This window comes from Centrocercus urophasianus, unplaced genomic scaffold (assembly GCF_019232065.1).
Source record: "Centrocercus urophasianus isolate 14NV4802_14NV808 unplaced genomic scaffold, USGS_Curo_1.0 seq_19, whole genome shotgun sequence".
Taxonomy (NCBI): domain Eukaryota; kingdom Metazoa; phylum Chordata; class Aves; order Galliformes; family Phasianidae; genus Centrocercus; species Centrocercus urophasianus.
The window spans coordinates 20,913,087-21,034,982 of record NW_024884744.1 but is presented as its reverse complement, the minus strand read 5'-3'; the positions used below and the strand labels follow the sequence as shown (position 1 = coordinate 21,034,982).

Sequence of the window (121,896 nt, the reverse complement as noted above, 5' to 3'; positions counted from 1 at the left end):
GAAGCAAAATATAAAGGCGTGGGGGAAGGGGCTACAAGGACCAAAAGGGCACAAGAGATGTCCAAAAAGAGATGTCCAGAAAGCGAGTGGTACAGAATGGAGAGATTATTTTTCACTCTGTCATAAGTAAAAAAAAGTGGCAGCATTGAATTAAGTGAATAAACAGCAAGTTCAAAATAAAATGTAGCATTTACTCATAAAAGGTACAGTAGAGAAGACTGCACATCACCATTTTAATAGATTTATGGGATTAGACACGTCCCCAGGGAAAAGGGCTTTGGCAGCTGTTGGGCAGATGATCCAGGTGCTGAGGAGCAGCAGCAGGAAAGCACGATGCTACGCATTCATACACGTCTCCTTTCTGGATGCTCAGTCAGAGTATATTTAGTCTGATTGTACGTTGCTGCTTCCAGCTTGTCTCCATTTTGTCTTTCTACTTGCTTTCCCATTTTAAAACCGTTTCGGGAGAAGAAAGTTCCTACAGCCTATTTGCACACACTAGACAGTAGAAAGAGGAAATCCTTTCCTTAGGAAACTTGAGAAAATTGTAAGGCAGAGGTTAAAGACAGACACACGGTTAAGAATTTCTATTTCATGAAATACAAGTAGGTTTTCCAAGACCAGAAGAGTAGCTGTGGTTGAGCAGTCACCTTATTCCCACTGCAGACCATAAGGAGAAACCGGCAAATAACGTTAAATACCTTGCTGTGTTCCGAAGGGCACGGGAGCCACCACAGGGCACAAGCATGAACTCCTAAGAAGCAGAAAGATGAATTTTCCGTGCAGTCACGTCCTGTGTGTCTTCCCATCAACCTGAGAATCACTGACCTCTTAGCAAGGAAGGAAGACAATTTGTAGAGGATTTTAAAGCGCGTCCCTGGTTGCGTCCATCCAGGATTTCAAGAATTAATCCCCCTCCAAGAGCAAATATTGCACCTGGGCTAAGATTCAACCGGAAAGCGGTTAAGTCAGCAAGAAAAGCATTACCTAAGGAAGACCAGGTCCTCAATGAACAGGTCTACAATGTCATCCTCACATGCTTTACAAAGGCAACAGACTTACACAGAACAGGATGGTTACTAAAGGAGCTTTATTCTAAAGCTCTTCTTCTCTCTTCTCCTTCCTAGGGTTTCAAGCATCCAGCCTGATAAGAAGCTAAACATAGAAGAGCTGTTTATGAAAAAGAGAGTTTACAAAGCAAGTCTCTACAGACAGATGCCATTATAAAGGACTGCCAGACATTCTGAGCAATGTATTAATCACAGTCACTGAGCTTTTTATGAGTTGTTTCTCCACCAATACCTCGCTGGCTTGCTCTTCAGAAGCAACACGTTGTTAGCTAGCACACCTCCCACCCTCAATGCACTTACAAAAAGAGTGAAGCACAACATTGAAGGAAACACTTCAACAGAGATTTAATCCATTTAGCTTTACTGTTTGTGACTGTCCCAAGAATAGCATTCTTCTCCCCACAACGTTGTAAATAACATCAAGACCAACAGTGTGTAACTTTTGCTTTGCAATCTGCGGAAGCAGCTGTAGCTTTCCTCTGGGCTGCATCTGTTAATTTAATTAGAAAGACCTCACCAGACCCTCTCCACTTACCAGCCCAAACTGCCTCCTCTGCAGGCAATCTCGTGCTCACAGGTCGGGTTTGCTTTTTGCACAGTCACTGGTGAATGAATACAGTTGCCCAGGCACACAGATAAATGAACGCAGAGCCAACGTTCCTCAGCTCTTTCCTAATTTCCAAAATTCCTGCAACACTTTATTAAATAGGATTTATCTGGGGAGTTTAATCGCTGTTCTGGAAAACTCAAACTCACCTGCCCTACAATGTGGAGAATTCACGTGTGCTCGAGGTGCTGTTTGGTGAAGGAAGGAAGAGGCTTCACAAATGAATCCACCTGTATTCAGTCTCACAGTGCAAAAAGAAAAGTGAGCTTTGTGAGGTGCTGCTGCTGCTGCTGGAGGATTACGAGCCCTCCAGGAGAGGAATGAGCATTCTTGTTACCTCCTCTGCTTCTCTGAAGGCCTGGCAGATGTGGGCACGCATCTCCTGAACAGCTTGGAGGCAGTTTCTCCACAGTTCACACTTTCAGTATGTGGAGAAATGGCCCCTTGTTACTCCCAGCCACAGGAAGGGCAGCTCCACCATCAGCACAGAAACAGCACGACAGCACCCTCGCACAGCAGCTACTTCTCATTTCTCTTCTTCCATCTACAGGTTGAACCATGAGTGGGCAACAGAATTAATTAAAAAAAAAAAAAACAACCTCAGGTAAAATAAAAAAGCTAAAATTGGCCATTGGAATTTCAGAGAAACCATGGTCCTAAGGAATTTCAATTTAAAATGATTAAGGTTTTAGCTAGCTAGCCATTATCACTGCTTCAGCGTTAATTTTTATTAACCTACTTTGTAACAGCACAAACAGGCAAAACAAAGCCCTTTGAGCAAGAATCTATGTGCATGATGTGGAAAATAGAAGTCTGATAGCCTAAGTTATAGAAGTCCTAAACCCATTCTGATCCCCCCCATCAGAGCCTGCGGAGTTATTATGTTAGCCTAATCTCCCAATAATCTTTCATTACGCTGACTTGCCATTCAGCAGTCTGTTTTTCTGCAGCAACCCAAGGTCACCTGGGATCTTGGTAGGGGCCTTTTGAGAAGCACCTGCAGCCACAGCAGCAGGCAAAAGGAGAAAACTCAGTCTCCAAAAAATGCCTCAAAATGCCAGTGTGGGTTTTCTCCTTTTTGCTGTGGTTCCCACGTCCAAGAGCTGGGCACAAAGCTTCTTGTCTCAGCAAAAAGAGGAGAGCAGTCAGTTAAGGTTCATGGTTGCATATTTAAATCTGTTCATTAACAAAAACAGCCGAAGGCTTTGTTTCATTACTCTGAAGTAGCAACCAGAGCTTTATTCAATAAGGGTTTTGTGTTTTTGGAAACGGGCATTTCCTATCACTGCCTTAAAAATCCAATAAGGTGCCACAGGATATAAAGCCTTCTGTTCTCAGCAGGGTCTGAAACACAGATGATGATTTCCTTAGTTCAGTAACGTATCGAAAACCTCCAACAACACACCCATCTGTCAAGGACAAGGGCACTTGTTTAACATGGTGAGACCTCCTTCATTCTCGGGCAGTGCTCCTGAGACAGGGCAAAGCAGGGCTGCATCTGCAGGTTGCCCAGCTTACTGCTAAGAGCAGCAGTTATCCTCCTTCCCCCTCTACACCAAATCCCACAGTGCAGCTGAACCCAAACCTACAATTCACCAAGAAAAACAAAACAAAGACGTTTCCAGTTCCCACTCTTGGCTCATTCAGAACAAAAATCTCACACACGAACACAGACATCAGTGAATCAGAGCAGCGTGGGGTTTTAAAAGCAGAACATGGGTTTATTTACAATCAAGTTCTTATGGGCAGCTGAATAAATAAAAAGTTTGCCCAGTATACTCTAGTTCCCTCTACAGAAGGTGCCTGAACAAAAGGCTGGGTTAGAGAGATGCCTCAGAGAGCAGCTGCCCCCCAGCCCAGCCCCTCCAAACAACACGCTTCCTTAGTAAAACACGATCAGGAAAGATGAAAATAAAGTGCAAATAAAAAGGCAATACAACGCTGGTGGCTTGTCTAGAGGCCCAGACCACGTGGAAAGGTTTGGCTGGATGCAATTGTACCACGTAGCTCACAGCCAGCCACACTGTGGTTTTTGGATGCGTAAACGGGGACAGGAAGATTCTGCTCCACAGCACAGAGCACACACAGGAGTATTGCACGTCTGCTGAAGAAGGGCCAGTGGCCTGGAACGGCCAGCACCAACAGAACGCATTTGGGATTGAACCCCACTGACCCTGTGTTCTACTGACAGCCTCCAGCAGAGGACGGATGAACCGAAAAGGGGACCAAGCATCTGTGTTCAGGAACTGAAGTCACAGAATGACTGCATTCCGCATCGCAGAAGCACAGAAGCTGAACTTCTCTCTCCTCAAACCCAGTAACCAAATTGCCTGTGGAGTAAAAAGATTAAAAATCTCTAATTTTGTGATACCCCGACCGTTGAAGGGCATTTTAACAAAAGGGTGCGGAAGTCCCAAAGAATGGACAATGTCCATTAAAAACTGACACGAGGAGTTTGCACGACAGCACTGGAGAACCTGTCAGGATCAGAGCAGCTCTGCATCGAGTTGGGAACTCAGCAGCAGAGCTGCCAGAACCATTGGAAATTCTCTACAAAAGCTTTTCCAGCACTTCAGGCTGCCCAGGACCCGTCCACATTCCGGGATCTTCTCACTCCACACCTAAACCAGGCCACAAGAACAGAACACAGGAGACAGGGCACGCATTAAGTCAGCATACACTGTAACTTCTTTCCAACATTTCCAACTCAGAAGTGCTGTAGATACATTTGTGTGATGGGGTATTTGGCACAGCTGCCTGGTGAGGAATCCCACGTATCTTCAGCTCCATTGGTGCATAGATACTGCATGTAAAGGCATGACTAAGTAGCATTCTCCATCCAGAACAGCTAATCCCTTGCTGAGTCCGAGTGCCACAGCGTGGTTACGGCCATAAGAAGTCTCTGACTCGGGTTCCTTCTCCATTGCTTTGGAACTCTCCTCCAGAAAGCGAAGCCCACGCACTTGTTAATATTCCCACTCAGGATGGATCTGGGCCGGGGTCTCCATTCTGTTCAGCCACGGACCGGCACCACCACACACAGAGGCACGGGAGCTCTGCCTCTCACCCTCCATCCAGTCAAAATTCAGACCACAGGACAGCCTTGTTTCCTTTGTCCACACTGACCACATGGGCACCCGCTGGGGACCACGCGACTGCATTGATAGAAGAACTGAAACAGAAGCCAGGGGTAAATTTAAAGGAAAAAAAAAAACTGAATTCCACTTCTCCACAACAGCACTTCATAAGAATGTGAAATAACACAGTATCCTGACTACGACAGAAGAGCACTTTCATTCTCACCTCCTAGGAGAGTCCTGCTTTTAATAAGCTTAGGAAGGTTATTGTTTCTTCAGAATACATGAAATATGTTTTACAAGAATCATACACCAGTAGTCTTTGGCCAATCTAGAAAACAATGCCACGCATCCACAAAGAACCTGCATATAAAAATTCTCACACACCAACCCAGCTCTATGACCACAAGTCTTTCTCATCCATATTCACAAGCCAGATCCTGCTTCAGATGGAACGGGCAGCTTTCCCTCACCTGTGATGCTTGGCAAGAGTTCTCTCCAACTTCCCAGTGAGTACATTCCAAACATAGAGGGCACCATCAGCTGAGCCAGCAGCCACATAGTTACCATCAGGACTACGAGATCAGAGAAGGAGTTGAAGGCACAGAACAAGTTTTCTTCACACCAGCAATTTATCAGCTCAACCATCATTCCAAATTCAGCTTCCTCAGCAAGCAACTTGATATCACATCATTTAAAAAAAAATCTCTGCTACCATTATTTAGCACTAACAAGCAAATGAATTCATAAATCAGGAAGCTTCCAAGACAGTTCATCAACATCTACAGGTGCACTGTCTTGACCAAGAGGTAACTGTGGACAAATCACAAACTCTGCCCCAAGTTTTTCCAGCTGTAAATGAAGCTGGTGCAGCCAAGCATCATGAATCACTCACTTCTGGGGATAGGATTCAATCAGACAATATCTTCCTTGTATCCAATCTCACCTGAACACAACTCTTGTCCAGTCAGAGCCACATTTGAATCCCTGGGCACTGAAAAGATAGAATCAGATAATTGAAACTTCATTTATAAAGAAGATTGATCTCCAGATTCTTAATGAACAGCACAGTGAAGGTTCTGGATGGCTCAGAATAAGCTCCAGTACCCCTTCATCACAATTCCTATTTTTCATACACCAATACTCCACACATCTGAAGCAGCTCCTTCCCTTAGGCCAAGCACTTTGAAAGCAATCCACCTCCTTTAGAGAAGCAAACAAAAAGATCTGCCATCACAGATTTTTGCTGTTAGACTGCAGAGAAACTTGCTATTCAAGTGAAAAAAAGTAGGTGACTTCTTTCTCCGTGGAGACGCTGAAAAAAGGCTAACACTGAGAGCTACCAGCAAGCCTGACTTCTGAAATTCATAGTGTTCTTGTGGGCACACTCACCTGAACGTCTGCTTGACAGCACCAACCCGCAGGTCAATGATCTTCAGCAGATCATCACGGGAACAGGTCAAAAGCTCTGTTCGCTCCGAGTTCAAGTCCAGAGCTGTGATCCTCCCAAGCAGCTCCAGTTCTTTTACTATGCTTTCAGTCCTAGGAAAAGATGGGGAGACAGTAGGGGAAAAAAGAAAAAAAAAAAGACTAAGTAAAGCAGGGTGTGGAAGCCAAACCACTGCATCCAAACTTGTACTTGTCCCAGTGTGAAAGAGGAGGAGACAAAGGATTCTGGGCTTATTCTCACATTTTGAGTCTTTCCCCAGCAAGATTCCACTTGGTGGAAAACGCAACCAGCTGACCAACAGTCAGACACTCCCTTACTCCCAACCCTATCCTCTGGAAAACTAAATAATGTCTAGAAAGCAAACTAATGACCAGTGCAAAATATTTACAGTGAAACAGGCTGCCTTCTCAGGAAAAAAAAAAAAAAAAGCAATCCAAAACCATATATAAAAACCCAAGCTCTCCCCTCCTCAACCAACAGCAGTAAAAGCAGTAATAAAAGGCACTTTCACTTTCATCAGCTCTCTGAGACTTGGAACAGTCTCTCCAGCTTCTCCACTAAGGAAGAGAAGCAGCCCAGAGTTCAGAATATACTTGGACAACAATTCTATAATCATCCCTACTGTGTGTAAGCCCTCCCACAAGTTTTACCTGATATCCCAGAAACGGATTTTCTTATCAAAATGTCCACTCATTACACACTGCTCAGTGCATACGATGTCATTGCAGCTAGATCCTGCAAACACTGTTTTTATACCTAAAAAAAGGATAAGTCAGTGGTGAGGCACTGAATTCCATACAAGCTGATGGAAAGGGAATCAGAAAATAATCACTATGCCATGCACACACCCTGAACATAGCAGCTGCACAGTGCTGGGCCCATGGAGTGCCACAGGGCAAACTGTCTTAGTGTAATCCCGAATTAAGTCTTTAACCTCCCTGCCCTTCTCAATCTCCTTTGCTAGATCTAATATCTCTTTAAATGTTCCTAGGACAGCTGCTTTACTTCCTATCTAGCCAGCTATAATTTGCCACTGCTAAACATGAAACTGCCAACACGACCTATGTTCTTGGCTCAGGTATCAAAGCAATCCTGATTTTTCTCTCAGTGCAAGAAGGCTTAAGAGCCATCAGTTGAAGAGCAGACCAATAAAAACGTCTATCCCAAAGAGGAACCAGAACCTGAGCATCTCCTTCATTCACGATGCTGAAATCTGGCACATTTCCAAGACAATTCCATCCACCTCCAGGTTAAAAACACTCTGAGCTGGCTCCACGCTTTTAGTGGAAGACAAAAATATCCACAGCGTGGACTGATAAACAAAGAAAGCTCATAGAACACAGCTGCTGTGAATGTAATAGCATTAACAAGTGCTTTCTGCATACACGATTTCTTATTTCAGGTAACAAACAGAAGGAATCTGATTACTTGAACAACAACAGAAGATAGCACCGCCGCCACTTTTTGAAACTAGCAAGAAGATCTGCCTTATGTAAGGCTCCCCTTTACACCCAGTAGGAGCACAGCACACGGATGAAAGAAGTGAAGCTTGCTTACAGACTTTGCTGCGGAGGTCCCAGAGCTTGAGGGTCCGGTCGTGGCTTCCTGACACAATGCGCGCGTTGTCCAGCAGGAACTTGGCAGACAGAACCTTACCGCTGTGACCCGTCAAAGTGTGCTGAGGAGAAGAGACTCGCGTTGGCAAAGCGCACAGCTCCACCTGATTCCTTTCCTTATAGCTTGCTGCTTCTATTCAACAACTTCACAACGAATCTTTAAAGATAACTTGCACCTTTACTGCCTTGCTCGAATTTCCTTTTCTTTGTTTCCACCCCCATCTGCGACGTTTAAACGGTGATCAACACCGCGTTGGAGTTTTCAGTACCACTGAGCTCAGCCTGAAGCCCTGACACATGGGTCACCTTTGGCTGCAGGGTCTCCAGCTACCAGGGAACCTGTGAGCTCTCCTACTGCAGCGTGCCCACACTTGAGGGGTAGATGGCAACTGCACCACAGCCTCGCAGGAGAAACCAGGAGAGGGAAAGCATGCTGAAAATGGTTTCCATAACAAGCTTCTCTCAAGGATACAGCAGGATATGCCTCACCTCAACTGCTGTTATACCCTCAAGTCTGAAAGCTGAGACAACCAAAGGTTTCAGAAACACTCCCTACTGCAGATTCCATAACTGCTTTTGTTTTCATCCAGCACAGAGGAAGGCTCAGGGGGGCTGAGGAATATGAACTGCATTCACTTCCAATTGCTGACTATGAGGTCCCTTCCAACCCCTACAATTCTGTGATTCTGTGTGATTTACGTGCCATATCACAAAACAAACAGTGAGTGACTGAAGCAAGAACTGGGGAGGGGAGAAAAAAGCCACAAGAGAAATGCCTGGTATACCTATTTTTTGGTTGTTGTTTTAAAAGCTCAGAGAGTATACCACAATTCCCTGCATTAGACCTGATTTCTGCACACTGACAACCACCCAGTGAATGACAATGTTATACTTGATGTGTGAAATGCCAGAAGATTCAAAACCTAAATAGCATCTTCCTAAAAAAAATTGATGAGAAGTGTCAACAGGAACAATAATAAACAAAACTTTACGGAGAGCTGATAAGAGACTATTTTTTCCCCACAGGTAAATCCTTCCTTAAACCTGAGATAAACTGTTGGATAAGAACCTGAGTACAGAGGAAGAAGGGAGGGATCTTTTGAAAGGTAGAGAATAACTTCACAAATCCTTCAGTTTGCTGCCTTTAGCTGCAAGGTCTAAGATTCCTTTTCAAGAATGTTACCTCTGACTTAAACAAACCCAGGAAAAACCACAAACCAACCCTCTGCTGCAAGCCCTTCTTCAGCTGTCCTCTCTTTAGATGGAGGCTGAAGCATTAAATTGATTCTTCAAGAACCATAAGAAACATTGAAGTTTCCACAGAGAGGGATGCAAAGTTGTGTATTACAAACATGTGGCAACTGGAGTTTCCTGTGAGGCTGCGCAGAGACCAATATTAGATTTTAGGTTTCGCTGCAGAGCCTCTTTAATCTAAGAGAAATAAACATCTGTATAATAAAAGGAATTGCTGAGTGTCTGTAAGTGCACAACAGCAAAAATCACACTGCCTCTGTAAGACACAAAGGTGGAAATGCAGGACAAAGCTATCCCAAGCATCAGCAGACTCACCCGTAATCGATTGTCATCAACCGTCCAGATTCTGCTGGCAAAGTCATTTGAAGCTGCTAAGAGGTAAGAACCCTGTAAACACAAGTTTAGTTTGAAACTATTTCTGCTAGTCAGTATGGAAATTAAGCTCATATCATTTCCAATTAGTGATGGAGCTGTTTTAGTGCTATCACGCCAAGGGAAAACACAAGGATAAAATAACTAGAACCTGGTAGCATATAACAGCATGGAAAGCCAGTGTGACAGCCTTCAGAAAGGCCACGGCCTTTTCTTCTCAGCAAAAGGTGACAGCAATTGGTGCAACCATGACTAGAGATAAGAGGAATAACAGTGACCAGACAGCAAAGTACCTCCTTTCTTCCCCTTCTGCCCACCATTACTGCAGCGAGGATGTGAACTCGTTTGCCCCCACCTTTTCCTTTCACCTACACTTTGCACATGAAGAAAGCCCTGCATCATCTACCTTAAGCATTCCTCAAAGTGGAATTGGCCCAATTCTTGAAGTTTTCGTTATACTTGTAATGCTTCAAGATTCCAAGAGCTAAATGTGCTCAAGGACAGGTAGATGGGTTTGTTCATGACTGTAGGCTTAGTGCTTTTCCAAGTCACCCACAACAGGAGAGATCTATCCTTAAAGACCTGCTCAAAGACTCCCCTGAAGCTAAAGAAGAATCCTTAAGGCCCACTGGCATCTCACCCCAGGCAGATGTCACCTCAAGCGTGTTCATCTTGACACACATAACCTCACAACTAGTTTATCCTGCAGATTAACAACCCCTGCAAATCTCATCAGCTGGTTGACGTCCAAAAGGACGACGGCTTTGGGTGTGTGTCAGGAAAGTTCAGCATGCAGAACCAGCGGGTGGAAAAAATTACTTCAGCTTCGGTCTTACTCTGCAGCAAAACAGTGGGTTATGGAGGAGGTCTCAGCAGAAAAGTCAGATCACACGTCCAGATACAACAAGCCGAAACCTCAACTCCTTTGAGCAGCTCTGTGGGATGCTGATCACAGTCATGTCTCCAGTACTCCAGGTTAACATGAACTGAACACATCACATGCTGTCAGCAAGCACTCCCACAGTCACACTACACTGCTGTGCCATGACTGGGGAGGAACTGCTGGGAGAAGAGGCCATAGAAGAGCAAGTCTCGGGACAATCAGACCTTTTACTATTCATCACAGACCTCAACAAAGCACTCGTGAAAATAAAAGCTTGGCAGAAATAAAGCCCCAGTGTATTTTCTTCCTTTGTGCTGCTGTGTCAGCCTTAGTGGGAAGCTGAAGATTAATGTCTCATATTAGACAAAGCCTGATGCATTTTAGTCTTATTATAACAGCCCCATACTGGCCAATGTCTGAGCTGCTTATCATCTGAACTGCAAAGTCAAGATGAGAATTACACCGACTGCAGCTTCTGTACTATTTTTCAACTATTTGCAGTTACTCTCCTAAGCATTAACTCCTATCTTAGGTAACTTCTCAAAGCATCAGAATGGAAAGTGGCAGCAGAGCATAACATACATCAATTAGCTTATTTCCAATTACAAACAGTGGATATTGCACAGATACTCACAGCACTATCAAACTCTATGCTTGTAATCCCAGCATTACTACCAGAGAGGGAACCTTTGGGCTCACACCTATCTGCACAGAGAAAGACGAACAAAACTTAAGCCATGGATTAGAACAGAAGCTGACACAAAGTGAACTATAATATGAGTTTCTTTCATACCCCACGTTATCCCAAAGCAAAAACATTTACCTCCCAAGACTTCCCAGAGCTTAACCCTGCGGTCCATGCCTCCTGTTGCCAGTAACCGGGAGCCAGGGCTGAACTGCACCGCGTTCACCTCCCCGTCATGTGCATCCTGGGGGAGCAGAAGAAACAGAACAGCTACCCAAACTGCACAGATCTGAGAGCACTGACTAGAAAGCGACAGAGCTTCAAGGGTTACACCACAGCTGCAGCTTTTTCGGCAGTGTATAGGAGGCTGAATGCCTGCTGTGGCTGTCTGTGCACAAACAGAGCAAAAAATGCTGATCCCTATCTAAAAAACCCAAAGGCACATGAAGGAGAACACCAGCAAGGACTCACCAGGGACAGTACATTACCAAGAACTTGTCAAAGCTTACACAGACTGAACTTACAAAGCAGAGGCTTTTAAGTTATACCAGAATAAAATAAGGAAAGGACAGAAAACATTAAGAGGTGACACGCTGCAGAAGAAAATCAACCTTTTATTTCTCTGTCTAGAGCCAACAGAGGAACATAATCCAACCAGCTTATGCAACCACTAAACACACGAGTCAGGTTTGGCCTTGGAAAGCCTGCTTAAAAGCAGCATAACAAATAAAGTGCGTTCACTTACAGTATCAGTGATAATGCTGCTTCATACTGGCAGTTAAGTACTAAAGGCACAGCTGCAGCTTGGAACAGCCCTCCTCTCACTGAAAGCTTGGGTTTATGCCATAGTTCCTATCAGCAGGCCCAGCGACACCTCTGCTTTTGCACAGAGTAATACTTGAAGGTTGAGCTGCCTGCTTACCTGTGATTCTTAGCCTTTAGAAACCTATGAGGATTTTAGCATTAAGATATCTCTTTTTCCCGTCAATTTTACAGACTTGCACTACTTGCCCATTATTTCCCACACTAAGGAGTATCATGTCCTTAACTCATTTGCTGCCTTCTTTTCCTCTCCCCTGCAACCCACCCAAGAATTTTCACTAAGTGCTCCCTTGAAATCAATTTTCAGGAAGATGTTTTTCTGCTAGAACTTGCTGTTGGTCTGTCAGCTCATACTTAGAGGTCATCACACTTCAAGTCTGGTCTTCTTGGAAGTGCTGAAGAAACACTCTAAATGAAGCTAGCCAAAATCTTTGCCCAGCAGCTACATCCCACTGTGCTGGCTAACACAAGAACCTTCTGCTCCCATCCAAGCTTTTTCTATTCAGCTCTACAAAAAGAGGCACGGATCGCTGTTTGGAGTAACAACCTCCCAGCATCTGCCAAACTTCTGGCACGGAGTCCTTGCATTTGTTTTAGGAATGCTCTGCACTGCTCCACTGAATCTAGACATGCGTGAGGCTCCAAACACAGGAGCTGAAATACAACACAGATCATCTCCAGAAGGCCCATAAAAGCTCCCACGCAAGAAGCAGGGAGTTCTTTCTTCCAGTACTGCACTGCTAACTAAGCAGCACCTCTCAGCCACTGTGACAGGCTTGCTACTGCAACTGTTCCTACTGCAGCAAGGTGGGAACTGGAATAGGAGAGCATTCCCTGTGTTTATGCAATTAAGGGTCAGCATAACTTACTCTGGTTTGTCCCCTGTGTGGGACTGACTGGCTATGCCACTCTAGGAAGTTCAGATGACATCAGAGGCAATTCATAGAAAGGTGAAACAGGTGGCTCTTAAGCATCTCAGTCATACGTAGCTTTGCAACGTCCTACATATTTAAGTGTTAATCATAAGTAATTTTGTCAATCAACTGGACTTGCTGTATACAGCCAGAGGTGGAGGGAGGCTTTTACCACATAGTGTAGCCACAAACACCTCCTGATAAGTGCCCTATTCAAGCCAGCTGCAGGCTGTCACTTAGGCTGTGATCTCATTCTCAGCTTCGGAAGCATAACTACTCCTCCTCCACCCCATGGCCTCCATTAGAGACAGTAACAGGGCATGCCAGGAACACACAAGCCTCCACACCATAGTAACTCTCTTCTTGTGGATGAAAACAATCATTTTGTATCCATGGAGAAAGCACTTGATGGACTGAGAAAGTTCAAGAGAAGCATCCAAACAAACAATTGCTCTGTGAAACAATTTACCACAGTATCTTTCATCTCAGAAGTTTAAGTTCAGCCTTGTGAGGCCACAGCAACACATAAAGGAGGTCTCAGCTTGAAAACTTTAGATCACGCACAGCCAATGAAGGCACACCACTGCCATGAGCTCCTCCCAACCAGCTCTGTTGGATGACGTTCGGCACCAAAACCCCCTTCACTGTGGGGAGCTGGCACTGAATTAATCCCAAACTGTCAGCAATCTCTTTCTCAGTCATAGCTCTACTATGGCATGACAGAACAAAGACTGCTGGGAGCCAAAAAGGTAATGGTGTGCAATTTCCCAGTGCCATCAGACCTTTTACTAAGTGTCATCATCGACCTCAGCAAAACAGACATCAAACACATGCAGAACAGAACCACACCTGGGAGCACGCTGGCTTTAAAAAGCACTTGGGCTAAATTAAATAGGATGAACCACGCTGCCAAGAATTTCTTCTTGTTTGGCAAAGTTAATGGCAGTGGTTTCAAGAGACCAGGATCCAAGATGCAGACAAGATTGGCTTCCTCCAAAGATACTACAAAGGATGGTAAAAATGGTAATTCCTTCCATACTTACAAAGACACAGATGGCAGTAGTGGGCACTCTCACTTCTTTACTGGCACCTGGATGTGGCTCTGCATTGTCCTGGGGAGCAGGGAACGAGGACAAAGAACGCCTCCTGATATGAAACACAGTAAAAAGATTTTACAAACAGGAAGGAATGCTTCCTCCTGAGTCCACCCAGATTTGTACATGTCACTTAACTACACTGAATAGTGATTAAACAACAGGGTTTTTATTTTCTTTTATCCTGTCTTTCAAAAATGACATTTATTGCACAGTACTACATCCCTTATGGCTTTTAATATCTCACAGAATGCCAGATATTTTACCAGATGTGATTACTGACCTCATTTTGAAGCAGTCATCTTTTTCTATTAGGAAATAAACATGGCAGTGATTGCAGCTGAGTTTAGCAGGAAAGACTGCAACTCCATCATTCTGTCTAGGGAGAATGAGCACCACTGCAGCTCTACATTCCAGGCAGCAAAACGCTCCATTCCAAAGCTCAAACAGCACCATTTAAGCAAAGACCATCCACCTCATGTAGGGCTCAACTTACAAAGGCTGGCTCTACTCCTGATACCAAGCACAAAGCCTAGAGGCTTACTTTAAAACAGCTCTAGTAAAGGAACTAAGCACAGTGGAAAGTAAGAGTAACACCCATGTATTCTCCCCACAAAGAGGAGTTCATGGTATCTCTAACAGCAGATAATTCCTATCCAGTAATACTGACAACTGACATCTAATCAGGATAATGCAACTTGGTTCCATGTTAACTCGGTGGAATACATTCACATGCTGGACTAAGAGGGATAATGTTTTCACCTGGCAGCATCGGAAGACTGATGTCCCAAAAGGGGAGATTCAGACAGACTGGAGGGAAAGGTCAGAGGTCAGCACACGGCAAGATGGAAGAAACAGGAAGTTGAGGAGAACAAAAAAAAGAAAAAAAAAAGGCAGAAGCTAGAAGAAAGGCTGAAAATATTTGTTTGCATTCCTTGCATCACCAAGATTTTTTGTATACATTGAAACCAATACAAAAAACAAAGAGGAGCAAGTGTTCTAACCTACCCAAAGATATTAGTGATAGAATCCAGAAGGCCTCCAGCTGGCTGGGAGAGTCGCTTACTGAAGGAGGGGAGGACAGGTATAAATCTTGTGAAGAGCTTCTCCAAATAAAGATCAACATAAATACAGTTCATAGCAGCAAGTATCTGGAAAGACTCCCTCCCCACAGACCCAGTCCCAAGGCAGAAAAGCCCAAAGGCAGGCAGCAGTACAAAAGTCACCAGAACTACAAATCAGAGCATCACTTGTGGGTGGTGTTTCTTCATTTTCGCCTCAATGTCCACCCCATGAATTACAGGGTTCAGACATAACAATTTACCAAGTCTGTAGTTCCAATAACGTGCTCTCATCATTATCTCTTACTTTCCACTCACTGCTACTTTAGAGGGAAAAAAAATGCATTCAATCTAGGTGAAGAGATTTTCAGTATTTCAATAGAATTCCAAAGCCTAGATGCTTGTAAAACCATGTTGGTGTCTTCTATAAATACAGAGAACACAGCTGGCACTGCAGTACTTACCTTATAGTCTATTTTTGTTTTTAAATCTTATTTTTCATCATTATAGATATTTAATATCTATAATAAAAAATAGTTTTGCTTGGTTAAAACAACAAAGGAAAAACATAGCCAGAACACAGTGATAGAGAACACAGTATGCAATCAGTTCCCCACTGCTCTGGTGCAAGCACAGAACTGCATTCCAGACAAAGAAGAGTGAAAACCAGAAGCAATATCTCAACACTGTTCCTTTAGTTGTTCTAAATCTATTATACCCCTTGTTCTTCCCCAGGAACATGGAAAGAAAGATGTCTCAGGCTACAAACCTGGGTGTTCGGCTGACAGCTCGCACTGGAGATGTCTCCTCAGCTGTGTCAGAGGTTTCATCTGCAAGCACTTCAATATCATCATCCCTGCTGAAGTGAGAGAACAGAACACACCTCATTTTCAGCCAGCAGCGCCTTTAGGAGTGACCACCTCTGAAGTATTTGAACAGAAGGGTTGATACTGCTCAAGGATCCACCGGTGCCTGACCCCAACCCCACTCAGCCTCACTGAGCTGCAGTGTCACAAAGGCAGCTGCAAGTAACACAAACACCATCTGGCTGCCCCTACCAGAGACAATACTATCAACTGTAGGAAAACAATTATGTGCAATGTCTACACTTAAATTTTCTCTTTTGAACTGCCAGTTATACTCTTCTGTGACAGTTTTTTCCTCCATGTTGATGTTGATAGCACCCTTTCCAGATTCTCTTTACTACAACGTTACGTTTCAGCTTGCAGCCCAACACACACTATAACGACCCACGAGGGTTTGAACTTTGTCTCTTCATGAATTTAATGAATTTTTTATACTGTTTGAACTTCAAGTGCTGCTCCAGTAAGCAGGAGGGATGTTTTGGCCCATTCTGTTATCTACATGCTAATGTGTAACTGAATATAATGGTGAGGTTACAATATAAATGCCATAAAAATAATCCAGCTAAGATGTTCAGCACGTGCTGAGCAGTTATCATGGGCTCTGACAGTCCAGCAGTCCTCCTTCAAAGCACTGCTGATCTTGCAGGACAAGCTGTTTTTAAACACAGTATCAACCTGATGACACATGACTAATCAGGGTACTAAAACCCAGCATTTAACTACAAACCAGTGTCTGCCATCTGACAAGACTATTCAGCTGCAAAAGAGCCAAAGAGGATAGGCTTTGTTTTGACTCCTCAGCAGCTCAAAACAAAGGAAACGCTGAGACCACCATCACCACCACAACAGGAAGTAAAGAGGCTGTTGAGCCACAACTACCTGTGCAATAGGAAGGTCTCACTTTGGGAAGTGGAATTAGCTTTGCAGGGAAAGCAGCCACAGGCATGTGCATTTCCTCTCTCCATACAACACTATTTACTGGAGAATGTAATGCTTAAGTTGTGCGTGTGTTTACATCAAATAATGTGTGGCACTGGCCACTGCTCTGGGACACAGAGGTTAGTGATAATTCAGAGAGACCCAAAGCTCAACAAGCTGAGGGAATGGCTGCATTTAAACATTTCTGGAAAAGCTGCAAACCAAACTGTGTGTCTTAGCTGTATTGCTGATTACAATTTTAAACCTCCCTCCAATTACTGCAAGTTCTCTCATATTCCCTACATACACGCTCTTCCTACCTCAGATTTCTGCCTGGGCCCTCTTCCATTACTTCTATCATGTGCAAGGACTCGCAGCACAGAGCTCTAGGGTGACTCCAATATGCTGCAAAGGGAATCAAGAAACCTGCACAATGCTCTGGCACTGAGTTCTGCAGACTGTGTCAGTTGTAACCAATGGCAGTGCACTGAGTGTAGACTGGCTAGATTTGACTAACCTAAATGCTAATAACCTCATCAACCTGGCACAAAACACACATCACCATCTGCACACTTCAGTCAGCTGATGACAGACCATCCAGGAATAAGCAGTGAATGGCAGTGAATATCTACGTGCTGCTGGCTGATGCAAAGGACAAGAGACTCAAGCTGATCATTTTTGGCCTGCCAGGAGAAGTCAGTCCACATTTTTCTGGATTGTTTTCTGCAGTAGAAATTTACTCCCATAACTTCTTAAATTAAGTGCTTACGGTTCAACAGGCAGGGGTTCTTTGGCAGCTTCTGCCAGCTCCTTTTGCAGCCTGGCTTGTCGCCTCCTAAGAAAAGAAAAACATGATTAATGAAAAACAACAACAACACAAAGCCTTCTTTAATCTTATTTCAATGATCATGTGCAGGTTTGATGGATTTCGTCATACTAAAAACACCACACCACTGGCACTCTTACAGCACACCTTCAGCTCACCAGCTTCTTGTGGCCCACAGGAATGCAGATTTGCTCAGAGCAAACACTTGCAAGAACTTAAAAAGATGTTAAGAAAGATAATACAAAACCACCACATACTATGTGGTTTGTCTTAAAGGCCTCAGCCTTCAAATATTGTCAGCTGAAAAGTAAACAGAGGCAACTCAGAAGAAAAATTATTTGTTCTTACACACAGTTTAGTCTCACAGCATCTTCTCCTGACAGCAGGATGTAAAGAAACATTTAAATTGGTTGTATAAAAAAAGATAAAACTGTCTGTATTATCAGAATGCAAGTTGAACAAATCTTCAGATCTAGTACTAACAAAAGGAGTGTTATTTATGACTGTTAGGCCACGGTTCACTGTTCAAGAATGAAAAACACATGTTTTGTTCATTTAAAAGACTGAAGTGTCTTCACAAAGCATTCCCCTGTGTTGGCCAGAGGAAGGAATGCAAACTTTTAGACTCTCATTGCGTTGTGCAAGAATTCACAGACCTCAAAGTTGAAATTGAATTGGATGTTGTTTTATTCTACACACACAGTTACCTATGAACATACTGGGAAGCAGTTTATCAAACAGAGATCATCTCACCTCGAATCCTTTTCATTTTCTGCATTCAAGCGATTGGCTTCCTGTGCTTTCTCTGCCATCCAACGTGAGACCAGCTCCTGGTTATCTTCAGTTGTTTTCCTCAGTTTCTCCTCCAAGGCATTGAAGGTGATCTGGAGAGCATCATATTCATCTTTCAGCGTCTGATTAGCTCGCTCAAGATCCTGCAGCTTGCTGCGTAGTTCCTGGCACTCTGTTTCCAGTTCAGAGATTTTTTGCAAATACTCTGCAATCCTGGAAGGACAACAAAACATAAAACAATGAGAATCTTTTCTCAAGTATGTACCTATTTATTTATTTGTTGCAATACAGAAAGGAATTCTTAGCCCATGGGTAAGGCTCCTGGAGACTATCATAACAAATAACCCAACCAGAAGTCTCCATCTCAAAACAATTACACAGAAGAAACTGTTCCTACTCACTTTGCTTCATTCATCTGCATCTCTTTGTCCTTCTGCTGCATTTGGTTATTCAGATCAATTACAGACTGGGCCAACTACAGAGAGGAGAAAATCACATTACAGAAACGCAGGGTTGTCAGCTGGACAACATATGCAGAGCAGCTCTCAGTGAGAGCACAGACCAATCTACAAGCATGAGGAGCATCTTTCATGTCTTCTTTCTGCTTTCTATACCTATTTGTTTGTTGCTTCTACAAATAAAGCTACTGATGGAGTCTTTGCAGAACACAAAAAATAAGAGGGGCAGAGGCCAACACTAATGAATTCTGTTATCAACTCCCAGCTACCCAGCCAACAAACCCCACAGGGCGCAGTGCCTCAGCTGCCCCTGGGAGGAAGACTGAGCCCTGAGAAGCTGGGCAGGTTGCTTAGGATACTGGGCTGAGTGGGAAGCAGGAATCTGTGGTGCTTTGTGTAGTCAATGCATGTTTCCTGCAGAAAGCTGCCTACTCTTTGAAAAGCTCATGATTACAGACATGGGAGCTCCTTTACAGTTCCAATGAAGTGTGGTCAAAGGAGCCAAACTTTCTCCAGGTCACTCCCATCTCCCTGTAAAAGGCTGCAGGAACTCTCAGGTGCTAGCTCCCAAACTTACTCTTTCCTCTGCTGCAATTCTCAACACCCAAATCTGTTGGCAGAGCCCTTGTGTTTTCCTATCCAAAGAAAAAATACCCCCAAAAAATGAAGAAAAAAAAAATAATAAAACAGCCCAACTCATTCCTTGTGGAACTCCCAAGCCGCCTACTGCATTTACGTAGAAGAAACAGTGATTCCTTCCTTTGCAGTCTAACACCAAAGTACTTCCAACCTCTGCTTGCACTTGTTTTGTCCACTCTTACCTAGCAGTGCTCCTGCAAAGCAAAAGAGCCAAGTGGAACCACCTACTGCCACCTATTCTCTCACTTTTTACTCACTGAAAATCTTTCCAGCATAGAACTGGTGCTCATTTGCAGCTCTAAGCTAGATCAGTTCCTTCCTCCTCTAATAACTACAGTTAAAAACGTTTGTGAAATGCAAAATTAAGCTCTTCTTAAAAACAGCACTATGCTGATAATGAATCCTCTTATTTCTCGGCTCTCAGTTTGAACGACCAACCATCTCCAAATTTTTTTAATCATGAATATGAATTGCTTAGAAAGACTGCATGTGAAATGATGAAAAAAGACAAATGATCTCAGTAAAATTAACACCACGTTCATGCAGGGCTACGTTTGAAGCACACAGAACACAAGAGGATTTTCCAACCTCTCCACGTTTCTTATGTAGCTCAGTCAGCTCCTCTTGATGCTTTATCTTCAGCTGTGCCAGTTCCTGCAACTGAGCATCATTCCATGTGCCATCGTGTCCTGGACTGGAATAAGACAGGAAGAAGGTTATAACCTAGAACCCAGCTGCTTTCACGCCTTTGACCAGTCAGTTTCAGGACACCATCTCCCTCTGATATTCTATACCACATGAGAGATGCAGTCCATTCATTGCAAACTAAACCACAGCTAACTCCACCACAACTCACTCCTCACCAGCATTATAGAGTATCAAAAAAACTGATTTCCTGAGGGTTTCATTTACTTTTTCTAAAACAGACTTAAAACCCAAATGAAAGACAGCATTTAAGAGATGTAGATCCACAAGCCAGGGAACCTGGATCTCTTCCCAGTCCTTTGGGTTTTCCATCCCAGGTTTAACAAGTCCCTTCTTCACTGTCCCAGCTACATTCTAGCCTGTGGCACAAAAGAGGTTTCTTTTAACTTCTGTTTGCACTTGCATATCCATCTTCCCACCTCCAAAACAGCTACAACTGTAATGCATATAGGATAGGAACGCAGATAGGAACAGAAGTTAGCTTTTTAAAAGCATATATATGTTATATATACACACACAGATTCCATGCAACTCAATTTGAAATTACAGCTTTTCCAAACAATAATTTCAAGTTGACTGCTATAATACCAGACAAAAAGAACAAGAAAATTGCAAGCATCTGTTTCTGCAGTCATTCTGTGTTAAAACAATGCCAAGGGGAAGACCACGTATTCACAAGCTGGAAGGTCTCACAGTGGTAACAATGAGAACAAACTGTGTGTCTGGACAGCTGAGAGGCCAAGTCTCTGGTAATACCCACCAGGCCCTACAATGCTGGCCACTCTTGCACCTGCAGCCAGATCTAATACTCCTCCTTGCCTTTACAGCTGATTAAAAGCATTCTTCCCCACCTATTTAGTACTAGAAAATTTGCTCAGTTTGAACAAACTGCTACATACCAAGGACAGTGTTATAATTCAGTTCAGTATTTACTTGGAATATGTTCTTTCTGAGCATTTCTTCTCATCCTCCTTTACTCCCAGTCTCATCTCTTGGAATAGATTTTCAACCAGAATGAAGGGATAAACCTATTTGGGTTTCACCAGATTCCAATAAACTAAAGATGGTTTAGGACAACTACAGCCATCAAAAAACTCTTGACAGCTTTCATATACGTGTTAACTCCAGGAGAATCGGTTCTTCCTTCCTTACAAAAACACAAACTACTTGTTTCTTATTCCAATTAGACACATGCATACAGTATTGAGTCACGTAGCAAGAAGAGTTTCAGCAGAGACTGCAATTCCTACAGCAGTAGGTAATTCTGAGCTAATGAGCAGCCCTTTCTTCAGTCAAGACAAGAGGAAAAGCCAGCAGTCCCTGCCTGCTGGCATTTATGTGCTCTCCAGACAATGGATACACTACCAGCAAATTGGTTTGCAGCGCATTCAGGCTCCAACAGAATAAATAGCACGAGTGCTGCCTGCAGCACTAGAGTGCCATTCCTGCATTAGAAGGGAGTTTCTGATAAAATCCTGCTAAAAGCAGGCAGATGATATAGCTCTTGTTTCTTAAGTGTAGGAAACACATTCAGATTGACACTTCACAACCATGTTTTGCTCCACTCTACCCAGGTATCTGCCCTGGTATCACTGAACCTCCAGTAAGACAGCTCCAAGTAAGACAGCTGTCCCCTTCTGCACTGCAATACTTTGCTGCCTTCATGCACCTTTCAGTTAATGGTTTTAAGAGTCAGACAACAATCATTAGGTAGTAACAGAACCAGCAGCTCAGCCTGGTCCACCTTCACAGGTGGAGCCTGTGACAAACTGCTTTCTGCCCAGAACTTGGACTGATCTTTCTTCATCAATTAACATAAACACATAGAATCACAGAATGGCCTGGGTTGCAAAGGAGCACAGTGCTCATCCAGTTCCAACCCCCTACTACGTGCAGGGTCACCAACCAGCAGCCCAGGCTGCCCAGAGCCACATCCAGCCTGGCCTCGAATGCCTGCAGGGATGGGGCATCCACAGCCTCCTTGGGCAACCTGTTCCAGTGCCTCACCACCCTCTGGCTGAAAAACTTCCTCCTCATATCCAACCTAAACCTCCCTGTCTCAGTTTAAGACCATTCCCCCTTGTCCTATCACCATCCACCCTCACAAACACCATCCCCCTTATTATTGTTTATACACTTCCTTCAAGTACTGGAAGGCCACAGCGACGTCTCCCCAGACCCTTCTCTTTCCCAAGCTAAACAATCCCTCAACCTTTCCTCATAGGAGAGATACTCCAGCCCTCTGATGTGGTGATAGTAAGTTTCTCATACTTCAAGTTTTATTTTAGTTAAACCAACTTCCCACTTTACTCAGCTGTAAGCTACTGTCATAACCTAGAAGACTCTTGTACAACACATCAATCCACGGTTTGGGTTAGAGCAGGCAGGGCAGACAGTTGAACAACAAAGTAATCACAAATACCTGATTTCATGTCTGCTCTGCATGTCATATTTCTCTGCTTGCAGCTTATCAGCCAGCACAGCGTGGAGATCCGACTTCTCTAGCAGCTTGTTATCTAAAAGAACAATAAAGAAAAATAATCAAAGAGCAATACCAGATTCTTTACCATCTAAAGAAGGTAAAACGTGCCATAATCCTGTAGGACAATGAGGTGTGCTGCTAGGGCAGTACTCAACTCCAACACCAGCCCCTGGTTGGTTCAGCAGCTGTGCTTGGCAGAGAGGCTGCCGTGGCTCACAGGTAACGATATCTGATAAACATAAGATGGCAGTGAAAGTCCAAACCCCTCACAGCTCTGATCCGACGGCAAAGAGAAGAGCCGGCAATCACTGCACACAACACATGGCTGTATTGTGCGGGAAGGTGCTGCGAGAAGCACCTACTTATTCTTTCAGATAAAACAATACAAAAAACTTAAGCTAAAAAAAACGAAACAACGCACGACCTTTCTCCGTTGGGAAACCCCCTCACAGCGCTCTCACGGAATTGAGATAAGCAAGCCCCCAACCCCGCGGTTTCCCACCGTCCCAGAACAACCCCAGGGCACAGAGCCCGCGGCAGCCGCTCACACTGCGCCACGATCTCCTCGAAGGCCTGCCGTTGCAGCCGGTCCCGCCGCCGCAGCTCCGCCGCGATGTGCCGCTTCCAGGGAGGGAAGCCGGCGGCGCGCAGCCCCGACGCCATCTCCGCGGCGGGAACGGACGTCTAGAGGAGCGGCGTCCGCTATGAGAGGCCCGGAGGATGGGCGGGCTCCCCGTGGAGCGGCAAGCGCCGGTTCTCAGCCCGCAGTGGGCCGAGAGCCCGCCTCTCACGGCCGAGTCTCCACTGGCCCCGTCCGCAGCCGCCGCCCCACGCCCTCCATGGCGCCGCGGCCGCGCTCCGTCAGGGGTCCTCGCGGCTCGACGGCGCACCGCAAACGCGACAGAGGCTGTCCGCGGCGCTGCCTGACGCCGCTCTGCAACCCGACGGCTTCCGGCTCCGCCGACCCACAGCACTGCCTCTTGACTCGCGGCGGGCAGCGCTACGAACGCAGTCGGCCGCCACGGGCGCGCGGGCGACACCCCGCTGAGGAGAGGGGGCCTCGCGCGGCGCCATTTTGCGCGCCCACCCATGAGGCGGGCCGCACGCTGCCGCCATCTTGAGAGCGGCGCGTGGTTACGGCATCCACCCCGCGCCGCCATTTTGGGAAGGGGCCTTCTGCAGAGGCGCATGCGCATCAGTCGGGGGTTGGGGGGGGTGTCTGTGTGAGGGGAGCGCAGCTCGGGCGTGTGCTGCGATGGCACGGAGCTGGGAGTTGATGTGAGGGCTCACACTGTGCCAGAGAAGGGACAGGTTGGATAATAGGAAACATTCCTTCTCAGAAAGAGGCACTGCACAGCTGCACAGGGAGGTGGGGCGGGCACCTGGAGGTGTTCAGAGCTATGGGGATGTGGCACTCGGGGATGTGAGCATGGTGGGGTGGGCTGGTGCCCGAGAATGGTGACCCCAAAAGCTGTACGGTGGGGTTTGGGGATGAAATTGCTTTGGGACACAGCAAAAACAACAAACAGCCTTTGCTGCAGCAGCACAGCCTGTTGACTCTGGCCAATGTGAAAACACACAGATCTTGCTTCGTAGCTTCGCTTTTAACTGGTTCATATCTCTGGTAACATGTTAGGCAACCCTGTTATTGTAACTTCATTTGAAGCCGGGCAGCCTTCATCAAGCTTTCTGTCATGCACGATGCTAAATTGCTTTGTTTTTCTTTTTAAATAAATGAATGAAGGTGAAACTATTAAATTGTAACAAAATCAAATGGATGATTCACCAGGTTGTTACACCAGAGGAGAGAGCAGTGCTGGCTGAGTCAATAATAGCTCATGCACAGCTCTGTCCTACTGAGAACGTGGTGCAGAAAGTTGTGTGTGTTCTCTGCACAGCCAAGTGTGAGCACACGGCCTATTTTTCCCTCTGTTTATACATTTATAAATGATAAAATCAAATTAGATGTTGTAAAATTGCTTGTAATTGCATGCTTCAGTCTTTGTGCCGCTGATGGAATTACTGGACTCCTGACAGGCGGTGCTGAGAAATTCATCCATTCCTATCTTCCATCCATTTTAATCCTCTGCAGAGAAAGAGGAAACCAAGCATGAAAAGTTGAGAAGAGAGAAGACAAAAATACAGAACAGGGATCAGACTCAGTTACTCCCTTCTCGAGGCTTTTACTTTGGCCTTAATATATAATCAGCCCCGAAGTCTTTTCGCATTACCTTTGAATTGCCAGCCACCTGCTTTCGTTCAGCCTCCCCAGCAAAAGTCCTTCAGCTCATCTCTCAGCGTTGTCTCTTCTCACTGAAACTGTGAGAGAAAGTAATTGCCCACTATTTCTTTCAGCAACGCACAATAGGGAAAAGAATTGGTGTGAGCAGAAATGGCATCCAAAAATGAAAAGCCCTCAAGCATTACATAAGTTATTGGAAACACTGTATAGGCGTCAAGTAGTGGCGAGACTGCTGTAAGGGAAGGATTTAAATAGGCATCTGCCTCTGTCTGAATCTTGGAAAAATCACAACATGCAATCTGTAATCTATGATTACAGAATCACTGTGGGCAAAACATCCTGATTTTTACAATAGCTGCTAGCACCACTTTTCCCACTTCAATACAAAGTTCCTTTCTTCTTAAATTCAGCCTAGGCCTCTGGAAAATCTTTCCAGTAACAACACGTCTCTGCTCCTTGTCATCCTAATATTGCTGCCCTTCTCTGTCAGCAAGGGTTGCAGGAACACACAGGATAAAACAGCTGCTTCAGGCTGGAAGTGACTCCACCACAGCCAATTTGTTCTAACATCTAATTCACATATAAAAATTTAAGAAAATTAACAAATCTCATGTTTTCAAAAAACTCATTCTGTGTTCAAAAGTAAAAATAATACCTGCAAGGACGTTTGTTGTATCCTGTATTCATATGGGCTGAAACTTTGTGTGCCATGCAAAGCATTCTGTGGGATTGGTACTTCAACATCCAGGCAAAGGAGAAAAAATCCTCTTCAACAGACACAAAATAGATGGATGGAGAGACAGGGAGGGCATTTCAGATGTTAAAGGCTGTGAAGGAAGAGATGCTCACATGGGACACGCGTACCTAAATGTAGCCTAATGCTGCGTTGTATCATCCAGAAAGTGGCACTACAAATGAAAGCATTACGCTGCGCTCTGTGTGTAGGAAGAATTTCACTTGCAGTCTTTGCGCTTGGCCCTTTGTGTAAGTGCAGCACCCCTGGAAGATACTGTCTATTTTGGGAGAGTTTCTGAACCCATTTCTGTTTCTGATGGCAATCTGCTGACATGCACACAGGAGTTTTGCATGGAGGTATTGCAGACTGAGGACTGCAAGGATGAGAGCAGCTTTCTAGTCCAAAACTCTCTTGGCAACCAGGGTGCTGTTCAAAAGCAATAAATGCAAAGTACTGCACCTCAGGCAGAAGGAATTCAGCAGACAGAGGCAGAGAGATCTGTAGGAAAATATCTGAGGTTTGTATTGGTTTACCAGCCCAACAAAAGTCAGACGAGGCACGCTATCATGAAAAAGACAAACCTTGTGACAAAGAGATAAGCAGGACCATCATCAGCACGAGACATGAAATGATCCCTCCACTTTGATCAGCAAAAGCAAGGTTTCTGGCGATTTGTCCAGCTTTAGCCATCGCATTTCAGGAATGATGTGAAAAATCTAGGGTGACCAAAATACGACCCAGAGGAAAGATATAAACAGTTGGGATCACTTACTCTGAAGAGAAGGCTGATGGGAAACATGAGAGTAGAGTGCAAATATGAGGTGTCAGAAAATGAAGACAAGTGATCTGCTTGTTCAGGGGAGTCAGGGCTAGACTGAAAGGTCTTAAAATCCACCACAAATGCACATCAGAGATTGGGAAAGACTAGAGAAGCTCAGGAAACAGACTGCCTGAGGAACATGGGAAGCTCTCGTGCTGGAGCTACGTCAGGCCAGTTAAACATTCCTCTATGAGAATTTTGTAGGCTACTCTTTGCTGGTATGGTGAACAGTCGTCGTGACCTCCCAGTGCCCTTTGCAGCCTAAATTGGCAGGGGTTCTGTGCTGAGACATCGTGTTGTGATTTCTGACACTCAGAGACCAAAACAGATCTTTGCACAGTGGTGAGTTAAATTGCTTCTGACCGAAGGCTTTCGAATAGTTGTGAGGTCAGACTGAAGCTTGCTGCTCTGATTCTGCTGCTTCCTTTACCACTTTGTGGCTTAAAATTTAAAACTTCTGGGAGAAGATGCTGATCACCAGTGCCCTTACCAAGCACTGAGTTAGGTTGGGAGATTTTAGAATTAGGTTGTTCTGGATCTTCAAGTTGACGTTTGTAAAGAGGGAATATATCCCACACTTGGTTGCTTTATTTATGCTTACAAGCTATGGTGGTGAAGATGCAAATGGCTGCAGAGCACAGAGCAGGCGTAATTTCTGTGCTGATGCTTCATCCTTCCTGTTGCAAAGGTCTATTGTTTCTTTTCCATTTTCCTAGCTGTGTCTTTTCTTCTTCCCTCCTCTGGGCCAAACCGTTTCTGTTGGATACTGCTCTCAGGCACCCCCTTCTCCTGAGTTCTCTCTCATTCCACAGATTCCCTCCTTGCCTTCCTGCAAACCTTGCTGCTGCAGCCTGTCTCTTTCTTCAGCTTCCATTCATTCATTTCTTCCAGAGACCAACATTTATTGCCGTGTTGCCATCTCTATCTCACTTAGTTATTATATAATATGATGTTTTATGATGTGCAAGATTAATTTAGTCTGCACATAATGCAGTCCAGACCTTGACAAACAATGCATTAAAGTGTTAATCATATTGTGTAGCTGATCACCGTCAGCAGTATCATTTAAATACAATCACAGAAGCACAGAATAGCTGAGGCTATTCTCCCAGCAGGTCTGCATGGCATCTCCTGCAGTACAGGAGATCTGAGAGTACAGGTTTGATTGTGGTTCTCTGAATGCTGCTGCAGAGTGTCAGTTAGTTTTCATTTAAAAGGATACGTCGAAGCCCTTCTGCACGTTTGCAGTGACCAAATCTCTTTGGGCAAAGCTTTATTTTATTCATTGTTAGAGGCCAAAATCAAATAAAGCAGAATTGGGACAAAAATAAACCCTGGCTTCACACACATGACACTGTAAGCCAGCGGATGGTTCTGCAGAGCTGAATTAAGCCCCGCATGTCTAATGCACCCTTTGTTTAGTTGCCTTGGGAGCTAATACAGAGATGATCTGTAAATAATATTAATAAAGCAGAATCGTGGTAATGAACTGAGAACAGAGGCTCAGAGAAATTCGGGGATGCATAATGAGATCAAACGCTCCTCTGGTAACATTTTATCTCATTACGCATCACAAAAAGTGAAGCAAATTGCAGTGGGTAAAAAGAAATGTCTCATCCATCAACCTGGGATCTGGCCATGAAAGAATTTGTGAAAGACTTCAGAAGTCTTGATCCAAATGCAATCCTAAAATACTTCTTGCCAAGAGCCGCGTTTGAAACCACAGCATGCGCACTGCGGAGCTAGGAAGATCTTTTTCATATTCATGCGAATAATAATCTGAGGTTTGCTTATATATATAGAAAGAACATCGCGTACCTCCACAGTTAACACCTCTTCTACAGTGGGGAAACGCGGCGTGTTGGAAGGACTGTTGGCATCCTGTTGCTGTTGCATAATGATCCCCTCAAGGAGCGCTCGCAGGAGCACGCTGGTGACAGCAGGACCCGGAGTGGCAGATGTGAGCAGCTGGGTGAGACGCAGCTCCAGCTGAACTTGCCTCTTGCTTCAGCTACGTGCAGGAATTAGAGAAAGCCATTAAGTCCTTCATTACACATTTTGTCCTCAACAAAATGAGCGTCGTGCAGATGCAGCTGGTGCGTATCGTGGCACCAAACTGCTGATTCTTACCGCAGCTCAGCAGGAGCTCTCACTGTCACCTCAGCTTTCTGAATTCACAGTCCACCTGCTGCATCTCTAATTTGTGTTATAGCCAGGGGGGACAACAGCTGAGGGAGGGGTGGAGTCCCTTCCTATGTCCTGAAGTGGGAAGTTGATTTCACTCAGGCAGAGATGAGGGAAATAGCAGATAAGCGTTTGGATATTGTGCAGTTCCATCTGTTGCCATTGGTTAAGAGATCTCTGGGAATTGCAGTGGATCACCTTGGCCAGGAAACCATTCCTGGCACCTACTGGTTCATCACACACAAATAGCTCAGCCTTTAGAATGTCATATTGTTATGGGGCTGTATGTGGGAGAAGACAGTTCATCCTGGAGAATACCTCCTTCGGTTACGATACGGACTAATGTAAAAACTGCCAAAAAACAGCAGAAACATGGCAATAACTTTAGTAAAAGTTTCCTTTGGCCCCAGCAGACTGGAGGCCTAAGCATCATCATTTCTAACTATGTCAAAACTACCCCCTTGATATTTTGGGCGAATAACTCACGTTTCTTTCTTCCTTCCTCTATTCTCATCCCTCCACAGGCCATTTTCTGTCAGACCCTACACCTTCACCAGGATGGAAATAAATTGCCATTACAGCATTTTAGAAGAAGCCTTCGCATCGCCCTGTGATGATTTCACAGCTAAGAGGACAAGCAAACCTGTGTCAGATGTATCAGGTGCAGGCAGGAAACCTGGTGCTAAAAAGTCACCATGTTCTACAACACTACATGCTGTAGCCAGGCAATTAAAACATTTCTGACATCTGGGTCTCCATGGAAATAAGTACACCAAGACAGCAGCTATTCTAAGAACTTAAAATAAAGGATGCAGGAAGTTTTCAGATAGGTACTGTGCCTGGGGGACAATTCATACCCTTTCCTTCTTGTCTCCTACCTGTACCTCCTGTGCAAAGACAGTAGATTACAGCAGAGTGCAGTAAAATGTGCCTGCTTCGTCCAAAGGGAGTCCTGGAATCAGGGACGTATGGGCAGAAAGCAGCTTGTGTCCAGACCCAGCCATTTTCATTTGGTTCAAGAGATGGGCACGGAGACTGGGAAAGACAATAAAAACCAACCAACCAAACCATAAGCATGAGAACTGTGGCTCGGGCTTTCTGTGGAGCTACAAGTGATAACTCTCAACTTCTGCACAGTAACACATGCTTTCTTCTGACAGCTCTGCAGAGAGCTTCTCTTCTTGCCTGGCCATATGGACAAGCCAAATGAAGAGCCTGGGTTTTACATTATGCCTTGGTAATACAACTGTGTTCTCAAACTGCTTATCTGCAAACCTGGGCCAAGTTTCAATAGCATTTCCAATTAGGAGAATAATTTTGTAAGAAACTATCCTTGCTTTATGGCAAGCAGTTATTTTACAAACGTTGAGGAACATGCTCTCTTTTTTACAGCTTAGGAAGTCATTGGAAAAACACCTCAATCACAAGCTGAGTCGGTCTCATGATTGAGAATCTAAAAGCTTCTCATAGAAAATCGGTCACGTTTCTATCTCCAAACACACATGAGCATCCCACAGCATCAGTAGGACCTGATCTAATGTTTCACATTGGATAGAAAGCTCAGCGGCCCCAGGAAGGTTTATTCAGTGGCTGGATGAGTTCTTCTGGTACTTGGAATAGAAAAGGGAACCCCCCCCTCCTCAGGGCCAGGGAAATGCCACAGGTGTTGAACTGTGGGAACTACACAGGAAAGATTCTGTTGAACAAAGCAAGAGGAATGTAAGCTGATGGACTATCTAACCTGCAGTGCAGTGAGAAAGCCAGACATCTCACTAACGATGCCCTGAAAGCCCAACTCGCATGGGGGAAAATCCCTTTGCAAAAGCTTGGTACCTACACAGTGTCCTCTCCCATCCATTCTCCCAATTTCCAACCGATTCCCTCCTATCCCAGTACAATTTCTGTGCTCAGTATAAAAGCAAAGCTTTCTATACTCATACGATTAGGAACTGTACCTGCTAACAGGTGCCACAATAAGCCAGCCATACCCACAGAGGCTCAGGGCACACAGATGAATGCATCCCAGTGGCACTTCTGGGACAGCACTACTGCAGCCTCCCAGCACACCTCAGTGCAGTCGGTGTTCCTTTGGGGCATGGCTACTGATAGCACCAAAGTGAAGCTGGCAGGCAGCTCTGAATTCACAGCAAAGAACGATCAGAAAAGTGACTATTTTATTATTTTTAAGTAATCAACATGGAAACAAGAGCAATGATTAAGTCACAAACAGGCATTGCCTAATTGCAACCACCGCATTAATACTTGACACGGATATAACAGAAATCACAATTATGTTAACATTATTCATTCTCCAACAATGAACAAAAGTGTACGGTAAGGTCAGCATTAATCTATTAAGAATGCTACAAAACCAGCCAGCCAGTGTCTTCCAAGAGCAGAGTGTTTGCCATAGGGAAGGCTGGGACGGCTGCTATCCTCCTGGGCTGCATATAGACCTTGCCTATTCCTTCCCATTTCTGCACGTAGTTCTGATATTTCCCTTTTCTTCTTAGGGGTATAAAACCTCTCTCTGCTAGGGAAAAAAAAAGGGGGTGGGAAAAGGAGCTACCGTGCCTTGGCCAGCCCTCACCCTCTGCATGGATGCACAGATGCAGCCTGCAAGCTCACACAAGAGGCAAAGCTGGCTCCACTGGCAGTGTGTGACATTCATCAATATCTGTTATTAAAACACTTTTCCCACCCTCCCCTAGCTCCCTACTGCACAGATTTGACATATTCTGGAGCTGTACCGCTTTCAGAATGCTTTCTTTTACATATCACTCTTTATTAGGAATGCTGCAACACAGAACAACAGAAAATTGCTTTTGTAAAGAAGGGGTTCTCTAAATACAACCCCCCTTCCATCTCCTGGTCCTCACACCGTACCTTCCTCTTTTTCCAAAACATTTACTGATGTGTGTGCTTAGCCACCTGCCTCTTAATGGCAGTGCCATAGTGACAGAAGGCTAACTTATGTCAGTGGTCCTGGCCCCTCTTGGTCTGAGCAACACAGGTTAAACTTCTCAGCTACAACACTTTCATTATCATAGAGAGACACACTCTCAGAAATAAAGACCCCCCAGTCTCTGTAGAACCAGACCAGAGGTTTTCAGTGTGAACAAAGCTGTAATCTCCATCTTTCTTCCCATCAGGTCTCCTCCCGGAGTGCCATCTGCCACGTTGCTTTCACTGTAGAGACAAGAGAAAGACATCAGCTTGTCTACTGCCAGTTCTGTGAGTTCTTATGGACAACAACAACCTTACAGCTCACTCAAGTGAGCTCTCTCTGTGTCCTGAACTCACTCACTAAGACATCTCTTATTCTTCATCTAGCTCATGACTTTCTGAAAAAAAAAAAAAAACAACCAGAAAACCAGCTCAGAAAAGCTGGTGTGGGATTATTCCTGCACAGCAATGTTTTTGAACAATACTATTACTGGTATTTGCCGTAGATAAGTATGTTTAATTATTCTTCTGTTAAGTGCAGCAAAGCAAAACTATCGGTGTGGTTTCATGCTGTCAGGCCAAGTTTGGACGTTCTCATAAACTATGAAATATGCACCAAAGAAGCAACAACTAAGTAGCTGACTATTTGCACTGTTCTTCTGGCCATCAGGCTTCAATGTCCCAGGAGCAACTCAAACCCTGTGCAGAACTCAGGCTACAGTTTCACAAGGTGACACCTGCAGCATGAAGAAACTCACACCCCCTGCTCTTTGAGCCCCATAGGTTTGCGGGCCTGTGCTCTGAGTTTGCTCAGGAAACACAGAGGGAAGGCAGCACTACTCTCGTAGTTTTTTGGTCTGACACCACAGCTTGTGGACTCCCCTCCCCTCGCTCCTACAAGGCACACACCGGTGTGGTCGTCCTGCCAAGCGGTCCCTCTTCTATCCGATGCTTGCCGGCGTGCGGCAGTTCAGAACTGTCCCGGTAGTCTCGGCCCTTGGAGCTCTGCATGTCCAGCACTGCCCGGCTCTTGGAGGGCAGCGGCGGCCTGCTGAGCTGTCCTTGGACACCCGGGCTGACCTCAGACCTCAACGGCTTGACCGATTTTTTGAGCAGCGCTGAGTTTTCGGACGACGCAGCCGCCTTCGGTTTGCCTTGAGTCTTTTCACCCACATTCTTTTCTTCGGACTGGCCGGAGCAGGTGTAGGAGCGAAAGCGCTGCGTGGGGACCAGGAAGGGCGGCGATGGCTGTTTGCTGGAGCTTTTGCTGCTCTCTGGCTCCTGTGACTTGGTGAGGTGAAAGCTCTGCTCAGACAGTGGCAGCTGCTCTTTTCGCGAGGCCTTGGGGTAGTCCTGCTCTTTCTTTGGTGCCGCCTTGCCCTTAGAGGCTGTATAACCATACAGGGGGTTCTCAATCATCTCCGGCTTTTGCTGTCCCTCTTCTTGAAGCAAAGGCTCTGCTGTGTTCTTCCCCAGGTCGGGTGGCCTGCAATCACCAAAGCATTGTAACAAGGAGAGGCATGATTGAAAAAGAAACTAAAGAGGAGATGAACATGATAAAATTATACTGCACAAATGTGTAATGGGATAAAAATTAACCTTGGGGGGAGATAAGAGAACTGTGCACCCTTTTTTTGTTCCTTTGTTTTTTTTTTGGAGTTGCTTGTTTAATCTCTGTTATCACCATGACAGCAGAATGCAGATAGACATGGTGCTGTACAACCTCCATGCTGGACTACAGTCTTGTCAAAGTGACATTTGGCTTTTCTTTAAACAGAGATAAGATACTGATCCAACCTGTGCCCAGTGCTTCAGTGGCTCTGCAACATACACAAATCTCAATTAAAACATTAATAACCATCTTCAGAACTGTCAGGGAGGATTTAAATGTCTGTCTGGACGGTTAACGTAAAAGCTAACATCATGCTGGATCAGTACAACTAGGTCAATCTCCTGCTACCAATGTCACATGGTATTCCTAAGGAAGGGATAAAATGCCTTCATGGGCCCAAATGAATCATAGAATAGCTTAGGTTGGAAGAGACCTTAAATATAATCCAGTCCCAACCCCTGTCATGGGCTGGCTGCCTCCCCACCAGCTCAGGCTGCCCAGGGCCTTATAAGCTCAATCTGTGAGTAATGTAAGCACACCATGTAAGTAGTAGCTATACACTGCAGGGTGAAACAACCACTGTGCATTCACAGCTGCATCCTTAGAATTAAGGATGGAAAGAGAGCACAGTTATGCAAAGGGACAAGGGAGATTCTGTGGGTTTTGTATGACTTGACCTGATCTGGGAAGGCTGGGCTTAAAAGATTGTCCACAATATCACTGGACAGAGGGCTAAAGGCACATGTTCCTGGGTGTGTTCAGCTGAGGTGTGCTCCTTGCTTCAAGCTACTTTCTGGAAGTCACCATATGCAGGATCAGATCGCTGAGAGCATGGTGAAGGTTGTCAGGCTCATACAGACAGTGGCTGTGACTTCTGCAAGTTCTGGCTTACACTGTGCTGAATACATTTAGCTCTTCACTCCAGCCCAGACTCAGAAAGCAGCTGTCACTACAAAAAGATCTGGAATAGGGACCCAGACCACGTACAATCACTAGAGGGGTGGCCTCATCAGCTGACCAAGTTGTTAAGGATATTTTGAGGTGCTGAGTGGAAATTCTGCAACAAGACCTGTGATAGATGCAGGCACAGCTGCAGCAAGCTGTACATGTGTGAAGTACTTCACACATGACATGTGAAGGAGCTCTCCTTCCCATCATTAGAAAGCTCATTTCTTCCCTTTTCTTCCCCTCCATTTCATCAGCTCTGTTTTTTTCCTCCTCTCTAGAGCCCTGCTTGTACAAAACCAAACATATGCATACAGCTCTGGTTTTCCTTTCACCAAAGTCTGAGAAACTCTGACATTAGATTGAGTATCTGATGCCTGCACTTATGACCTTCTCTTTATTTAATCCTGAAGATAAAAAGCTGACAGAATGTGCTGCCCCTTGAACTGTTCAAATGGAGGCTTTGAAGTGGCTGCAGAACGACAGGAGAGAAGGGCAGCACCCCAGAGCAGAAGGCAAACACTCACAGGTGCTCCTGACTCCTATTACAGATGCTTCTGTTCACTGGAATCTGCAGAGATGGTTTTGGAGACAGAGGGGACAAGGAGGGCGATGTGGAGGATGATTCCCTCTGTCCCATGACAGAGCTGCTGTCTTTGGGCTGCTGCTCGTAGTTCCAGAGAGAGGATGGCTGGTCCGGTGATGCTGCCTGCTTCAGCTGGCTGGCAGCAAATGGTTGCTGAGGGAAAGCAGCCATCCCCAGGTAGTTGGGGTTGCTGATGTCTGTGGGAGTGCAGCTGCTGAAGAGAATAAACACTGTTAGGAAGGTGCGTGCACAAATGCATCTGTATTCTGTCGTTCTGCCAGCCACTGGGGAGTTAGCGCCCACTGATTGCTTTGATTCAATGCCACCCACTGGGATTATTACCGATACTTTTGTCAGTGTCGTTTCAGAATCAGAGACCAAGTAGGAGTCCTGTTCGCACCTCCCTCCCCGGGGTCACCGCGAGGAAGCAGCTGGGTCAAGGATACCTCCTCCAGCCCCACGTTTCCATCTCCAGGCTGCAGAGAGCGCTAGCACTCAGCTTCCGCGGCCACGTGGAGGGGCAAACAGGGCTCTTAAAGGGCCCAGAGCCCAGCAGCTGCTGCAGGACGGCTCCAAGCAAAAGAGGCAGGGAACAGCACTAGGCAACATTGCACAGCGTAGGAAAGTGCTGCTGAAACGGCGGGAGGCATTTGGCCTCTCCAGGCGGAGCCATTCAGACGTGCAGGCAGAAGGCGGTTTGAGCACAGCATCCTGCCACAAGCTGGCAGAGGCAAAGCCGTCAGATTACCGTAACATATCCTCCTTTGCCAGGCTGTCTGGAGAAGAGGAAGCATTCCCCCTATAGCGAGCAATGGCTGCAGCCTCTTTGGCCATCAGATGAGTAGATTTTGATTTTCTGTTGGAAATAAAAGGGCCCTTTCTAACGTGAAGTGTAAATGCAATGCAAGGAGCCAGTCTGACTGAGGTGTTCTCATCTCTTGGAGCTTTGGACACAGAAGCACTGACCAGTCCAGGCCAAAGGACCACACAGTCAGCTCCCCAGCGTACACCATGCCTATTAAATCCATTCCCACAGAAAGCCCAGCTCCACGTGTATTGACCAGCTTGGTTTCTGTGGCTGACTTACCCATTTGCCCTTTACCTGCTAAGCTGATCGCAGTCTTTGTTCACCTCTAAGTTGTTGGTGTTCTTTGGTTTCTGCCCAGCAATTTCATCACGTTCAATCTTGACAAAATCTGTAGGAGAGAAAAGGCAGAGCCAGAATGTCGGGCTGCTCCACAGTCTGGTTTCCCAAGTTTTCTGTATTAGTGCTGCATTACGGCAGTGTGTATCAAAATGACAGGGAGCTGGTCCTAAACAGTCACTGCTATCATGTTTTCAAGTGCCTACTACTACCTATCAAGTTTTGTTTGTATAAGAAAGTGTCTATGCTGAAATACAACCAAAGGTTGTGATTCCCCAGTCACATACACATCATTTTACCATCAAGAGTTCATGTCACTGGTATTCTGAAAGAGAACAGCAGGCAGCAAGATGATCGTAAGAAAGGTTTGCCATCTTTTAGCTGAGAAACTGCTCTCTAAGAACCACACGTGCTATTTGCAGATGCTTCCCAAGGTGACCAGGTCAGCTTCAGCACGTTACCATATAGCCACTGCAAGTGGAGATAAGGCATCACTAGTCAATAAAATCAGTATCAGTGACAGACAGGGGGCTCTCTCAGTCTGCCAAATTTTCTTGAATGATAAAAAAAAAACGCAACTGCTGTGTCTTCCTGAAAGAGTACAGGTATACCCTTGAGAATTAACAATACTCACATCATCTCACTGACAGCAAAAGAATTGCAAGGATAATTTTCAGTTCCTTGACAGTTGTTTTTCAGGATGGAAATACTCTACAGTGAACATTATAGAGATGATCTAGCTCCTTACCATACAGTTTCTCTCTTTGTTTTCCTTGTGATGTTTGTAACTTGATTTCACCTTGGAAGACCCCTGTTTTCTCACCATGGTGTGTCAGCACAGTATGGATAGGAACTAAGGATTCTGTTGCTTCTATTCGCAGGGCAATGCAGCCTTCCCCTAGAGGATAACAAGGAATAAGCCCAAGACTGAGAAAAAAGCACTGAAATCCCTTTGTCTTGTCAGTCATCTACATCTGTGCGGACAGGGCTGAGATTACTGGGAGGGACCTGTTCTGGATGACTGTAAGGACTGTAATACCTCTTGGAAAATCGAGGGTATTTCACACACGTGTGAAGGATTTGGGCATTCCAGACATCAGCAGGTGACTACAGGGTTCTGAGCTTCCATTACTGGTAAGGAAAACACAAGCCTGGTACTGGTGTGTCAGTTAATGAGATTTCAGCCCAGAGCCTTCTCTGGGCAAGGTGTGCAGCCACTGGCTCATAGAATTTGGAAGCAAGCAGCACTGACGAGGACTTTTCTGTAGCCAGGAGAAATGTACCAAGTAAGTGCAAATGAAATAGGATTTACGTGCTCCGATTAAACCCGTTTGTACAGAGTGACTCCTGCCTTAATTCCCAGAGTGTGCTTTCTTTTTAAGCCACTGGTATTTTAGGGCTGGTAAAGCTTACACAGATTGACGACTTTCGTTCGCAGACCTCAAATCATCATTACTTCATAAAATACTGCCCACAATGTATTTTTGTATGTATTGAGTTCTAAATCAGAAGTCAGAGCATCATAGATGTTCATTCTATAGGAGTTAGTTCTGTTCTCTCCCACTCTTTCAGCGATTTAGGAAAATCTAAGTCAACTTTGACTCATCCAGAACTTTAGAGCTAAGCACTTACCATAAGATTCATCACTGTCTGATGACTTAATGCTGATCAGGATGTGTTGATCCAGAAGGTATTCTGGGTCTGAAATAATTGGAGTCAGCTGCAAAGACAAGTTAATGTAGGTCACTACAAAGGCGATCTACGTGAACAAAGTTCTCAGTTCCAGGAGAGCGAAGTTCAGCTGGACAGAGCTGTGAGGGCACCCTGTAACGCCCAGGCTCAGCCTCTTCAATGATGTTTGGAGATCTGTGGTAGGATGTTACACCTCTAGAATCCCACCTGCTCCTACCCAGCATGGCAGCCAGGATTCTACAGGCAAAACACTCCTGTTGGGTTCAGCTGCGTTTTTCTCCTACAGTGCAGGGGTGAAAATTGCTCTGGGAGGAAGTGATCTGCTGTCTGATTATAGCCTGTTCCCAAAAATCTGTCTGTTACCATCACTTATTGTAGAGTCAGCAGTTCTTTTGGGCTATTCAGAAAGGTACTGACGTGCATATTTACGCCACATACAGCAGCTCTGGCAGTTCTACGAGCTCTTGCCACGCCAGGAAAAGGAGAACAGCTCCCATCTCAGGGAATGGACAGAATGCTTCCTTTGGCCACTGGTGGTATTTTTAACACAGGCAAAAAATAGTTTGGTAAATTTTCACAGAAACACCAAGAAAAAACTTTATGTGACAAGGCTTTTTGTCTCACTAAAAAGGTGAGGAAAAATGTCATGCTCCTGAGTGACTTAATCATGCCATCTGTACCATTCTTGGTACAGATAGAAGCATACTGGCAGGAAAGTTCTTTCTCTCTTACAAGCTGTTTGTCTTAAGTCCATTCTGCATTCTTACAGACTCTTTTGGGTGAAAACATGACAGCAATATTTCTGAAAATGTTTACATAAGTGAAAGATTGGGGTTTGGACTTGATGGTCTCTTGAGGTCCCCTGCAATTCTGGGATGTAATGTTGCTTAGCAAAGCAGAAGGCTTCTCTTCCATGTGAATGCTCCCACTTTACCTTTGGAAGAGCATCCACAAACTTGACCACAAGCTCCCCTTCACTTCCATCCTCATTTTCTCCTTCCTGGCTCTTTACAAAGCCTGCAAAGGGATGAGAAAAGAGTTCACCAGATGACAGTCAGCAAGAACTTGGATTCAAACCCTTTTCAGATGCTGGATCTCCAAAATGCTAGCCATTATTTTCCCACTTGGGCACAGGTTTTAAAAGTGTTCAGAAGCTCCATGTTTGAACTTTGGGTGAATGTTTACATCGTAAATTTACAAGTGGTCTTAATGGGGCATCGTTGCATAGTTCTATTTTACAGTTAAACTTGGCACTGAAAAGCTCAGTGCAGCCATGGGCTGTAGGATAAGAACATGACAGCTCTTCCTACGCCACTCAAGATAGCACACTTTTGAAATTCTAATTTAAGATTTGCAATACACTGTTTCCATAGAAATGTATGCAAATTTTGATACAGCCAAAAAAATAATCTTTTATGGGACTGTCTTTGACACAGCTCTCTGACACGCGACAACGTGATGAAGCATACACCGAAGGCACGCTGTCCCACTTAGAAGAGCAGTCCTGTGATGGGAATCACTGAAAAAAACACCTTAAGGGCAGACAGGCTTGTGTTACATAAACAGCTGAGGCTCGGCCCTGCAGCACGGGGACAGAGGACAAAACACGTAGCCCTGGTAGGCACACAGTCCCAGTCCCAGAACCATCACACCCTTTCTTCCTTTCTCTTTGATCTCCTGATTTACTCTTTTCAGACCACGAGAATCGTATTATTTTTATTAGCTCAAAGCAGATGCTTTATTTTGAAAGCAGCTGATCACTTGGAGCAGGCATGGCTAAGAGATCGAGCAATCACTTGCCAAGTAGAGCTTTTCTGTGTGCGGAAGCAAGGAAAACACGTTTCTCTTCAAGGAAGAGATGATCAGGTTGCCAGACAAGATGGAAGAAATGGCAAAAGGTCTTAAGCATGGATTATTGGTGTTAGTATGATGGATAGTACAGGATAACTTGCAGAATACAACACATCTCTAGCACATCCTTTTTTTTTTTTTTTGCCTTGACTTACACAGCTGTTTGTACAAGACGGGAAATCAATCCAAGCAAGCTGCAGACCTTGACAGAGGGAATAAGGATGGGCAAACCCTTACTTTCTAAGCAGCTGGAGTGAAATTCAATGTAGAACTTGGTCTGAGACTTGGTCTTCAGCGTAGCGAAGCAGTGCAGGAACTCTATCTCCCCTTGGGTGTTCATGTACTTGGAGTCTAGGAAAGAGAAGAGAAATAAGTACGTGTGTAACAGGAGACAGAGAGAGGGCATTTTTGAGTGCACTCTTGAGGAATCAGCTTTTTCTTTCAACATACACAGCATGTTGTGTTTTATATCCCCAGAGACACGTGTGCAGGGCAGCACAGCGCGTGTGCCCTCGGTCTGACTAACCGTTCTTTGAAACAAACTGTGAGGTCACTCCCACTTCAAAGGTGGCGAAGACAGGGCTGTGGTCACTGGTGGTGATGTCGGTGGTGCAGCCTGCCAACAGCAAAGGGAGATGGTTACTGCCCACTCATTCCCCATTGGGATCACTGCAATGCTGGTTGGTAATTTTCCAGAAAACGTAAGTGGAGCTGTGCTACCTGCCTCTAGCCTGAGGTATTTATACATAATCTCATGTTAGTGTATAGGAATGTAACACTTTTGTCAAAATACATGAAGATTCGGTGAATAGACAAAACGTTACTATATGATTTTGCAAGCAGGTTTTGCAAACCTGCCAATACAGGTTTCCCCAAAACAGAAAGCACCTGTAGCGCTCTGGATTAAATCTGCAAGGTGCACAGCTCTGAAATCACACAGGAACACGTAGCTGTTATGGCCCAAGATGAGCAGTGGGGTGGGCAATGTCGAGGCACTGTCTAAGCACATTCCCAGCTCCAGCAAGTCCATCTCATTGAGCAGAATGGGACCAGCCAGATGCCATCCTCACAGAGGTACTTACTCAACAGCACATTGCATCAGCAGAGGCTGTGTGATCAGATCAGCCCAGCTCATCCCTTAGGAGATGCCTACAGCTCTCATTCCAACCCCATATGTAGGAAATCAACAGCTTCATACCCACATATTTAGAACTACACATAGTCAATGAAATTTCAGGAACTAGTATCTAGGTCTTAATTAAACAGGTCTTGCACGTTTCCCTCTTCCCTACAGCAGACTTTTCTGAAGCTCTCTGCAAGAAAGGGAACAGGCAAGCACTTGGTACCATGCAGTCCTTCAGGACTGTGAACTGACAGAAGTTCCAGCTCTGCAGGCTGGGCAAAGGGTCTGTCCTGCTGGCACCACTGAATAAGGAACTCCTGGTGGTAAGCACACAGGAATAGTGCAGTTGTTGCCAAGAAATAGCTGGTGTGAAGGGACCCTAAAGCCAGACAACTACAGCTGTGTGATGGCATTCTGCATATAAATGTATAGCAAAATTAATTCTTAACTTTGTATGGTTACAGGCAAAGAGATTTGGCTCTGGTCTGCCTGGTTTAACACCAGGTTCCTCTATGCTGAGTGCCTGGCAGCACTGGGAGATTCCTACAGACTCTGCTCTGAATCATTTCCGTTTCAGACTGATTGCTTTGCTGTCTCCAAGCTGTTATCTACCCACCATAGGACTGACACACAACGTGCACCATGGGGTATGATTTCCAGAGCACTCGATCACACCAGGATGGCAAATTGTACTTCATCTGCAAACAAACCAAGGGAGAACTGATGTCAAGAAGAAGTGAAAGGACATTTTCACAAAAGAAAAGAAATTCACTCGCCCAAACGCTAAAGATTTGTGTGAAATCTTTTTGTCTGCATTGTCCTTTCAAAAAGATCTGAGTGCGGAAAATGGAGAGATTGGTTTGGGTCACTTTGTTCAGGAGGGGTTACTTTCCCAGCTCTGCTATATACTTCAGAAGGGAAATCGGATTCCACCTACCCCTGTTGCTTTCTGCTTGGTGTAAGCATACTTCTCTCGGGTCCCTCTTTCAAAACGGTAGGTGGGAGCGAAAGTAATCTCTTCTTCCTCTAAAATAGAGAGACAGCTGCGTTACAGCCCAGCCTGCCTAGAAGCCCCACGGGGCAGGGCAGGCACCGCTCTGTATGCCCCACACTTGATCCAGCCGAGGAAGGTGCTGGGAATGGGAGAGGAACCTGCTGCTGAAATAGGGCCTTACCAAACTGCAGGAACACCTTGTGGTCCTTTCTCTCTATGAGAAGCTGGTCGAAAGCCAGCAGCTCCGGATATTGCTGCTGCCTGATCTTCTGGATAATATTCTCTGCTTCCTGCCAACAGGGAAACAGCAGAGCTGCAGATGATGTAAGACCTTCTTTGAAATGCTCCCTCATGGGTAAGCCAGCAAATACTCCTGAGCAGTTCCACAGAGCCATACAGCTCATCACTTCCCCACTTTCCATTTACTGGAAGGCCCCAACCTTTGCTATGTGGCTGAGCATTTCTCTGTCAAAACTGGCATTAAAATGTTCACTTATCCGCTGTGTGAGCATGCACACAAACACATGGACTGACAGCTTCACACCAGCACTGAGCTCGCTGTTGTCTCCTGCTCACTGAAGCCTGACCAGCATATAGTATGGCTAGTCTGTTTCTGAGGCCTGTTATCAGCCACTTAAAGCTAATCCAACAGATCAGAAGGGCAGCCTGTGCATCTAGCCCTTCAGAGACAGATGCTCATTCACATGGGGAGTGGAGTGGTGGAAATTTGTGGAAGCAAAACTGGAGAAGCAGTGTCAGGTGGCATTCCTGGGTACACCCAGGATCCATTCATCCTCGGAGAGGCCAAAGGGGATTTCCTTACTCTTCCTCAGCTGGTGTCACACTGTACCTAGGGAATCCCTTCTGCCTCCCCTCTTTCTGCCACTTTGTATGTCACATTGCTCTAGATTTGAAAAAGAGAGTGCTTCTATAGCAACATCATGCTTTGTCTCCGCAGGGCTCCGTGCGGTCCCTAACCGTTGGGGGCTGCTCCACGCGGTAGTTCAGGTCTCCCAGCCAGAAGAGATGAGTAAAACGATGAGTGATGTTAAACGGACTCAGTTTCTTATCTCCCAGCGTCAGGAAGCGCAGGATGCTTGTGTAGTTCTGGTTGCGTCTGTCAAGACAAGAAACATCTGCCTGACATCCTAAATTGCCATGCAATTTCTAAATGCCTGGGCTGGCAGAGAACGCTGCTTTGCCAGGCAGAAACTGATCTGGCTCAACACCCAGAGAAGAGCAGCTCTGATGCGCAGCACTTGCCATCCCTCCCTTACTCTGCACCTTGGGGACGGGAGAGCTGGGGGACAGGAGGACAAGGGGCACATCCTGACTGCTCTGCCCTGGGGGACAGATTGTTTCCAGCTGAATCAAAAGGGTCAAAAGCTGTTCCAAAGCCAATTTTGCTGCCTCCCAGGATTGTGCTTTTTTGAGCTACATGCCCTACAAACCCACCATTACACTGTTGCCTTCAGCTTTCAGCAACAAACACGTAACTTGATTTTAGCAGCTATTCCAGGCACTGGGGAACTCTTTCATAGAAATTAACTCCATCGGTGGAAGACCCAGAGCAGAAATCCCATGCCATGTGCTTTCTGGGTCTTGCACCCCATAAAGATGGCACAGCCAACTTCTTCATTTCAACTCCTCTTTGCTTTCAAGACCATTCCTTCTATCTGCTCCAGCTCTCCCCAGCATGGGCACAAAACTCCAACCAATGTCAAGATATCTGCCTTCCAGCACTCTGCTGCACAAAACCTCGACTATGGAGATTCATTTCATGGCTCAGCACTGAGAATTAGCCACCATGGAGATAATTCCCTGTATTCCCCACAGCACGTTCACCCTAACAGGATCTTTCTCAGCTGTGCCCCAGGGTGCAGCACAGTTCCTATGCTCACAACACTCCCTACAGTGAGGAGACAGCACCCTTCAGCGCATTACTCCTGGATAGAAACAGCCTTCCTACATTTAATGTATTTTTAGGGTCCAGAAGACTGGCCTGCAGCAGTCTGCTGGGCTCTCCTTCATGGCTCAGTTTCACCCAATGGCTCAACATCCTCTTGGGAGAGGACATATTTTACCTGTGTTTCTTTTCACTTCCTGAAGTCAAATGGCTGTTAACAAACCCAAAGGAGGTTCCATTAAACATGAACGACACCCCCACAGCTCCTTTATTACCTGGAAAAAAGATAAGCCAAAAATGTCAAGAAATCAGTCCACCTCCGGGCTGAGTCTAGCAAAGATAAAGAAACACTGAGTGCATCTTGAGTGAAGGATGGAGAAATCAGTTGACTTAATCAGCACAGAAAGAATTAGTAGATGCTGCATACAGCGTGGTAACAAATCTTTTGGAGGATATGAAAGAACATCAGTTGAAGTGAAAGAAATGCCATTTCCTTGTGAAACCCAAAAAAGAGCAATAGCACGGCCAAAGGCATTTGCTGGGAACGTAGAAGCTAGGGTATGCACACACAGAGATTTCTTCTCTTACAAGGTAAGACACAGTCAGTGTTCTGTCTCAAGGATGGGACCGGCATGGACTGAGCATGTGTCAGCCCTCTGGATTAGCTGCATCTGCTCCTTACCCAGCGTGTTGGCAATGCCTGTTTTCACGTTGTCTGTGCAGATGTGGCTGATCCGGTTCTCATGTTCTGGCTTGGCCAGTACGACAATCCTGATATTCCACAGGGTATGGATTGCTATCTGCAGGGATGGGAAGGTCAGGGCTTACATTTCTGCACAAACCTGCAAGCTGTGCTGTAATTGCAGCTTTCTTGACTTCTTCTCTAGCACTTTCCTGCAAAGATTTTCTTCCTGTGCTTGGAATCTGTCACTCAGTTATTTAATCAAAGGTGGGAGGAAGGGCCTAGCTATTTTCTACTGCTATTTTCTAGTTAGTCGTTGAATTGCTTTGCTTGTACAAAATACAGTTTCCCAATCACCATGACAGTGATTAATAAAAGTCCCGCTCTCTTTTGGCCTTCCACGTATGTTTAGATGTGTTTCTTACCATTTCTGAACTAAGAAATGTCCAAGTCTGGTCTCAGTAAGGCTCAAGGTTTGTGGGTTTTTTTGTTTTTTAATGACAGTGCCCATGTGCTGTTACTGTTTGGAAATGCAGCAGCCAAGGGCGAGATCTAGGCTACAGCTGGCCCAGAAAGTTTCAGACTCCTTCCTTATGAAAGTCAAAACACCATCACCATTTGACTCCAGTGCTCAGCAGCTGCTCCTTGCTGGCAGGCTGGAGGCAAGGCAGCTGCAGGGCAGGGTGCTTTGGTCAGAGGGGCACTCTCTGGAGCAACACGTCCTTCAGCCAGCTCCAGGAGAGGATGCTGTGGAGTCCACAGGCAGATTTGGTTTGCTCTCCCCTAGCCAAATGTGATGACAATAAGGGGAGGGAAGGGGAGGAAGCGTAGGCAAAATGCTATTTATTCTTCTGCCTCTTTTATTGGCACAACATGTGCTCTCCTCGTATGCCTGAGCTATGTGCAATGACTAGAATAACTCCTCACCACTTTGAAGCTGATGCTGGTGATTTCCTGCAGGGATTGTCTCAGGGTCTCCAGCCATTCCTTCTCTCCTTGGGGATCCTCCTGAGTGCCAATGACGTAGATGTCATGAGGAATGTAGTCAGCGGTGTCATCTCGTGTCTTCCCCTGCCCCTTGGAGAGAAACCACGAGGTGATCTTCTTTGGGGGAGGAGCAGCGCCTTTTATTAACAGATCAAACACCAGAGTAAGTCAGTGCATGTTCAGCCAAACCCAGGACACAGAAAACTCATTAATACACACAAGGGGATAGAAACTATAAGCTTCCCATTCACTTTATCCAGGACCGGTTTCCTGTCAGCCAGGGCAGAATATTCTAAGGTGATGGAGATGTCAAACCTGCAGAGGCTCTGGCCATCTTCCTTGTTTTATTAGCTTACCAAGGCCAAGGTTAGCTGAGCATAAGGGCTGGGGGCTGCTCTCCTGGCCTGCCTTCACTTTACTTATCAACTATGAATGAGCTCAAACAGCTGAGCTCACAGCATTGAAAAGGATTCTTCTCCACAGATGGGAAAATTAACTCAAAATTCCACTGTCCTCAACTACACTCTGCTCCTGTCTTCTGAATATCACAGACACTCTTCTTGCTTTCAAGGCTTTACAAAAGCAGCCCCTGGTCAAGTGGCATGCAGTTACTGGATGTGCTCCTGGCCTTTTGATGGGACAGATAATGGTGTGGACTGCTGCACCAGCTTTGTGCAAGCCATGATTTCCTATACTGGAGGAATCCTTCAGCACCCATCAGGGCCAACTATATGGTTGTGTGACATGGAAAGTATCAAACCACACACAAGAATAAGCCTAGAGATAAGCTTCCTCTCTTCCTGTCTCACTGGAAGACCCTGGCATACAGAACTGCTACTGAACACAGTGTGTGGACCTGTCGTGGCAGGAGAGCACAGCACACTGCGGTGGAAGTCTGAAGGAATGCCCATGCAGAAGGGAGCCCATACCCATATTCCAGGTCCCAATGAAGACAGTGATCATATCAGGCTCTGGTTGCTCAGAGTGTTTATTCTTCATCTGCTGCAGAAGCTGGCAGAACCCTTCTCTCTTCTGGATAGGGAGGAGCAGAGACAATTAATGGGATGTGTATCTCCAAGAATACAACCTCCTGAAAAACCAGCTGGGCCAGGAAACTCCAGCACACCTGGAGGGCAGATGACCTCCCCACCATCCTGAAACCTTCAAAGAGGCTCTCCTTCCTGTGGTACTTTCTTGGGCTCTTAGCTTGTCCATTACTTTAATGAGAGCTGAGCCAGCCAGGAGGAAGCCTAGGCTTCCCTCTTGTTTGGTTTTAGAAACCTTTCTGCAGCTGCAAAAGGTCAGACTCTTCTTTGCCTCTCTCGCTTCTTGCTGACTTTCTGTTCTGCTCCTGTCTAAGTGATATCACCAAGGCATGCCTGCCCTCTCCACTATCTCCCTGTACAGTGTCCATTTTTCCATTTTCTGCATGTGTTCAGAACAAAGAAATTTCATTTTTGCCAAGCCAACTACATCCTTCAACAGTTTCTTTTACTGATAAAGAATGCCCTTTGTAACTTTTTTGTCCCCCCCACAGATCCGATCCAGGCTGGCAAGAAGGAAACACTGTGTATTTACCTTGGAATCAGAAAAAACATATTCCTTCCGCTGTGTTTTTTCTTTTTCTGTTTCCAGCACGATGACCAGTTTGTTAGGGACCTTCTGAGACTTGATAAGCTGCAAGACTAAACAGAGACTGGGTGGCATGAGCTGTGATCTCTGAAGGTAGAATCCCACCAAAACTAAGACTCAGACCCAGACTCGGGATTTACATGGTCTTTTATGTCTGGGGCTGACTTTGTCCTGCCTAATTCCACTTTAATGTTGCTAAATCCTGTTTCCTACAGGAATGGACCCTTGAAGCAGAGGCCCCAGATTCCTCCTGCCTGGAGCTTTTGTCCATACTGAGCCCTGTAGGGCTGATGTGAAGCCTTGGCTTCCTCCAGACAACCTCTCTGCCTCCTTACATTCTTTCCCCATCTGGCAATGAGGAGATAGAATCCCATTTGATGGTAAAGGTGAATAATCCCCATCTAAAATAGCAACTAGATAATTATGAACACGAGATGGAGAAAACTGTACATGAAAGCAAATCTTGTCAGTCACTGCCAGCAACAGAGAGATTTTCTACAGAGGGGAGAGCCCAAGGGCATCTTTTTCTCTTTGATAAATCCTACTGGTTTTGGCAGTGCTGTTCAGGGAAGAGTGGGGTATGACAGAAAAATCGATAGGAATCTTCAAAGAGCTGTCTGTCTAGAAACATCGGAGGCAAAGGAAAGTTGTTTGACTTGGGCCTTCACAGCCCAAACTAGCATTGCTCATCGGTAAAGATATTGATTCACATACGAAAACGAAAATCAAGGGAAGATACTCTGTACTGTGGTACTGAAACTGAGTATCTGGCTTTTTACCATCAAAAATTGTCACAGGAGTCAACATACAGCAGGTTTCTTTCCAGCAATACTGCTTTTAGTAGAGAATTGTTCTACTGCAACCAGCTCTAAGGGTAATCAATCTTCTCTCAAAACCTGCTCTTCTTTTAGATCAGGAGGCCAGGCAGATTGCCCTTTAAAACAGGCTGCGAAAGCTGGTTACACCAGTATTGAGTTCCTGCTGTCTGTAGGCTGCTCTGGGGATAGGCAGCCAGGTCTGCCTGGAGCTCACACAGCACCCAGGGCCAGGCAGACATTCCTATCTTCCTGCCCATCCTCCGTCATCCATGGGATCAAGCATCTGGTCCCACATTTGTGACCTTAAGTATCTTACTTTTCTTATGAGTATAAAATTTGTCTTCTGGGCCATCCTTAGCTCTCTTGATAATCAGTTTTCCCATTTCCACGTCAACCTTGAGATGTATTTTTGAGAAAATTCCCAGAGAATCGGCTTTCACCTATGAGAAAACAGAGATATTTGTCACAAGCAATCTCATGCACCCCAGTTGTATGTATTACAAAATATAACATTTGCCTGGATTCATAGACATATACATCATTATGCCAATCCCACCAGTTATCTCTTAAGCATTTGCATGGTGCAAATAGGAACAGCTGTGTTATCTCTGAGGCAGCACAGCCTCGGAACTGAGAGACTGACATAAATCCGCACGGCTGTCCCTCTACATTTTGGTCAGCATTGTTAAAGAAGAATGTTTACCTCAAAAGTTACAGGGGGGATGAGGGAACGGCGGTGTGTTGAATCAGGACCTTCGATCAACAATGTTTTCACCTGGAAAAGAACCCGTGTGTACTGAGTTGTGCACTACCCCGAGGGTAAGGAAGTCGGAGCAGAGGAATCTTACTGTGGTAGAGGATTGCACTTATGATGAGCCAGAGACACATGAGATGTGTAAATAGAGGCAACAGATGACATGAAAACAGTGTAAGATAAATAAAACTCTACCTTCTCCTCAATGGAAGACAGCAATGAGACCAGCTGATTGAGTTTCAGTACAATATTGACTGGACTGGCTTCACCAAGCATCTGATAACCACAACACAGAAACAAAAAGAGAGGGATGTATAACTACCAAACCCACAGAGCATTGCCTGGAAGTCTCTTATCTGCAATGAGCAGCACGAAGGCAATGAGCGGCACGAAGGCACTGCGTTTGGCTGAACGTACAGACGTATGGCAGGATTGAAGGGCAAATTTGCAAACCTTGCCTATAGGCTACAGGTACGGACATGCAAGGGAGTCAGCTGAGAGACAGGTTTGCATGACCAGGTGCAGGGCTCAGTCCTGGACTTCTGTATTTCTGAGCTACTGGTGAGGAGAGCAAAGTCAGAGGACTTAGGTGGGCTTTGGCAGTCAAACATCCTGAAGTGTGTGGAAAGACAAAGGTGCAGTCGTAGCCTGCAGACCGAGGGAGGATAAGGGGACAGAAGCCCTCAGGGAGTTTGCTGCATTTTCCTCTGGGGCAGAAAGGGAAGCAGGCAGAGGAGACTAGGGGATAAGTGAAACTGTGGGGTGCAACTCACTGTGTGCCCTCTGCATTGCAGCCAACGTGAGGCTAAAGAGAGCACAGGTGGTAACTCACCACCTGCAACCTACCAAAGCGTTGCTGGGATATCAGAGCCCTCCCTTCCCCCAGGGGCCAACCGCCTGTACGCCTCTGTTCTCATCTCCCACCTTCCAGCCAGCTTACCTGCGAGCGCTGATGGATGCCAGGGTGCAGCTGCTGCTCAAACACCTTCTGGATGGACTCCAGAGATGGGAGGGTCCGGGAGGCTTCACTGGGAACAGAGAGGTGGCAGAGGCCACAGGTTGCGGTCAGGTCTCGGCTCAGTTAGCGCCGGCCTCTTTGCACAGAGCTGCACAGGCACACGATCACACTAGGGCTGCTCTCAGCAGCCACCAGGCTCCTGCCCCCCCAGCTCACTGCCCGCTCCACTGGTGGGATGGGAGATGAGAGCCTTTCTCATCTGTGCCATGATACTGCCCATGAAGGCCAATTGGAGTCGGGCATCCAACTCTGCCTTGCCATAGCATAGCTGTTCCTCTGCCGAGGATGGAAGCAGGGTCCTTGCAGAGGACTTTGGCAAAGAGGAAACTAATTTTTTCAGGTTTTTCAGCTCATGTGACACAGGGAGGCCAGGCACGGGAACCTGTGGGTTACAGCGAGATTCCTTCAGCATTTCCCAGCTGTATCCCACAGGATGCTCATTTGTCAAAGTGCTGCTGTGTGAACTTGGCACAGCAGCTGTGGTCCGATCACGACAAGGCTTATCATGGAAAGAGCACACAGGGAGTGCAGGTCAAAAGGAAGGGAATGGTGGGAGCAGTGCTGCGATGCCTTCACCAAGCACAGTCAACTGTGGATATTAATGATTTCCCTCACTTTCCCAAGTCTGCATAGACCGGATTTTACTCAGTGTTTGTTGGGGAAAGTGCTCCAAAGTGAAAGTACGTCTGCCTGCCTGCAGATTAGATATGATTAATTGCCTACTAAGTACTCAACTCTGAAGTTTCAGCGAGGAAGACTTTGCCACAGGGCAGAAAGAAGACACATTTAGGAATGTGAATCTGCTGAAACTGGTCCTGCAACACCAATACTCAGCTTTGGAGCAGCCAGAGCTGATGGCATTGCCAATGGCTCTGGCTCTAAACCACGATTCCCATTGATTTCTGTGGCCACTGAGTCAGGCTTAGGAACAGCAGGCTGTTGCTGGAGAGTTAGGTTAAGTTCAGTTTGAAAAGAAAGACAGGATACATATTGAGACCCAGAGGCCAGGACATAGGGCCCATCTCTCAAAAACAGAGCAGCAGTCACTTCACTCAAACCTGTTCAGCAAAGATTTCTCATGGGAAAATTGCCCTCTGTTTACTGTACAGCATAGGGCATTGCATGGGTGTCGGGCTGGGGGAAGAACCTCTGCAGGCGTTCAAACTTAAAACCACAACGTGGTTTGAATGGCACTTTTGTTTTCTACTCTTGATAGTGCAAAGGAAATACACGTCGTCATCTTTATTGAGGTGCCAGAAGCCTTTGTGTCCACACAACAACTGCACCAATGCCGGTACCAAGAGTGCTTGAAAAGCTGCCTGCAATGCTCCCTGTGGACAATCCCCAGTGAGGAAGGACAAACAGATCCCTGGTCTGACATAACCTGGCTGTGTTTTATGCGCTGGGCTCTGGGGAGCTGCAAGAGACCAGAATACAGCATTGCCAAAAGAAAAAAGAGTTACAACAAATCAGCCTGGCTCAGCAGCACCAGGAAATGGAAAGCAGCTTAAACTTCAGAGAAAGGGCTCGAGTTATGACAACTGTTTTGGTTTTTTTTCAATCTAGCCCCAGATATTGTGAAAATAATGAAATTGAACATTATAAAGGGAATAGAGGACACAGCCCAGCAGTATAGGAATTATTGATACCTCCAGCTGGAATCCCTGGAGAAAGCTGAGATAAACAAAAACTAAATTCATGTAATGGCACCAATGGAATGGAAGTTCAGAAGTCTGATGAGGGAAGGAACATAAAACCCCAGCCAACCTCAGAGATTCTGCAGAACACAGTAAGACACCCAAGCACAACAACTGGACAACTCAAGCCAACCAAGCAGTTTGGTTAGGATGGAGTCACAACTGGAAGAGCAGAGGAGGGGTTCCTCTGGGAGATCTCTGAGACTGCTGTACTTGGCAGACCCTCATGGAAAAGAAAGCAGCTGTGTCGGACAGAAATAAGTCAGAAGTTGGGGGAAAATACTGCCTGCCCTTTGCTGTGTCTGTAAAGTGCTGTGCCTCTGAGCTCCTCCTGCAGAACTGCCCCAGGTCTGTTCGAGGATGGTGCTTCCCTAAGCCCAGTCACCAAGAAATCCTACAGGATCTTCTGATCTATCTTCAGGAAAAGGAAAAGCTGTCCTGGCTATTGAGAGGACTGCAGACCAGCTGCTTCTCTTTCTTTCTTGCCATCCCATACACATTTATGAGGAACAGGGTTACGAAACCCAGATGAGGTCAAAAAGAATAAGAAGTCGAGAATGGAAAAAGCCAGCCGTCAGCAGAACAGCAGCACTGGAGGTATTTTGGTAACACAAAACTCTCACTTGTGATTTCATTCGATTCTGGTTTCCATCGCACAGATGTATTCTTAGCTGGCCACCTGGGTCTCCCCCTCTGTGGGTGTGGAGAAGCAGAACCCTCACGCAGGGTGCAGAAGAAGTGCAGCTCTCTGCATGACCGACCCTCAGCCCTGTGGGCGGCTGGCTTCTGGCAGCAGCAGGGCTGCACACACCTCACCTCTGCCTGGTGAAACGTGCCCTGGGCCACAGCCTCGGGGCAGTGATTGTGGTGCCAAGCAGCTGAGAACATCGCTCACCCTCTGCCTTCCACACAGAGGTTAATGCCAAGCAATCAGCAGTGTTCATTCCTCATTTTAGCTCTGTCTTACCTTTGGTGAGCTCTGTGAGCATAGGGCTGGGGGAGGAAGATATTGTAAGCAACAGACACAAATGTGGAAGTCGGCCCTCTGCTTTCTTTAAGATCTTTGCAACAGTGAGTGCTAACCTTGTCTGCTTACAGGCACCACAGGGGGGAAATCACATCTTTCCACAAGAGAAAACACAGGGAGCTCCTCAAGGTTTTGGTTCCCTACTGGAGTTTTCCTATGTGGGGCCTGGAAGGGCTATAAATAGGAAAGGTAAGTTTGTAATCTGGGCTTGTTTCTCTTTACATCTGAGCTGGACCTCACTGACATCAGTGGGATTGCTCTTGGTTCGCAGTGCTTTCGCGGGAAGGGAAATCAGCACTTCAGGCACAGCTAAACACCAATATGTGTTTATTTCCAGAAACGATTTCTGCTTGACAATTCTGTGGGTGTCATTTATGCATTACCAAATTATGTAGTTAATCGGTTCTAGTGCTTTTTTTTTTTTTTTGCTTTGTTTTCTTTCTAAACAAAATAAAAAAAAAACCCACCTCCATCAACTGCAACCTCCCACAGGTAAGCTTCACTCTCACAGCTGAGTCTTTTAAATAAATCTCACATCTTTGGACCAGAATTACAAGTCAGGAGATGCACGTACAATGTTTTTGAGGATAAGCAGATTCACCGTTTAAGGTTTTGAATGCATGCATGTGGCACTTACATTAGAGTACACTGTTACAGCATTATGCTGTCATCTCTGAAAATCAGCCTGTAATTTACCTGAAGAGTCCTTTGCAAAGAAGTGCCAGCAGCTTCTTCAGCTGGGGAAGATTGCTTGAACCGGTCTGCACCATCTCTAAGTCACTGATGATGTGAACTCGCAGGTAATCCTGGATGAGTTTAAGGTGCTCATCAGAGACACTGCGAAAGAGACACACATGTCAAAAGCCAGCTCTCTGCTCTCAAATATTGGGCAGATTTATTGCTTCTTTTTTGATAAACCTCCGCTGCCAGCGCAGACAGATGGAGGCAGTTTGCATTGGATCTCAGTGTAAACACACAATGCTCTAAATTGGACTATCACAGGGTCTCCCACCATCACAAGGTGCTGCCACCTTCTCCTCTCTGTCCTTCACCACCTAGGTTCTCTCTTGCCCGATACTGGGCTCCTGCACCAGGAGTGCTCTTGTGATGCCTGGCTTTGAAGCCAGGCTGCTGTGAGACAGCTAACAACAATGTGGCCACTCTGGGGAGATGAAGACCCCCTTTCACCTCATCACGTCCCGCTTGGAAGGTTTTACTCCAAACAGTCCAAAACAATCTTAAGGGGTGCTGAGACTGCAGAGCTGAGCAGGATGCTCCCCTCCTCCCTGCAAGTCCAAGCAAGTCCAAGCAGTCTGTACGTGCTGTCCCATGCCCTGACAAAAGCAGAAAATCCCAGCAGACGAAATGATGCAGGCAGCTGACCAAAACTGGGTTTCTCCATCAGCCAGCTGCTGCTGGGCAATCACACCAGGACCGGTGCTGCCACGCACTGCAACTGCTCGCTCAGCCTCCCACTGCCCTGCCCACAGACATGCCTTCTTATTTATTTTTTAAAACTTTTGCACATCTGACCATCAAACGTCACACAGCTTCCTCTAAGGCTTCTGTGGATGCTCAGGTTTGGCACAGCTCATGGGACAACGTGAGTCAGACCTGTAGCTGGAATAAATCAGCACTGAGTACCTGGAAATCCACACACCAGCTTACTCTTTCTGGAGACTGGCTGGTGGTTTCTGATAAAATCTGCAGCTTAGACACATAGCTATGACACTAAGTTCTCTAAGATAAGTTCTCTATGATACTACTGTATTTACATTCAAAACCAAAGTCTACTGTTGATTTTAATACTTCAGAAAAGTACTTTCTCTAGACCATAAGGTGTGGGCAACGCATCACACCTCTCTGTCCTCCATTTGGTAGTATAAACAAAGAGCAGCCTGGCTAAGTCGAATAGGTCCCCAGCTGCCCCAGAGAGAGGCAGAGCTCAGAGCTGGATGGAGGGCTGGTTCTGCTGCCCTTTGGCTGGCCAGCCTCACCTGCTTGTGTCCTGGTACTGCAGTCGCTGGAGTAGTGTCTCAGAAAGGGACAGCTTGTTGACATCTGCCACCCTGGAGTTTTCAGGGAGAGAAGACACGTCCTTCGTCTCGCTGCCTGGCAATGCCATGAGGATGTTGCGTGGGGGCAGGATGGGAGGCGTGGGTACCTGGTCTGCCAGGAGGAAGGGACAGGCCCAGTTACCCCAGCACAGCAATGTAACCTTGTCCCCCCTTCCCACCAGGAGCACGTAGTCTGCACCGCAGTGGCAGTCACTGTAGAAACCTTCCGAAAGGCCTTCAGTTTCACAGCCGGGAAGCTCAGGGCTCAATACTGGCTCAGTATCAGGGGTGTCAGTGTTGTGAGGCCAACACCGCTGAGCCACCAGGCTTGGAGCTCACGCACAGCCAGCACACGCTGTGCCTCGCAGCATAACCTCATCCGATGTCCCAGCCTCTCTGTGATTGTCCCAGCTGCAGAGCAGCCACAAAGGCTCATTAGTTATTTTGAACAAAATGCTTAAAAAACACAGCTATACCCATCCATTACCATTATCGTGGAGGTGTGCTGCTGGGGCAGAATGGATGAAGGGGCACGATGGAGTGAGCACCAGAAGCTGCTAATGGAAAGAAGTGGACAGCTAAAGCGGGCAAAGACAAATGGAGAAAACATAATCCAATACAAAGGGGCCAAGTACTCTCCTTTGCCCTGCAGTCATTGAGTGGAACCTGCAAAATGTTTTCCTGCCCTCCCACATTGCTGTCATCCTGCCTGCTCAGCACACTACTCCTCCATCTCCTGGGTTCCTCTCCATCTATCCCAACCATGGTTGTCTTTCTTTTCATGCCTACTGCTCCACGCCTTGTTATGCCTGTCATGCGTAGCTGGTTGAGTTGTGAGCTTTAGTTTGGCTATTTCCCAGTGGTGGGATTGTCCCATTGCTGGTTGGTGCTGACCCACCGCTCCTGCGCAGAGCTGTGACCCACAAAGCCACCACAGCAATGAGCAGCAGCATGGCTCAGCCATCTGCAGACAGAGGCATCTCTGCAACTGTGTGTGTGTGAGACCGACTGACACCTGGGAGCCCTGCGTGGTTCCAGAAGGATGGCACCAAAGGGTCTATAAAACTAAAATCTGCCCATAAGCAGCCCAGCCCAAGTGCCGATACCTCTTCATCTAAAGGCTCTTAGCCTTGGCTAGGACTTCATTCCCTGCTGCTTGCTTCTCTGTATTATTTTTGCTGCAGTTCCCTCCCCCGCTCTGAGAGCAGATTTAGTGCAGCTGGCCAAAAAAAAAACAAAAAAAAAAAACCAGGAACATCTTTCCTGAGCAGCTTTGCAAAATTTTGTTCTGTTTCTTCATTAGATATTCAAGGCAAAATTTTCCAGCTCCAGAGAGCCATTGGTTTGTACAAACGTATGCAGGCACACCAATCTGCTTTAGTGCAGACTGCCCCTCACAGGCACTGCGTCCGTCAGACAGGTTTTGTTGAGTGGCACATCATTTCCAGACAGACACTAGGACAGGAAGGATGGCTCTGTGGGCATGACCTTCCCCTGGGAGATGGATGACCTAGGAAAAATCCCAGGAGCGATCCAAGTGACATTCATATACCATAGTTGGGATGATGCCCATCACAACTCTTCATCGTACATCTGCCTCCATACAAAGCTAGACTAGAGCAAGTGTCAGGCTTGGCCTCAGCCAGCAACAGGGTGGGCTTCTTACCAGCATCCTCCTCTGGTTCGTCGGCAGCCTCCTCCTCCTCTCGTGGCACGGGGTATTTGAGGTGCCACACCAGCCCCATGTTCTCTTTCTTGTAAAATTCTATCAGTTCCTCCAAGTTATCAAAATACTTCACAGGAACTCCCTCTGATGCCTGAAACAAAACACAGACGCTGTCGTGGTCTGGGATTTCCAACCGCTGAAGTGCTGCTCTTCACAGGAGGAAAAGCAAAGTCTCAGGGAGAGAAAAACCCATGACTGCTGTCCAGAGAAAGGCAGCATGGCTCTCCCTGCCCATCTGACTACAGGCTCTGTGCAGAATGACTTCTGCAGTACAAACAGAAACAGATATGCACACACGTTCCAGCCAGTGTCAGCAATGGCAGCTCCCAAGGCTCAGTGAAACAAAATGGAAGAGCTCTCTCTCTTCATTCAGTGTGCTTGGCTCCAAAGCAGAGGGAATCTTTAAACACAGAGTTCTCCCACATTCATTTTTGCATTCCCTCTCCGACTGAGCTCAAACCCCCAGACTGTGCAGCACTTTGCAGCATGCAGGCAGAACTCTCCTGTGAGATGGCAAGATAAACACGCCTAAATCTAGATGCTGGCATCCTGTCCCTTCCAGATTCAAAGGCTCAGAGCTATATTCAAGTGACACTGCCATGGCAAAAAAAAAAACTCGGATGATTCCTTCCAATACTTGAAGGGAGCGCATAAACAGGAGGGGGAACGGCTGATTATGAGGGTGGGAAGTGATAGGACAAGGGGGAATGGTTTTAAACTGAGACAGGGAGGTTTAGGTTGGATATTAGGAGGAAGTTTTTCACCCAGAGGGTGGTGAAGCACTGGAACAGGTTGCCCAAGGAGGCTGTGGATGCCCCAGCCCTGCAAGCATTCAAGGCCAGGCTGGATGTGGCTCTGGGCAGCCTGGGCTGCTGGTTGGTGACCTGCACACAGCAGGGGGTTGGAGCTGGATGAGCACTGTGCTCCTTTGCAACCCAGGCCATTCTATGGGTCTATGAAGATTTAGGAAGCCAGGGACACAGTGAGCATCAGGACAATGCTGCACTTGCCAGCTGCATTTTAACTATGACTAAACCTGCTTCTAGAACTAATCTCAAGAAAGGGATTCTTGCAGAGAGCAAAGACAGAGATAAGGCCTAGACATCTTCAGAGGCAAAGTTTTAGAGCAATTACATCCATACGTCCAAAATTGCTGTGAACAACTGGCTGCAAAAACAGAGCTCTAATCCAACTCTGAACTCCTTGACCCACTGGTTGGGTTTGCCCAATCTCTCATTATCTCTTAAGTATTAAAAACTAGAGGTTAAATAGGAGAAATGTTGGCATAACTCTTAAGTGAGCAGAACACAGAAAACAAAATGTCTCCAGCAAGTCCTAGCAACAACAGCAGCATTTGTTTTTAATTCTTCCCAAAGAGAAAAATCTCAGACCAGAAATTAGGACAAAGTTTTCAATGCAGAACCATGTCTGAAGTGCCCTCAAAGCCAGTCATCAAAACACCTCTCTTTTTTAACTACACCTGCATGTCTCTAAAGGCACAGCAAGAAGCATTTCCATAACAAATACACAATCCCTGAGAGCTGTGCCTGCTCAGCCTCCTGCTCTGTCTCCCAGGTGTTCCTGCAGTTATTAAGATGTATTATTCTTGTTAGCTAGACAGTTCAGCATTAAGGCAACACATAGGCAAACACAGGATTATGTTTTGGTTTTGCCCTGAGCTACCCTGGAGGGCACCTGGGAAAAGGCATGAGGTCCCTCATAGCCTAAAGCACACAGAGAGCAAAGAGACTGGTGTTGCCGTCTGCACCTTTGCAGGAAGAAAGCTTTGCTGTCTGAGCTCTCTCCCACTTCTCAAACTCCTGCAGCCCACCCCCGCTCCTCCTCTTTCCAAACCTGTCTTCACACTCCTACTCCTCTTCCCAAAGACCTCGCTGCCCGCCTGCTTCCCTGGGTGGATGGGGTGAGCATCCCTCTCCTGCCCCAGTGCTGCCAAGGGTGCCTGCAAGGCAAAGAGTGCCTCTGCAGGCCAAAGGGAAGGGAGAGGAAAGGCTGAATTCACGCTTTTTTGCTGCCGAGGACAGTGCAGCCTCTGAAACCGTCCTGGTCTCTGTGGTAACCAGAAGAAGCAGCGCTTTGTGTACGGCCTCCTTCCTCTAACACAGTGCACTGCATTCCAGGAGCAGACCAATGCCTGTGGTCCAGCACAGGTTCCCCAGGCAGGCCACAAACCCCAGCTCCCGTGCAGGGACACAAGTGCAGAGAGTTTCTCCCTCATTTCTGGCTGCTCTGGCAAGCTCCAGCACCCACCATGAACACTAACCCTGCCATCTCCTTTCACAGGGACTACAGGGACCTGTGCCACCCCAGCCCTGCTCTGAGCTGCACCCTGAAGGGAGGCAGGCTCCATCACGGCAGTGCTGGCTGCTCTTACAGCCCTTCCCCAAGCACTCAAAGCAAAAGGGACCGACTCTCCACCACACACAGTCAAGGTAAAGGACGGCACTTTATGGTGCTGCTCAGCAGGTAGCTGAACGTGCATCCCGAGCGGCTGCGCAGACAGCAGGAGCTGCAACAGGAAACGGAACGGTGGGTCAGGGGCTGCGACCGGCTGTGGCCAAGAGCTGGGGGAAAGACGGAGAGGTTTCGAACTCCTTCAGCTCCCTCTAAATGTGGGGGAACCCCAGGGCCCTCCCCGACACCGCCAAAGCAACAGCAGCCACACAGCCTTGCTGTGCATCGCAGGGATTTGAGAGCAAAGATCACTGGATTGTTCTCGCTCTTTTTCTTTTGTATTATAATTGTTATTATTTGCAAAGATCTCAATAGAGGAAGCACGTGGGAAGGGCTGTGCCCCTCCGGCACAGGAGTGCCCAACAACCCCCTCCGCCTGTTGCCTGTGCTGTGAAAAAAGCTCTTCTCTCTGCACAGATACACTGTCTGACAGTGAAAGCAAGACTGCACAGCATTTGCCTCTCCCCTTGGGGAAAGGATGAGAACAAACCCTGCATGACAAACGCTCGTCACGTTGTCCAGCACACAGCTGCAAGGTGTTTGGGTACCACGGGACGCACAAGTGCTGTGTGACCCCCCACAGCCACAGCATCGCTGCGAGGCACGGGGTGACAGAGCCCTCCTGCAGCGGTGTGTGTCCCCAGCCAGCAGGTGAGTCTGCAGAGCCGGTACCTATGGAGCATCAGTGTGATGCAGAGAGCCCATCTGGGCTGCAGTCACAGTGTGGGCTGTGAGGTGAGCCTGCCCAAAGGCCGGTCAGACCGTTTTCACTGCCAGTGAGCAAAGCAAAGCAGCATGCAGTCAGGACATGAGCTTTCCTCAGGCTTGAATTTGCAGATAAGGTTCATAGGTTAGGGAGGAAAAGCAGTGGTGGGTAGCACAGTATCAGCACTGTGTTGGCCAGCATCTTGTAGAGAACATTAGTGAAAACCAGACCAACGGTGCACTCTGAATAAGCTTTCTCCACACAGGAGGACAGCAGCAAGGCAAAATGGAGCCTTAACTCCATGCAAACCTGCTCTCGTGTTTGAGATGGGGAGCAGAGGCAGAACGGGGCAATGCAAACCAAGCGAGCAAGATGGGGCAGCACAGAACAAAGCTGGAGCCACCCAAGCAGCACCCAACAATGAAATCCACTTCCCGCCCCCCCGCCTCCATTTAGCAAGTAACTATTTCCTCTGGGTTATCACAGGATAGATCTTGTTTTAATTGCAGAGTGAATTGTTTCAAGTCATTAGAAATGTGGATAGCGAGTGTCATCTCCACAGCAACACACCACATCCCCAGGAGATCCCGCAGCTCCCAGGACACAGGAGCAGAGCTCCGCTCCACGGCACCTCGCTCTGCAGTGATGCCTGCAAGCACCTCCGCCCTGCACAGATGATAGCCACAACATATGGAAAGGAAGCACTGAGAGAGCATATGCAACACAGAGAACAGCCTGTAAAACAGAACTGCATGAAGGAATCTGGATAAGAGCGAGTCAGAAGCTGTGCAGCAATTTCATAGTGAGAAGATGCATCAGAAAAAGCCTGTGTCTTTCTGAGATCTATTAATGGGACTGTCATATGAGAGCCAGGAAGAAGCTGTCTTGCTGCACTTATCTGGGCTGCTGCACTCAGCCGGGGCGCCATTTTTTAAGGAGCATGTAAAAATACCAGGGAGAGTCCCCAGGAAAAATGTCAAAAGAAGAGCTGGAAAATGTGATTTACGAGAAGAGCTCAAAAGAACCTTTGCTATCTTCATAGCCTCCCTTTGCACACTCTCTAATAGTTTTATGTCCTGTCGCTAAAGCCTTTAATCACTGCTCTTTGGCTGCATCTTGTGGCCTTTTCCCATCTACTTAAATGTTCTGACAGCTCTCGTTACAGCTGATCATCTTTTCTTCCTTTATATCTGGTGTAAAAAGACCAACAGGGCCCAACATAAGTCTGCCCTTCTTCGTTCTCTCCAAGCCACGTCATCTGGCCAACAGAACACCCTGACAACACCGTGCTCCAAGCATGGAGACGCAGCTCTGAGCAGCAAACTTCAGGAGAAGCTGCAGGTGAACTACAAAGGCAAAGTGAAAACAGATTGAAAAGACGTGAAGCCTAAATGAAGGCAGGCAAGGAAGTGGTTAAGTTGGGGCTCATTACAACAACCGTATAAATAGATGGCACAGGAAGTCTGGGGCCCTCAGAAGGAAGAGGAAGTGTTTTCCTTTCCTGAGCCAAGGCACAAGGAGGAACTAGGAAACTGGTCATCTGCTTGCATTGCTTAAGTCCAGTCCTTTCTAACAAAGTGCCTTACACCAGGTACTTAAACCCAAATATAGGCATTACAGTAAGTTTTCAGAGTTATAAAACTGTTGTAAAACCCACAAAGTGAAGTGGAAGCTGAAAATCAGGTCGCTCCTACTTGGCTGTTAAATGCTGGCAGAAATTTCTTTTTTCTTTTCCATTTGAAAAAGAAGAAGAAAAAAAATTCATAGGTTTCCTGTTTCAGCAAACAGTTGTCATGGATTGCCTGCTAGCTAGGAAGCCTGTGGGGCATCTTTACATTTCCTTTTGGCTCTCAAGGAGAAGTTTGGTTACTGTGCCAGAGATAAAAAATAGCTGCTTACATCAAAGAAAGGCTGTGCCATAGAGAGACGTGGTCATGGGCATGGTGCTGATGGGTCAGGTCAATGGATGGACTTATGGGTCTTAGAGGTCTTTTCCAACCTTCTTATTTATAGATGAAATCTCACGCTGAGCAATTCATTTCACAGGAATGAGACCAGATAGGAATCACAGCTGGGAGAAACAGCTACTTCCCAAAATACAATCCGCCCAGAAATGTACTCTATTTTGAAAGTAACGCATGGGTAGGAAGAACATGGGTCTGGGAAGGGAGTGGGAAGGGAGAGGAGCAGTGAGCAGCTGAGCAAAGTGGGGATCCTGTGACACAGAGGGTCAGGAAGGGGCTTCAGTAAGTGTGGGACCCTGCGGGCTGGCAGGGCTGTGTGGACACTGGGCAGAGCTCAGGGAGGGGGGTGTTGGCATGGAACTGGGCAGAAAGGAAAGGATAAGGGCAGGAAGCCGAGGAACCTGGGCAAAGATGCTGGCAGGTAGCTCCTAAAAATGTATGAATTCTGGGAGAATGGCAAAGCTCCTGGGAGATACAAAAGCTGAGTAATGCTGGAGAGAGCTGGATGTGAACAGTCCTTGACTCCTCTGAGACAGCCTTCTCCTGTTCTGCAGGCAGCCTGGTCCCCATGCTTGGGTTTGCTCGTTCATGTTGCTTTTGTTACAGTGGCCTCTTACATTTAAAACTTTGGGTGAGAACACAGAAATCAGAAGAATTCTGGGGAAGTGAGCTTCAGAAGTTCTGAACGAATTATTGTTGGAAGGAAACAAGGAATTGCAATTTAAGAGCTATGCATTACTTCCAGATTGCGCTTCTGGCTGAAACATTGCAAACAAAAAAAAAAACCTTAAGTTAAAATGAGAAAACAGAAAAGAAAATTGCTGCTTTGTCAAGCCTATAATAGCCTTTCTGTTTCTAAAATGAAACGGAAAGATATCATTGCATATTGCCTCTACCATGGGCTCCACCTCTTTATACATAGTACCAACTTAAGAGATCCTGTACGTGAATTACTGGCGCCGCATCACAATTCCTTTCTCATTATGTGCATTAAAAATGGGAACATTAAGTGATTCTCACTCTTTCATACTAGGACACACAGAACATCTGTTAAAGCTCTGCACCTATTTCCTTGCTAGCTTGAAACAAGAGCATGAAATATGAATCCTCTTAATGCCAACTGTAGCAGGTCAAGCAGGTGCAAACGAGCATTCTTGCCTCCATTGCTAAGTGGAAACATGTAACTATTTCAGATACAGTGCAAATCTAGTTAAAAACCTAAACTCTTTCCGAATCTGATTCTGGCCACAATAGCTATCATTTTTTCCCACCTATAATTTCATGGAAAAGATTTGGGACAGTCTTTCATTCTGCTCGCTCTGTGTGAACTGTTTAACACTTTCTACATACGGAATGCGAGCCCCATTTGAGTTAACCTTAAAAAGATCCTGTCGTATCTGCCACTTCTCATCTCCTCTGGCCCTGCAAGAGTTTTCATCTGTGTGATTCCACCCAGGCTTCATTCTGGCAGCCCAATGATCATCTACGTTCACAGGTACAAAAATGCTCTCGTGGCAGAATTGGGACGTTTGCAAATTGAAATAATGTGTTCAAAGAGAAAGGAGTTTTCAGCAGAGTACAAACTCTGCATCCTAAAGCAAAACACATTAGAAGTTCCAGAAAGTAAAGGGCATAGAGAAGTTACCTTGAACCGCCATGATCCCACACTCAAATCCTGTTTCCATTCTGCTATGGCACGCCACAGTTCACACACGAAACATGGTAATTGCCAAATACCTAACTAAAATAGTTAGGTACAAGCTTTTAGGAACACCGAGTGGTTCATGGAGTGGTTTTTCTTTTTGGAATGGACTTTTAAGGTCACCTTGTCCCAACCCCCTGCTGTAGGCAGGGACACCTCCCTCTAGTCCATTTTCTCACAGCCCCATCCAGCCTGGGGCTAGTTATAAAGTGCACCAGCACCACATACGTGAGGTGGTCCTTCACACCAAATAACACATCCAAACTCAAGCTATCAGAAGGGATTTTATCAACACAGCACATTACGATCCAGCTTTTAACAAGAGACCCCTCCTGAGCAACCAAACCTTTCATAATTGCTCTGTGTTAGAACAAGGAAGATTTACAACAACAGCAAGCAAACGGCTCCACGATGGAACAGGAGGGGCTGGCATCAAATTTAGCTACAGGGTGCATGTCTGCAGAGCCACGGGGATCCAAAGCAATTTTTAGCACTTCTGAAAGCGTGTGGGTAGAACTGAAGAAAAAGTTTTGGAGTACATTTCTTCTGTGTAATTTGAACGCCAGCCCGGCGCTTTTTGGTTTTCTGCTGAAAAGCATCAGCTCTTTGAGTCAAATGAAAATTTCCGTTACCAAAAGAAGCCTGAAAACACAGGTTCTCAAGAATCAGTGAGGCAACCAAAGGCAGCGAATTTAACAGCCATCATTTCCAAAGGCAGTTCCCAACTGCTTTTCAGTTTTTCCCCCATTGGAAGGCAACCTCTTTGTTGCCCAAGGAGGCTGTGGATGCCCCATCCCTGCAGGCATTCAAGGCCAGGCTGGATGTGGCTCTGGGCAGCCTGGGCTGCTGGTTGGTGACCCTGCAGGTAGCAGGGGGTAGAAATTAGATGATCTCTGTGCTCCTTTTCAACCCAGGCCATTCTAGGATTCTATGATTCAATAAGTAACAGCCCCAAGCAACAGTGAATGGGGTTGGAAGTCCCACGAGAAGGAAATTTTTCCCTGAAACAGGTGAATGTGCATCTACACCAGCTGTGCCTGCACAGATTGGTCCTGCTCAACACTTTGGGATGTTCACTAAGCTATGTGGGCAGACAGTGGAGGATCCATAACCAGCTAATCATCTCTCTGCCTTCCCTGCTGTCTTCTGTGCTGAATGGATCCCTGTTTCAACAGACATCAAGCACTAAATATAGCTGAGCTATGTAAAATATCCAGCGGAAAATTAAAAGTAACACTAAAAAAGTTTTTCACAATGCACCACTAAAGCAAACATTACAGGCAGAACATGCATGTAAAACAGCTGCATTCTCTATGTTACACTGCACCAGTTTCTGAGATTGCATAATAAAAAACCATACAGGGATGCACAGATAAGAATGAGCATCTTAGTGTGACAATTTCCTGTATTCTGCCAGCAACATTTCTCAGGCTTTTAGCTACAGCAATTGTTTTCTATTGTTATGACATTTGGGCTGACCACTCACTCTTTATTTCAAGGGATTACCCCTTGTTTCATCTACCTATTGCATGAGCAAGACCAAACTCATTAATGCTTTCACAGAACAACACTGCAGCAGAACTGCTCAGCAAGTGTGGAGGTGACACCACGCCAAGCAGCCGGTACAACAGAACGTTGGGTTCCACAGAATGATGCCATGCAGAGGGACGTGGCAAGCTTGAGAAATGGACCCACGTGAACATAATGAGGTTCAACAAGGCCAAGTGTAAGGAGTGCTGCACTTGGGTGGGGGCACCCAGCCCTTGGCAGGGGTTGGGAGTGGGTGAGCCTTAAGGAGCCTTCCAACCCAATCATCCTGTGATTGTACAAATCTAACCTGAAGAAGCACTCTTGTTTAACAAAACCCACCAAATGCAAACAGGAATTCCTCAAATCTTCACCGTTTATGCTCCCCCTAACCAGTATCTCTGGGATAAAACTGGATGTGAAGCTGAATTTTTTTTTAAGCTCTGCTCCCTGGAATTGGACACAACCCAGTGTTTCTATTTTTGCACATGCAGGGATGTGGCACTCAGTGAAGCTGAACTTCTGGAAAGGTAATGCAATGCCTTTGTGAAAACCAGCACTTTCTCTACATATGTCTTCTATTGCAGTCAGTCACAAAGCACAACTTCTACTGACTGCATCAGGTCACTGCATCCCTGCCAAGTTTGGAACATGAGCTTTGACCCAGAGGTACCTGCAAATTGTAGTTCAGGCTCAACACAGAGCACTGCCAGCTCATGGCCATCTTGGCCATGCTTTGTCCAGGAGGCTTTGTGATCCCAGCTTCGATGGGCATTACTTCAGCATACTGGAAAACGAAAGCTTTAGAAGAATGGAACCAGAAGAAGGGAACTAATTTCAGTGGAGAACCAAGATGGAAAACTGCCAGAAGTGATGACCTGAAGACAGAAGTTGGGCACCTTCTAGTAGTTCTCACTCAACTACCATCCTTCCTTTCAAACGTGCTCGCAGAAGTGGTTGATTTGGAATGAGAATATCTACAGGGGCGGGCAGAGCTTCCTACACAGGGTTTGATGCTGGAGAAGGCTTCTATGACATTGGAGACCGGCCACTGTGCCCAACCCCCAGCCAAAGTGTCAGGCCCATTTTTGTGCCAACAGCAAACTCAAGCACTCGTGTTTGTGCACTCATGTGTTCACAGCAGGACCTGAAAGATCCCATGGGGCAGCAAAGAGCAGCTGGGTGCGTGGCCGTGGGTGGCCAAAGACTTTCGAAAGGAAAATAAGGTGAAACGATTGCTCTTATTAAACAAGAACTGCTGAACCGATTGCTCTGTAACAGATCTAATCTTTACCTTCCCAATCTGAAAATATTTTGCATCTATATTTTCAGGAAACTGGAAACATTCTGAAAGGATTCCAACTCAACAAAAGCTGGATATGGTTTGTTTGTATGAAGAATTTTGTATACCGCGGGATTCGGCAGCAGGAATGAGCATGTTTCAGGAAATGCCTTGTGTTTTCTTATTAAATCTGCTTCTTTCTGGGTTATGGTTGTTTTTTTTTAAGCCTGCAAAATGCATTATGTTTATTCCTACCTCAGATGCAACGGCGGAAAGAACATTTTCCTTGTATAAACAGATTTGGATACAGTGCAGGGACAAAGCACACAGATTCTGCTAAGCCCTGACTGCCAATTAATTTCGGTCCCACGTTTCAAGAGTGTAAAGAGTTCCACAGATTGATCTAAAATCAACGTTGGAAGATACTCAAACTGGAGTTGTACCATTTTCATCAATAAAATACAGCTTAACATAATTAAATTACATATTTGAGCGTGGTAGAAATCCGCTTCCCCTATGTTTCAAGGGATCTTGCTCCTAATTATTCTCTGATTGTCCACTTGCCCCTTGTTTCTATGCAAGAAAAGTGATCATCCTAATTACAGCTCAGCATTTCAGTGCCAACAGAGTCCCACAGAAGCAGTAAGTTTTCAGTGTAATGGATGATATTGCCCAAGTAATTCAGGTAAACCATTTTCAGCATTAATCTTCCTTAAAGTACCATTATGGTACTTGCAGAATCTCACCATTCCCTACTGAAATACTCCATCCAAACACCGTACCATCCTTCGAGCAATGCTGCTTCTCCCTTCTCTTGCCTTGCAGCAGTGCAGGTGCAGCTGTCCTGCTGTGGTCCCCTGGGATGCAGCCACACACACACTGGCAGCCCACAGCCACACAACCCTGCCCACCAGCACGCACCTGGTGGCTGTTCAGGCAGAGCTGCACGCCCCTGGTGGGATGCTTGGACACTTCCTGCCTTTCAAATGATGCAGCAGGGATTCAACAGCACCCAGTGCCTCTCAGCTGCAAGCAGACCATGGATGTCTTAATGTCTCCATGCTACCTGCAAGGCGGACTTGTGCCTGCCCTGTCCTCATGGAGCCCGTAAGGCTTTGACATCAGTCTGAGTCAGTAGAAAGTAAGGCTTTGTATGTAATACAGAACTACAGAATCACAGAATGGTTGGGCTGGAAAGGACCTCAAAGATCCCCCAGCCCCAACTCTTGTCACTGCCCCCCCAGCAGCTCAGGCTGCCCAGAGCCCATCCAGCCTGGCCCTGAGCACCCCCAGGGATGGCGCACCCAAACTGCTCTTGGCAGCCAGTGCCAGGGCCTCGCTGCCCTCTGAGTAAAGAATTTCCTCCTCAAATCTAACCTAAATCTCTAGTCTTTTAGTTTAAAGCCATCCCCCATCCTATCACTGTCAGACCGTGTAAAAAGTCAGTCATAATCCTGCTTATAAGCTCCCCTCAAGCACTGGAAAGAATAAGTACAATGCACAGCTGGCAGCAGAAGCTCTAAGAGGTTGCAGAGTCGTGAAGGTGTTCACATCACCCGAAGGATCATGCTTTATCTCCCACTCAAAACAGCTTAAGTGCAGTTTCCAAGTAGACGGGTTTTGATCAGATACAGACAGAAGAACAAACTCCAAAGCAAACCACAAAATCCCTACCACAGAAAACCCTTTCTTGGCCTCAGCTGTCACAGCAGCACACCAATTTACAGTACAGTATCAAAGAAAGGGACAAAAACCCCAAAAGCTTTGCCCCTCTCTGCAAGGGGCCCGCAAGGGAGCAGGTGCTGCACGTGCCACAACAGCCACAAACTGCTTCTGACGTTGGTGACAACAGCAGTGACACCAGGAACTGACCTCAGCTCGTGCTCTTATCAGATTGTGCTGGCAGGATGGGCAGCTGTGTGAATGTCTGCTCACAGAGAGCAGGTTAGTGTGCCGGATGGAGCTTTTACACCGAGCTCCACCCTGCAGGACTCATACACTGAAAGCAGGATAAATTCCCCCCAGAGGCCAGGACAGCCCTGCAGAAGGTGATGGAGACTAGCAGCCCTCTCACTGCACGTCCTGTGCCTGTCTCAGGCAGAGGACATTGGTCTTTCTGACATATTTAGCCAATCCGTACACCAACAGAGTGGAAATCTGGACATTTTCCCCAGAATGTGTTTCTAGAGGTGGGTTGGAAGGGAAACCCTTTATCAGCCCTTCTGCTTTCTGGGAGCCCACGCTGCAAGGACAGCAGTAAGCTACAGTTTCAGTGTCAGTTGTGTGCAGTGAGTCACCCCCACTGGGCTGCCCCGCGCTGCTTGCACTGCACTGCTCATTTCCTGTTGCACACAGCCTTCTGGCAGAGCTGAGAACATTACCAGCAAAGAGGAGGGGAAAAAAAAAAAAGAAAGAAAGAAAAAAGAAAGTTCGATGATCACTAGGTGTAAAACTGTGCTGCCAGAGCACCTATCATTCCCACTGAAGTCAGCAAAAACTACTAGCAAATAGGGTCAGGTCCTCCTTTCGCAGCAAGCAGTAAGTCTAAGTACAGCATAAGAAACCTCTGCAGCAGCGGTGATTTCCAGCACAGATGTGCACAGAATGCTGAGCTGGCACCAGAGCAATGAACATCTCATCTACGCACAAAGCAGAGTGCAGGGAGATGTGAGCAGACCACTGCCAGGGAGCTGGGAAGCTACTGCACTCTGGGAAGGTGAAGTGGAAAGAAAGAGACAGGCAGTGACCTTCAAAACAGGGGTGTTTTCCATACTGTCATACAGTCTCTCACACAGTGTGAGAAGACGACGGCTTGCCATGACTTCTGACATCAAAGTATTCCATGGAAACTGCCAAGCCCTGAAGCAGGCAAAAAAAAAACAAAAAGAAAAGAAAAAAGAAGGGGACCAGAGCTGCTCATTGAGCAAGCAGGCTGCTCTCCTGCCTTAGCCAGGCATCTCTGGTGGCAACATTGCCATCTGTCCACCAGGACATCTGCGCACCAACCTTCCCACCAAGCACTGCAAGGTAAGTGCCTGATCCTGCAGACCTGGCCCACCAAGTCCTGTCATCTGTTACATGTGGGCACAAACCTAGACACAGAAACATGCTTCTTCCTCAGTGACTACAGAGGTACAAACTCAGCTTTAACTGCAAGCGGCTTTGAACACAGAACTGAAAGAGAGGAGATGAATGCTGATATACACACACATCTCCTGGACCTAGGAAAGCCAGCAGAGGACACTGTTTAAAATTAGTTCTGATAGCCTGATCCTACTTAACACATTAGGACTTAATTCCCTGTTAGAAAAAGGGAAACAGCAGCACTCTCCCTGGTGGAGATGCTAAGATGCCAAGGAATTCAGGTTGAGAAGTGATGAGAGTCCCATTAGCACATCAGCTCGATAGATACACGAGGCACTAAGTGACAAGTGTAGGAAAGGTTTACTCTCAGTGAATCCACACGGCAAGAGCTGACCACAGATGCCTGGTTTAGAGTGACCGAGTTGGGTGTTAGTTTGGACTTGTTATTTCCAAGGTTTTCTTTGCTACTCCTGCATTGTTTGCACAGTTACGAATAGGCTCATCCAGTTTCCAAACTTCCAACAATTCTGCATGAACTATAAGCAAGGGAAATTCCTGTCTGTTCCTACAAAGCACCCCAGAGGTTCTTCCCAGAGATGGGCAGGGAGCAGCTATGCTATCACAGGGGCAGCATGTTGCCACCCTGACATCCCTGCCCCCAGGCTGCTGTGCTACTGTATGGCTTCTGCTCCCTTCCTGTTTGTGGCCTGGTGAGACACTGCAGGCTAGCAGATAGATCTTGATGACTAATTGTTCTCAGGCTGGGACAAAGATTTCTATTCGCTGTAACAGATCCTCTGTTGCAAGGATTTTTGTCCTCTCTCCCCCTCTTCCCTGAGTAAGTTTTCATTGGCAGGATGCAGGTTGGATTCATCCAAGCTGTGGATCTGTTTCCTACATCTGGATGTCTCAGGTAAAGGAAGGAGGAAACTCAACAGCCCCAGGGAAAGAAGAGGGGGGACAAAAGCTCAATGACTGTAACCACTACAGATGTGGTTACAGTCAGACTGTGGTACAGATATGGCAGGCAAGAGGTGTTCCAGCCCTGGCCATGCTGACTGCTGTATGGCTGCTGCAGTGCAGAAAGTTAATGGCAGCTCACACTGCATGTCACAAAATGCTGGAGAGATGTATGCAAATGTTTTTTCATCAGTTTGAATGCAAAACCACACACCTCTGAATGCAAAAATGTGCACCTCCCCTTCTGCCACCTGTACTGAAAAGTGAACCATGCAAACAATAGCATGGAGCATCATTCCACCGGTGCCAGACCAGGCTCTAAGAAAAGACCATTGAAATCTATTCACCAGTACCCAAAAATGTGAAATAACTTGCAGCTTTAAAGTGGGAAAAAAATATGCCAAGGAGCAGCAGAGGGAGAGCTGTCATGTCACCAGTGCTGCACGTGTAGCTGTGATTTTACACATCTCCTGAACCTGCTCTCAGCATGAAAAACGACTGACAGACACCACCTGGATCTGGACAGGAAAGAGCTTCAGGAAGGAGCACTGTGCAAGCAAAAAAGGTCACACTGCACAATCAGAGCCCCTGTTTGGAGCCGGGCTGAGCACAGGATTTAGGTACTGCAACTCTCCTGTGCCTTTTTTTTTATTATTTTAAACCCAGACAAGAGAAGGATCTAGTGATTGCTGTGTCTATATACTACTTGGTCTGGTTCAATAGGATTTCACTTTTAATGGACTTTTTGCAAAATGTTAAACTCTGCCTATTTAGCAGCTTTCACATCCCTACACAGGAGAACCGTTCTTCCAAAATACAGTCCTTTAATATGCACAGAACAGTTTTTGTCTCTTACAGAACATAACAGACAAGTAAGCAAAGCTGTCTGGCCCAACAACGTACCAAGAAAAGCAGCCAACAACATGAAATCTGTAAGCCTCAATTACAACCCAAATCTTTCTCTTGCAGAAGCAGCCAGCCCCCTGTGTTGTGTCTTCCCAACATGAGTTAACAGTACCCTTTATTTAGCCCACCCTGATATTAAACCTAGAGCCCCAGATAAGCCAAAGGTACCACACCACCTCTCTGCATCACACACAAGAGAAATCCCTCACAATCAAACCACAAATGTCAAGAGAATCACATAAATCAGTTTGATTGCATTTCTGCTAGACTGCATTTCCTGAAAAAATCTAGTGGATTTCAAAAGTTTTCACTCAGAAAGCCCCAGCAGAGACCTAGTATTGCTGAATTCACTGGCAGTCCAATAATCTCTTCCTAGAAACAATGAGGATACGATTAATTGCAGCCGCCGCAGAATGAAATCACACCTCCAGCTCATTCATAAACCTTGACCAGCACTTGAGCTGCCCATTGCTACAGCAAAACGAAACACTGATTTCTCACGGCTGCAGCACTGTTGAACAATCATAGGTCTGTCCTGAATAACAAGGCAGACTGGTGCAAATGGGTAGCACAGGTATTTCCATTTCATTCCTGATAAAATCCATGCCCACTTCTCAGGGCTGTAAGAGACCACACCACCCCTCGCTGTTTCATGGTCTAGACTGAGAAAACAAGGCCTGAGAGGTGATAAGGAAGGGAAAGTGGCTTGCTTGCAATCCTACAGCAGAACAGGAATAAAATGAAGATGTGAAACTCCTGCCCTCAGTCCTGGTACCTTCTGTATCCTAAGGCTACAACTCAGTTTGCATTTTCTGAGTGTAAGTCAACTGTGTGGTGACTTTGGGATGAAAAGACCCACAATGTACTGACCAGAAGCCAGCTGTGGGGGAAAAAGTATTCCCTAAACTGAGGTTTTCAGTTACCTAAAACATGGCAGTGCCACTGGACTGGGGACCAGCAGTGTACTGGCGTGGGGCACTAGTTTCACTCCCTGTATCCTACTGTCCTAATGTTAGAACCATTGTGAAAAAACACACAAGCAAGTAATACTAAGTGCATCTTTGTGGGACTGAATGATTCACAGCGTGGCTTACCTGGACAATCAGCCTCTTTTCTTTATCAGGCAGAATTCGGTAGGTATAAACACAGTTCCGAAACCTGGAACAGATCAGAGGAGATGCTGTTAGACTGCCCCCAGAGGGAATTAATTGCACCATAACACCCCACCCCATGAGAGGAGATACTGCAAGGTCCCTGGACACGTAGATAGTTTCATGCAAAAGGGTTTTAAACATTTCTCTCCATTTCCCTCTAGCCTCCAAAGTAACATCAGCTGTAACTATTGTTTTGTCCCAGTTACATTCAATTAGATTTTTATTTAAGGGAGGATAGAAGAGGCTTTTGCCCAGTGAAACGTCACATCAACGTGCAAGAGCCCAAAGGCAAGGAAGGAAAGCCTCAGCTGTAATGTGGTAAGCATGACGCTCCTCAGCAGCTGCTGAGCTCCAGGGAGCTTAGAGGGGAAAGCTGGCTGAAAAATAGACTTCTACCTTTTCTCCAGTGAACAACAGATTGTTCAAACCCTTCAAGCTAACTGCAAAGTGTTCTGTTAAAACACACGGTATGTCTTTAAGCCAATGAAGGACGCTAGTTTCAACCTCTTCCTCTCAAAGGAAAACCTGGAATCCATTATCAGATCCTCCTTGCCTGTATCAGAGCCACTGCATTACACTCAGGAGCATGGTGAAATGCAGGCTGAGGTCAGCCCTCCAGCTAGGGAGATCAATGAAACAACCACACCTCTTCTACAATAACATACATACACTTTTCAGAATCAATCCAGGCAGGAGAGAGAAAGAGAGACCACGAGGATGGTAGGGAGTCACAGAAAGCAATTGGAGATGAAATTATTCACAAATCAGAGCTGACTTTTCTTGGGTGTTTGGAGGATTTGCTCATGTATCCATACAAACCTCTTTCTAACGGCATCAACGGCCAAGAACACAGAACTGCCCACCGAGCTTCAGTAAGCAATGCAATACCATCCCATAGGCACCTGCTCATCCACAGCTGAGGAGCTGCTGTACCAGGGAGCTGGAAGAAGCCACGGGCACAATCCTGAGCATCTTAGGACTGCCACAGCTCTGCTCATTTCACTGAGCCCAGAGCAGACAAGAGCCAGAGGAGGGTATGCCCCCAGGGAGCTTATAGGTTTTGGTTTTATCTGCCAATGCAGTTCTCTTACACCATTTCCTCCTTCTGATACGCAAACAAGGGCTAAGCAGAACTGCTCATGCAGCTGATGAGAGAAAACCTTTGTGAGTGGAGATTATGGAACTGATAAACAAACCAGCTTAATGGTGCTTGTGCCAGAGAAGGACTCTCCATGAAAGTTCCCATCACACAGGGTCTTATGAGGCAGCTGGTGTAACACTTGTCAAGAGATTGCAGCCGGAGTAGTAGAAAAGCAAGCCAAGAGCTGCTGGATAAGATAGGATCAAGGAGGAGCACTTTGTAGGATCAAACATGGGTCCCTCCTTACAGCCCCTTAGTTTAGTGCATGTGGATGGAGAAGGCTGTGGTGTGTACTTCATTTTCAGCCCTCAGCCTTTGACTCCTCAGAAGAACTGCCAGGCTGTGTGGTCCCAATTTCTCACACATTTCAGGTCCTCCCTAGAAACTGGGTATGAGTTCAGAATTGCCTTATTGCTGTTCAGCCTAGCTGTGTGTATGTGTGTGGGGTGGGGTAAATACAACATCTGCCTGAGTTTAAATGTGTCCCCACGTACTTTCTGATGTTTGCTCCATCAGCCAGCTAGCAGAAGAAAGGGGACAAGGCTTGTGCTTTCCCTTTCCTCTCCTACTGACCCTCACACACGGGTGACGATGCGCATACTGGAAACGTATTGGAACATGTTGGAGCCCAACTACAACAAGGTCTGTCTAAGCATCCGATGAGTGATGCCATCCCCTCAGGGTGCTGGAAATGGTACCTCCAAGGAACAGCCCTCCTGGAGGAAGCCAAAGCTGCACCTAAGGCTGTGAGCTCTTCTCTAGAAGCACTGCTGCTCCTGCCTTCCCCTCAGCTGGGTTAGCCCATTGCTTCTCCATCAGTTGGCAAGACTAACAGTCTGGGCTCAGAGAAAATGGGGAGGAAAGTGCCCTCACTTCTTGCCTTTTATGGGGCAGCGTGACCAGCAGAGAGAGCGGAGGACAGCAGAGCTGGGGGAGGAGCATTCCCTGCTCTCTGCTGAGCTCAGCACTGCTGTTGTCAGTTTTAGAGGAGGCAGGAGGGGTTCTGAAAATGCCCTGCAGATACCCCTCCCTTACTGGTCCACATCTACACAAGCCCTATTTTCCCAAAGCAGCTCTTCAAGAAAATCACTACTTCGGTCTATAATAAAGCAATCACGATTTTGCTGGATGCTAACAGGTCTGTACAACGTGACACTTCTTTTTCCAGTCAAATTTCACAGGGTTTTGTTTTCCTTCCCCATGCACAGTGACTTTCAACATAATCCCCTTTTTGTGACAGCCTCCCGTTCCACCTCTTTCTCTCACCTTGTCTCCAGCCTCTCCATTCTTCAGACAGGAGTGACCGAAGCACTGCCAACACCTTCCAGTCAATAACACAGCTGAAACCCACACATCTCCGAGGAATTTTCCAGCTTCAGGAAAGCTGTGTGCTTTGTCAGGATGAAATTCAGAGGGAAAGACTTATTCACTGCCTTTAACCCTTTCTGTCCACAAACTAACTACAGGCCAGAGTCAGCTGAAAGGATGCTACTTATGCTGACAGCAGTCTGCGGGCCGATTCTCGGATGCTGAGCTGCTGCTGACAGACCCAGCTGCCCTTGGCTGACAAAGCTGGGTGCTGTTTCTTTAATCAAACCATTCATGTTGGCCACCTCAGAATGGATTTAAAAACATAACCTTTGGCTCCCAGCTCAGAAAATCCTGGTCATTATATTGTTCCTATTTCCTGATCCCATGTCTCTCAAGCCACAAAGGCTTTCAAAGTTGGCTGCAAAAACATTTACAATGGAAAAACTTATGCAAATGCACGTTAGCAGACATTTTTACGGCACCTTCCCTTTCTGCAGTCTCCACCACCGCTTTGTAAAGACATCTTTTGTGTATGTGTGTGTGTGCTAGTTACAAAGCAAAGCATTTGTACGAAAAATGCTCAATGGAAGTCGCTGTCTATTCCAGTAAAATGTTCCCTGGGTGGCAACTTGTGCCCTCAGCCCTTGTCAGAACGCCTGTGTACATGGAGAAGCTGCCCAGCCCCATGCCTTCTGCCAGAGACAGCCCTCGGCAGCAGCATGTGGTGTCACCAGAAGCCTGACCTCAGAGACAAGCAGTTAGACCACGGTTATAAACGGCAGCACCGCCTCCACTGCTGCAATAAATGCACTTTCAGAAAGAAGCTATACTGGGAAACTTACTTGTAGTTTCATGGGCAGAGGGGGGGACATAAGTTGTCATTTATCCAACAAGGATCTGACAGGCAGAACAGGGTCTACAGAGGCTCCTATGGTCTCTCCAAAGCAGAGAGTGACTGCCTTATCCCCTGTAATGCCGAGTTCAGTCCTCAGACTTTGCTTGCTGCCTTCAGCCTCCTCTGGCCCTGCAAACCCAGGGCAGGTGACCCTTTCTCTGGTGCTCAGCCCCAACCCAAATACAGCGGCAGGGCTGCCAATGCATCTCTCCTCTCCCTATTTCCTACATGACAGCATTTACCCCATGAGCCACGTTACCAGGCAGGCAGACTCACTGCTGTGCTGAGTGCATCGTGCTCTGCTCCACGGACTTATTCACGCCATTTGCTGAATGGGACACAGCACCATGCAGGGTGCTGAGTTAAACACACACTGAACCAGAGCAAGAATGTCTCTCAGAGGTACCGAGCTGGGCGTTTGTGTTGTTACATGTAAATACATGACCCAAGGGGCAACCAGGCTCTAAGAAGTCAAGAGGTTCTTTTATCTCAGAGTGCAGCGACGTTACCTTTGACTGTCCTTTTGGATCAGGGGCATGAGCAGTGCAAAAGGTACAGCAGCAGAAGAGCCTGCATTTGTTCAGCCAGCTCCCAACCCTACCCTGTGGCCCAGCAGGTGAAAACCAGCCATGCTTTGCTTCCTAGGAGCACAGTGGCTGTTAGGGCGTGGGGAGTAACCCCTGCATGAGCAGGGACAAAAGTGCCCGCGTGAAGCACCAAGATCAAAGTGTACTTACAGCACGCAGAGTGCATACGCCGAAGCAATGGACTCACTGGCCCGCACAAGGAAGCTGCCATCCTTGCCTATTTTGGAGAGCAGGTCTTCGGCTCTGGAGCGAGTGATGTTGCCGTGGTACCAGCACTGATCCATGGCTGCAGCTGGAGGAAACCAGAATGCCAGTACAGGAGCTGCCAGAGCTGCCTCTGTGTCTGTGTGTAACGATCAGGCAGCTCCAGCTCACCAGCTTCCTGTTTCAGTAGTACAGAGAGGGAAAGGAAACTCGGCCGCGGAGAACTTCCTCAACTCAAACAGCTCAGAGAGTGAGCATGACACGTTCCTGCAGCTCCTGCTCTCTCTCCATGCTGCAACAGAAGCGACTGGTGAGCCCACATTCCCTGCCTTTCCTTTCATGTCTCTGTATTCTGCACCAAAACCCCACATGGGGGTCCCTCCTGCTCCCTCACTAATTCAGTCCCACGGGTGTTGGTGGTTCACCCTCCTATTTATGGTCTCTTGCCAGACCCTCTGTGTTTCCATTTTTTTCCTGTCCGTCAGTCCTACCATGACAGGTCTCCATGGGGAACAAATAAATCCCAGACTGGCTTGCAAACAACCTGTGCATTAGAATCCTTAGCAACGACTGCCTCATTCCAGCATTGTCTGCTCCTCACATCTAGCTAGGGGTTCAGCAAGGGACTTGAAAGATCCAAATAGTAATAATAATGATAACAATAACAAATTATCTCCAAATTATCTCTGTGCACAAAAGCAAAGCAAGATTTGTTTGGAGAGTTATTGACAAAAGTTCCCTGTCAGCCACTGTGAGATAGGTTTAAAGAGTCCTTCCAACTCTAAATTGCCAAAGGTGGGACAGAGCAAAGTAATTTTTGGCAACCTGCGTCAGAGAGGAGAACTGGGACTTTCACTTCCCTTTTCTTTGTCTGTACATCTGTCTCTTGCCTAGGCTCTGTGCTGCGTGCACAGCGCTGCACCTCCAAAGGAAAGCAACAAGGCATGCTTGCAACAGGCAACAGTGTGGCTGCAGGAGCACTGCCTACATGGCAACTTTGGTTGCCTCTCCTCCAGCTACTCTGCCTTTGAAGACAGTGCTTCTGCTCACCCACATTTGAGCCGTAATCCACAGCAGCAGCCAAATGGGACTGTGTGTCAGGAGAGTCCCCATGCAAAGCACACACAGCTCTGCACAGCCTTCAGCTCCCAGAGCCAGAAGTGCTGCGGACCACACACAGCATACAGGAGGGCTGCCCTCTCACACAGCAGGCAGAAGAAAGCAAAACCAGTATCTGTGGGCACTGAGCAGGAGATGGAAGCAGTACATCCCCATCTGCCTTCCTGGCACTTTCAGTTTTCCAGACATTGACTCTACAGCATCCAGCTTGATCTCAGCTGCTAGGATTAAACTGAGTGCACTGGAAATTCAGAACTGCGCAACCCTGCTAAATGGGCAGAACTGCAATATGCAGGGCTTCCTGTCCACGCTGAGCAAGCACTGTCTGCAGACCAAAATTAGCTCAGCAGGACCTGCCCTGCAGCTTCACTCAGACCTACACAGGCTTTACAAGACAGACTCCCACAGTGCCTAAATAAAGTCTGACATTGAATTAGCACTGAAGTAGCTAATTAGCATTGAAGTAGCTCTGAATGGACAATAGCTGTCAGTGTGGGTGCAAACCCTATTCTTCCTACTGAGAAGAGTATGTGTGTATTGCAAAGAGGCAAAGAGGTTGTGTAGCTCCTCTGATGGTCCTGCCTGGCCACAGTGTGCCGTTAGCCTCACCTATGCCGCCTCTTTGGGATGTCTGGTGCTCACAGCAGCTTCTTTGGAGCACTGTCATAGCAGGAAGCAGAATGGCTCTGAATGTCAAACAGTTGCTTGGCTTTATAGTGCTCTCCATGCAACGGATCCATATGATGGCACATGGTGGGCAGAGCTGATGTACAGAATGAGTACTGCTGGAAGGACTCTACCCTTGTAGAGCTTCTGATCTACTGTAAGTTAACACAAGGTAACAGAGAAACATTAGTCCTGGTCAACCAGCTGAAGGACTAATCAACTGGATTCCCATCCATCCCTCACTGACTTCAGCTTTTAGGACACTGCAGCTATTTCTTCAAAACGTGTACATCCCTGCTCAACCACGCTCAACTCACTGGAGACATCAACAAGGGGATGGGATCCAAATGCACACAATGCTTATGGCTGTAAGGTGTGCAGGTTGTGTATTTCTAAAGAAAGCACAGGACAGCTGCTCAAAAAGTGCATCCTAATCCCCCAGCACAAAGAGCTCTGTGATCCCTAGTGGTCAAGTGCAGCACTGCCTGAAGAGGAAATGGCATCTAACTTCCATCTCACAGTGCTTACATGTGAGTGCTGGAGAATGAATGATTCTTGTGTGGTCAGAGTATGTAGGCATGCACACCCCGAACTATCAGCAACCTTACTCCCAAAGGAAAGCAGTCTGTCCCACACAGAGTCAAGAGACAGTTCAGCAAGTACTTCTTTCTCCTCACGTCCGTGTTGGAGAAGGCTGGTGAGCAGATCTGAGGATGAAGAGGGCAGAGAAGGAGAGTGGAACTGTTTGCGGTGCAGTGAGTGCAGTGATCACATCCAGTGAATACAGTGCACATGGTGATGCTACAGGGGTAGCCTGCAAGTTTACACAAGGAATAGGGTGCACTTCAAATAGCTGTACTGTCATCCCACAGCTGGGATAAAGAGCTTCCCTTGTAAAACAAAGGAATAATGGATACAGCTGTCAGGCAAATTCAACCCAGACTCAACAGCAGCTATATGATAACTGCAGCAGCAGTATTTCACTTAAACTCACATTAGAGAATGAGACCACAGCCAAAGCACTGACACACATTATGATGGCTGATCAAAAGTTACACTGCTCACAGTCTACAGATGGAGCAAGCATTATTTTTTCTCATGTTGGCACATTTTTCCAAGCTTTCTTTCAGATGCTGCAATCAATACTTTATCTGACCAGTGTTTGCCACAGATGGCTGGGCAGCATTCTATCAGCTGGCTGCAAACTCCCCAGCCTGCCCAGAGCCAGTGCATAAGTATTGTCTGTAGCAGCACTCAAGTTTTACAGTGGTCACCCCAAAATCCTACCTGTATCCAGGCTGTGTAGTTCTTCAATAATGGCACTGCTGTGCTTAACCACATGAAAAATGCCCAGGAAAGGTATTTTTACATCATGAAACAAAAGGATTTCTTAGTATGCCTGACACGGGAAGCTGAATTAATAGGAGAGCTGTTAAGCTTTGCTGAAGTCTAACTACAGGATTCCATCACTAGGCACCAACAGGCTCCTGGCCGCTAAAGTGTATTCAGACTCCAGCCTACATCTAAGAACCAGATGAATAAGAGTCATTAAGTATTGGCTCATTGAACCACTGTGTGCTTTGCTGCTTCTGCAAACTGACACATTACCAACCTGCTGCTTGGGAAGGGCTCAAGAAATTGTAGGTATGTTTGGCAAGGCCACAAGATCTCTTCACTCCTTCGATACTTGCAGCTTCCAGGTACACTGAAACAAACCCAGATGAATGAGAAGAACCAGGAGACCTTCTTTTTCTGTCTCTGAAAACTATAAGTAATGAACAGCAAAGGGGGATGCTGAAAAGCAGAGGCTCACATAGCTAAGCAGTGACAGAGCAAAGGACTCTGCAGGACCTGCTAGAGCTCCCCAAAGCAGATGAGAACACTGTGAAAGGGAGGTATTTTTCTGCAACAGTAGAGCAAACACATGTTTTCCTTGGGGCTGTTCCACACATGCACACACACAAAACACAGCAATCAGCAAACAAGCTCAGGCTGGTTTGAAAATAATTTTTCCAGAGGCACGAGCAAAGCTGCCCTGGCTCCACTCACTGCCCTTCAGCGCTATTCACCTCTGGTCACTTGTCTGCTCACAGCGTGTCGCCTCCTTCCAAACCTCAGTGTAGCCTCAGAATAGTCTCCCTCTTAAAAATTTGGGCTGTTCCCTTCTAAAAACTGCTGAAGATCTGTCTACTCTTGAAAGCACAAGCACTCCCATGCTCCTCTGACATTTACATCTCTGCCATTTTCTGGAAGCGAGGCAATGTTATTTGTTTCACACACTGTCCCCTTGCTGGTAATACTCTCTAATAACAGTCTCTATAATAACAGTCATGCTTGCAAGACATTGTTTTGTCAGAGATAACAGCAGTTACTGCATGGATCAAAGCTTAGCACTTCCATTAGAAAGACCAGCAAGTACTTCCCCTCCTGACTATAAATTGGGAGCTCCCTCTGCAGACCCGTCCTGATCCTGCAGGTCTGTTAGTGCCATTTCTGCCATCTGCCCGTGGGGCTGGGGGTGCTGCATAGGCCCCACTCTCACTGTCTGTGCAAAGGGAACCACTGAAACACACAAGGCTGTGGTTTTGGTACACGTGAGAAGCTGTAGTTACCAACTGCAGCACAAGCAAAAGGGCAAATAAGCAAGAACATACAGCATGGGAAGTAAGGAGAAGGCAAAGTTATGAAGAAGTCCCTAAGGGGCCTGGGAACTCAGCAAGCAAACTCCAAATCCAGTACAGAAGCAGGCTGGGAACATTTCAAGACGATGGCATTCCACAGCCTCCCTGAAAGCAGAAGGCAGCCAGCCCTGCCAATAGAAGGCTGGATGGAGCTGTCAGCAAGCACTGCAACTGAAAGGAGTGCACCCAGCAAGAGTCAGAGCAGTCTTCTGAAGATAACAGCATACGCAGGGCAGCATGCCCAGTGTCCTCTGCAGCACTTTGCCACCACTTGTAAATACAGCTCAGCTAAAATAGCTGCCCTCCATCCCCATGCAGTCCCTGAGCTATCAGCATGTGCACCTCTATCTGAGCCTACCGGAAGCCTTAAGGTGAGACCCCCCGTATGAAGGTCATACTTGCCTTCAGCATGTGATTGTTAAGATGGCAGCCAAGGGGGAAGGACGAGAAGAGGAAAAGGCAATAGAAAACAAGACCAAACATGTTTAGTTTTAGTATGTTTAATAGACTTTGTGATATAAGCATGCTATAAGACAATGCCCAGCCGGCAGCGCGGGAAGAATACAAAAATTCTTTTGCTGAAAGAGAGCTGAGAGTGAAAAGAGCATCAGCAAAGGTGTTTTTCCAGAAGAATCCCAATGAAAAAGCTCAAGACTCAGAACTCAGAAGGGAAGGCTTGCTTCAAAGTGAACATTACAAAGATTATCTCTTCACATTGTTTATGGATCCCATATTCAAAGAGGCAAGAGAACAAGGGCGAGCCATCTGGCCCAATCCCCATGTACTGCAGATCTGAGTAAGCACACAAGCCCTTAAAGAGGATGCTTGGCTTTGTCCAGTGTGCTGGATTTAAAGGGCTTTTGTTGAGGTAAATTCCCAAATCTCTTCGGCCCTTTGGGTCCGCAGGATGAGTGTACAGCAACCAGCTATCTTGGCACCAGACATCAGAGGGAGGAGGGAAGGCAACAATGCTTCCGTGACATCCAGAGGGAGGCTCCACAAGCTTTTCAACCCACTGGCCTTCCTCAAAATCCACCCCGTTGTTGTGGCTGACAGCCTGGATTCTGGCTCCCTTGTTGGTCCTAGCATTGCAGTAGAGCACATTCATGCCACAGCGGTGTACCTCAGCTACCTGGCATTCCCCTGCACTCTCTTTTCCCACAAAGTTCCCCATCTCCCACGTCATCCCATGGTCAGAGCTGATGAAGCAGAAGGTATAAGAGACAGGGTGATGCTTAGGGTCAAGGATACGAAAGGCATAGGCAGGAATCACAAGGCTCCGGGCCTCATTGGACAGCTGTAATCCATGACCTGGTCCCACTGCAAAAGTGGCCCAGTTCTTGTACTCTGTGCTGATGGTGCTCTCGGTGATATCCTGAACAGGGCTCCATGTGTGTCCTTGGTCCACGCTAGTGACATAGCAGAGACGTACCAGGTTGGTCTTTGTCCTGAGCTGGTAGTGCTCAGAGATCTTTCCTGGGACAGCTATGAAGAACAGGATCAGATTCCCCGAGACCTCGTCATAAACAGGACAGGGATTCATGGATCGGTGACCTTCCAGCTGTGCACTGACAATGGTCTCCACGCCGCTCCACTGCCAAGGCAGAGTGAAGAGAGACAAGAGTGAAACAAATACATCCAGGTTACAGCGTGAGGATGCTCAGATAAAGTTACAGAAGAGCTTGAGAACAACTGAGGAGAAGCAAATCTGGAGATAGAGCATGAAACAGGCATCACCAGATGTAAATTAAAAGAAATTAAGACGACTTGGATGATGCAGGACTCACACGCTTTACCAAACAGTTGAGCTATGTCCTTTTTAAATGACTACTCATTGAGGAGCTGATAACTGCATCTCAATGCAGTAGGTGTCTGATGACACTTAAAAAAAAAAAAAAAAAAAAAAAAAACCAGCAACAGTAGTTGAATTGTAAGAAATTCTCATCAATATAGATATGACACAGACGTGCCAGGGTTAAAACATGCTCAAAGACACTTTGCTCTGTTAGTGCTTCTCAGGAAGTCAGCTAGATAAAGGAGCCCACTTCAAGCATACAGCACACTGATAAATCCATTACATTCAGACTCCTACTCCCTCATTTTGAGCGTTACCTAAATGATACAACGCTGCAGGTGCGGTTAGAGGCTGCTTCTGCTAGGCAGACTCCAGCTCTTAAGAGGTCCCTGTTAAAGGATTACTATTCTGTGATAAAGGATTGAGTTAGAAAAAGAAACTTCCCCTCCCCCTCCCAAAAAAAAGCCTTTAATGCATTTGCAAATGCAAGAAATGATTATAAATAGAGTATCCAGCATCCCCAGTCACCCAGCAAGATAACTGTTAACAATAATAACAACTGGGAGATTAATAAAGTAGCCCATTCGCTGGCACAGACAAACCAAATGACACTGTTTTGCGTGGGGAGACTAGCTGTTCTCAATTGCTTTTTAAACCAGAAATTAGTTCTAGGAAGATTAAAAAAAAAAAACAAAAAAAACAAGCCAGCGATTGCTAATTTACTGCTCCCTATCTCTGTGACACTCCTCATTTCTGCTTCCTTTCCACACCTCTGCAACTGCAGCAGGACTTGTGCCCTATGTCTCTCTCTGCTTCTCTGCTTCTACTACAGCTGCCCCACTTAATTTCCCCCACTATTGGGCAATCACGAGGTTGAATCCCAGCAGCTATAAAAGTAAATGCATTACTCATAGGCTATAATTGAGCAGGAGAGATCTGTTTAACTACAACGGAGAGGGCAGATACATTCAAGTCCTTTGGGAGCAGGGTAGCAGTGTAGTTGGACAGTCTCCTCTATTTCCTTACCAACTGGTACCTGAACATGGTGTCTGCCTGGGTTGTACGTGCCTCTGCGCATCACTATGAGCTTGGCATGCTCATCCACCACATCCTCTCGTTCCTCAGCAAATGCCAGGATGATGCTGAAACGTGGCAGGTAAAGCAGGGCTGGAATTCGATAGCTCCACGTGCCATTCCGGAACAACACCTCTTGCTTGAGGACAGGAAACGAAGCCATCGTGCTAAGGGAATGAGACAGAAATGCACTGCATTTTAACCCATGCTCAGCCCAGCAAAGTACAACAGGAACAGATCCCACCACTCCTTGCCCTCCTTGCTCTTTGCTCTTCCTGCTCAGTGTGTTCTGACAGACACTGAAATGTCATTCCTGCTGCTTTCAGTTTCATGCTCTTCTGAAGAGAAGCCACACGTCGCACAGCAGTCAGCAACACAGACCAGACTTCGTCCAGAAACAGCCTGGTTAATCTTACTGGAGCAAAATAAGTTCTCTAAACACAGTAAATGAAAAAGCCGCCTGTGGTTTGTTTCTTCTTAATGAAATTCACAAGCTAAGATCTTTGTGGGTTTGCTTTGTAATTCAAAAGACTGACAATGATCAGGCATTTTAGCATTTTCCCCTCTGAAAAGCATGATTGCCTTTGTTGCTGGTGTTTCCAAAATCCAGAACAGAACTAATGCTTTGCCAAACATGAACTTTGAGCCCCATAAAAACAAGTCACTGAAGCAATCTCTGGCCCTAGCTATGCCTCTATTTAAGGATAGTAAACACAGAGCATGGAAAAAGAAGGAAAACATCCTCTCCCAAAACATCACAAACAGTCTGAAAGATGCCAGCCAGCTGCATCTAAGCTGAGAGTGCCGGGCAAAGCCCAAGGCAGAACAAGAGGATTTATGGACTGGGTACTGCAGGTTTCTAATTGGGACGGGCCACTGCATACCTGAAACATTATATGCTTTGCTGAAACAACATATGCTTTGCTGAAACAAGGAGATCAGCAGTATGGAGCTACTAATGGGTAAGGCGTCAGGAGGGACTTTTGGTCCGGTGAGACTCTTGTCATTCATACAGCAAGTAAGAGACATTAGGGAGCAAGACAGTCACAGAATGGCTTAGCTTGGAAGGGACCTTACAGCCCACCCAGTCCCAACTCCTGCTGTGGGCTGGCTGCCCCCCATCAGCAAAGGCTGGTGCCCAGAACCCATCCAGCCTGGCCCTGAGCATCTCCAGGGATGGACACCCACACTTCCCTGGGCAGCAGTGCCAGGGCCTCACTGCTCTCTTCCTCTCCTTGGATCCACTCAGCTTTCTGTCCTGTTGCACCAAACCTCTCTTGGGAACTGATTTATCCTGGCAAAAACCCATTGGCTGAATCCTGTTTAAGTTCTTCTTTAAGCAAAAAGAAGTCTCTCATATGATGGACCAGAAACTGAAGGCATGAAAACCATGTGCTCAGCATAGATATCAGAGAGATGGGGAGTAAAATGAAAACAAAATTTTAAAAAAAAAAAAAAAAAAAAAAAGAAAATCAGGCCTTAGATCTCTGACGCATTGAGTGGGTAGGATGGCAAGGATAAGATGACAATACAGTATGAGTAAGAAATTGAAATGCCTCCTACCTCAGCTGAGACAAGACTTGCAATGCTGCCTTGAGCACTGAAGATTCCCTGAGATTTAGATAAATAGGAAAGTGCTGTAGTGGTTGTTGGGTGTGCATCACATCCTCACGTTTCTGAAGGCTGTCTTGATAACTCAGGATCTGCACTGTTTCAGCTAAAGCCAGCTTACAGACTGGAGCCAGCCACAGCCCCATGGCTGCTCAGACGCAGAGCCACACGGGAGAGAACTGTCTCAATGGAATACTACTCCCTCCTCATTGCCACTTACAGTACATCAGAGCAGCTACTATACAGAAACATTACCAGGGATCTGATCTCAGCTCTCCATGCAACATGGAAGAAAAAAAGGAAGACCTTCCTAGGATAAATAATGGTGTTGCTCACTGCATAGCAGCACGGGTCTGGCTACTCACACTGATTGCAGCCATGGCTGTGTTCTCGTGGTTCCTGAAACAGAAGTTCATCAGAGCACCTCCAGGCTATTTGAAGGGAGATTATTTCAAGAGATGTTAGTCAGCCTATCTAGTGCAGCACAGGTTCCATAGCTCATGGTGCTATGCTGATATTGTAATCTTTTTGCAGGGCAGGGCAAGAGGGAGGGGGGGAAAAACAAAAAAAAGGGATGAAAAATAAACAGTGGCAGAGATGTAGGCTACACCCATACGTTCTTGATGCAGAGCTGGGAAACCAGTGCCACAGAGGCTGTGCTGCAGCACAGGGGCAGAGAAGCCTAAGGGAGCCAAGTCCCTTCTGCACCGTCCTGCCATCTGCAGGCAGCTCTGCACCGTGCCCTTCACCCCTGTGCTGAGAGATGCTGGGTGAGGGTGTTGCAATATTCATCTTTTACTCTGATTGCCAAATGGGGAGTGAGGGAAGGTGGGATGTTAAAAGACTGTGAATGGCTGCCATAGAAACAAGCCCTGGACACAGCACTTGCAACTGCAGTTGAGGAAAATACTAGAATTACATGACTTTTCCATCTACCCAGAGATTAAATAGGTGTGCGTGTGTACACATCTACGTGTGTGTAGGGAGTACATTAAGTCTGTATGCATATACACACATACAACACATCCATCTGTAGAGAAACTCTTCTATCTTTTTCGTTAATACACTTAAAAATCAGTATTAAGTTCCTTCTGTCTTCTCCATTGGTGGATCATCAAGCAGAGATAAAGTCACAACAGCCTGAGTTACACAGAATTAAAGAGATGCAGAATCTTAAAACAGCTTAGGGCTATTGATATACATACAAAAAGAGCAAAAACTTGTGCTGCTTTAGCTACTGTCCAGCCAGCTGAAAAATACTTGATCTTTCTCTTGACCTCTACCCAACGTCAAAGGTAAAAGCGCCAGCTACGCTTCTCAGAAATAAGAGAGAAGATCATCAACAGAACATCAGATCCTGATCAGGACAGTCACAAGGCGCATTCAGAAGCTCAGACTCCAGCAGCTCACATCAGACAGGCCAGACTATTAAATTGCCAGGGGATGCGTCCTTGAGAAGTGCTCTGTTCAGGGCACTGACATCAACCTGCAGTTCCTTTCCAAAGCACCAGGGAAGCTGCTGCCCTGAGTACTCCATCTCCAGGTAGATGTGGGCAGACAGAGAAAGAAGTGCATGGTGAGGAAAAGGGGGAGTTAAGCTGGAGAAAACCATTACTCAGAACTTGCAAGTTACACAGCTGCAATGATTTCCAAAGAGGAGACTTGTTCCAGTGTGCCAGGAGAGTCAAAATAAATAGCAGTGGGCAACAAAGTGAATCTGTGACGGATTGAGGCCCAGAACAAGCCCGAGCAGCAGAAAGGAATAGCTGCTGGTCGTCCTTGGGAGTATTTATCCTTCCACTCAGTGGAAGGACTCCTCCAAGGCAGCTCATGTGGTTCCTTGGTGGTAGTTTGTTATTGTTTTGTTTTAAATATAGGGGAGAATCGGCCCCTCGTGTGTTTATTTTCTTTAACCCTCTCCAAGAAAAGTGACTAAGCAGGATAACATTTCCACTGGCTTCAGCTTCTGTTGAAAACCTGTCCTTAACACGTTCAGATCCAAGAAGAAATGGCAGTACGTTTGCTCCTGCAGGAATCCAGACAGGGCCCAAGCAAACACACACAAACCTATTGGGAGAGACTGGGGAAAGGCACGAGGAACACAAACAAAAGAACCTGAAAGAGTAAAGCTCAAAACTCAACGAAAGTTCTGCTTTTCAACACAAGCACAAGAAGCCAAGTCCTGCCCTTCTCCATTCAGTATCACACCTGGACTTTCAGCATTTTCCATATAGAAGCATAGATGTCAGCCACACACTATCCTAAAATACTTTTTTTGTTTCATTTAAACAAAAAAGAAAACACTTGAATTGGGATACTGCACAGATGGAGATCAAGACAAGCCATGTTCCTGTTGTACAGGGCTAAGAAATAGTAGACCCAGCCTGCTTCCAAAATATTACACAGTGCATTTCAACGTGCAAGCCTTCCCTCCTAATTAAATGGAATGACTGTGCCTATTTCCACTGAAACACAGCAGCAGAGAGCTCTAGTTCCAGCCTTCTCCTTAGACCAGGTCCTGCACTAAATCTAGGACTCAGCTACTCTTTACAAGCCAGGCAGCACCAACACGTCAGCCTCAATGTCAAGTCAGAAGGAAACGTTATCAGCGAGACCAGTCAAACAACAGATCTTAAACAAAAGGCTCTTTCCAACGTTCAGAATTCAAGACTAAGGGCACTTTAAGGAGTTACTTTAATCCAGCTGTCAACTGGATCAAACTTTTTAACTATGCTACAAACAGAAAGTTTTCTTTGTAGCATGAGCTTCATGCCATACTTAGAAGGGGATTTTTAGCCTTCTCGGTAGATGCTTTCCTAAACAATCCATCAAGTTCTGCTTTCAAAACGTAGCTCAGCCTGGCAACAGCTCCTGTGCTTTATAACATAGGTTTTCTCAGCAGTACAGAGAAATTACATGAAGCAGCTTTGTTTTTCTTTAGCATATGTTTGTTTGTTTGGTGGAGGACTACACACACTCCTTCCTGAACCTCCAAAATGATGTATTTACCTTTTTAGCTCCCAGCAACACCCGCCGTTATGCAGAGAATAAAAAGGAGGTAAACAAAAGGAAAAAGAAAAGGAAATACTTCTCTTCACTTTGTGCCTCCTGGAAGTCACGTCAAAGGTAAAGGGAAAAAAAAAAGAAAAAAAAAGAGAAAAGAAAAACACTCCTATTGAATACAAGAAAAGGGAGGATCACCACACTCTCACCAACTTGTCTCCAACCTGCAAGATTATTTATGTTGGCAGCGATGTCAGCTGTCTCGGATCCCCCGGGAAGAGCCAGCAGCCAGCATGTATACACAAGCTGACATTTAAATAGCAAACCTGCTTTGCATAGAAGGGGAGGTTCCATGTGAGCAGGACAAATGTTAGGGAAAGATTTTTAAGCGTTCATAGTAATTAACGTGTTTCTACCTGCATGGATTGACAGGACTGGGTTGCTGCTGATAGTTACACCATTCAGCATGCTGTCATATCCTGGTCTTCTCGTCCCCTCGTGCTGAGGAGGGTAAAATTCCTTCAATCTCTACGTGCAGACTTGCAGTGCGTCCTCTCATAGAGCTCCTGAGCACCGTGAAAGTTTGCTGAAAGAAGTCAGAAAATGGATATAACAGCGGGTGAAATTGCTGTGTCAACCTAATGCATTCCTCTGGTTGGCTTTACCCACCTCCCATCCATCAGTACACTGTTTTGAGATGAAGAAATGGGTCCACACAGGAATCTCCAGGCCGTAGTACGGGAACAACATGCTGGTGTATGCAGGTGTGCTCCCCAGCAGCTTATGTGGAGGTGCTACCAGTGCCCATCTTCACCCCAGCAGCTGCAGTCAATGAAGCAATGAGCAGGGTTGAGTAGGAGGGAGTGTGAACCTGGGGCCCTAGCATGTGGTGGGAGGCTGAGGGAGAAGAGAATAAGACCATTGATTCTCCCAGGTGTAGCCTGCCTAGCTTAAAGGTAGCACCTACAGCTTCTACTGCTGGGAACAGCCAAGCAAATGCTCTCATGATGTACCTTGAGCTGCTGGTGCAACGTGGAACTGCTGCCGTTGTTAGAGATGGCCTTGCCTTTCCTTTTCCTTGTTGTTTCTCTTGCTTTACTCTCTTCTCTACTGTTTCCATTGCTGCCATTAATGCTTCTTGTCTCTCAATTTACTGGGGGAAAAAAACAATAACAACAATAATCCTGTAAACAGATCTTGCTAGTAATGTAAAAGGACAAAGCAAGGCCTACTCACTTGACAGCAATTGTGATTTTGATCTGTGCAAGCCAAACACAGAGTTGCAAGGGTGTGGATTTACAACCAACCAACTTAATTAAATTCTTTTGTGTTACCATCTTCCCTCTCTCTTGAGCAACCATGCCTCCTTTCTTGTGCCAGTGCTGATGCTCATCTTGCTTTGGCAAGCCATCAGAGGATGTCAGTTTGGCAGAAAACTAATCTAGGGGAAAAAAAAAAAGGAAGGAAAAAAAAAGTGAACAGTTTTCTGCTGGGTCACTGTCCTGGACTGCGTCAGCAGAAGTCAGACAAGCAGCAGGGGAGGGAGCAGGAGCATGGAGCTGTTGACACAAGGAGCAGACTACCTCTCTGTCTGGCAGCTGGCCATTAGAGCACATTAGCTACGTCATAAAACCACACCCCATATTTATGAACCTCACCTTAGCTGGGCAAGCAAAGTATTGCCTGAACTGAGAGACGCAAAAGGAGCCCGAGGGCATTCGTATTTTGTTGTATCTGGAATCAAACAATAGTCAGCACAAGGGAAAACTCCTCAAGAGACAAAGGCATTGATATCCATGAAATAGTAACTTCTAACCTGGAAAAAATCCAGACAAGCAAAACAGGCACCATTAAGAAAGAAGGAAAGACATCGGTAAGGCTGCTAAGACAGTGCCAGAAAGCAAGACCAGTACAATTGCTTTGTGGATTTCACCTTTTTCCCTGCTCCCTGGCTAACGGCTGCGTTGCTCAAGTGGTGTTGTGAGTCACATGCTGCTTCTGCAGTCAGACAACCCATAAAAGCAAGTTTGTTTCATACGCATCACTTTGCTTGGCTCTAGCTTAAAACTGGTTGTCCATTTCTCCTTAGAGAGGCCCATCCCAAATGTGGCTGGCAGCACATGCTGTGGTGGCAACGCTCCGTGCTCTATAGCAGCAGCACCTGGGTTGTAGGGTGGCTGTGCCTCTGGCCACCTCCCAGTCCCCACTGCCCTCACCCTTCCTCCCCAGACATCCACACAAAGTGGGTTTCTCAGTGTAGATCACAGAATCACAGAATCACCTGGGTTGGAAGGGACCTCAAGGATCATGTAGTTCCAACCCCCCTGCCTAGCAGGGCCACCAAACACACACATTCAGATCAGGTTGCCCAGGACCCCGTCCAACCTGGCCTTAAACACGTCCAAGGACGGGGCATCCACAACCTCCCTGGGCAGCCCGTTCCAGGGCCTAACCACTCTCCTTGTAAAGAACTTCCCCCTAACATCCAACCTAAATCTTCCCTCCCTCAACTTGGATCCATTTCCCCTAGTCCTGCTGTTGTCAGCCCTTTTGAAGAGTTTACTCCCCTCCTGGGTGTAGGTTCCCTTCAGGTATTGTGCTAGGCTGGGCTCAATCCCCCCTGCTTCCTTCTGCTATAAATCAGAATCAGTGGCACAGTGAAGTTTAAGATAAGTCTGGGGAGAATCAAGCTTGTCATTTCTGTTATTCCACACTTACTTCATCGCCTTTATGTCTGATTGTTGTAATGAAAACGTTTTTAAAAAGGTTAAAAAATGCAAATGGGGTGTGTGGGTGCATTAATAAGAGGATATAAAAATAATGCAGAAGATAATGTAATGAAAGAATACTGAACAATGGAGCATTTGCATTTGGAGGACCACGTTCAATTTTGGGTGCCACGTCTTAGGAAAGATATAGCAATAGCTGCAAGCGAAGGCTAAGAATTCAGAATCTAATGCTGGCGAGCGTATGTGAAAACAAGTAGGGAAACAAGAGATGTTGCAATTAACAAGAGCAACACACGGTCCATTAAAAACTGTCAGCTATATTTCCTTTGCAAAATGTTTAAACCTGAATCCACTGTCTGTTAAACTGTAAGGAAGGCGGGCAGGCTGGGGTAGTTCTGTGTGATGGCTCAGCTACAGAGCGTGGCGGCTGTCATCAGCCAGCTAACATTAAAATCGAGATGCCCTGTGTGGAGTCAGGCTGTAGGAGAGAGAATTACACTGTTTTGCAAATTTTCAGTTACAACACTATGGGCTGCCCTCCAGGTGTTAGGCAATATGGCATCATTTGTGCAGAACACGAGTCCTGTGGACCTGGGGGCTGACTGCTCTGTTAGCAAAAACAAAACTGAGAAAAAGCCCAAGTAATAATACTGAATCTAACTCATGCAAGCGGTCACTTTCCCAGCAAATCACAGACTGTTAGTATTTCCCTTCCTTGTGGAAAGACTTGAGCAAAATCACAAACATTTACTTCCTCTACCCAAGGAGCACCGCCATGACCCTACCTGGCTGCTTTCTGACCTTCCACAGTGAGCTTTGTGTTCATCATGGGGAACCTTCTGTCCCCTGGGAAAGACAATGTCCAGTGCCTATAATATATGGCATACCTTTCTGCCATTCACTCTTCTCACTGGGACCAGAAAAAGGAATACGTTTTATTTTTGTAACAAAATGGAGGGCAATCTTTAGAAAGCAAAAAGAGACTCGCTGAGATTTACATACAAAAAGAGGATTGTGGAAGCAGGATTTATCTAGTTCTCAAAGTAGCAAAGCGATGAGGAGTTGCTCCGTGACAGCTTGGTTAATTTAATGACAAAAAAGTGCAATAAAACCGGATTCTCTTGCCTTATGTCCCCTCCCAGCTCTGGGGACACTGACAAACAAGTCTGAAGCATGAGGTCCACCTGGGAGTGACTCCTGTGATAGCACGTCCCTCGTGTCCCACTAGCTTGCAGAGCAGGAGTGCACAGTCTGACGGTGACTTTGAGTAATCATTACAAGAGTAATTGCTGACAGCCCTGTATGCCAAGGCCAGGCCCTCAGCTGATATAAAGGGGCAGTGGCATTGGTGGTCAGAAAGCTATGACAACCAACCCCAGATTAACCAGAGCTTTACTGAATGAATATTTGGGTGTCCACAGAGTAGCTAGGGTGTGGGCAAAATACAGTTGCTATCACAAGAAATAGGGTAATGTTACAACCAGTTAAAACAACAGGGCAGTTGGCAAGTCTGGTGAACTTTAAGAAAGAAAAAAAAAGTCATAGGAAAGGCTAGCATTAGCTTCAGCAGGAGATACGATGCTTTATGCCCTTCCATCTGCAGGCTTACAAATAGCAGGTGAGTTGAAGGAGTTCCAGGATGAAGAAAAAGCTGTCTCCTAAGTATAGCACTGCATAGATGTCTGCAGGAGGTGGGGGGTTTTGGTCTTCCTTCGAAGCACTGGGCTCTAAGCTGCTTGCAGAAGAGAGACATTCATTTAAGCAAGCCCACTTGCAAGCACAGCAAATGTAAGCACAACCTGAGTTGGAAATCAAAGTATTTTGGGGGAGAAAATTATGATGCATTTGAATGAACAGTTACAAAAGGCCTTGTAATAAAACCAGCTGGGTCTGCTACGTTCCAGGTGTCCCAGAGCCCAGGTGTGGGAACACACGTGAAATGTAAAAACTGACAGGCTAAAAATAATCACAAGCATGTAGGGTTTGTCATCTCAAATGGCTGGAAATAATGTAAAGCAAGAGCAGTAGCTCGGCCAGTGGGGCTGAAAAGTGTGAGCAAATGGCTTCTGCTGTTCCCACGTATTTGAGTTTGCAGATTTGAAGAGAAGTTTCACCTAGTTTTATACGGGAAGTTTTACAAAGCCCTGTCAGTAAACCTTTGGCACAAGCGGTGCAAAGGGCCTTCAGAACGTGTTTGTACTGACTTACCTGGCTAAAGGGAAAGCTGTTCCTTTAAATTGTTTGCTGTGGCTCTGGAAACTGAGCAAACAAAGTCAGAGGGAAACTTCCCTTTCAAGTGGAACTGTCAGAAGGTACAAGGACTGAAGGACAGAGATCTTCAATAGGACACACCTGCATCGGGATTCAGAGCCGAACTGCAAATTTCTAACAACCTGGGGGAGTTTAGTCCTGATTTGTTGGACACACCTAACCCTGATGGCAAATGAGAGCCTGGTTCGGCCCCAGACAGTCAGGTGAGTAAAATCCTATTCTGGGGGGATGCTAGAAGAGGAGTGGTCTGAGGAAAAAGCCTCAGAAAGGCACAAGTGCAGTGCCTGAGAAAGAAGCGGCTTTGCTCTGCCAGCAAAGTCACCCTGAAGGGACCCCGTGCAACCTGGATGGAGTGCAGCTGAAATGCCGGCTGGTGGAATGGAGGCACTGCTGGCACAGCCCGACAGGCTGCACATCCAGCAGGGAGGAAACCCAGGCAGAAAGGAGGCTCAGACTGCACTAAATGGGCATTAACGTGACCAACTAAAGAGCAAACATCCCCACAGCAATCAATCAAACCGTGCGTCTTTTTCCAGGGGCAGGACAAGCTGTGATTTTTTCCTGGCAAATGTTTGCGTGTGATCTTGCTTTTAAAAAAAACAAAACACAGAAAGAAAGAAAATAAAGGCAGGAAATATGAAAAACAGCCTGTTTTCCTCCTAAGGGCAGGCTGATCTTTCCCTTTAGCTGAGCTGTCCTTTCTCTCTCAGGAGACCAATTGCCCTGTATCCACTGTGGCTGTGAATGCCATCCCAGCAATGATAGATATTTTTAAATGCGCCAAGTAAACAAGAAATCAAATCTCATAAGAAAGAGCTAGCTCTGGAGGTATTAACCTATTGACAGATTCAGCGTTACAGCAGATCTGCCAGCTCCAGACCTAATCAAAAGTAGGAAATGGCACTGAAAAAAATAGGTATTTTAAAAAATGTTTTCCTGAACATATAAAAAGGTCCAACTGGACTACATTCATCTCAGGAGATGGATGGAAATTTTGTTCAGGACTGATCTTACCCAGGCTCAGATAAGGACTGACAAATCCAATCCACTTTAAGACCAGCTGTAAATATAAGAGTATGTGTGAAACACCACAGTAATTGACAGAAAAGAAATGCCTGGAGACAAAGAATGCATTGTCCCACACGGCCTAATTTTGGGAGAACATTTGCAAGACAATGTAAAATGCTTTAACTGTATAATTACCATTATCTGTCCCTGTGTGTGTTGGCAATGCCTGGGGTTTTTACTATAAGTCTGCTTTTGGCAGGAGCTTGTTCTGTGTATTTCTGTTAGCAGTAATATCACCATCTTTACCACAATAGTGTCTGGAGGCAATGTTTCATGTTCCCAAGTAACAGCCCATGGAAGCACCCCCATGTTACACTTGGGTATAAAATAAGAAAAACTGACAAGATCCAGTGAAATCTAAAACAATCTAGAAACCTTGGCTCCTTCCTGCCATCTCTTTCCTAGCCAAAATCAGCTCTGAATCGGATAATCATGAAAAAACAGATCTGGCTTAATCTGCAAAACCTGGACCTTGCTGTCCAAAAGGGGGCACTTCCTGAGACAAGGACCCCCTCAGCTCAAAGGAAACTTTGGGAGAGCAACAGGGAATGACAACTCCAGACAAAATACCTGCTCTTGGATTAGGAATGTAGGAAAATGCAAATGAATAGAACAAAAAAATAGATAATATCCAAAGAGGTTTTTCTTTCTTTTTAATTCAACTATCATCCAGAGCTCTTTTGAACCAAGATTCTGTCTATGCCATACTCTTGCTTGAGCTCCTTGCTGAGTTCCTGCTCAAGTAGCTCCCAAGGAAAGGCCGTAGGAGAAACGTAATAGAATTTATATAGTATGGTGCAGTTCTCCCCCTCTAGAAAACAGGGGACTGAGACCCGGGAAAATCCCTGACTTGTTCAGATTGCCCAGGGAATTGCAGCAGAGCTGAGCAATGAACCCTGCCCTCTCAGGAGCTAACTCAGTGCCACTGCCGTGGGATTTCCCCACACTCATCCCCACGTTGTTCCTTCCATGCTTAAAATTGGGGAGGGAAAGAACTGCTGTCAGTGGAAAGGTCTCAAAGGAGAAGCCCTGCCAATCTTCTCCAGCACTTCCACTCTCTGAAGTGCTCTGAAGTGAGCTACGCAACTGTGGTTGAGGAGACTGTGTCACTTGTTGGACAAAAAAATAAACACAGTGCAGATGCATATGCAGACAGCGCTGCAGGGGTGCCTGTTTTTTGGCAACACATCACTGCCTGCTGCTTTAGCTGGCAAACTGGATGTGACTGCCAAAGCCCAGAACTGATACCCCAGTCCTAGGACAGAAGAAACCGCTCTGCACTGGGAGCAGCAGTCCTGCCAGCACCTGCCTTCTTGCCAGGGTCTATCCTCTTGGGGCCAGAAAGAGACATTCTGGAGAAGTTTGTATTTCTGATGCTGCACAGTTTCCAGAGTTGCTTATCAAGTATTTTTTCCTGAGCACTTGCACAATCAGTCCAACAGGCCATAAGAATAGCATCAGTTTGTATGAGGTTTTAATTTAGCAGCTGACAAGGATAGCCTAGCAGCCTTCCAAACCTGCCTGGCATTTCAAACCAGTAGAAACCAGGTTAACAAGATTCTGATGTCTGTCCTGACTTCTGGCTTGCTTGCAGCTACAGATTTGCAGGCAGACTCATCAGATGCTCCTTGGGTCCTCCACCCAATAACCACTGGGGAAAAAACTGAGAGCTCTACTATTCCTTGATCAACAACATCAGCCTCTTCTTTCCCTGCTTCTTTATAAACTCTTCCAAATAAAACTCCCTTTGAGTTCTTACCTCTGCAGTTCAAATAACCACCCTTGCTCATGCTTCCTTAACAAGTGTCTCATACACAACAGCACATCCAGAAATAGGAGTGGATGACACTGTTTTTTCCCCAAGAGCAGCATGGGTGTTGTCTGCCCCAGGGAAACTGGGCTTGTCTGCTTACTAACCAGTTTGTCTTGAAAAGTTTCAACCAAGACATCTGCTAACCCCATCTCCATGTACCCTGGCATTACTAACCCGCCCTGCTTCCAGTGAGGCATTCTGCCCGGGACGTTATTTCTCATACCATGTACTTGGCTAAACCATTTCATCACTGACTAAACTTCCTAAGCCACAGTGTTTCAGTTTTTAGAGGCTGTGGCATTTCTGGACTAAGCTTTATGTTGTATATTCTTTCCATGGCTGGAATGCTCCACATGAAGAGAACAAATGAAAAGGAACGAGGACCCTCCACTCCCTTTTGCATGGCAGCAGAGGCAAAAACATTTCCTAATCAGCAGGGAAAAGGAGAGGAAACGGGGTTCCTCTAGAGACAGGTGTATATAAAAATGTCAGTGATGTCAGAAGAGCAAGTCATGTTTTATACCTTCTTAAGATCCTCTCCACATCTTCAAGCAGGGATGTACTTTCACCACTGTGTATGCACTAATTTAAGGAAAAGAATAAAAATAAGGTCAGCTTTTTCTTTAATTAGTTTTAAGAGCTTATAATGAAAACCAGAAGGACTTGTAGATTTCCACTTTTACTCTTCTGTGTGCTTTATAAATTAGGTTAACTCTCCCACACAGATAGAAAATGTGTGTGTGTGTGTTTATAGACATGACTATACATACATGTAAAATAACTTTGGAGGGGGAATACTTTAACATCTAAACTGTAGCTGTATCTACTGCAGGAGGCACATGGAAATAAGCATGGAATGCAATAGGGTAGGGCTGGACTACTCTGAGATATAGGGACCAAACAAATATATCCATAAGCAGAGACTGCAATTACTGATTATATTTTTAGTCATTCCTTTTGAATCAAAAAAGTAACTAGTTAACAGCAGAAAAGATAAATCATTCTGGCAGCAGAAAAATATGTAGTTATTGAGTGTTACTCATTGAGTGTATATATATTGATGTGTATAAGTTAATTAAGATGGAGTAGCTGCTATAAACAGTCAATTTTTCATGCAGAGGGAGTTGCATGAAGGCATATCTGTTCCTGTCATGTGTAAGTAGCCATTTATAGGACACACTCACTTTGTATCTATGTTTACACATGTACACTTCTACCCATAGAAGGTCCCACAATGCCAGACTGAATTCTGGAGACATTTTTATATCTAGGCAGGCCGTGTGACTCATTTTTAGCTGCTTTTAACATGCTGGTTTCTCTCTCTAAGCCTCGTTTGCTTGCTCTCATGGTGTCTAATGCACATGGCTTTGGAAGCTATATTAAACGAATCCAACATCTTTATTTTTAGTGTCTGAAGTGTCTCTAAAACAGGTTCTCTGTAGCATATGTGCGAGACATAAAGGTTTTATTGTCACAAGCGTGTAATTAACTGCATAATTCTCTCTTGGCCCTGCTTGCTGTAAATATGGTACCATCGCTAAATCACTGCAACAAAACCATTTTGTTCCACTTTTCACCTGAAAGACTAGGTCAAAATCCGAGTGGCTGTAGTTTGATGCTGTTAGGAGTGGTGGTAGCAACACTTCTGTTTACAAGAGATATACGAAATACTTGGTTTTGTAAACGTGTAGGGCCACATAATGTAATACGCTTTCAGCCAACATCCCCAGACTTGTCTACTTTATCTCTCTGGCTTCTGCTGTGAACCTCTCTGGTCTGTGTCTCACTTGCTGGTCAGCCTGTCTCCGTGCTCCTCCTGGTTTCTCCACTCCCCTGCCTTAATCAAATATTACCTCGGCCTTGTACCTAGATAGTTCAAATTCTTTTGTGAAATGTCACGTACCTTTGCTTTGGACAGGCCCGTGTGCTTAACTGTCTCTTGCAGCCATTTAAAAGAAAGGGTTGGGATTGCTGGCAGCTCCAAGGAGGGCTATCCCAACCAAAAACATAAATACACGTGTAGCCAGGCAGCAGAGTGGCCTGATGGCTTTAGTCGTGGCCGTTGAGGCATTAGCAGGCTCAGCTGCCTGTGCATCCTCCCTCTGTCAGTCAGCTCCCCTGCAGCAGGGGTGGCACAAAATGGGCCATGTGAGAGCGCCTGACTGACAGCACTTTGAAGGCTGCGCGTTAGCTCAAACCTCTGATGAGGCTAAATGAATTCACAGCTACATCTGCCACAGCCCAGGGCTGAGTCTGTGGGCGTTGCTATTCCCCTGACTCTGACAGAAATATCTCCCAATGCAAACGCAGGCCTGAGCCTGCGTGGAGCCCTGGTGCCTTCAGCAGGGCCCACCGGCGGTGGCACTCCTTCAGGGGCTGGCAGCCATGTGAGCAAGAACAGCAGCAGATGAGTAAGGCCTGCTGCTGGATTTTGGACTGTGCCCCTGCTTTATCCTCATTATGATGCACAGTGGAATACTTTAGAGATGACATTCCAGTCTGCTCTTAAAGCGGAGGAATAAGAGGAGAAAAAAAAAAATCCATGCCTCAGACACAAGGATGTAATGGGGGAGTGGTGGCGGTGGGAGGCAGAGGCTCATGCTCAGTTTGCAGAATCAAAGCATTTTAGAAAGAAACTAATATGATGTAGCAAAATAAGCATGCTGAAACTGTATTTAGAGAATTAATATTAAAGAAGCCACATTCACCGTGAGAGGTTGAAGATGGTTCTAAAAGAGCCCCATCTGGTTCATCAGATAGGCAGGAAAGCTGCATCCCTACATTCAACGTGCAAAATCTTCCAGATGAGGTCATTAATTAAAACAAGTTTGCACACACAAGAAGGAAGAAAAGATGATATGGTTGTCTTGACTTTCTGCAGTACAAAAACACTACAGCCAAGACAGTAATTTCTGCATTGAGCCCAACGCCTTCCATGGAGCCAAACATACTTTAAATGAGCATCCAGTCTCTGTAACAGAATTTAAGGTCACAGCAAAATGAACACACTGCTACATAATTCACTGCAGGGGTTCACTGCCCTCTGTGCTAAAACACTTGCCTTCTTTCTGGTCTGACACAATCCTTGTATGTTTTGTGTGCCTACTCAGGCAGATGAATGCTCTTATCTTGTCCACGGTGGTAGGGATACATTAGACAATCATGCAATGGCAGTTCATCTTCTGTGCCTGTGTGTCCCTATACATAGAAACTGTACAGTCAGGTTGTACTCATACAAGTTAGTTCTTGCTTCAAAGCACACCCGCATTGCATACCTGGAGACTTCAGGCTATCTCTGCTACTGATCGAGCAACCTCCCAGACTAGGCTACAGCACTGTAGGACACTGACAAATGAAGCATTTTTCATTTCAAAATCACCAGGCATAAGCTAAGCATATACTAAGCACAGTACTTGAAACTTTTCAGTCAGATAATAGCCTTTGCCTTATTTTTAAGGGAAATAACATATCAGGTGATTACCCAGAGCAACAAATTACGAGGGGCAGCAACAGCTGTTGAGCTGGAGCCCTGCAGGACTGCTGCTGAGATTGGGGTCATGGTATGAGATGAGGAAAACAGAGAGAGCACATGTGAGTCCACAGAGCCATGATCTCAGTTTTCAGGGTGCAGCTCCTGCTATGAACAGTTGTATTGCCCACTAGATATAACTGATTTACAGAAAAAATGCCACATTATTTAAAATGGGCAAGTAAAATTTCCGTACAGTCACATTCCTGGAGGTTGTTGAATTACGTGTGAGTCAAAGTGCATATCTCTAACATTGCTATACGTGTATCACTTGTTGCTTTTCACTGTTGTCATCTTTCATTGCTCTACAACCTTTCCCCTGCAGTCTGTTACTTCTTGAACTGCAAGATAGGATTTGGTTTCAAAGCAAATTCAGTAGATGGTGACGCTGCAGCAAGACATGATATCAGAGTATGAGGTGAATGCAGTTGGGATGGATTATTCCCATGACAAGGCTTGGCACTCAGCTGCCTGTGACTATTATAGGCAAATACCTTTGTCAAAAATTAACCACAATCACTTAGACAGGGAGAGCTGTTGTCCACACCTGCTTGATTCATTCCTTGTCTGACATTGAGTAGCTTGACTGCTATCAGAATAACATAACTTTGAGTGCATCCTTTAAATCCATCCCTCTTATTAACACACTTATCCCTCTTATTAACACACAGCAATTGCAAGTCAGGACTGACATATATGTAATGTTTTCCTAATTTCTTACAGTATTGGTTGTCTAATTGGAAACACTGCCTTCAAAATTACATTCTCTTCTTGCATTCTTATTAATGAAAGAAAAAAATACTTACATTCTTTATAGCCACCATAATAACCAACTCTCCCTTTGCTCCTGCCTCTCCTAGAAAACAGAGAAGTCTTTCCCTCCTCCACTTTTATAATCACTTTTGGCCAACCATCCTGCTTGTTAGGGACTGCTCGGTAGCCCAGCAGTGCTCCTGCTGTTCAGTATGGATGCTCTTCATTTCTCTGACAATGACAAAGACAAAAAAAAAAAAAAAGGTATCCTAATAAAAGACAACTGCACTGGTTTGATGGTACTACTAAACACATTGCTATGGCTCTGGGTAACTCAGCAGTTTCGCTTGGTCATACAGAAAGCTCCTTCTCAGTCAGAAACCTCTCCATCCATGCCCTGTGAAGCATAAAGGAACTTTGATATAGAGAAGATTGTCACAGATCCAACTCCTTGGGCAGTTTATGAAAGAGAAGTGAATGAGAAATAAGTGCTTGTTGGAGTTTATCATCAGGAAGGATTACACAATGCAATATTGGTTGTGATCCAGTTAACTGAAGTGCTTCCATTCCAGTTGCAAGGATCAAGCCTTTGGGGCTTCAGTTTGGGACAGGAAGAAGCACAGTCAGAAAGGCATGGAAAAAGAAATAGCTCCTTTCTTTCTTTTCAGGCTGTCCCCAACAGCAGCCGTTTTTATTTTGCCGTTCTACTGAGCCACAGAAACAGCCTTAGTGAATCTCTATACCTCAGTGTAATTTACAAACCAAACTTCACACCACAACCAACAAATGAGTCCTTCATACGCTTCCAGTAACACTGGAAGTAGTCCCAGAGCAACCACCAGCTCCAAACAGCCCCAAAGCAGTGGCAGAACTGGAATCAGCATGTAAATTTAGCAGCCACGAGCTGCCTGCAGTGGTTCAGGTTATGAAAGGAAAAAGCAGACTTTCTGATCTGTGGAACCAGGAGGCAGAACAACTCAGGCCCAGTGCAGGATTTCACATTGCGCCCCATCCTTTAAAAGGACCCTCAGGAATTTTGGAAAGCAGGGGATTTGCAGATGATGTCCAGGCTTACTGAAATGATCCTGGAGGCAAGCAAGAAGAAAGTTGGTGGCACACATGGGTTCAAAATCTGTTACAGTATATGATACCTTCTAGAGTATCATGTGTCTTGGCCTTCCTGTAATGTAACAAGCCAGTGATACACAGAACATCATAACAGCATTTAATTACTAACCTATAGCACCACATCCCCAGTGAATTGTCAATTTTATATTCACATTTCCTATACAGCAGCTCTTTCTACTACTCATGTTAGCCCAATCAGTCACAAAATCACACATGTACTTAGAAAGGCCATAAGAGCTATGAGAATTCAACGAGACAAAGCCAGCGATGAATACTGAAGTTCACATTTTATCTGCTTTTAGAAAGGCCAAAGGCTCTGCTGCTGTCATGCTGTCTTAGAGGTCTGACTTCTAGAAATGCCTGGGAGTGCTGGCACAGCCCATGCACTGACACTCAGCACAGCAGTCTGTGTCACTGAGAGGGAACACTGGAATAGGAGGGAACATTGGCATAGGAGGGCTACTCTGGGAAATAAAACCAAGTCTGCACACTCCCTATTGCTACCTTCTCTTTTCATTCTACTTTAATTTCATAGCAGTTAAGGACTTTTCTTCGCTTATCTGCACTGTGGGAATGAGTACTGTTATAAGTGTTAGGAAGGCACTCAGCCCTGTAAAACATATTCATTCTTCTATTACAGTGCACAGCACGCAGATAATAGATGGATTGACAGAGCTCTCTCTTTGGGTTTTACTTGATATTCCATAACATTTTCATCTGGCAAACAAGAACTTGGCCATTAGCAGTACCTGCTGTAAATCAGCCAGCAATCTACTGCTCATAAGAGACAAATGGTGTGCTCATCAGTGGAACAAATACAGGACAAAGATGAACTCGTAAAAAGCAATGCTTAAGGTGTGGGGTGGTCTCCTTGCTCACAACGATGTCAGTAAAAAATCCTGGAAGGTCCCCCCTACCCAAAACAGATGATGCATTGCAGCCTCTGGACTATCTAGGATATTCCCTTCTCATGTTTTGCTCTGTTTTGTTTTCAGGTCTCCAGCTCTCATTCAGGTAAAGCTGATGGCATTGTGGACACTACCTGCCTGCTGCTGTTCTGCTGCTGGTCCACCCTCTCAGGTGCTCTAGACGAGATCTGAAAGCCATGGATGGGCATAGAGGAGAAGCTGCTGGTGGGTTCCAGCAGGGTATTTCTCAGACATTTTCAGTCTCTGAAGGTGAGGAAGAGTCAGAAGGTGCTGACTCAGCAACCCACGAGAGGGACTCTCACACACACTACATTGCCATTCAAAGAAATTCCAAGTACTATCGCTCCATGAGGCTGCCAAAAAGATCAAAGAGAAAGACTGCAAGAGAGGCAACACATGCAGGACGTGCTGCAGGTGAGTACTGACCCAAACAACATTGAGCTTCCTTTTCCCATTGAGATTAAGAACTATAGGAGTCGATGAGGTTAGGAAAGCAATAGAGAAAATAGAGAGCAGATTCAGTGCTCAGCACACTACAGAACACCCCACTCCACGGCACGGCATGGAGTGCCATCTTTGTTCAGCCTGGAAATGCAAACTGGTTGGTTGTTAAGACATGGGGAAGAATCTAAAGAAGTCTGTGACTCTGCTCTGCCAGCTTTCCACTAAGAGAGTTAGAATTTAAACATGGAAAAAAGCTGTCAAAAAAAGTAGGAACTTCTTTAGAACATAGAAAGGATATATTGAAAAAGTGGAATCTACACAAGTAATGGTATGGCAGGCTGAATGCCATGTGGAGTAAATAGCCAGCAAAGCAAAGCAGTACACATGGGGACCAAGCCTATGGAAATTGCAATGAAGGGAGCAAGATTTCTCTGGAACGTGCTGCTACCTCTCACTGAAGATAGCTCTGCGCAATACTTACGAGCTCTTTGGATCTGGAGGCTGAAATAGGAGAAATACTGCCCAGAACGTGTGTGCACTGAGGCATGGCTTGAGTATAGCAGTATGAACAAGTTGGCCAAAAGTCTTCTGAGGGAACAACGTGGGGCTGCTTCAGCTGAGGGCCAGGGAAGATCAGGGAAAGGCTCTGTCCCTGAGGGTGGTGGGCATGAACCAGCTCCAGGGCAGTGGGCACAGCCCCAGTGCTGCAGCTCAGGGAGTGCTGGGACACCACTCTGGGACATAGGGCTTGGATTGTGGGCTGGCCCAGCATAGAATCACGAGTTGGACTCAGTGACCCTTGCGGGTTCCTTCCAACTCAGGATGCTCTGTGCTTCCATGAACAGTGCAGAGCATGGCTGCAAGGCGAGACATTCACTGAGCTGGCATGTTGTCTGAGCAGCTGTGAGAGAAAGTTATGAGAAGCTGAAAAGAGAGCCAGGAAAGGAGCTATCTCAACACGTTCAGGAGTGCTGGAAACAGGGCTGCAAGCAAAAGCTTAGAACAGTTGTAATTCAAACGCTAGGTGAGAGAGACCTGGAACTGTGAATATAGAACGTGCACTCTGCTAAGTCAGCCAGGTGTTCAGAGAAACTGAATTTTATAGCTTCTTGTAAAAAGAACAGATTGCAGTGAAGATACCTATTCCATTTTGAGATTATAAACTTATAAGTAATCCATTGGACTCTGAACTTTGGCTAACTGCATGAGTTAAAACGATATAACAATATTTCTGACATTTGAGTTCTATGCAAGACATCAAGGACTATTACTTTGTTATGCAGTAGTAAAGCACATCAGTTCAGCCCCTGAAAACAAACAAAATTCTCTAAGAAAACAAAGAATAGAAATCCTGCACCTCAAAATAAAGGAGGCCTGGGAAACGTCCCCAGGAAAATAGGTGTCTCCTGCCTGCCTTGCCAAGGGAGCCGTGCTATTTCAGCAGTATAAAGGCCCATTCAACTCTGTGGCAAGGACAGAAGGAAAGTTCCAGCCCTTCTCCGAGTTTCCAAGCAGACAGCAGCAGAACAGAGAGCTGCTTAATATTCTGCTACTGTTGTCAATGAGGTTTGTGGATAAACCGAGCGCTGCCAATGCCAGAGCAGACCTGCTCTCCACCCTGCCAGTGCAGCAGCAGGACCCGAGCAGAGCCGTCCTCTCGCTGCTTCCCCAGAGTGCTGCTGCAAAGCAAGCTGAGAGGAGCCTCGCCCTCTCTCCGGATCTCCGAGCATCTCAGCATCCAGACTGCTGCTGAGGAGGCCCCTGCCCTGTCAGCTGCAGCAGGACCAGCGCACAAGGACATGGCTTCTTCATACATCTGCAGCATCACAGCATCAGGACAGCAGCACAGGAGGACATGCCTCCTGTCTAGCCAGTGTCATTGAGGAAGGACAAACTAAAAGGCTAATCTTCTCTTAGCAGCTCGTTAGAGCATCCACAGGAGCTGACCTGCGTTTCTCTCCCACATATTCCCTTCCTGTGTTACATCTGTGGCTTTTTCTTCCATATCTGCAATTGTTCAGCAAGACACACTGGAAACGTTTCTTTTCTCGAGTTTGTACAGCAGAACTTGGGCTATGAGCTATAGATCTTTCTCCAGTATGAAAGTAGCAAGTCCAGCTTTTAAACTCAGCTAGGATTGTGTAAGCAGCCTTCTCCCTCTGCTCCATTGACTCCATCCCCTCTCCCAGAAACTGGACAGCGGGGGCTTTTACAGCAGTCTCACTTGTAGCAGGAACAACTTCTGACAGCACTTGCTGACGTGCATGGAAACAAGGGATGGGTGAGCTGTTTTATCTTGACTTCAAACCCATTTGAGCAGCAGCTATCCATGAGCCTGACTTGATATCAAATGCTAACCTGTTCTCATTTTACTTAGGAAATGAGGGGAGGAGAGGGGAAGGAAAGAAGAAGGGAAGAGAGGGTAAATGCAGGGTAGGATACCAAACAGGAGAAATAAAGACCCAAGAAACGAGAACAAGAAAAATAATCTAAAAGCATATAAATCCAGCAGAGAGAAAGGCTTTTATATAGGCTCCCTTTGCAACATTCTAGCTTTGGCTTATAGCCTAGGAGTTGTAAAATATAATAGATTCTTTCCTTTAAATGGAAAATGAGCTTGTGTTTTTTTAAGCAATCTCCTCTGACAGGAGGCTGAAATGTTTTACATATCCAAGAGGCAAAGAGAAAACTGAAGCTAGCATTTTGTAAGCCTCTGGCACTGTTTGAGGCAGCTAAAGAGTCTGTATTTCACCCTTTCCATCTGAAAATCCGTAGCACTGATTAAACGGGTGGGGCAGAAACCAGCTTTGGTTAGTGTTGACCTGACTGTGCTGTCACCAGTTTGAAATGCAAACAGAATTATGACTTAGACCAAAATATTTCTAAAATAAAAAAAAAAAAAAAAAAGAAAGCCCCAACAAGGCCATTTATCAGCAGGCCTCAAACAACAGGAGGTTTCATTTGAAAAGTGAGATGCACCACCTCCTGCCAAGTACTGCGGTAATAAGCCACAGACTTAACACAACTTTGGCTCCCTGTGAAAGGGCTGGAGGTTCATCTGAGGAAAAGTAGAGAAGCAAATAAAAGTAAAGCTCCTGTCTCACCCAAATCTAGCCTTGATTTATCCAGTAAACTGAACAGCTACAACGTGCCTGAAAGCAGAGCAGTAATGAAGCCCTGACTCAAGAAACGAATATTAGCAAGAACTGGCACACATAGCTAAACCTTTTTTTCTTAAAGAATTGCACTGAAAATGCTGGGGCCCAGTGTTCAGTGGTCACAGAGCCACTTGGAGATGTAAGAACTGATACAGCACATGTACTTTCACCTTTCCTTGCTTGCAATTTGTAGCTGCACCAGAAGTTGTGCAACCATGCAGTACACAAGCTGTTGACATTTAAGTCTGGCTTGAAAAGCCAAATTAAAATGTAGCATTGTGTCTGTAGTCTTCCTATTGCTTCGGATAAAAGAAAACCCACTATCTATAGTACCAGTGAAGATGACCCTTAAGAAGCAGCTACTTTAACACGCTCTTGGCTTTCTCTTATGTCACAGGTTCACTCAAAAACAATGAGTCTGCCAAAGAGCCCCTGAATGTTTTACCTCCTAAGGGATCACCAGCTCCAGTAGACTCTAACAAGACAACTTTAGAAGAACTATTGATTCAAAGGTAAGGAATGTGCACTCAGGGCATTCACTGCACTTCTACTGAAGAATACAGAGTGGTGTCAGAACAAAAATGCTTACTTTTGAAGACCAGTTGCTAAGCTGTAGCAACCAACTCCTGCTTTTTCACCTTGGCTTGTAGTGCTGTTTTGAGTTTTGTTGTTGTATCTCATGTAGTATTAGAGCTGTGGTGTGGAGGTTCTGAATGGTTCTTAACTTTTTTGGAGAAAAAAAGTGAAGGAGCAGTGGGGAGGGTAACAGGAAGAGAGTGGAAAAAATGCAAAAAGGAGAATGTGATGTAGGATCACCCAGTGGCATAAGCAAGGAGGCATTGCTACCTTAAGAAACTTGGTGAGAGAATAAGACCACCCTGCAGGCACTGCCTGATGGAATACCCCAATACAAGGATGGTCCCATTCCCAGTGTTCCCACAGGGCTCTCCTGAATGTTGGTATGCAATCTCATGCAGAAGACAGGTTCTCGTATCCAAAGAAATAGCTACAAAAATGTTTCCTGGGGCATTTTGATTTTGTATTTGCCGTTTACTTTCAAGAATCAGTACCCAGTAGGGGTCTTCAGTGAGGTGGTCTTTTCTGTTCAAAATCCCTCAACAAAAAGGGAAAAGCGAAAGGCCCTGATTCCATCATCAGTATAGTGCAGGGCCAGGGGAGCCTCATGGGCTCTATGCCAAAGGTGAACCCCAGGCAGGTCCAAACAACTGATAAATACATGCAAGATTTGCATACAGAGTGGCAATCTCATCTGCATCCTAGAAGTGCTATATTTCAAGGGGCAGACAAAAAGTTTACCTGCGTCCCTGGTCTCTTAGCTCTGCAGCTAAGCTTCTGAGCCTTGCATCTTCTAACACACAGCTGAGGTATTCTCCCCAGGTCACTCTCTGTCTCCTCATCATTGGCATGTGTAATCACAAGGTGGTCACTACCTGTGCCAGAAGATCAAGTTGACAGCACTAACACTTGCCCTCTAAAGGCGCATGCATTATACTGCATGGTGTGGTCTTAATTACTGAGCCAAGCTATATTGGCACAGCACATAGCGTACATTTCCTAATCCAGACAACAACAGTGAAAAAAATTTAGCCAAACTGTCAAGTTGGATTTAAATAAATTAATTGCCCTGGCTGAAATGGATTGTCCTTTGGCGCTAAACTGAGCATAAGAAGCTAGACAGTTGCAGTCTGCTGAGATGTCATAACCATCTGTCTTCCTCTCCTTGCGGCATAATCATCACTGTCAGTCTCTGACATCCTGACACTGCCTCTTAGGCAGCTCTGAAACATGCAGAAGCTGATTCTCCCTGGAGCTGGAAACAATGAGCCTGTGCTGGGAGTCAGTCTTTATCAAAGGTGCTGCTGTGCACAGTGCTTGACAGGTCAGTGCAAGTTCTAAGTCACGCGTCTGCTAAAAGCAGGCAGTGCTGCTGAGTGGCATTGCACTGAAAGCAAGCAAAGAAATCTGACAGAGAACGAGACCAGAGTTCTGGCTCAAACTGAGCTCATGTCCTCCTCCTCCTCCTCCTTTCTCTAAAAGATCTGCTGCAATTTGTAAGAGAACCAGCAGAAATTTGCATTGCGAAAAACCTGCAGGATTCTAAGGGCATTGCCATCATTTGCAATAATCACCATCCTCCTCCTCCAGGAGAAAACAGGCCATGGTGCAGAAGAGACAACCAAAATGTTATCAGTGATCTCAAAAAAAAATGCATTTAGTCTCTCTCTGAAAGGAAAAGAACCTAGTACATCTCAGCAAAGAGTTCTGAAAGCAGAAGATTGTTCTGCAGAAAGGAGAGTAGGAGTACTTCTGACCAGAACATAAGTCTCTCAGGAGTGAATCACCATGGTCCTGAGTGCAAGTGGGACATCAGTGCTGCATCTCTTCACACTCAATACTGTTTTGACAGCACTGTATAAGTGCTAGGGCTAGGCAGGCTCAATCCCTTCTCCTTGCATGGAAATGCCAACGCAAACATGTTTGCAGGTAGGGATGTCCCTTTACATATATCCATGCAACAGAATTTGGGGCAGGGAGTAACCACAACTGGGAAACATAGCAATAGAGAAATGAACATCTCTCTAAAGTGAATTCAGATGGGGTATGGATTTTAATACTCTGAATAAGTAGCAGCACTACAGACTCCTTCAAACCCACCAGTGATTTGAGTCTACATGTCATCCCAAGTCTACCCTACACCCTCCAGAAAGCACTTATTTAGAGCACTTTTATGCCTAACTAGTCTCAAATTATTTTTTCCTTATGACCTTTCTCCCTGTGACCTCCAGCTCCCCCAAAGCACTCTGGAGTTCCCCACAGCATCCTGTGGCTCCCTCCCAATCTGCCACATGGTACAAGTATCCAAACCTCCCACATGATAATCCTCTTCCCAGCTATTTGGTTAACTTCTCCAGCACATCTCAGTGCTGAGCTTCTAGCACAACTTCTGTTCATCAGGATAACCACAGCCAAAGACCTGGAAGGAACTAAACTCACAAGAAAGCTTCCCTTTCATACTGCCATCAGTCTTTCCAGCTTCACAGTGGCAGCAATTGTGCAGATTGAGATCACAGAAAACCACCGCTGAAAAACACCCACCCAGGGAGTCCATCCATAACTGTCAGCCTCAGCTGAAAGCAGCTACCACAGAGAGCAGAAAATTAGTCATTTCAAACCCCAGAAATGAGATCCACCAATCAGTATCTACCCTATATTATCAGCTAATAGGATGTTGACTGCTCTTCATTTCTAATACAATACAGATGTTTTATCAGCACGAGCGTGCTATTGACCTACCATTTCCCACTGAGTCAGATGCCAGCAATGATACATATTCATTGGGGCCACTAGATGCAGTGGAGAAGAAACTCAGTGTGAAATCTCATGTCACAAAGCTCACTGCAAGGTCATTCATTTAACACTTCAGAGAAATCTATTTTCTTTTATGAAACCTCCAGTGCGGAGAAAAAAAGAAAAGAAAAAATCATCTAAAGCAGTGGATTAGGTTTGATCTGAGTTAATAGAATGGAAGCATTGCAACAGCAAATACAGCCACCTTCAGCAGAGAGAGGGAATCTAAGAGATACACATTTGCAAATGGATATCAGAGAGAAACAACTCCCTATGTAAAACAGTGTCGCACTGAAGGATTGTGTGAATGTGGGTTAGCTTACCACAGCACAGCACTGTTTGTCCTGGGCAGCAGAGGGCACTGCTTATATAGCCTGATTTAACCAGGAAAGAGGGAAAGGCCTCCAGAGAGGCTGAGACCTGCATTGCAAGAGGTTGTACTCGAGTTTCCTTCTAATTATGAAATGAATCTCTTATAGTCACCTCTTTACACGTTGAGCAAATCTTTGTCACCCCATAACTTCTATTATTTGCTTTTTAGAGAAAGATAATTCTTTCCACACCCTTCTTTCTCTACAATCACAAACTTAAAAAGCCTAAGAGCAACAGCATTTGCAGGGGAGGGGGTGGGTTGGGGTAGAAAGTTCTAAAAATAATCATTTTTGTCTGTACAATACCCATTTTAGACACTAAATGTTATTAGTACCAAAAGCTCAGATTTCACAGAACCATAGCATTTACAGTCCTACTTAGGAATGCTTCCAGCCTGCAGCCAATGGAGAACCTAATCCCAGTTTGCCCACCTATTCCATCCAGTCTCTGTTCTTCAGCTCCTGCAGCCAAGCCATGGTTTCATCACACAGCATTCAGGCTCTGCTCTCTAGCTCTCCCAGCACTTCTTTTAAACATACCCTGATCCTCAACCAACCCCAACTTGTGATTCTCCACCCGATCTCCTCAGGCTAATGTTTAGATGTGTTACTCCCTTCTCTTCCCCTCTGCAGCCCACATCTCTGTGTCCTGACATTCCCCAGGCCCATCACTCTTTTGCTCTGCATACAATCTTAGTCTCTCATCCTCACACCTGCATTCTGCAGTCCTCTCCAACTCACTGCTTCCTGAAGTACCCAGCTGTGGGCAGTTCCTCCCTTCGTAGCAGACTCTTGGTCCAGAAGCAGACTGTTCCCTCTCCATGCTTGGGTCCTCTTCCCTCTGCTTTTCAGCCAAACAGTTGTCTCGTTGTGCTGCTCAGACCCAGCACGAGGAGCACTGAGGGTACAGGAGAAGCAGCCTTTATTTGTAGTGCCTAGAACTGCACCAGGCCATTTCTACCGCTGCAGAATCAGAGATGTTTGTCTCAGCCCTGGACAGGGCACCTGTTCTCTCCACGGGCAGCAGCTCAGGGAATTTTAGATGCTAAAATCCAAGTCTCCAGTTTGTGTGTATTGGATAGAGTGCAAAATAGCCTGTAATCCCTATGGATTTTCACAGGTCAGACAAAGATAAAGCCCTGGAAAAGCCCAAATTTCAACCCACATTTCAAGAGAAGCCAAAGCTTCTCAGAGGATAAAAAGACAGGATTTCTGTTTTCCTTTAATAGCATCAAATTATATCTTCCTTAACCTAAGAAGCTGTTGAGCCCCTTTTTTAAAAGAAAGTAGCAGCAGCCTATGGCAGATGGTCAGCAAGTAAGGAGTCCTAGTGATTCTGAGCATCAAAAGGTTATAGGCAGGTAAAGATCTCATCGTAGGAAGTTCTGAACATTTTTAGTCGTCAGTAAGACTGCCAGCCCCAACAGATTTAATTAAGGTATTTTGGTGAAAGCTTAAGGAGGCTCAGGAGAACAGATGTGCCCTTGGCCTTTATAATCTAAAAATATTAGGGATGAGGAGTTCCACTTATCTCTCTGTCAAAAAAAAAAAAAAAAAAAAAAAAAAGGAATAAAAATGGCATTTTTGCAATTTGTTGTCAAAAGCACTACTAAAAAACCACACGTGAGCAGAAAGAAAATCTGAATGAACCTGAAGTATGAAAATACATTTTACTAGGTGTAACGTTATTTGAATCTATTAATAACTTCACACTTCTCTGCGGATTTGGTTAGCTCAGATTAAAACAGAGCTTCTTACTTCATCTTGTGGCCTTTCTTGGTGTGAAACTCCCACTGCCTCAAGGGTTTGGGGAATGTTTCATGAATAAGATATGCTGGGTCGCATCTTCTCATTTTTAGTTCCTGAGAGTTGAGTTCTAAAAACTGCTGTAAGACAACAAAAACAAAATCCTGCATTTCAGTGTTGTTTGAAAACCAACTCCTTGCACAGCTTTATTCTAAGGACTGCTTTTGAATTCAGACAAACATAAGAACATTGGAAAGGTTGATTTGCAGCTGACCACACAGACCAAGCCTGGAACTTCGTCCCCCAACCATAGCTTAAGTAATTATATGAATTTGATAAGACAAACTAATTACAAGCTCACACTAATTATCAGGCTTTTAATGCAGCAATGGACAAGATCAGCCTGCACTTGAAGCTCAGAACTACCAAATCCCCCTTCTTCCTTTGCACAACGAATGCAAGCCCAAACCCACTCTCCTTCACCAACCATGGTCATGATTCACGGCACCAGAGCATGACCAACATTATGAGGCCACAAGGACAATTTCCAGCGCTCGTGTGCTTTGGGAACCTAGGAATTCCTGAGAGAATTCATTGTTCATATAGTGAGACAGACAAAAAAAAACCTCTTCCAAAGTGCTACCTGGATGGCTGAGATCAGGAGGAGAGGGCACTTCTGCCTGAGCCTGCAGTTCCATGGCAGTGGAAGAAGACCCGAGGTGGCACTGCCTTGCTCCTGCCATCCATCTGTGTGTCTGCCACCTCTGCAGTGCTGGCACTCAGCAAGCTGACCCTGTGGTGAGACAGTTCAACGGTCAAACAGACACAAAGCTAGTTCTAAAAAATAATCACGCGTTTTTCTACTAGTTTAGATGCCCAAATCAGCTCACCAAGAGGGGAGCAGCTCCAGGAGCAGATCTGGGCCCAGCCTGTGAAGGAATGGCTCTCACTTGGAAGCTCCAATGGGCTGCAGTGAATCACTTGTTTGCCTTCCTTCATTCTTCACGACAAATTTGGAAAGCTTTAGAAAACCTCAGTTATTTTGCAGGACAAAAATATCCACTTCTCACTAATCTTTTTTAGTCCAGCCTCAGAGCGCTGGGAGCACTTTGTCACCTCACTTGCGAGAGCAAGCATTTCTCAGCACAGCAACACGAAGCGGTGGGGCTGTGGTGTAAAGAAAGAGCAAGACTTCAGAAAACCCAAGCTACAATTACGAAGGAAAAGTTCTAAAGGAAGGGAAAGGAGGCGATTAGTTGCTGCCACGCGGAGGAATAGATTTCTGATGGAAAAAGGGAAGCTGTGGCTTCTCATGGCCAGGGGGGGCATTTCACTCCTGGCTGTGTTCTCACCCCATCACAGCTTCCAGCGTTCTTATTGTCATTATTACTTTAGCAACGTTTTCCAGGCGGGATCCTTAGAAGGGATCTTTAGAAGGGATCCTTAAAAGAGATCCTTAGAAGGCACTTTCTGTTTTCTAACATTTCTCTTGCCATTACCCAGACATTTTTTTCATTCCAAACTGCAGTGGATTTAACCCCTGAGAGGGAAGCAGTACGAGGAGGTGCAATTTGTTAACCTCTCAATGCATGTTTCTGAGACTTTGTTTTTTAGTAGTTACATCCCAGATTTGTCCTGGGACATGTATTCATTCCAGCAGTGTAGCATTAGTGACAGCACCTGCACTGGCTTCCCATTGCATACTAGAGAACTCCTCGCTGCTCTCGGTCCTTCCTTAGCAAACAGCATCCCTGTATTTCCAAAATTCAGCATAACAAAGGTGGTTGGTGCAATTAATGTCCTGCCTACCCTTGACTAAGAAAGGAGCTTTCAGCATGCCACCCACTTCCCGAGACCCCTGACCATGTTCCCTGGCAGCAAGATCCCAAAACAGCAATCATTAGCCAGAGCTTCAGGCTCTCTCTGACAAGACCCCGATTTTTGCATCAGTTGTGCGGTTCCTCTGACCTCCCAGCCCGGGATTGGGCTGATGGTTTTATCTGAGCCTGGGCTCCCCCCACAGACACTTCTGCCTCCTTAATGACCCAAGGACTGAGCACTTCCAGCACACCAGATCTAGTTCTCACGAGCTGAGGGAGTTTTTTTTCCTAAAGGTACAGTCACGTGCTGGCTAGATACATCACTTAGTAAACACAATATAAAAATGATAAAAAGGAAACCATTTCTCATATACAGCCCGACAAAGGGATTTTATGCCGCCACACAAACTGCAGTTCTGCTTACAGAATAAAGCATGGCTATATATGCAATGAGGAGAAAGTGAGCACGGGAGGCATAGCTGAGCGTTTTCTGACGGTTAACTCAGTTGCAGTGTGGTGCAGATGACGTTTTTGCTGGGGGGTTACTAAGGTGGAGGGCAGAGCTGCACTCAAGCTGTCCGCAAGCACTGCGAGCAACCCAGGGTGCAGCCGTGCTTCAGAGCTCCAGAGGATTTATCCCCGAGGCGGAGAAACAATTACCTGAACGGAGAGATAGAGCTCGTTACTGAGATACTGCCTAAATGAGAAAATATATCCTTATGGAAATAGCGACACTAAGATGCGGGGAATGACTGGGGGGATGCAAAGCCAGCCGGAGGAAACAAGCAGGGCAGGAGGCAAAGCAGGGAGGCAGCTTGGCAGCAGGGCTTAGGCTGAGCCTCCACGTTACATCCCTCCATATCGGGGTGTCACTCCCAGAGAAGAAATGCACCATCCGCTCCAGATCTGGAAGCGGTTCAGGAAAGCTCCCCTCTCCCACCCCCTATCCTCCCACCGAGCCGGCGCCGGTCGCACATAGGCACAGACGGCTTCAGGGAGGTGAGAGGTCAGCGGCAGGCAGGGCTCCACGGGGTGGGCGCAGGGTGGGCTGCGGTGCGTGGGTGCTGCGCGGGAGGCTGCTTGCTGGGAGCGAGGGGATGGAGAGGGGGCATTCCTGCGTTTGAGGAAGAAGCCTCTCTGCGGGAAAGCAGGGGATGGAGGTAAGGGTGCCCGCAGAGCCCTCGGGGCAGGGACTGCCACTGGGGGGGCCCTTGGGGAGGAGGCAGTCAGCCTCCCGGCGGAGGAGGGACCTGCGCCGGAGCGGAGCCGGCGGGGCGGGAGGGCGAGGAGGTCTCTGCGGGCAAAAGGTGGTGGGAGGCCGGGGGTACGGCACGGCGGGGCTGCGGGGGTAAAAGGGGAGAACGGGAGGGGTCTGTGGGGGGCTTTGGAGGGATTTTGGAGGCTCTCAGAGGTTCTTCGTGGGGGGCTCCGAAGGTCGTGTAGGGGATCTGAGGGGGGAGGCTGGGAGGGGCCGCAGGGGCTCTGAGGGTCCCTGCGGGGGTGACGGGGGGTTTGGCGGCGCTGAGCGGAGCTCGAGGGGGGTTCGGGAACGCAAAGAGCGGCCGCGACGGGCAGGCGGTGCTCGGAAGGTGCTGGTAGGAGCCGGTAGGGAGGGATCTGAGAGGGCTCTGTGAGGAGAACCCGCGGGGAGCCCGAGGGGCTCCGAGCAGATTTTGGAGAGCGCGGCCCCGCAGACAGCTTGGGGGGGGGGAGGGTCTGAGGGATTCGGGGGAAGAGAGCCCCGGGGACGGCTGAGGGGGGTCCGAGGAGAGGCTCCGAGGGGCCGGGGGAGGCTGTGAGGGCTTTGGGGGCTTTGGGGGCGGCCTCAGCTCCCCTCTCCTTCCCACGCAGGCTGCTGCCTTCCTACCCCCGTTACCGTGGCAACCTCCCGGGCTCCCCCAGCCCCGCGCCGCCGCCGCTACCGCCGGAGCTGCTCGGCAGCCGCCTGCCGCCGCCGGCCATGGAACTGCTGGCCGCGGCGCTCAGCGCCGCCTGCGCCCTCGACCAGGACGGCTCTGCGGGACTGCCCGGCAGGTGAGAGAGGGACGGACGGGGAGGGGACGGGAGAGCGGGGGGTCCGCGCCCGGGGCTGAGGGGCCGCCCCGCGCCGCCGCCCCGCCTGAAGCTCCTTCGCTTCCCGCAGGAATCCCCCCGCGGCCGCCGAGGACAGCCCCACCGCCGCCGAGGCGTCGCCGCCCGCCCACCCTATGACGGCCGACTCGTGGAGGAACCTCATCGAGCACATCGGTAAGCGGTCGGCCCGCCCGAACCGTCCGCGCTGCGAGCGGAGCCGCGGGGAGCGATCCCGGCGCAGCGCTGAGCCCGGCGGAGTGCCGGGACGGCGTCGGGCCGAGGTGCGCGAGCCCCGATCGCCGTCTCTGCTGGGAAACCTCCGCCGTCGGCTTTAGGAACGGAGCTGTGCCTTCAGCAGCGCCCTTACACCGTCACTTGGTGCCTCGCGCTGCCCCGCAGGTGTCAGGACGCTGTTGCTCCGTTCCTCAAACTGAGATCGCTTTTGGTAATTACGAGGCAGTCGATCGTTAGGGCGACAGCGAACTTCCTGCAAAAATCTGATTCTGCACGCTCGGAAAGGCGTCAGACCGCGCTACTGGGCGAGCGGCCGTGCGGCATGACGGAGCGGAGCGGCACACGCTGCCCGCCGTCCCTCGGCAGAGCCGTCATTTCTGCCGCGCAGAGGGAGAGCCGGGGTTATGTGGGAGGCTGCGGAGGGGAGGATGGCTCGTTTCATCTCGGGAAGTGACAGTGCGAGACACTGGAACCTGTAGGGCTGTCTGACTGAGCAGGGGAGCGCTGAGCTTTTTGAGGAAGGCAGTGATCAATTCTGCACGTTGTTAGATCTGTTACTTTCTCGTGGCTGTGTAGGAACTCGTGTCCCAAGGCAGATTTGCCAGTATATCTTCAGTTTAAGGGACTGGGCTGCTGAGAGGCGTGACAAAAATACTGAAGCCGCCAGGACTTCAAAGCAACCTCGTTGCTCCATTCATGTATATTTTTACATGCTGCCAATCGGAGGATGCTGTGCGATAGCTCTGCATGCATCCATTTAACTGCACACGGGTGTGTAGCACCGTGAAGGAAGGAGGCAGGGTCTGACAGCCAGAGGTGCTACACTAATCTCCAGCAGGCAGGTCATTTCCAATGGCTGCAGCACACTGCTGCCTTTCCTCCCTCCTGCCTTTGAGGCACTAATGGACTTTTTGCCTGAAACTGGAGCAGTGAATTTCAGAAGACGTCTCTGGACCTCCTGAGATTTTTACACAGCTTTCAGTGCAATAACGTTTAGTTTAAGAGCGCTGCAAACTCTCTAAGGCGAGCATTTTCCACAATTAGTAACCAGCGTTTCAATTCCCTTCCCAGTGTTTGAGGGAGCTGGGAAGGGAGGAAAATGAAATAGAGTGAACACAGTGGGAAGGTCTAATAACATGTTTACAAACTATGTAAACACCCCTTGTGCAGAATAGCCTCAACCACTGGAGTCACCAGGCAGCACCAAACCCACACTCTGACCACCTGCTCACCCTTCAGCCAGTGCTAGTGGGGACATTAAGCAATGGATGGAGCTTTTACAGGTCTCTGACATTCCATGCTTGCTCATTTACCAAACACAAGCATTCACTAAATTATCATATACGTTGTGCCTTTTGACTGGTTGCAGCTCTTTGTTTCTTCCCACCCATTTCCTACATAAACATCTGCCTGTGTTTTGTCTTTCTCCTGGTATCACCCTTTTGTTTCTTCCCAGTATTGCTGTTTGTGCTTAAAATGTGTACCTCGGTGGTGTTTCCAAACGAGTTCTGTTGGTGGATGCCTGTGGTCAGTCAGATCTTCCTGTGTCTAAACATTCATTGCCTGCAACTGAAGGCTCCATGGGTCTTCCCTTCTTGCTTGTTCAGTCGAGAGACCTGGAAACAAGGTCAGGTTTCATCATCTGGATTTTAATTCCTTGCAAACAATGAAAAACAATTGTCACAAGGATTTTTTTATTTAAAGGACTGCTCTCCAGCCTTGTGCAAAGGAGACTGAATCACCCTTACACAAATACAGAATATCCCTGGTTGTCTCAGACATGCAGTGCAGAGCCACCAACACAACATGGTTGTGCGACCGGGTATAATTATCTGCAGTAAGAATAGAATAGATTATGCTCCATTTTCTAAGCATGTTTTCCCTTGACAAGCGTTTGCTTCAGGCTTTTATTTCCCACATCCTGCTCCCGTGTGCAGCTCGCTGGGGCAGCAAGCACCCCGTGCCCCACTGCGCTCGCAGAGCAGCACGGCCAAACACTGCTCAGATTCAGCAGGCTCTCCATCCCTCAAGGAGCCTTTCCACCCAGAAGGGGCCTTTCCACCCCTCCACACCCTCAGCATCCTCACTGGGGTTGATTAGCAGGCAGAAATGCTTAGGAAAGCCAAATAAGCTTACTTGACGCAGAGAGAAATTATATAAGCAGCAGCAGGATGCAAAACTTCAGGAGAAGTCTCTTCTCTCTGGTTACTGTGTAGGATGGTAAGAGAAGACTGTATGGTTTCCTAGGCACAGCTACCCTTATTGCTATTTTAATCTGGCACTGAGCATCTTTCCAGGGAGAACAGCTACCAGGATACACCCGCAGGCTGCAGTACTGCTCTCCTTGTGCCTGTGCTTTTCCCCAGCATATTTCTGGAATAGTGTTAACAGCTACTGGAACAGAGCCTTGGGAAAACTGCTCCAGAGATGTATCAGGCAGTGACAGAGACATTTCTGCCCTCCCTAGACAAACTCCTGACCCAGTTGTCTCTCAACGCAAGGGATCTGCTTTTGAGATCCAATATCATGAGTTCGTGTGACCAGGTGGATTTTTATCCCTAATGATTCAGACTAAATAAATTATGTAGGTTTTGCTGTTTTTTTTTTTTTTTCTTTTTTACATCAAGGATTTTTATCTTTATTCATTTGTCTTACACTTCTGAGATTCGAGTATAAGCCAAGAGAGATGATGTAAAGTGTTCTCTTCAACTTGAGTAAGTGAGGAGAGTGATTCAGAGTAGGCTCGTGTTCTCCTGCCTTCTCATAGCCTCTAAATTGCACTTCATGTTCAAGCAATTAGTACTCTGGGTCCTACAGGTGGCTTAGAGATATGGGAACATGGAGGTCTTAGAAGAGAGATAGGATTTTCTATAGGCAGCCAAGGAATTTCAGGATTCCTTCAGGTGCTGTCTGTTGAAAGGGGGAGCTGGGGCAAGTTCATCTGCTGCTGAAGCTAGCAATGGCAATGCAGAAGGCACCTCGTGAGGTCGGTGTGCAGCAAGCTGTGTGAACTCACGGCCTTTTCTTAGTGCTGTGGCATTCAGGTAACTTTGAGCCTTACATTGATATCTTCAGTCATCGTAGGAACTGAGCAGGAAAAAAGAAGTCGAGCAGCATGTCCAATGCTAACCGCAAAGTCAACACCAAAGCAAACTGGTGATGGTCCCAGTGCTTCACCTATTAAATACTTCAACAACAGCTCACTGTTTTCTCCTTAGGGATTTTCATAGCCATCAAATTGGTCCTTTGAAGCAGTTTCAGTGTATGCAGTGTTATTTCTCCAGACACAAACACACCTTTTGATCTGTACCCCGAGAAAGCCAGCAGGGCAATCCTTTCTTTCCAGCCTCTTATGCTTGTAGCATAAGAATACTGCAGAGAATATCAAGGTCTTAAAAGAAACATTTAAAAGCTTGGTAAATAACAAAGCATTCTTCTTTCACTCCTCCCACTTGGTTGTGGGTTCACCTGACCGTTAGCACACGGTTTGGGATAGAAGATGGTTAGCAATGTTTCAGATTTGGGCATGGCTTCCACGTGGGGCTTGCACTGCTGGTTGAAGTAGGAGCACCCTGCGTGACTTTTTGTCTCAGTGCAGAGGGCTGTCCCTCATTCCTGCTGGGGTGAGCCAGGGCAGCACAGCCCTCCATTCCCACAGTACTCTTCTGTTCTTTTGTCCAGCTGCAACCTCTCAGACCTGTTGTGTTGCCTCCTAGGGCTCTTGTATCAGGAATATCGAGATAAATCTACGCGCCAGGAGATCGAAACCAGGCGGCTGCAGGATTCACAGACAGACCCTGAGGAGAGTTCGCCCAGTGAGGAAACCCCACCTGAGACAGAGCCTGCAAGTACCCCCCAGAGCAAAGCTGCACCACAGTTCAATTTGCTGAGGAACTCCAACTCCAGGTTCAACTTATGGCAGGACCTGCCGGAGATCCAGAGCAGCGGGATCCTCAGCATCCTCCAGCCGGATGAGATCAAGCTGCAGGAGGTAAACTGTGAGAAAGTGGAATGTTTCTTAACTGGGCTGCTGCTTAAAGGAGCTGGAGTGAATTAAATCAAATGATTGAGATTTAAGAACAGTAAGCTTCAGAGCAGTCGCAGACGAGCCTTGTTTTGCTAAGCGTTTTCCTATGACACACTGCTTAGCACCACTCACTTTTTTTTTGAAATTACAGGATATTATCCTGTACACTGTATTGTTGATGGACATCTATTTGGCAAAAGAGAACTTATTCTGCTTTTTCTGATTGTGCTAGGAGCCTTTTTCAAGAAAGAGAGAGCTAGCAAAGAGATTCTTGCCTTAGAGCTTTGGGTCTCCGGTGCACATTAATCCACCAGAAACCTTAGAAGCCTTGAAGAGTTAACTGCAATCTGTTTTAAATATGATGGCATTACTGGAAAGAAAAGTGATGGAGATTTTTAAGCTTCCTGATTCTTAAATGCCGTTACTCAGAGTCTTATGCAAAACAGTAAAAAATGTTGGCAGGAATATTTGCATTTCAGCCATACATTGCATTGACATCACGGCTTGAGAGCTATATGGCGATCATTTGTAGGGCTACATCTAACAAGGAGCTGGTGAGAGCAGCTGCCCCAGTCAGAGAAACCATCAGTCACACAATTTAGAACGGGTTGCTATTTTGGATAGCATGGGGAGCATAAGTGCTCTTTGTTACACGTTGCTCTGCGTTCGTAGCCAGCAGCAGAGGCAAACAAAACTTGTTCAGTGTGGTGTGTGTTGCAGTATGAGCAATGGACCTTCACAGGCCTGATCCTGTGAGCTCTGCTGTGCCAGGATCTCTTCTGGGGCTCTCCCCACCTTTGTGTCTGTTCTGCCCTGGCTCGTGTGGCTGAACCCAAAATGCTGAAGAACATCCCAGGGTGTGACCAGTTCCCCCTGAGCTTGCTTGGATTTGCTTAGTCAAGAACTATGAATCACTTCTGTACACACAGTCCCACCCTGGTCCTGGCCGAAGCTGTGGCTTCCCTGTTGCACTTGGAAAGACTCAGCCCTTGATCCTCAAAGGTGTGATGTGCAGGGCTGTTAGTTACACCCCCAGTGCTTAAACAGGGTAGTTCAGGCTGGCAGAACAGACTGGTGGTGTGATTGGAGTATGGCTGAAGGCAACTGAAGTGGTTTGTTGCTTTTCCATGGATATTTCCATATCAGATTTGTTCTGTTTACCTGGAAAAACATAGTTCTTGTAACTGCCAGCATTACAAACACAACCTGGCGTCCAAAAAACTACAAGCTCTTCTTTCTGCTTCTAAATAGAGTCATTTACATCAGCTTAAAAGTTTGCATCAGAGATTTCAAAAGATGCCATTGCTTTGGGGTTACGTTCATCACCTATAGGTATTGTATAGAAAAATACCTGTACTGCCAGGCCCAGCACCAAATTTTCTTCTATCTCTTTAAATAACAACAGAAATAAAGCAGATGGAGATGGGACAGTGCTGCCTCATAGAAGTGCTGTGCTTTCCCCTCTTGTCACTTTATCAGGGCTGAAATTTTCTTCCTGTTTGTTCTGGATTAGCACAGTAAGAGATTACAAAACTGCTGCAAGCCAGAAAGCTGTGAAATTGGCTGAACACAGAGCAGATAGAGCGGAGAATTTGCTTTTTGAGGAAAGTCAAGCACAGAAAACAACGAGTGTGGGAGAAATCACTGAGACAATTAAAGAGATTATAGTGAATTCAGCGTTGAATTCACAATACAAGAAACCAGCAAGATAACACAACACCAGGTAAAAATCAAGGCATTTGTTTTTCAAGCATCAAAACAAGGACCTGGGCTGAAAGAGCAATGGATGTTTGGAAGTTCTCATGAAAGGCTCTTTGTCATTGTCCCCATTGCTACAAATGACCCAGAAAATGGAGTTTCAGGGGGGAAAAATACACCTCCCACCCCCCAGCAGTTTCAGGAGAGAAGATTGCAGCACGGCCCATTAGCCCTGGGAGCTCAAACAGAAGTCAGGCAGTGGTGGCATCAGCCACATCAGCATTTTCGTCTGAAGGCAATGTCAGGGGAATGGAACGTGAAAAGAAACAGCTGGAAGTGTCACAAAATGTGGGCGAAAATGCAGGAAAAGAAGAAAAAAAACAAAGAACAAATGACAGACTGCAGGGGTCAGGGATATACAGAAACTATGTGCCACTAGAATAATTATGAGAAATGATTAAATCATTCATAGGGGAGCTTTAATTATCCAGACATCTGTTGAGCATCAAACACAGCAAAACATGAATCACCGAGGACCTTCTTTTAACTATATAGAAAATAGAGTGATGCAAAAAGTAGGACAAGCCAAAAGCACTGTGTGGGTTCTGACATGGAGGCAGCGTGGGGAAAAGGACAGGCAACACTTGCCTAGCAGAAGGAACAAATGGCCAAATAGAGGATGTGCTCCTTGTGTTACATAGAGTGGAGGTTACAGAATATTCAGTCCCAAAGGCTTAGAAAAGGTAGCCATGGGAAGAAGCCTGATTTAGTATCCTTCTAGCACGAGCCTTAGATTGCATGTTGGTACTGCCTGTTTGTGGAGAAGCTCTAATTTACTCCTCCTTCCCACGTCAGATCTCTATCTTTCAGTATGTCCTTGTTTGACTTACTATATAGGTTATTTGTTTTGTCCTCCTCTACTTGCTGTCTGCATTGATTTTCCTACACTCATCCTTTGTGTTGTAGGAGACCCTGAGCTGGGTGGGATTGGCCATAACAGTTTACAGAGTAAAAAACAACAACAGCAAAACCAGAGTAGAATGATATTCTCCATCCCCGAGCTGAACCGTTTGTGCTGAGATGGGCTTTGCCAGATCGTTTTTTGGTGGGGATTGTGGCCGT

The 121,896-nt window shown here is 46.4% G+C and overlaps 4 protein-coding genes and 2 non-coding genes across 14 annotated transcripts in view; 1 reads left to right on the top strand and 5 right to left on the bottom strand.

Annotated features, from left to right (window-relative positions):
- Positions 1–3,377: 3,377 nt before the first annotated feature.
- On the bottom strand, positions 3,378–23,269 carry ATG16L1 (autophagy related 16 like 1). 4 transcript variants are annotated; one of them, XM_042820650.1, is made up of 18 exons: positions 23,140–23,269; positions 22,532–22,625; positions 19,993–20,098; positions 18,709–18,782; positions 18,269–18,520; positions 17,459–17,524; positions 15,675–15,764; positions 14,853–14,909; positions 13,794–13,896; positions 11,153–11,258; positions 10,964–11,034; positions 9,390–9,461; positions 7,762–7,882; positions 6,855–6,960; positions 6,147–6,296; positions 5,701–5,748; positions 5,228–5,329; positions 3,378–4,849 (listed from the first exon to the last, which is right to left on the bottom strand). In XM_042820650.1, the coding sequence occupies exons 1-18, from the start codon at positions 23,252–23,254 to the stop codon at positions 4,756–4,758; spliced, it is 1,827 nt and encodes a 608-aa protein (XP_042676584.1). In that variant the 5' UTR covers positions 23,255–23,269; the 3' UTR covers positions 3,378–4,755. The 4 variants fall into 4 exon arrangements, with proteins under 4 accessions (XP_042676584.1, XP_042676585.1, XP_042676586.1 ...); XM_042820651.1 differs by having other exon boundaries at positions 15,675–15,761; XM_042820652.1 differs by lacking the exon at positions 14,853–14,909.
- On the bottom strand, positions 10,312–10,575 carry LOC122161630. The gene has a single exon (XR_006169234.1).
- On the bottom strand, positions 13,284–13,557 carry LOC122161629. Its single transcript, XR_006169233.1, has one exon.
- Positions 23,270–30,725: 7,456 nt separating the features above from the next.
- INPP5D (inositol polyphosphate-5-phosphatase D) lies at positions 30,726–75,844 on the bottom strand. Of its 2 annotated transcripts, none has more exons than XM_042820662.1 (28): positions 75,612–75,844; positions 71,468–71,531; positions 55,711–55,861; positions 53,985–54,156; positions 52,684–52,824; positions 49,186–49,273; positions 48,441–48,521; positions 48,195–48,266; positions 47,808–47,931; positions 46,620–46,726; positions 45,971–46,073; positions 44,982–45,178; positions 44,055–44,172; positions 43,551–43,647; positions 42,445–42,583; positions 41,648–41,756; positions 41,410–41,498; positions 41,089–41,170; positions 39,876–39,965; positions 39,587–39,700; positions 38,433–38,515; positions 37,439–37,526; positions 36,555–36,704; positions 35,765–35,858; positions 35,411–35,518; positions 34,604–34,876; positions 32,429–33,005; positions 30,726–31,762 (listed from the first exon to the last, which is right to left on the bottom strand). In XM_042820662.1, the coding sequence occupies exons 1-28, from the start codon at positions 75,743–75,745 to the stop codon at positions 31,760–31,762; spliced, it is 3,648 nt and encodes a 1,215-aa protein (XP_042676596.1). In that variant the 5' UTR covers positions 75,746–75,844; the 3' UTR covers positions 30,726–31,759. The 2 variants fall into 2 exon arrangements, with proteins under 2 accessions (XP_042676596.1, XP_042676597.1); XM_042820663.1 differs by having other exon boundaries at positions 34,604–34,873.
- A 4,791-nt stretch (positions 75,845–80,635) lies between these two features.
- NEU2 (neuraminidase 2) lies at positions 80,636–110,949 on the bottom strand. Of its 5 annotated transcripts, none has more exons than XM_042820242.1 (7): positions 110,935–110,949; positions 88,851–89,055; positions 88,628–88,767; positions 88,284–88,436; positions 88,031–88,200; positions 82,963–83,167; positions 80,636–81,725 (listed from the first exon to the last, which is right to left on the bottom strand). In XM_042820242.1, exons 6-7 carry the CDS (start codon positions 83,161–83,163, stop codon positions 80,787–80,789), a joined length of 1,140 nt encoding a protein of 379 aa, XP_042676176.1. In that variant the 5' UTR covers positions 83,164–83,167; positions 88,031–88,200; positions 88,284–88,436; positions 88,628–88,767; positions 88,851–89,055; positions 110,935–110,949; the 3' UTR covers positions 80,636–80,786. The 5 variants fall into 5 exon arrangements, with proteins under 5 accessions (XP_042676176.1, XP_042676178.1, XP_042676177.1 ...); XM_042820244.1 differs by lacking the exon at positions 110,935–110,949 and adding an exon at positions 96,019–96,036; XM_042820243.1 differs by lacking the exon at positions 110,935–110,949 and adding an exon at positions 89,273–89,387.
- NGEF (neuronal guanine nucleotide exchange factor) overlaps positions 91,721–121,896 on the top strand; it is a 45,794-nt gene continuing 15,618 nt past the window's right edge. Inside the window, exons 1-6 of the mRNA XM_042820239.1 lie at positions 91,721–92,817; positions 101,901–102,248; positions 105,834–105,948; positions 114,594–114,776; positions 114,886–114,989; positions 118,766–119,040. Of these exons, the coding sequence (XP_042676173.1) occupies positions 102,011–102,248; positions 105,834–105,948; positions 114,594–114,776; positions 114,886–114,989; positions 118,766–119,040 (915 nt within the window). The 5' untranslated portion in view covers positions 91,721–92,817; positions 101,901–102,010. The remainder of the gene's footprint in view (positions 92,818–101,900; positions 102,249–105,833; positions 105,949–114,593; positions 114,777–114,885; positions 114,990–118,765; positions 119,041–121,896) is intronic.

Excerpts from the sequence above, each read along its gene's own strand:
- ATG16L1 (XM_042820650.1), bottom strand. The coding sequence starts at position 23,254 with ATGGCGTCGGGGCTGCGCGCCGCCGGCTTCCCTCCCTGGAAGCGGCAC. Across the intron at positions 22,626-23,139 it reads CGAGGAGATCGTGGCGCAGT|ATAACAAGCTGCTAGAGAAG; the intron begins GTGAGCGGCTGC and ends TTGTTCTTTTAG. Across the intron at positions 9,462-10,963 it reads GCATAGAGTTTGATAGTGCT|GGTTCTTACCTCTTAGCAGC; the intron begins GTGAGTATCTGT and ends TTGTGTTTACAG.
- INPP5D (XM_042820662.1), bottom strand. The coding sequence starts at position 75,745 with ATGGATCAGTGCTGGTACCACGGCAACATCACTCGCTCCAGAGCCGAA. Across the intron at positions 38,516-39,586 it reads TCACTCCAGCTGCTTAGAAA|GCTTTGTAAAGAGCCAGGAA; the intron begins GTAAGGGTTTGC and ends ATCCCTTTGCAG. Across the intron at positions 34,877-35,410 it reads GCAAAGGAGGATATGTTACG|CAGCTGCACTCCCACAGACA; the intron begins GTAATCTGACGG and ends TATTCTCTTCAG.
- NEU2 (XM_042820242.1), bottom strand. The coding sequence starts at position 83,163 with ATGGCTTCGTTTCCTGTCCTCAAGCAAGAGGTGTTGTTCCGGAATGGC. Across the intron at positions 81,726-82,962 it reads CAGGCAGACACCATGTTCAG|TGGAGCGGCGTGGAGACCAT; the intron begins GTACCAGTTGGT and ends CTGCCTTGGCAG.